We start from the raw sequence: 144,179 nt of genomic DNA on the forward strand, positions 1-144,179 counted from the left end.
CCTATTAATGATTTTCTTTTTGCACCTTGGTCAATTTCATCATTAATACATGTACTTTGTCACCATTAGATATGAAAAGATTTGATATTTTTTTATCATCAAGAATAGCTATAGCATGAAATAATTCTGTGAGCAGTATTGCTACATCTGATTATTTTAAAAGGCATTGCCATGTTTTCCAGAAAAGAAAGAAAGGGAGAGAGAGAAAGAAAGAAAGGGAGAGAGAGAAAGAAAGAAAAAGAAAGAAAGAAAAAGAAGGGGAAAAAAAAGAAACTCCCAAACCTCAAAACTAATTTCATTTGAACTTTTTAAAAATGTCATATAACACTTTTTAAACCAGCTGGAACATTATGAAATACAACAAACAAACTACACAAATGTCCCAATTGTCAAAAAGCAGAGAAGAAAGAAGTATGGGGCATTGGCCACCTTTGTGGAAGAAGGATCTAGGGTGAAGATGGGGCTTGGACACATCTGTAAGTAACTCAAAAAGTTTGCTGTGAGAATCAAAATAATACTATATAGATTAGCAATGACATTGTAAAGACAAGCAACTTTGAAAACTGGGAGAACTATGATCCATATGATGGCCATCCTTGACTTCAAAGGATTGATGATGAAATATAAGATCCACTTCCTGATAGAAAGGTCCGATGGATTTAGGATGAAGAATGAGACAAAGATGCTTTTGTATATAGTCAGTGGGGAAATTTGTTTTGTTTTCCTATGTCTATTTGTTACCAAAAAAAAAAAAATCGTGTTTGTCCTCCTTTTTCTTTTTCAATGCCTGGGAGTGGTCAGGAGATAAAATAGATTTCTATTAATTTTTAAAAAATAAAAAATAAAGAGGTTGTGGAAAGAGGTACTACAGAAATGGAATGTTGCATGTACTTTCAGATGAGGTCATTGCATTGTTAGTTTCATTTAATTGTTTTACTTTATTACTAGAGATCTCTCAGAGAATGGGGTTGGGAGGGGTAATCTGTAAAAGTTTATAATGTAAATACATCAATTAATTTTTTTAAAGTGTACTGGGCTTGAAGTGCTTCCCGGCAGCAGATGGCACGGCTGTTCTGGACCACTCTCTAGTTGACACAATATGAACCTCCCACAAAAGGGAAGAACCCTTCAGTCCAGTTCCTACTTTGTGGTGGGGGCTCTGACTCTCCTTGTCATTGTCCTTGCCTTTGTAATCACTCTTACAAGGGAAGGCCTGGGATGCCTGCTTCTCCTTAGGGAATTTCCCTGGGATTTCACATAAATGTGAGTCAGAGAGAGACAAAGCATAGTTTATTTCTAAAGAAACCTGTCCCTTTAATTGTCTAGACTGCAAATCTTCATTTTCTTTCCTTCTAATCAGGACCATCGTAAAATGTAAGATTGCTGAAGTTTAAGTCTTGTAAAATTCAGTGCTCTGATTAGGAATCTCTCCCGTGACCCTAAAAGCAGGGCTTTAGGCATCCTACCTTGGGCTTTATGGGAGTGATTTTATGCATACGAGGTAATTATTTTTGAATATTGAATGAGGTCTGAAAGAATGAGGTGAAATGGGAAGATCTATTTACTGAATCTCTACTTCTGAAGCACAATAAACTAGGCGGATAAAATAGTTTGGCTTAGAGCAGGTTTGGGAGTTAGCCTTGCATGCTCTGTGAAGGTTATCCAACCTTAGTTGATATGACAAAAGTCAGCCTTCCATCAGCATGGAAGGGATTTATTGTAATTGTTCTGACTCTTCGTGCTCTCATTTGGGGTTTTCTTGGCAGAGATAATGGAGTGGTTTGCCATTTCCTCCTCCAGTTCAATTGACAGAGGAGGAAACTGAGGCAAACAGAGTTAAGTGACTTGCCAAGGTAACAGAGCCAGGGAATATTTGAGGCCAGATTTGAGTTTATTGAAATGAGACTTCCTGACTCTAGACCAGGCATTCTAACCACTGCACCATCTGGTTGTGACATAAACTGTAATGCTAATTAACTATTAAGTTTCTTAATTAAGCTGGATTTGATCTCAATATTCCTGACTCTGAGCTCAGCTGCACTTTACCTATTGTGCCCAGTGATGCAGGTGTCTGAAGACCAAATTGAAAATACTGACTTTGTTCTTGAGTTGCTTTAATCTTAAATAAAACATTATATCTCTTGGGGCCTTAGTTTTTGCTTTTGCTATTTTTCCACCTAGAAAATGGACTTCTTGCTGTACAATTTAACAAGCATTAATTGTCAGATCCTGGAGATATCAAGACATAAATGAAATGGTCCCTGCCTTCAGGAAGTATTCATTCTACTAGGGGAAACATCATGTAGATAGATAGGCAAAAGTAGGATATATCAACAGTTATTGGGGGAGAAAAGTCTCCACTTTTCCTCCTAGTGGAAGGAGAATACAGACCAAGAAAGACTATAGAAAGAAAGAAGTAGATTGGGAATCTAAGAGACAGTAGAGAGGGAGGGTAGTCTAACACTTTATATAATCTTGAAGGTTGGTTCTTAAAGGATGCGGTGGTCATTTGGCTCAGCAACAACAACAGAAGGGTCTAAACGTGACAATCCCCACATTCTGGGTTCCTTGGAGGGAAATCCTTTGGATTCCACCCGGACTCCTGTGGCTCTTCATGTTGAATGACTTAAGTCATTCCAGCCTGGAATGTCACAAAAAGGAATAAAGATATACAAACAGCTCTAGGTTGCTGCCCTGACAGTCATTTTGAAGGTGGCTGGGACTTTTCAGAACTGCTTTGTCATCAAGAGCACTCTGCAGGCCAAGTTCATTTTGTTCCTTCTCATCCCCTGAGTTCCTACCCTGATTTCTTGTTTACTGATCACTGGCTGACTTTGAAGTCTGCTGTCAGGCACCCTTGGCTATATTTTTAGCCCAGCCACCTCCATTTCTTCCTCATTAGCATCTACAGTATGTTAAATTCAATGTCTTACATTCTCTGGTTGCTGATTATAAATTGTCCTATTTCTAAAGTGAATCTTGTATCTTACTCCATTCCCCCAACATTCTTCCCTCTTCTCCTAGTCTTTAAATATCTTGTTTTTCTTCAGAATGTAACTTCCTTGCCTCGATTTCTCATTTTAAAAGGTTAAGGAGGCTCCTATATGATTGTGGGCTTATAGACAACATTGAAAAGGACTTTATTAGTCACAAAATCCTACCCCCTTATTCTAAGTATGAGGAAGCTGTAATCAAGATAGGTTAAATGACTTCCCTGACGTCACACATTAGATGGCAAAATTGGGATTTGAACCCATAACCTCAAACGCCAAATCCAGCTTTTCCTATACTAAAAAATTTTTTGCCCCTCCTTTTTTCCTTCCTTCCTTCTTTCTTCCCTCCTTCCTTCCTTCCTTTCTTTTTCTTTTTCTCTTCCTTTCTTTCTCTTTCTCCCTCTCTTTTTTCCTTCCTTTCTTTTTCTCTTTTCTTTCTTTGTCTCTCTCCCTTTCTTTTCTCTCTCTTCCTTCCTTTCTTTTCCTTCCTTCCTTCTTTCCTGCCTTTCTTTCTTCCCTTCCTTTCTTCTTTCCTTCCTTCCTTTCTTTCTTCCTTCTTTCCTTTCTTTCTCTTTCTTTCTTCCCTCTTTTCTTCCTTCTTTCCTTCCTTCCTTTCTTCTTTCTTTCCTTCCTTTCTTTCTTCCTTCTTTCTTTCCTCCCTCCTCCCTCTTTCTTTCTTTCTTTTTTCCTTTCTTTCTTTCTTTCTACCTTTCTTTTTTCTTTCTCTACCTTTCTTTCCTTCTTTCTTCCTATCTCTCTTTATCTTTCTTTCTCTTTCCCTTTCTTTCTTTCTCTCTTTCTCTCTTTTTCTTTCTCTCTATCTTTCTTTCTCTCCCTTCCTTTCTATCTTTCTTTCTCTCCCTTTCTTTCTATCTTTCTCTCTTTCTCTCCCTTTCTTCTTCTGCTTCCAAATTAAAAATTCTGAATTTGTTCTTAAGTTGGTTTGTAATCCTAAATAAAACATTGAATCTCAAGGCTTTAGTTCTTGTTGCTACTCTTTTTTCACTTAGAAAACGGACATGAGAGCATCCCTTGTTCTTTCTATTTTGGAAAAATACAATGATTTTAGGCACAGAGGTCTGTGTAATTGCTGGTTCCTCTATGTGGCAAAAATGATCTGATATGTTTACCTTGAGGCAATTGATTGGAGAGGCTTCTTTCTGGGGGGGGGGGCGCGGAGAGGGAAGGGCACTACCACTTATGTAGTGTTCCTGCTTGCCATCTTAGTGTTATTATTGAGTCTTCTCTCTCCCTAACTTTTCATAATCAGTTCCCAAGTCTGATAATCCTACCCCTTCAATATTATGGCAGCCATGTGTCCCCTTTCCTTTCTCTGTCACCATACTAGCACATGTCCACATGATCTTTTGACTGAGCTATTGAAAGACCTTTTTGATAGATCTTGTTTGTATCCTCTACTTCCCTCTAATCCATCCTTTGTATATGGGAAAATATTTTGCAAAACTTAGGGGGAGACCTACATAAATTCTAGCTATTATTCTCATTACTATTTCTTATTCAAAATTTGTCTTCTGGGGGAATGAGCTTAGACTATGTTCCGAATCATTCAGTAGCTCTTTTCTTAGTACTGAGAAGTTTAAACTACCTTGCATAGTATTTGTGACCCTTTATAACTTGGGAATATTCTTTATTGTTATTTAGTTGTTATCCAACTCTTTGTGATCCTATATGAGGTTTTTCTGACAAAGATATAGGAGTGGTTTGCCATTTCCTTCTCCAGTAAGTTAAGGTAAACTGGTTAAGTGTCTTACTCAGGGTCACACAGTTAGTAAGTGTCTGAAGTTAGATTTGAACTCTCTTCCTGACTCCAGGCCCAGTGCTCTATCCATTGTGCTCCTAGCTGCATCAATGGGGCCATTCCATTTTTATCATAGTACTTCCCTCATATTCTCCTTTTCATATATGTCCTGTAGTCATATCTCACAATGTGACCCATATACACATATACACATACACACACACACATACAAGGAGTTCCTACTCATACTTTAAAGCTCAACTTAAAAGCTGCCTCCTCCAAGAAGTTTTCCTTGATTCCTACCTGTATCAATGACTATTCCCTCTTCAAGCCTTATATTACATTTTATTCCTTTCTTATATGTTTATCATATATTATTCTGTATTATAGCCATTTGTGTTTATCATATTCCCTGACCAGATTGTAAACTATATGGAGGCAAGAGCCATGTTTTTCTACCCTTTGTATCTTACCTAGTGCTAAGCATGCTATATTACTGCACTTCGTAGGAACTTATTAACCATTTTAATTAAGTTAAAATAAACTGTCTCTAAAGATTTTTGTACTAATCCAGAGGAGATATGTCATATATAGAATAAAGAAATTATTTTCCAGAATCAAGATTCTCAGTAGGAGCCATGTCAGATCAAGGACCCCATTTTTTTAGTCTATCTTTAGAGAGTGAACAACAACAACACTGGCTCACATTTGTATAGGTTTTTAAGTTTTACAAAGTGTTTTATTTACACAATCTCTTTTAATACTCAGAACATCCTTATGAGGTAGAGTTCTCTTGTTCTTAGGAGTTCCATTTTACAAATGAGGAAACTTAAGCTTATAGAAACAAGTAATTTTTCAAGGCTCAAAGTACTGTCAGAGCAAGGATTCCAACACATACTGTGTGCTTTACTTACTGCCTCCTAAATTGTTCCCCTCTCCTAAGCTCACTTCAGATTCTTGCTTTCAGGTGTAACTTCCCTAGTCGATTTTTCCCCATTTTGCTAAATAAAGGAAGTAGCCTCAAGGCTGGTTTTCCTCCTGCTACCACAGAGGTCTGTGTAACTGCTTGTTCCTCTAAGTGGTAAAAATGACCTGATATATTTACCTTGAGGCAGTTGATAGAAGAGACTGAAAGATTCAGAGGTGGGATGGAACAGAACACAGACTAAAGCAAATAGGGAAATCTTCAGCCAAGCTTCTTCTTGGTATGAAGCTGACCTTGAACAGAGTTCTGCTTCCACACTTGGTTTTGTATTAGCTCTGCCTAATGTCACATGATAGATAAAGCAGAAGGCGTGGATTTTCCCCTGTTTTCTCCTTATCCTCCATCCTTAACCACTCTTTCCTTCATTCTTTTTTGTGATATCTTTTGATTTCCTATCACTTTTATTTCCAAGCAGATCCCTGTTTATCCCCTAGTCAGAGCCACTGTCCCTTTTAATGAAGTAAAAATAGAAACTAAAAAAAAAAAATTGAGTAAAATATTAAGTCTGCCAGTATATTCATTGTTTCATGCTTACAATCCTTCTATCTCTGCAAAGAGGGAAGAAAAGAACATTTTCTCCTCTCTTCTTAGAAGTCCTAATGGTTCTCATTATTATATAATGGTCAGCTTTTCCCTAAGTTCTGTTTAGTTTGTTTTACATCACTTCATATGATAATGTTTTCTCATGCCCCTCTGTATTCTTCATATTCATTTTTTAATAGCACAATAATATTCTATTACATTATGTACCATGATTTTGAGTCATTCACCAATCAGTGGGCTTCTCTTTTGCTTCCAAATGCTTTTCTTCGGGACAAAACACATTTCCATAAATATTTTGGTGTACATGAGATTTTTCTTTCTTATGCATGTCTAGGATTGAGATCTTCTTGGGAGGAACTTCTGTGTCCAATGGCTGGACATTTTTATCACTTTCTTATCATAATTCCAAAATAGTTGCTAGAATTTTCAAGCCAATCACAGCTTTCCCAATGACATAATAGCATACTATTCTTTCCATAACCCTTCCAACATTGACTGCTTCCCTCTCTTCCCCTTTTTTCCCTATCTTTGCCAATTTGTAGGTTGTCAAGTAAAACTTTTGAGTTGTAAAATTTTGTACCAATTCTAAGGAAGCTAATTTGAATTTATTTAGCTTAGAAATCTTCCTAGGAAGCTCTATGAAAACAAGGTCAGTGTCTTATCTAAATTTTGTATCTCACTCAGTGTCCAGCATAGTGTCTCATAATTTCTTAAGAGTCAGCTAAAGTGAGGAAGCCTTAAGAATATGAGGAATGATATATATGAGTCAGGCTTGATGGTATCCAATTATTGGATCTGAGTGCATTTAGAGGTATGAGAAAAATACTTTGACAGCGTATTGCCAAGTCAAAATCAAGATCAGTATAAAGGATAAACCTGAATGGCCACAGCATCAGTCCCACATCATCTACCAAGAAAACTTTAAGGACCTAATCTGTTTACAAAACTCCACAAATGGCTAAGCTGGCCTTTCAATTTTTTTTTAAAGCTCAATCAAATCTAAAGTTCCTGAATTACCCTGACTGGCTGCTTCCATATCTCAATGGCCGTGGTCTCTCCAGAGTCGGGCAGACAAAACTTTCCCTTGCTTAGAGTCAGGATGAAGTGATTTGTTCCCCTCTGTCTGGGTTGGTTCTGCTGACCAGATAGCAGCCAGTCGAGTGAGCTCAAGATTCGGGCCTTCTGGAGCTCCATTTGTTTGGTCAGGATAATACACTGGACAATAAGCCCCTCCAGGCAGGAGCCTGGTGCTCCCAGACCACTGGAGGTATTCCTTTTTTGGATTTTCTTTTCTTTTTTCTCCAAGCTGCCACCCCCCCCTAACATTTTGTTTAAGAGAAAACGAGATGTCTATCTTCTGTTTCCTTATTTTTTTTCAGGAAAGCAAAGGGTTGTTGACTTCCTCCCTCTCCCCTCCCTTCCTTCCTTCTTCCCGAAGGTACTCATCTGAGAAAAAGAGAACGAAGTAATTGTTCCTGTTCTCTTTCTTAAGTCATTTGAAACACTGTCCCAGCTCCTTCTTTAAGTTCACTGCAATCTGTACACAAGAGAGAGAGAGAGGGAGAGGGAGAGAGTGCATGAAAGCAGAAAGCAGGTAAAGAAAAGAGCTTGGTGCTGCAGCAATTCAGACCTCAGGAGCTGGTAAGTTACCCATCAAATCATTGTTGCTTCTTTTTCAATGTAACTAACACAGATTCTCTGTTACCCATCTTGAGATAAAGATGTCTCACTGGCTACATCCTTGACTCAGAAAGTTTGAAGGATGGTTGACCCAGAATTTAAAGTTAGACTTTTTTAAAAGGGAATACTGAGGTTTAGAGTCCACCCTCTGGCAACTATGAAAAGAGTATTGCACTGGAGAAAAGGAGGTGCGCTGTGGTCAATCTGGATTTGGGCATAAATAATAAGGCAGAAATCACTAGGCTTTATTATTTCTCTTACTTAAAGCTTTGTTTTCTCTCTATATTCTGATTTCAGTAAGCTAGGTTGTCAGGATGCATTTACCAAGGACTGCCATTTGCCAAAGGGTTTTATGGGAAATCATTGCAATAGAAATGGCAATATCTTCCTCCTTTTCTCTTTTCTCCTCTTATTCCCTAGCAGATATCCTCCAAATTAAGTATGTCATATATAAGCTCCATTCCAGGTCTTTAATGTAAAAAGTGAGAGAGAGATAGACAGATAGACAGAGAGAAACAGACACAGAGAGAAAAAGAGATGGAGAGAGAGAGAGAAAGAGAGAGAGAGAGAGAAAGAGAGAGAGAGAGAGAGAGAGAGAGAGAGAGAGAGAGAGATGCATGATATTAGGTGTGTTTGGGGTATAGCTGACTGTGAACCTGTGGCTTATATGTACGTGTGCATACACCAAAGGGCATAACCTCTAAGGTACTCAGCTTTCATAAGAACATCTTCCAAGGACTGGTTTGGAAGACAAGGACTGATCTTACATAAAAATAATTTGATCCAAAACTATACTTCAAGCTTATGTTGATACTTTCATTCAGCCCGAACAGTCGATTGTTTTCTAAACACCAAACAGAATGTCATCCACTGGTTAAGCATAACCAGCTGGGAGACATTTGGACCAACCATTCAAAAAGGGTCAAACTTGAAATTCATGAGCAAGAATACTGTCATTGGAAGTCTATCATTACAAGCTGAGAGGGGATCCATATGGGCAAAATAAGCCATTTAGGTCACATGAAAAGACCTTATATGTCTGAGAGATTTACAACACAATACAGGGAAAGGGCCACTAAGCAAGGGATATTATGTATTTCTTTTCTATATTAATTTTTAGCAAAATTTGCTAAATGAAGTCTGAAGTTGCTTTGTAGGTAGTGATAAGACTCAAACAGCCAGTTTTTCATTGACAAAAATCAGGAGTTAATCCTGAGATTTCACTGCAGTATTGAGACTTGCATCAGAAATCTGGCCATCACCTTAATAACTGGTAGTAAATCACAGTTGTGGTGGGTTGTTGGAAGTCTTCTATGTGAAAAGGCCTTCTGTGCTTTTTCTTTTCTTTCTCTTTTCTCTGTAGATTTTTTTTTGGTAACTTTAGAAAACAGAGTAACTTGTAAAATACTAGAATGAAAGTTTATTCTGTGACCACTCATTAATATGTTCCAATATATCCTTTTCTGTCTTTAAAACTATGAACTTGGTGGTGTGGCAAGTAGCTTGATAACCATCAGTTGTGATTTAAATTCTGCACCCACCGATCTACTCTTTATTCCCTCTATTGATCTGAAGTTGAAAAGGAATCATAGAGCAATAAGCTAGGTAACTGTGAATTTATCAACAATCTTGACCTTCAGGAGTGAAATTCTGACCTGCGATCTCCATTACTTGAGCCTTTTGGTTTCATTTTTGTTTGATTCTGTACACTGGATTGAAAACAACAATAGAAACCCCCCTTGACTTTTGGTTGTTGAAATATGAAATGTGAAGTACAAATGTTGAAAAACAAAAATATGACTATGTGTTTTCTGGTGGAATGAAATATCAAAATAAGAGTTCAATGATTCAGAAAACATCCTACAAAACATTTAGAAAGAGAGGATGACCTCAAAACAAGATAAACCCAATTTATAATCTATTTGTTTCCATTTGCGGTCTCAGATTAATATACTCTAGTGTTCTTTTGTTCTCTAAAAAGGTCTCATGTTCAATATTTCCATTTCAAAGAGCAAGAGAGTCACATGAAAATACCTATTGGTTACTTCAATTAAAAATATTTCAATAATCTAAAGAGAAAGCATAGCCAACATTTTATTTAGTTTCTTCAATTGTCTTCTAACCCATAGTCCAGAGACACTGTACTCTGCCAAATGAGTTCATTAGACCAAGATAATATGGATGTGATTCCATGATGTCTGCCAACTCTTTGATAATGCCAAGGTGGAGAATTATCACTTGGAATTTCTGAAAACACAAAAAGTATAGTTCTTATTCATCTTTGCCATATGTGATTATGTTGCAAATTGATAACTAGGTCAGGATGTCCAGTTGGTAGCCTTGTGTGCTTGGAAAATATATTCATTGGAGTGTACAATTACTCAGAAATTCTTTCATATTATTATATCAAATTAGCACTTACCTAATCCTGTCCTTTTTTTCAATACACAATAATAATTTACAATTTTACAATTTAATTTTATTATTGTGATCTGCTTTTACTCGCTCCCGCCTCTGCTGTACCGAATTGAGAAAGTGAGAAAACCAAAACTTCTATTATAAACGTGTAGTGTCAAGCAAAACAAATTCCTATTATGGGCCATATTCAAAAATAGATGCCTTCACCTGTACCCTGAGGCCAACATCTCTCTATCTGGAAGTGGCTAGCCTGTTTTATCAGGAGTCCTCTGGAATTGTGGTTGGTCATTGTGTTGATCAGAATTCTTCAGTTTTTCAAAGTTGTTTCTCTTTATAATATTTTAATAACCATTTATTAAGCTCTTCCTGTATGCAAAGTGGAGAGACCCATTGGTGAAATGTTGAGTGTTGGACTTAGAAATGGGTAACCCTGAGTTGCTAGCCTTGTGACCATGAACAAGTCATTTAAAATCTTTAATTGATAGCTACATAAATTTCTAAAATTTATTCTACTAAGTAATAGATAGACAATGCTTTGATTGGTGGAAGGAATCCCGGCATCAAAGAAACTACAGATTATGAGCTGATATGCAAAGACCTGTACCTTTAATAGTTTTTGTATCTCTTGGGTGAATAATTCTTGATCAATATGATACCCTACCTTCTGCCTGAGCCTAAATTATTTCTTGTAACTTTGCGGCTGAATACACATTGAGCATAGATTTTCTGTACTCAGAACTCTTGTGAAATAATCACAGATGGGCTTTCAAATATTGATAAGCTCTCAGCATTGCAGAAAACCCAAATCTTTCCGCTCCAGAATAAATTGTAGCAGTGGTGCCCAGCGGAGATCAATGGTGGAGAAATGGTAGCTTGGAGATAAAATCTTTCAAGCTAGATGAATGTGAAAAGAAGCTGCTTAGGTCTATTTTTAGAGCTCTATTGTCTCCTTCCCCCACTTCCCCATCCTCCCCACTTCTGTGTCTATGGCGACCTTTCCCCTGGCTACAGAGAGCTGGATGCAGTTTTCTCTAGAGTCGTCCAGCTCTCTTCCATGACACAGCTGGAGAAGACGATTTGTCAATAATCTGGCCATTCTTTTCTCCCTCCCCAGCAATATTACCACCTCCCCCTTTTCCATTAGCAACGATCAAAATAACACTATCCTGGGCAAATTAGCAAGGAGAAATTCAGTTCAAGATTGAAAATCAGGCCCCTCTTGCCTAGTACATTTTTGGGGAGAGTCAGGATAATATATCCAATTCCCCACCTCCCACCCCCATACTTTGAACTATTGAAACATATATATTGATTTACTTGCCTGGTCTAATTGTTATTCGAATTTAGGTTAGATTTTGTTCATTTCTGGTTTCATTTTCCAGAAAACCTTTATTAGAATGGAAGAGACTGGATTTATCTGGTGACTTGTCTGGACACATCTCTACTACAATGAAGTGATACTGGCTTATGTTATACAAAAAGGGCAAGAGGTGCCTTCCAAGGCAATCTGATCTGGTAGAAGAAGCAACAAACTTCAAATCAGGGGCCTGAGTGTCTTTCTCAGATCAGTAGCTAAATGACCATTTGATCTTGAATAAATAGAGGCTAGATAAAATCAAGGATGTTTTAGAGGAGATTTCCCTTTCAGGTATGGTTCAGATAAATGGCAGCTGAGGTCCTTCCATCTCTAAGATTTCCTGAGGCTATGAAATCACTTAATTTCCTCAGAGATTGTGGCTGTGAAATGATGGGGTTGGACCAGAGGCTCTCATAGTAGATCAGTAACTAGAAATTCTGACTCCAGGGGCAAGCAACACACTACCTGCCTGAGGCCAATCATGAAAAGTATCCTCAATTCAACTTAAAAGTTTATTAAAACTGAAAAGTCTTTTTTTAAAAAAAGACTAATTTAGTTGGAATCTGGCCATATAACTTCCCTACTTAGTAAATTTCAGTAACTCCCTATTACCTGCATAATCAAATATAAAATCTCCTATTTAGTATTTAAAGCTCTTCACAACCTAGCTCCTTCCAGCCCTTCCAGTATTTTTACATCTTAATCCCCTCCACCAACTCTACAACTCAGCCCCACTGGTCTATTTGCTATGTTCACAGATGATACGCCATAACACTTTTTAAACAACTTCATGGGTCATCTCCCAACTCTAAGCCTCAGATGCTCCCCTTGCCACTGTCACCCATTTTCCCTGGCTTCCTTCAAACTCAACTCAAATCCTCCCTGCTGGAGTGGTTGCTTCCCTGTACCCCGCCAAATCCCTTCCATCTATAATTTGTATATATTTTGTACGCACATCCCTTATCTTTAGGTTGTCTCTCTTATTAAAATGTGGGTTCTTTAAGAGTAAGAACAGTATTTTCTGTTTTTTACATTTCTTTGTATAACCAGTGCTCAACAGTTTTTGGCACAGAGGAAATGTTTAACAAATGGGTATGGACTGCTAAGTGATGCAAGATGGAATAAAGAGATACTGGGGCATAACCCCATGATGGTGAGATCCCCAAGGGAAGCAGAGAGGGTGAAAAAGCAGGATGGAGAAGGGGTAGGAGAGGAGGTTGCCCTGGGTGGTACCTGTCATTTATCCATCTTCCCATTTCAACAGCTTTTTCTGACTAAATTGATGTTGGACTCAATTTTCTCCTTTTTGAAAGAGTTTAAGTGTTCTTACAAACTATGCTTTTCAGTACGCCTGGCCAAAAATCTTTTGATCCCACCCTAGTAATTGATCTGCATTTAAAGTTGCTTTTCTTTCTAATTTTCTATGTAGAACTATCAAACTGATTTTCAAGGGTTCTTTTTGCTCCTATTTCTTTGGTATTGCATTAGTAATCACTATACATTGAATTCCAGCTTTTTTATCGTGTAAAGAGACCTTAAATATAGATATCTTTCTATAAAAACATATTGAAATGGAATCTAAATTAAGCTGGGGATTAAGCTTTCTTAGGAAGGAGTGAGGAGTAGATGAATAGTTATTACAGAAATTCTTCAAAATTAGATCTAATCAATGTAAACACTTAAAACTGTCTTAAATGTGTCTATAGAGAGATGTATTACTTAGATCCATAAAACAAAGTTTGCAACTCCACAGGGATGAATTTCTTTTTTAAAAAAAATTTCTTTAAGCCATTAGAAGACTCAAGTGAGAAAGATTTTTATTCTTTTTCCTTTTTACATGTTACATGAAATAATCTGAACTGACATTGCTGACATTTAAATTTTCCACCAAAGATGGGGGTAGGAGTAGAGGGTGGGAAGTTAGATAAATGTACAGCAACCCCTTCTAATGGCTTTTGAAAAGTCAGTTTCCCTGGGAAACCCAAAACTGTTTTTAATAGGATGGTGTGGAACTCATTTTAGTAATCTTTAAAGCTGTCATTGCTTTACTGGTAGGATTTTTAAACTTTGTTAGCTAAATTTCTCCTGAGAGCATATATACATTTTATGGTCTATTGTTTTGTTTATCATGAATTTATTTATTAATTTATTTATCCATTTATTACTTATTTATTCATTTATCCATCTGCTTCCTTTCTTCCATTTTCCTCCCTCTCTCTTTCTGTCCCTCCCTCCCTTCCATCCTTCCTTTTTTTCCCCTTCCTCCCTTCCTCCCCTAATTAGATAGCATAGTTGCTCCTCATTTTCAGGGGTAGGGGTGGGCGGCCTCACAGACACCACACAGACTTTAGCCCCTCTGTAGCTCAGAATCTCGAAATTCAAAAAATCCACCATCCTTAGCTTGATTTGTAGTAAGGGATCACAGGCAATTGCCACCATGCCCTTTAAACTATTTTATAAGCATGTCAAATAAATTGTGTGTGTGTGTGTGTGTGTGTGTGTGTGTGTGTGCTTCTAAGAGGGTTTAATTGGGTAGAAAACTCTGCTAACCTCCTATCTACCTAGATAGGAAAACTTTCCTTCCACAAATACAGTTGGACAATTTCTTTGTAACATTATTTATGTATTCATTCATATAAATATATATGTATACATACACACACACACATATATATACATATATATAATTCTGAGTTCAAAAATCTCTCCCTCCTCCAGCTTCTCTCTTACCCATTAAGAAAGTAAGTAATATATCATTTATATATGTGAAGTCATACAAACCATATTTCCTTATAAGCCATATTGCCAAAAAAAGGCAAAAAAAATAAAAAAAGTGAAGAATAATATGTTTCAATGTGCACTCAGAGTTCATCAATTCTCTCTGGAGGTGGATAGTATTTTTTATCATGTGCCCTTTGGAATTGTCTTGGGTTATTTTGTCCAGAGTTTCTAGGTCTTTCACAGTTGATCATCATCTATTATATAGTTCCAAAATGTTACTTGAGAGGTTAAATTATTCATCCAGGGTCACAGGACTCAAATTCAGTACTTTATGATTCCAAGGCTAGCCCATCATCTACATCACTATGCTGCCTATAGATAGAGAAAGATACATTGATTGGTGCTTTGTGAACTACAACCAACCATAAGATAAAAGGAAGACCCAGGACTCCCTGTTTCCCCTAACCCTGCCAGAAACAAATGGGTTAAATCTGTTCTTTAACACTGACCAGTGTTAAAGCTGTAAGAAGACTGGAAGAGTAGGGACCAAGTTATTAAAGGCTTTGACTGTCACAAATCTGAGGGGGTAAGTATTATAGTACCATTATTCCAATGTTAAGGATTAGAATATACTGTATACAGGTGACAAAACAAGCAATGAAAACTGAAAATATTGGTTAAATGTTGAGGGAGTATTTTTTTGGTTCATCATAATCTCAGACAAACTGTGGTGGATTTCTTTCCAGTGAAAGAACTTTAATGACAAGTGGATACTTAGATATCACCTGTCCCTGTATATTAAAGCACATCCCTGGAAAGCAGCCATTTGACTAGGTCAGGACATGCAACAATTTAACTCAGAATAATTTTATCTTTCTCATTTTTTAGTTGGGGAAACTGAGTGTCATAATGATCCCTGGATCCACAATTAGGAAGTGCCTGAGTCAGAAATATAACACTAATCTTTAATTGCCTAGTCCATTGTTAATTCAATGATGTTATACTGTCCAGGAGAGAAGATGAAATAGAAAATTTGTTTTTCTTTTTTTTTTTGGGGGGGGGCGGGGGTGCAGCAGACATTAAGATTTGGAAGGTAGAGGTGCTCATTTTTATATCCTTATATGAAAGATTGTTAGCCAGAAAACCTTGTAGCAAATACCCAGAATTTCTTTTTCTTTCTTTTTTTTCCAAATCAACAAGGAAGTATCTTTAAATCAAAGGAATTGATTACTAAATAAATTACTAAGTGTTTGTTAAATACCTACTATGTGCCAGGAATTATACTAGGCCATAAAAAGATAAAAAACAAAATGAAAATATGCAACTTGTCCTGGATGAGCTGAATTTATGTAAATGCTGCCAAGGTCAATTCAATGAGGAAACATAATGACACACTTGCTGTGTATAATCCACTTTCCTTTATTGAATTAAACCAAATAAGACATCTAGAAAGAATCCTGAATGAGCAAATAAGGAGGCTGATGTGGTGGCCTCCCACAGCTCTAGAAAATTTGAAGTGGTAAATATCAATGCTAAATTATAAAGGTGATATTTAACATGTATTGGTCAACCTGCTGGGGGAAGGGGTGGGGGGAAGGAGGAGAAAAGTTGGAACAAAAGATTTTGCAATTATCAATGCTAAAAAATTACCCATGCATATATCTTGTAAATAAAAAGCTATTATAAAAAAAATTATAAAGCTGAGTTAAATTGAACAACAAACAATGAATACAGATAATTGCTATTGGCAAAAACAACATTGGGCAGCCAAGGGGCATAATGGATGGAGCAAGTCTCATCTCTGTGAGTTGAAATTTGGCTTCCAGGACTGACCAACAGTGTGACTTTGGCCAAGTCACTTCACCTTATTTGCCTTGGTTCCTCATCTGGAAAATGAGTTGGAGAAGGAACTGGCAAACCAGTCCAGTATCTTTGCCAAGAAAACCCCTTAAGAGATTACAAAGAATCAGGAACAACTGAACAACAACAAAAAGAGGCTAGAGGTTTCTAATTAACAGAGAGATGGGGAGGGGGTAGATCCCCTTAGATCTTTCTTTTGACTTGTTTATACATCAAGAAAGTTCCTTTGCCTCAGGTTATGGATGTACAAATTCCATCTTCTCAGGACCCCCAAAAGATCTAGTTTTAAATCTCATAGCCCTTTTACAAGCTCAGAACCTCACCTGTAACTTCTTCAGTTGGTTGCTCTTAAAGCTGGAAGCTGTTTATCCTTAATCCTTTTCATTTTCATTTTTTTAGTAAATAGTATTTTATTTTTTCCAATTATGTGTAAACATTCATTTTTAAATAAGATTTTAAGTTTCAAATTATTTTTCTTTCCCTCCTTCTCATCCCCCTCTCCAAGATGACAAGTAATCTGTATACATGGCCAATCATGAAAACATATTCCACATTTGTCATGTTGTGAAAAAAAAGAAACAGTATGAAAGAGGAAAACAATGAAAAAAAAAACAAAGCAAAAATGTGAAAATGATATGCTTCAATCTGCATTCACACTCTATAGTTCTTTTTCTGGATGTGGATAGCAATATCCATTATGAGTCTTTTGAACTTATCTTGAATCATTATATTGCTGAGAAAAGCAAAGTCTATTATAATTGATCACCACACGATCTTGCTGTTCCTATATACAATGTTCTGCTTCTGCTCACCTCCCTAAGAATCAGTTCATGTAAGTCTTTACAAATTTTTCTGAAATATTTCTGCTCATTTTTTATAGGTTAATAGTATTCCATTACATTCATATATCACAACTTATTCAGCCATTCCCCAGTTGATGGGGCATTTCCAATTCTTTGCCACTACAAAAAGAGCTGCTATAAATATTTTTGTACATGTGAGTCATTTCTATTTTTTTTTGGTTATCTATTTGGGATATAAACCTAGTAGTGGTATTATTGGATCAAAGGATATGCACAGTTAGGTTGCCCTTTGCTGAACATTGTATCTTGACCAGTATTTCATGAACTGTCTTAGTTTTATCTAGCTTTGGATATTGTCATCTCTGCTCCTGCAAAGAGCTCCTAGAAATTTCAGAAAGATAATTCACAGTTCAAAACTAGAAAGCTGGAAGTGAGATATGGTGATTTTTAATGGGGGAGAATTGTTTTGAGAACATCTTATATCCCCATGATATCTTTTCATGCCTAGGATTAGATATGACATTTTTGTAGTCCTAAATTAGCTTGAAAAGGGATTTTCAATTAACTCCGAAGCTACCATCATAATTCATGCCCTCATCAAGTCTCACCTGGGTAATTACAATAGATTCCTAAATGGTCTCCCAACTTCTAGTCCCTGTTTTCTAGTCCCTGGTCCAAAATAATCTTTCTAAAGCACAAACGTTCCCATTGTTAATTTTTGTTCAGTCATTTCCAAACTTTTGTAACCCCATTGATTTTCTTGGCAAAGATACTGGAGTGGTTTCCCATTTTCCTTCTCCAGCTCATTTTGTTAATGAGAAACTAAAGCTAACAGGATTAAGTGACTTGTCCAGAATCAGACAATTAATATCTGACATTATATTTGAACTCAAGAAGATGAATCTTCCTGATTCTAACCCTATTGCTGTGCCTGTGTCACTTTGCTATCGCTGTATAAGTTTTATCATATTTTTCCTCAATTAAGAATTTTTAGTGGTCTCTAATTGCCTCTAGTATAAAATATAAACTCTTCAGCATGGCATTTTAAATTGGCCCAATCTAGTGTCAGTCTATCTTTTCAGATTTATTTCACACTTCTCCATTTTGTGCATTCTACATTGCAACCAAATAGACCTACCTGCCTTTCTTAAAACAGCACTCCATTTCAAGTCAAGTCGGTAAGCATTTATAAAGAGTTTACTCTGTACCAGGCACTGTGTTAAGCACTGACGATACAAAGAAAGGCAAAAGAGAGTTCTGTCCTCAAGAAGCTCCAAATCTAATGGGAGAGTTCAAATGCCAACAGCTGTGTTTGATAAAATGCAGATTTTATCAAATACCTTTTAGGGACTTTAGGGGAGACTTGAAGTAAGTTATAAGGTGGAGATGAAGAGGGAAAGAGTTTCAGTCATGGGGGAAACAAGTAAAAATGACTAGAATTGGGAGATAGTTTCATGTGTGGGTAACCACAAGGAAGCCAATGTACTAGATCACAGAGAATGCGTGGGGGGATGTAAAGTGTAACAAAGACTGGAAAGATAGGAAGAAGCTAGATTATGAAGGGCTCTAAAAGTCAGAGGAATTTATATTTGATTGTGCAGGTAATGGGAACCACCAGTTTTATTGGGTGGAGGGTGACATGATCAGACCTGCATTTTAAGAAAATCAGTTTGACAGCTGGGTGGAGAATGAACTGGAGTGAAGAAATACATGAGTTGGAAAGACCAACCTTCGGGCTATTGTGATAAGTTAGGCACAAGGATTTGCATTATAGTGAAGAGAGAAATCAGTGTATATGAAAAAAGTTATAAAGTTAAAATAGACAGAACTTGAAAACTCATTGAATATGAGGAATGAGAGACAATGGAGAGTTGAGGATGACAACTAAGTTGTGTGGTTGGCTGGGTGGGAAGATGGTGGTATCCTTGACAATAATAGGGAAATGAAGAAGAAGGAAAGATTGGGGGTTGAAAAGAAAATGAATTCATTTTTGGACATGTTGAGTTTAAGATATTTATAAAACAGCCAATTCAAGATATCCAGTTTGGTTTCCAACACTTACTAACTGTGTGATCCTGGGCAAATCACTTCTCCCTGTTTGCCTTGGTTTCCTCATCTGTAAAATGAGTTGGAGAGGGAAATGGCAAACAACGCCAGTGTCTTTGCCAAGAAAACCCCAAAACAGTATCACAGATGTTACTGAAATGACTGAACAATCAGAGATGAGAGACTGAAAAAGAGAAAAGAGATTAGTTTTGTCGATTTTAACTCTGCATAGAGATGATTATTGAATCTATGGGCTCTGAGAAGATCACCAGATGAAGGTGTTTAGAGAGAGAACAGTAAAAGGTCCAGGACTGAGCCATAGGGGTCACTACAATTAATGAATACAACCTGGAAAAAGATCCAGCAGAGAAGATGGAGAAGGAAGAAGGGAGAGTTGATTTGAAGAGTCAGAAGCTTAAAAGAGGTCAAGTAAGGCTTGAGAAAACGTGACTTCCATTCCTTTGTGGAGAGTACTCCCCATCCTTGGAACTCAGGCTCTCTTCCCCTTGGAATACTGAGCTTGCTTCAATCAAAGCTGGGCTCAGGAAACACTTCCTTGGAAAGCCATCCCCGACCTCCATAATGGTCAATGCCCTCACTCTTCAAATTTCCCTGCACTTATTTATCTGTTTATATTTTACATCCCCTCCAAGACTCCAGTAAGTTTCTTAAATGATATAATTTTTTTGGTTTTTGTTTTGTTATTTTGGGGTTAAGTGACTAGTCTGGGGGTCACTTAAATGATCCTTTTGGCTTTGAATTTTCAGTGCCTAACACAGCAGGCACTTAATAAATGATTTGGGAATTGAATTTAGAATGAGCAAACTTCACAATCAGATCATGTCTCAGGTCCAGAATTTTAAGTCAACAAACTGCGAGGTACTGTGCTAACTGCTAGGGTACAAAGAAAGACAATTTTTTTTTACTCTTAAGGATCTTTTAGTGGAAGAAAATTCATAGATATGCCTTTTGCTATTGTTCAGTAATTTTTTTTCACTCATATCTAACTCTATGACCCCATTTGGGGTTTTCTTGGCAGAGATACTGGAATGGTTTCCCATTTTCTTCTCCAGCTCATTTTACAGGTGAGGAAACTGAAGCAGACAGGGTGAAGGGACTTGCCCAGAGTCACATAGTAAGTGTTTGAGGCTCAGGAAAGTAAGTGAGTCTTCCTGACGCCAGGTCCAGCACTCTGTCTGCTCCACCACCTAACTGCCTTAGGATATATCTACCTACTTGGTGTAATTGCCAGGAAGTAGGAAGAAGAATGAAAACCACTCAGAGTTTTAACTGGTAACACCTTGATATTTCCTCTTTCTTCTAAAGTTGCCTGTTCATAAACATGTTGACTTCTGAATCAAGGTTTCAGGGGAGAGACCTTTAGTTTTTAGCAAATTAATTAAATTAATTAACAGTTCTTTAGTAGGTTTTTTTTGTTTGTTTGTTTTTAGCAAATAAATTCTTTAATGATGGATGACCATCACTGGCTTCTCTAAGCAGCTATTGGCCATTGCCCAGTCAACTCTTTCAGGGTTCCCCTGATTCCTTCCCCTAGAATACTTTTTTCAATTAACAATAACAAAAACAGGAATTTTGAGTTACCTACTCCCATATAGATTGACATTGTCCATAGAGTTTAGAAGAACAGAGGATTCAGAATCCCATAGATTAAACTTGAACAGGGGAGGCAAGACCAGAATGAGAATGAAAACCTCAAAAGAAAAAGTAAAACAATTCTGATGAAGAAGTAAAAAGGGAATTTTCTAAAAAAGATGAATATGGAAGACCAGAGATTTCACTTGCTAACTTAGATTTTTACAAAGATATACAGAAACTGGAAGTAAGGGCATATAATGGAAGATGAATTTAAAAAGAGTGATCCTTTTTAAAAAAGTTGGGAATGGTGAAGCTCAGAATGTGTTGAAGCTTGTAAGGAAAGCTAAAAGCAACAAAAACCATTTGTATTTTTAATTTTATTAGAGGAAAGAAGATTTGAGATTACTGTTCAGGGAAGATAGAATGGTGATAGAAGATGATGGAGAGAAAGCAGAACTGCCCAAATCTTATTTTGCTTCTATTGTCTCTGCTAAGGTGAATAGGCTTTACAATGGGAAGGACAAATAGTAGTAAGGGAGTAAGAAAACACATGGCTGGCTTTAATGGATTCAAGTCTCTAAATCCAGATTAATAATACCCTAATTTGCTGAAAGAGCTGGGACATGAAATTCCTAAAACATCAGCATGCTCTTTGAAGGATCCCAGAGAATTAGAGATGTATTGAAAGACCAGAGAAGGGCGAGCTTCGGTCCCATTCAAAAGAAAGGAAAGAAAAGAAATACTAATAGTCATTAAACTATAGAACAGTGAGCTTAACATTAATTCCCTGGCAAACTTCTTGAATGAATTATTAAAACAATGTATAGTGATCACTTAGAAAAAGAAATAATAATCATAACGAGCCAGCATGCCTTTGTCAAAATTAATGTTGTGACAAATTAAATTGATTCTTTATATTGATAGCTTTACAGGAGTTTGTTATGTAGTTTACAATCAAGGGAGAAATCAATGTGTCCCTCCTCTTGCTCCAAATACTCACTCTCTCTGTCTCTCGCTTCTCTCTCTTCCTCCTCTCTTTCCCCCTCCCCCTCCAGTTTTTAGCAAAGCATCTGACAAAGCCCACAGGGAGGGCAGCTAGATGGTCAGTGCACAGATGCCAGACCAGGAGTCAAAAAGACTCATCTCCCTGAGTTCAAATCTAGCTTTAGACATTTACTAGCTGTATGATGCAGAACAAGTCACTCAATCCTATTTGCTTCATTTTTTTTCATCTGTAAATTAGCTGATTAAGGAAATGGCAAGAAAAAACTCAAATGGGACCGTGAAGAGTTGAACACTACTGAACAATAATATTTCACAGACAAGATCAGGGGTTGTACTTTAGATAATGGTGGTTAGTTAGATTTAAAAATAGTTGAAGATTTGGCTCAAACAAGTAAACTTGAATGATTTGATGTAATATTGGGCAGAGGTCTCTGAGGGAGAGCCCCAAAGGTGTGTGTTTGGTCCTATGCTGTTTAATACCATTGCTGACGTGGATGAAGGCACAGAAAGCATGCTTATTCAAATTTGCAAATGTTTAGGAAGCTGGGAAGAAGGAAGAGCTGGCGACCTACATGAAAGAGTCCCTATCTAAAACATTCTTGATGGGCTCGAATGTTTGGTCAATCTACCAGTCAACAAATATTTGTTAAGTATTTACTACTACATACCAAGGCAGCTAGGTGGTTTAGTGGATAGGGTTCTGGGTCTCGATAAGTGAACCTGAGTTCACTTAACTTCTCTTTGCCTTAATCCACTGGAGAAAGAAATGACAGTATTTTTTTAAAATAGTACTTTATTTTCCCAAATATATATAAAGATAGTTTTCAACATTCATTTTTATAAAACTTTGTATTCCAAATTTTTCTCCCTCCCTCCCTCCTCTCTCATCCCCAATCTGATACAGGTTAAATATGTGCAATTCTTTTAAACATTTCCATATTTATCATGTTGTACAAGAAAAATCAGATCAAAAGGAAAACAATGTTTTTCCTAAAGAACTCCTTTCTCCAGGAAGCAGTGGTCAAATCAACATTACCTTCCTAGAAAGATCAAATTAATCAATTTTCCTATTGTTTCCTTTGTCCTTACTGTGATTTCCCAATTCAAATCACCCCTTCCTTGTCACTACTCCCTTATATGTGTTTTCTTCTCTTAATAGAATGAAAACTCCTTACCTTAAATGTAAACTCTCTTTTTGTATCTATATTCTTACAACTTAGATCCACATATAGTCTCCATAAATCTTTCTCAGGATGTGGATGGTATTTTCTATCCCAAATCTATTGGAATTCCCTTGAATCATCTCATTGCTGAAAAGAGCCAAATCTGTCAGAGTTGATCATCCCATAATCTTATTGTTGCTGTGTACAATGTTCTGGTTCTGCTCACTTCACTCAGCGTGAGTTCATGTTAAGTCTCTCCAGGCTTTTCTGAAATCAGCCTGCTCATCATTTCTTATAGAATAATAATGTTGCATTACATTCATATGCCATTCCCCATCTGATCACTCCAGGATTTTTGCCAGCAAAATCCCATGTACAATATGGTCCATGAAGAGTAAGAGAGACTGAAAAACAACTATGTGCCAGGCATTGTGCTGAATGCTGGGAGTATAATTGCAAAACAAAAAGAAAGACCCTCCTTGTCCTTAAAGGAATTAACACATTCTCATGTGGGAATATAACATAAAAGGAGGCTGAAAAGTGGGAAAGAGAGGATAAGATTCCTGAGAAATACAATGTAGCATCCTGATAAAAAATGAGATGCTTGCCCTGCATTCTGCTTAAATGAATATTTAGAGGAGGCATCCATCCATTCAGAGGAAGGGCAATGGGTGCTTCCCAAGTATGAATTCCAGGACTGAAATGATCTTTCTGGATGAAGACTTTTGTTTTGTTTTTCTGATGGAGAAGCCTGAATTACAGCCTCATAAGAAATTAAGAGAAAGTGTCAAATCTACTGAAATGAAATTGAATGTGCAAATTTGTAAGAAACTGAAATTAAATTCTGGGATTAAATTTGGAATAAAAAATTAACATCATTGATATAGAATGGGAGAGGCATTGCTAAAAAGTAGTTTATTTTAAAAAGACCAGGTAATTTTTTTTTTATTATTTAATAGCTTTTTATTTACAGGTTATATGTATGGGTAACTTTACAGCATTAACAATTGCCAAACCTCTTGTTCCAATTTTTCACCTCTTACCCCCCACCCCCTCCCCTAGATGGCAGGATGACCAGTAGATGTTAAATATATTAAAATATAAATTAGATACACAATAAGTATACATGACCAAAACGTTATTTTGCTGTACAAAAAGAATCAGACTCTGAAATATTGTACAATTAGCTTGTGAAGGAAATCAAAAATGCAGGTGTGCATAAATATAGGGATTGGGAATTCAATGTAATGGTTTTTAGTCATCTCCCAGAGTTCTTTTTCTGGGCATAGCTGGTTCAGTTCATTACTGCTCCATTAGAAATGATTTGGTTGATCTCATTGCTGAGGATGGCCTGGTCCATCAGAACTGAGACCAGGTAATTTTAATGAACTCCAAGTTTAATATGAGTCAATAGTTAAGTGTTAATAGTTAATGAGTTAAAAATTTAATAAAATTTCAGACAAAATGAAGAGAGACATAGTGCAGAGGATTCCCTTTCTACTCTTTCCTCTCCTGGATCACATCTAAAGTACATGCTCAGTTTTTGGTACCACAATTGAGGAATAAGTGAATGAATAAGTGAATACTCATTAAGTACTTACTAAGTACAAAGCTAAGTTGTAAAGACACAGATAGAAAAAGAGAGTTTACATTTAATCTTGCTTTTTTTTTTATTATACTTAAGGAGTTTTCATTCTATTAAGAGAAGACAATACAAATAAGGGAGTAGTAACCAGGGAGGGAGGAGTGATTTGAATTGGGAGATCACAGTAAGAACAAGGAAAACGACAGGAAAACTGATTAATTTGACCTTTCTAGGAAGGTAATGTAGATTTGATCACTGCTTCCTAGAGAAAGGAGTTCTTTAGGAAGAACATAGAACTGAGAGCTTCTAAAGGTAGAAACCAAGTTGATACATATACATGTATTGTTTCCCCCTATAAAATGTGAGCGCATTGGGAATAAGAGCAGTTTTGTTTTTGTCTCTCTATTTCCAGGACCTGGTACATGGTCAGTATTGAATACAAGCTTTTTGAATGAATGAGGTGATAGAAAGTTCTATAAGTTATGATTAGATCATGGCTAAGGTCTATAATTCCTGGTCCAAAAGACATTTTTATGAGATGGGTAAAGGAAGAATCTCCTTGACTAGGGATCTGAAAGGGACCTCACAAGGTAGCTATTCTAATGCCCTCATTGTTATAGATGCAGGAAACAGGCCTGGGATGGTTAAGTGACCAAGTCACACAGGTAATAAACATTAGAGATGGGATTTGGAGAGAGAGAAAGGCCTTGAGGGACATTTGCCCACTGTAGATGCCCAGCAGTTTGTGAGACAACCTTGGAAGAAAACTAAGAGAAAAGTTGAGATTTCAGTGGTCCAACACTGAACCTCCCTTGAACATCAAGTCCATCCCTTGTCTTCCCTCCCCAACACCTTCCAGAGAACAGAAGACCTGGGTTGTTGATGAGGAAAACTTATCTTGTTGCTGCAGCCTTGTTTCAAGATCAAACACGGGATTTAAGAGGAGGGGAAAAAAAACAGATTTTTTTTTTAATAAAAAGAGAAGAAGGCTCAGTTTTAACAATACCTCACTCTGAAGTGTGAAATCCCACTTGGTATGTGTTCCCAGCCTATACATGCCCAGGCTCATCCAGTCATGTAAAATTGCTTCCTGTCAGCTCCTTTGGATTCCCTCTGGACCTTGCAACCAGCAAGGGGAGAAGAATTGGTACCTCACTTACATTTAAAATGTCCTGATTGAAAGGGCATTTAATTATGGACAAATTGTTTCCCAGAAGAACTAGGAGAACTGAGCCCAACCATAAAGTAGTGAATTTCTTTGCCTTCCAAATCAGAGAAATTCAATACCCTATTTTAACCTAATAAAGCACTAGTCATTTATTTCTGTAAAACCATTCTTTTCCAATCTCTCTATCTCTCCTTCATCTGCATTACCTATGCTACTGGAAGGGAACAGTAGCTAATCTCTGCATTGATTCTACTTGGCTTTGTACAGCAATTTTAGGTATTATATACCCACACACATATGTGTTTGTGTGCGAGTATACATTCACAACACATATCCTAAATACATGTTTTAAGCAGACAAGAAAATATGTTTATATTTTGTATATTTTTAAACTAATGGAAAAAATGCTTTTATTATATATATACATATATGCATAAATATGATATAAAATATATAATCTAAAAAATTATAATTAGGAAAATATGTTTATATCATATGTAATATTTTATTATAACTACATTTATCTGATGGGAAGATATACTTGTTTAACATATATTTATATATAAACAAAATCAGCATATTTCTGGATTATACATAATATAAGCATACATATAAAATATGTGATACAAATATATTCATGTGTATTTATGTATATATAATACAAGCATATTTTCCTATCAGGTGAAAAAAGATTGTAATGAGGAAGGTAAATCTCCTCAGTACAGATATTGCTGTACAAAGCCAAAAAGAAGTAATGTAGGGATTAGCTAATTATCTATAGCAAAGGTAATTCAGAGGAAGGAGAGATGGAAAGATTGGAAGAGGAATGTTATATAGAAGTCAAGGGCAGTACTTTAAGTATATATTATGATTAATTAATTATTTAAGTAGTTAAATTCTCCCATAAAGCTATGGCAGGGGCAAACATCTTAGAAATCCAGATTGCAGACCACCAACAAAGTGAAAATTTCCTGCAGATTATTTAGAGCTGACTGTAAATCATTTTGAGAATAAAAATAAAGAGGAGAAAAAGCCAGCTATAGATGGTACCTTGTTAAAGATCAGGCCAGAAGATTTTATCTCTTGGAGTTTCTCCATTTCTCATAGCCTGTTCTTTACTTGAAATCCCCAGATCTTACTCTTAAAGGCCAAGGCCTCAGGGTGCCATTTCTCATTGAGATAACTATTCCCTAGGGACAGCATATTAATTATAACATGCCATTTTCAGATTTGAAAAGAACTTGACTTACAAAATATTTTTTCCAACAACTCTGAGGTAGATGTCATTATTTACCTCAATTTTACAAAGGAGGAAACTAAGAAAAACAGAGATTAAGGATATTTTTTTAAAAATCATAGAGATCATTGAGTCTGTTCATCTCCAGTTCCAAAGAAACCCTAAATTCTTTCTGGTGGGCTGGGCAAGAAGATGGGTCATAAAATCATTGAGTTGCATCCTCATCAGGCACTAAGAGTTTGCAGACCTAGAAGTAAGAATGGATCTATTCCTTCTACAAAGGGAAGAAACAGATTAGAATAAATTTCCCAGACTGAGTGCCCTGGGTCACTGAAGAGAACACTTTTTCCCAAAGCCCGATCCCCATGAGTCAAATTTATGCAGAAACCATGATCAATGTAGGCTGTAGAATTGTGAAATAATACTGCTATGCAGAAGGATGGAGCCACTTAAGTTAAACAACAGAGGTTCTATTTCTGTGATGCATGGGCTTTAAATTATACCTGGATCAAAATATCATTAAATATTAATATTAAGACTGTGTGCATATTATCACTGATTTAAAACCCTCAAGCCCATGCATAGAGAATAATCCTTTCCTTGGTTTCCAGAGACCTAAATGAGAAAAAGCTGACTTTCTTTAAATCTATATTTTATCCCCCCACCCACCCCTTACATGTTGAAACAATTTAACGTGTTGTTTTGGAAAGTTTTAAGTTCCAAATAACTATCTTCCTTTCAAGGGATGATTTTGCTTTCCTGCCCTATAAAAACATGGAAGTCACAAAAAGAGATTCTACCCCAAAAAATGTAAGGTAGAAAGTGTTTTTCTTGGAGAGTGGGGAGTCCGGTGAAGGGATGAATTGTAAGCTTTTGCTATGGGTCTGAAATCTAAAGTTCTCTGCCCAGTACACAATATCTCTGTGTGGTAATGCTCAGCAAGACAGTACAATGCAGCAGAGGAGATCTTAAAGCTGTCACTTCAAATCAAGTGGCCACAAATGACCGTAAGCAGTGACCATCAGTCAGTCAATAATTTACTTATTAAATCCTTACTGTGTGCCAGGCACTGTGAAAAACGGTGGGGATACAAAGGAAGGCAAAGGGAAGTCCCAATTCTTCATGGAGTTTACTGTCTAAAGGGGGAGACAATATGCAAATAATTAGATATAAATAAGATATAGGCAGGATGAGTCAGAGGTGATTAGGAGAGAGAAGGGAATACCATGAGGGAGAGTCAGGAAAAGCTTTCTGTAGAAGGTGTGATTTTAAGAGGGACTCGAAGGAAGCTAAGGGGCAACAATAAGGTTTGAGAGAATTCAAGCATGGAAATGCCAGGAGTTTGGAGATGTAGTGTTGGATTAAAGGAACAGCAAGAAAGCAAGTGTTATTGGAATTTAGACCATGTGGAAAGGAGTAAAGTTTAGGAAGATTTAGAAGGTTGGGTCAGGTTAAGAAGGACATTGAATTCCAGAAAGAAAATTTTATATATGCTCCTGGAGTAATAGGAAGCAAATGAAATTTATTGACTGAAATGGAAGAAGGGGAAGGGGAGCATGATCAGATCTGTACTTTAAGAAGATTTATTTAACAGTTGAATGAAGGATGATTGGAGTGGGGAGATATGTACTATCACCTTACTGCAATTGTACAGGGATGAAGTGATGAGACCTCTTCACCACAGATCCATGGCTGTTAGCTAGATTCTTCTGTGTCTCCATGAATGAAGTAATTAATCAAGTCAAGAAGCATTTATTATTTGCCAGGCAATGTGCTAAGTACCAGGAACACAATATAAGAAGAATAGAAGGTCCCTGCCCTCAAGGAATTTACATTCTAATCGGGGAAAACAATAGTTAAACAAAAAGAAAGAAAAAAAAAGAAAGAGATGGATGGTGGAGAGAGAGATGAAAGTATTCAGTATGGAAAGATGGTAGAGGAAGTCCAGAAAGTCAAGTGAAAACTGAAGAGGAATAAAGACATGGCTGGCTTGGTCATCCTCCTTTAAATAGAAGATCTAGGAAAAACCCAGTCAATCAGAGGGAGGGCTCAAAGAGTAGAGGGTATTTCCAAAGGGAGAAGTAGTTTAGGGTGAATGAGCTTCTGGGGCATATGAGAGTCCAGAATGAAATCTGGAAAGGGAATTACTCTTATTAATACAGCCATGAAAACTATTTTTCTCATTGTCTGTAGTATGTTAACACATTAATTTAAACCATCTGCTTAAAATTTATTCCCTGTGTGCATATTTTGACCTCCCTAAACAAGATGGTAAGATCCTTGTGAGCTGGGACTTGTCATTATAATGATAATGAAAATGATAACCGATATTTATATAGCTTTTGAAGGTTTGCAAAGTAGTTTTTATTTATTTTTTTAAATTTCAATAGCATTTTATTTTTTCCCAATTACATGTAAAATAGAATTCAACATTCATATTTAAGATTTTCAGTTCCAAATTTTTCTCTCTCTCTCTCTCCCTTACTTCCTCTCTCCTCAGGATAGCAAGCAATCTGATATAGGCTATATATATATGTACAATCATTTTAAACATATTTCCATATTTGTCTTGTTATGAAAGAAAAATTTGAAGAAAAGAAAAATACCATGAGAAAGAAAAAGCAAACAAACAAACAAAAAAAGGTGAAAATAGCATGCTTTGATCTATATTCAGTTCTTTCTCTGGATGCAAATGGCATTTTCCATTCCTAGTCCATTGGAATGGTCTTGGATCACTGTATTACTGAGAAAAGCTAAGTCAATCATAACTAATCATTACATAATCTTGCTGCTTCTATGTACAATGTTCTGCTGGTTCTGTTCACTTCATTCAGCATCAGTTCATGTAATTCTTTCAGGAAAATCCCATTTCTTTTTTTTAAATAATATTTTATTTTTCCAATTACACTACAAAATACTTCATCCACAGCATGTCATTTCCTGAACCTTCTATATTGTTTTTTGTGTCCCATAGCACAAAACAGATGTCTAAATGTCCAACTGATACATCTAAAAGAACTCTTTACCTGAACCCATACTGTCCCCTGGGAATCAAAAGTTGGGTTATAATTAGGAAGCCCTTTTCTTTTGCATTTTATTAACTATATTATTGCCTAAAATCTCCTAGAGGTAAACAAAAAGCAAGCCAAAGTAATAGAGTTTCTATGATCAAGGTTCAATCAGGTTTCTAAGACTAGAAATAAGGTTGCTTTTTTCTAGTGGAATAACTTCTGGCTTCATCTTGATGACAATTTTTCCTTCTAGAGACAGTAGACTATCTCCTTAAGAGTAATTTCCTTTGCTCTGTTTTTTGTGAATCCCAAATTACAATGTCTGGGACATGTTAAGACATTAATGTTTGAAACAAATTCTGTTTATCCATCCATCAATCCATCATCCACCCATTCAGCCCTTCATTCAACAAGTACTTTAAACACCTAGTTTGTGCCAGACACTGTTTGCTAAGCACATTAGTCTTAGTTACAAAGACAAAAAGTAAAACAATCCCTAATTTAAGTAACTTACATTCTGCTGTTAGTTCACACCTGTAATTGGATCAGCAGCAGCAATATCACAATAGCTAGAATTTAAATAATATTTAAAATTTTTCTAGGTTGAATAGTTTAGAAGCCTTGTGTCTGTGTTCAAATGTGGCCTCAGACTGTGCCTTAGTTTCCTTCTTTGTAAAATGAACTGGAAAAGGAAATGGCAAACCACTTCAGTTTCTTTGCCAAGAAAATCCCAAATGAGATCATGAAGAGTTTGACATGACTGAAATGACTGAAGAAAATTAAAGTTTGCAAAGCAAATTGGAAATATTTCATTTTTTCATCCTCACAACAACCTTAGAAGATAAATGCTTATATTATCCTCAGTTTACAGATGAGGAAACTGAGGCACACAGAGATTGTAACCTGTCTAGGGTCATGTAGCTAGTAAGCATCTTAAACGATTGCCAGTGGGATTAATAGCTGTACAAGCTTAGCTCATTTAACATCCTTTCATAATAGCACAGTTTATATTATAACCAAATGTACATGAGAATTACCTACAATATAGCAAATTCAAGTCCTTCATCTGACAGACCAGCTGGGGGTATCTAGTGCTGTAGGAAACTCCAACTTCTAACTCTTTAACTCTAAATTGTAAAGAACATGTCAATCTATAGGGAGAGAAAAAAGTCTCTCACACTCAAATACATATTAAACATGTGTGTGTGTGTGTGTGTGTGTGTGTGTGTGTGTTTGTGTATGTGTGTGAGAGAGAGAAGAAAGCAGGGGGTTTGAAACTACTCAATTTGGCTCAGCTACTAGGTGCAAAGTGTTTTCTTGATTGAATCAAACAATCAGAACCAAAACTGGTTGTGAATAGGACCTGTACACCTCCCTGAATCAATCAAAGCCATTGTGTGAGAGATGGGTCACACCTTAATCATTTGTTATAAAAGAGAGAAGGTTGTCTCAGAGTTGAGGAAGGAAGGAAGAGACTAAGAGGAAGAACTGCACTGAACCAGAGAAGAACGATAATTTGGAGAATTCTTGACAGCTGGCGTCTTGAAGGTCTAGGAAGTTCCAAGAAAAGGTCAGTATTCTCCCCAACTTCATCTTCCAGAAGTCTGTCTATCCATAGTTATTTTAATAATAATCAACTTTTATTAACCAAATGTTTCCAATAAATTAAACTATGCTTCAACTACCAAGACACTAAGGGAATAAACTAGGATTATAGTTAGATCTTAGTACAAGATTAAAATCCAACCTTTGCCTTGATACAAGGAATTTTTCTTAACTGGGTGATTGTGATTAAATTCAGAATTTTTCATCTATAAATAAGTTTCCTAAAGTCAAAGAAAGGAAATGTATATTTATACATCATGATGTTTCCTAGGCTTAAAATAAAACTAATTATTGTAACAGGATATTATCCTAACATCACAATATAAGGTAGGAAAGGGGAATAAGCATGTAGTTAAAACATAATTAGGTGTTTATATAAGCATACTGTTATTAGATATTTATAATAAGTATAATTATACAAACATACCTATTATAAAAATATGTATTTATGTTTATTATAAACACAATGATAATAAACACATTATTTCTAAGCCCACTATGTGCAGATACTATGCTAAGCATTTTCTGCTTGTTTTTTTTCCAAATATGGCCACATTTAAGTAGGATTCAAAAGAACACAGATATAAAAGTCTTCATTTCAAAGCAGGATTATGTGTGGAGGGAACAGGGAGGAAGGTCACTTCTGATAGGGAGGATTCTTTTTTCATAGAAGAGCTAACATGAGTTGTACCTTGAAGGATGAAGAGGAAATGGGGAGATGGAAAAAGGCATTAGCATAAAACAAATTCTGAGAATCATGAGTATTCTAAATTGGTTAAAGATGGTCATGGTAAGTGAAAAGATTTGTGGCAGAGAAAAGTTGTAGAAGAACTCAATTCAAGATTAAGGATTTTTTATTTTATTTAGTGGGTAACAGTAAGGTTGAAGATTTTCTAGCCAATTTTGAATTGGTCATAATCAGAATTATCCATTGGAAAACTGACAGCAACATATAAGAAAACGAAGAGAAGTAAGACTAGTGGCCTGAAAGTCAATTAGGAGGCTACCAATAAAGTAATCCAGGAAAGAAGACCTGAGGGCATTCGTTAGGCTGGTGATTGTGGGCACGGGCAATTTGGAAGATGGAATGATAGGACTTTTTGAAGAATTGGATACTGGGGAAAAAGGCAGACAGAACAATCAAAAATGACCCTGAATTTGTTTTAGGGTGAGAGTAGAGGGAAATGATATTAAGAGAGGCTTATGGCACATTCATTTGATCAGTAAACACTTATAAGGACCAACACAATTTATAAGACTTGATATGATACTGAGGATATGGACAGCACAGATTTCAAGATACTTACAATCTAATAGATATTAAAATGAAAGTATGATGCATACTATGATGCACTTAACTCTAATTAAAATTTTCCCCTTTAGTACAACCTTCAAAGTAACTCATTTTTGCATTGTTTCAAAAATCAATGAATATTTATTGCTGTTCACTTGTTTCAGTCATGTCTGATTCTTTAAACCCTATTTGGGGTTTTCTTGGCAGAGATACAAGAATTGTTTGCCATTTCCTTTTCCAGATGAGGAAACCAGCTAAATAGGATAAAGTGACTTACCCAGAGTCACACAGCTAGTAAGTGACTGAGGCCAGATTTGACTGAGGCCAGATTTGAACTCAGTAAATTGAGGCTTGATGAATATTCATTAGGTGCTTACAAGGTGCTACAAAGAAAGACAAAAAATAGTCCCTGCCCCCAGGACCTCACAGTATAAAAGAGGGAGGGGGTCAGAGACAACATACAAATAACTAAATATATACAAGTTACATAAAGAGTAGATGGAAGACGATATCAAGGAAAGGGAAGTGAGGGAAATAAAAGCAGGAGGGGAAGTTTTTTAGCTTTTCCCACATCTTTCCACATTGGAATGGAAGCTCTTTGGAGGGCAGAAATTTCTTTTTGTTTTTCTATTTGTATTTGTTTTCCTGGAACTTACCACAGTGTTTATCACAAAAGAAAATCTTGACTGATAGAAGCCACGGCAAGGGCAAGTCCTTCCAGAAGATAGGATCTGAGCTATCTTGGAGGAAGCAAGAGAAGCTCAAAGGTGATGGTGAAAAGGATGAGCATTTAAGGCTTGGGGGCAGCCAATGAGAGGCAGAGGAGATAGAATATCTTGGGAAAAGCAGCAGGAAGGCCACTATGGTTGGATTCTGGAGTATTAACAAGGAATAAAGTGCAAGAAAATTAAAAAGGTTAGAAAGGCCTCAAGCATAAAAGTTTTAAATATTTGTTAAATACAAACAGTAATTAAAATTTTAACAAATTTTTAAAAGTTGATTGTACAAGAATTAGGAATAAGGGCATAAATACATGGTTATTATAATAAATAGTTTAAAAAATTTAATTATGTGCATGTTCTGGTTCAATAAATATTTAGGGTACTTCAATAAATATTGCCATTCTTCTTTCCCAGTTGAAACTAATTCAGAATCTAGGAGAGATTTGGGATCCATCTTATTTGTTCCCATAGAGTACCCCATTTTATAATCCTTTGTTGTTTAGTCATATTTCAGTTGTATCTGAGTCTTTTGGGGTTTTCTCAGCAAAGATATTGGAGTGATTTGCCATTTCCTCTTCCAGCCCATTTTATAGATGAGGAAACTTGAGGCAGAGTGAAGTGATCTACCCATGGTCACATATGTCTGAAGCTAGATTTGAACTCAGAGAGATGACTTTCTGGTTTCAGGTCCAGCATTCTATCTACTGTGACCCCTCTGAATAGCAATTTGGTTTTGTGTTCTTTTCTAAACATCTATTTTCTAGAGGGAGGTCATAATGTCCCTGCTGAGTGCTATCTTCTGTTATATAGCTCTAACAAAGGAATTGATCCTAGAAATAAAGGGATCACAGAATTATAGGGCCATAGATAATTAGAAAGGATCTTAGAGATCAAGTCCAACCCCCCTATTTCTCAGATCAGAAAACTGAGGCCCAGGGATATCGCCCCAGGCCACACAATTAGTAAGAAATAGAAATAACCCATTTGAGTCAGTTGCCATACTCTTAATCCTGTGTTCTGCCTCCTACATCACTTTTTAAAGTAAAATGTGTGTCATATACTTAACTTCCTTCTGCCATGCCCTGCTAATTTCTCTTACATCAGTATGTTTTCAATTTCTCCAAGCACTTTCCCAGGGAGTTTTGCCAGAGAGAACCCTTCATTTCTCCTAGGAAGTAATTGAGCTCAGATACATAGGGGGTTTCAGATAAGCTCCCCAAAATTCTATTTGTGCTTTGTCCCTTCTCCCCCCAAAAAGAGCACAAAGGTGCACATGAAAATTAAACATGCCAGTATAATGGATCCTAGAGTATAAATAGGGAATAAAAGTGTAAAAAGTACTATTCCTGGAACAGGAATTAACCCATAGTTCTTCAAGGTAAATGTGAAAAAAGTCCCTAATAAACCACTCTAGATTGCAGTAATATCAGTGTTTGGAATCATTCGGGAAATTTGTTGGCTACAAACATAGAACCACAATGATACTAATAGTTGCCCTCAACCTCTTGCTGGTTCCATTTTCCTGCCAATCCCTTGTAATCTGGCTTTGAGCACCATAAGGTTTACTTAAAAGTATCTATCCCAAGATTATATGATATCTTAAATATTAAACCTAATGTCCTTTTCTCAGTTTCTTCCTCTTCCATGATTTCTGCAGCTTCTGAGACAATCAAACTACCTCATCTCCTGGAAGCTTTCTGGGTTGCCATAGACTTCTGACTATTTCTTTTCTAGTTGTCTTAACTGTCTGATCTTCCTTGTCACACTCCTTGATTGTACCATTATCCATTTTTCATGCTAGACATGGAAGTCGCCCAAGGCTCTGTTTTGTGTCATCTTCTCTTTTCTTTGGGCACTCTACTCCAGTGATCATGTCTTCAGCTCCTAAGAGTTCAATTACCTCTCTCTACAGATGATTCCAAAATGTATATTTAGAATCCTAAGCTCTCTCCAGAAGTCCAGCACCAAATTAGCTATCTTTGCTGAATATCTCCACCTGATTTCCCTCAACTTGAATCTAAACCTGAGCTTGTTATCTTTCCTCTTTGCATGTAAAAGTTCATTTTGTTTAGCTATACTTTGTTACAAGAGTTTTTTTTTGGAACAACAGCCCTGAAGTCAAGAAGACTTGAGTCCAATTCCTAGCTGTGTGACCCTGGACAAGTCACTTAAGCCCAATTGCCTCAGCAAAAAAACAACAAAACCAGTTCTTTGGGGCTTTGGGAATGGGAAGGGAAATTAAAAAAAAAAGCATAGTAAAACAACAAAAAAAAATCTGCAAATTTCCCAAAGGGTATCCAGTTTGTCCTACTATTCAATATTAGGTTAAGCTCAATGTTTTGTTGTTTTGTTTTTAGTGTGTAAAATATATATTCTGATTGATGAAGCTTTGTGAATTATCTTTAAAACTACAAATAGCCTAGAGACAATTGACCATCTTTTCTTTCCACTTAAATTTTTTCCTGCGTAGATAAGTGAGTGAAAAGTTAAATGAACTCCTTTCAACAAATCTGAACTTTATTTGAGATAGTCTACCCTGTGGTAGGGCAGTAAGAACATCTTTTGTAAGATCTTCAGCATCTTCAGCAGGAAGAGTTTCTTCATTTTATTTTGTCATAGATCCTTTGGGCAGTCTGAGGAAGATTAATGTTTTAAAATAACTGAAAGAAATGCTCAATTTTAGTTAGAAGCTACTGGTGTATGTATTTTTGCCATCCCAGTTTATGGATTCCCCTTAAAACCTATCCACAAACCCTTTCATCCACAGACCTCAGATCCCAGATTGATAGGGAATATTTTTTGACCTAACATCTTGGTTAGATTCCTTCTGTGACAGCATTGAATGCCTTAGCAAGTATGTTTTCTTATACTACATCTAGCTTGATGTGCCATCTAAACAATTAGTTGCCTTTGTCTTTACATCTTTCAAGCACTCTTGTATGTATATGGCATATATATGGGAGAAACAAGGTGTTAGCTCAATGGAATTGATGAGATAATGGTTCTCAGGTTCACACACACACATATTAGTATGATATAATGATATAATCACTTTAGTTTGATATAATCATTCTAGATTGTATACTCAGTATACTGTAATTATGTAATTGTAATAGGGTATTTAAGGGCTTAGAGAACTTGGGGACAGAGTCAGACTCAGACTCAGACTCAGACTCAGACTCAGACTCAGACTGAGACTCAGACTGAGACTGGCAGACTGGAAGACTGCTGGAGGGGACTGGGTCAGACTATGACAGACTCTTGAGAGAATCTTTCAAGTGGTCTCCTGCTAGCAAACAATCACAATGGGACCTTATATTCTCTTCTCCTTTTAGTCAACTTTGTTATGTTGAAGATAGAGTAGTGTGGAATATCACTTGCAAAAGAAGCTCGTCTGTTCCTTCTCATTCCTTCATCAGGGATTGATGGTTGTAGAGAATACTCTTATAAAAACTTTATATAGATGTGAAAGAACTCTGATATAAATGAGTTTTTTTTTTAATATTTATTCTCTTGGTGGTTACTTTTTTCAGCCAGAAAAAAGATCCTAGCTTTCTTTCTACACCTGTTATTGTCCCCCTTTTCAAATAACTTGAGAATCTACTGGGGCTGACCTTCAAAATTGGGTCATCTATAGTATGGACTTTTTTTATCTTTTGTCAAGTCCCAAATAGGTTTCCTCATTTTTCTATACCATTTTCCCTTTCTCATTTAATTCAACCAAGACTGATATTAGAGGTCATCTTCGATTGTGAAAACAGTTTTTTCCATTTTTCATTTCTTGTTCTCCTTCCAGTTTCATGTTCAGATATACTTAGGATCCGTTTACTTAGGCCTTTTTTAAGGCTTCCTTTAAAGTGTTTTTCTCTCCATTGCTTATTGTTTTTTGAGGTGATGGAGCTCAACATATTCAGTATCCTTCTCTATAAGGTTTTAGAAATGAGTTAATACTCTAAATCAGTATTGCCTTTGACTGCCATATCTTTCCATTTGACAAGGAAATCAACTAGTTGTTGAATTAGATTGTTTTCTAGGATGTTTTGACTTTATGACAATTGATTGAAATTAGTTTTGTTATAATAGATATCAATGTCTATCCATTTAATTATCTTTTTTTTGCCATTAATGGTGTGATTTAAAAAGTCAGGTTGGAGTTCCTTTAAGTTCATGCCCTATCTTTTTCTTTTAATTTCTTCCAATTTTATATGGATAATAAGGACAGACTGCTGGGCCTGGAGTCAGGAAGGCTCTTCTTCCTAAATTAAAAATCTGGTATCAGATAATTTACTAGTTGTGTGACCTTGGGAAAGTCATTTAACCCTGTGTAACTCAGTTTCCTCATCTGTCAAATTGAGCTGGAGAAGGAAATGGCAAACCATTCCAGTATCTTTGCAAGAAAATCCCAAATGGGGTCATGAAGAGTTAGACATAACTGAACAACAATTTTTAGATTTAATTTTGATTTTTGCTCTAACAAGATGGTTATCCTAATCAATCATATACAGTTGGCTATGGAATGTCTACAAGTCTGTAACCTCTTATTTCCTTTTTATCATAATTTCCAACATATCTTTGCATTCTCCCCTTTGCCCATATTTTCATTAAAGTCAAGTTGGTTTAATTTGGTTTTGGACAATTTTAGTTTCACTAGGTTCAACAATAATGTACCAGATAGTTTTACTTTCTAGGATCAATTCTTTTGATCTTTCAATGTCAGTTGTATTAGGCCCCCATAGTAAATATTATTTGTGATTAATTCAAAAAGGCTAGTCCAGTGTCCTAGAGACTCTCATTGACTTACTTAATGATCAAGTTTGAATTCATATAATGTATATGTCACTTTTACATTTTTGAAATTTGTGCATTTCTTAAATTTATATAAATCAATAGACAATCATGTGAAATAATATGCAAATATGAGTTTATTAAGGAGTTTATTCTGAGTTTATCTGGAAGCTTTATTGAAGCAGGCAATATTAATTATCTGAAAACAAAAGCCAGAAATGGAAATAGCTCTTGGGTCTTGGGACTCTCAACATAATGAACAGTTATAATCAAAAGCTGTTATTGCTTCATGGGTCACATTGCTTTAGGTTCTCATTATTCCTTAGGGTTTGCTATCAAATTCCATAGTATTATAATTTTAGAGCTTTGGCCCAGCTTTCCCTACTTTCTAAAATATATGGACCCTGAGTAAGGTGTTGGAATGACCTCCCCCAAGTTAGCAGAGGAAAAACATCTGTACTTCAGGGGAAAAAACATCAGGGGGGAGAAGTGGGAGAGAGAAGGGAGGTAAAAGATCAGTGTGGGCTATAATACTTGGGACAAAATATAACAATAAATACAAAGAAATAAATATAACAAGGACCTCCTAGGCCCTTTCACAGGAACATCAAAAGATCCTGCAGTCTGAGCTTGGCAGATATAAGACTTGTTTAACGTCAGCAGTTTCTGGCCTTGTGCTTTGAAGTGAAGGAAGTTCTCTGGTCCAGATCTCATTGCAGAGGCTGTCTCACTGTGCAGCCCATCCCCCATTTCTCTAGGATGTATGAACATGGCTTTGTGTGCCCATAGCTCCCGGGTACAACTAAGGATCAACTTTGACCTAGGATATGCATTAAAAGTGACCATGGCACCAGAATTTGAGCTCTGGCATTTATAGGAGTAAAAAATTATATTCCTCATTAAAATACTTAGGAGGAAATGAGCACTAAAATGTTTGTTTAAGTAGGAGGGAAAATACAAGGCTTTCTCAGAGCAAGAAAAAATGCTGACCACCGATATATAATGCATCCAGGGAGGTTAGAATGACCTGTTCTATCAGGCTTTTTATTTTTCAGCACACTTTTTAATTTCCAGATTTTTCTGTAAAAAACCATTGTTTGGGATTCTAACTTAAGCCTGCTTCTAATATCTGTCTTACTATAGAGAAGAGGATGGATAGTTTATAAACCATATTGAAAGTATGCTGTGTGGGAAACATGGGAACTTGTCCAGGGAGTGGAAGGGAGGGTGGGGATCAGATAAAAGTGAGTTGGAATATAGACAAATACTGCTGTCCTGAGTTTCCTGAGTGGCTGACATCATTCTTTATACAACACTTCTCAGAAATTCCTTCCAAGAAGTAATTCCAACCAAAAGAAAGGTGACTAAACTCTTTGGAATATGGGTAGTAAAATGACTACACCCTATCTCCCTTCAATCTCTAATCTGCCCACCAGGAATTCTTGTTAGAGCTCAAGAAAAGAGAGACTTTTGCATTTTTCTGAGGAATATACAGGAAAGAGTCCAGAAAAATCTGGGGAAGTGGTTTGATTTGGCTCCACCAGTATTTTCATAGAATCCTCTCCTTAATCTATCATAGCCTCTGGATTTTCCTTCTCTTTAATTTCCATGAAGAAATATAAGGAAAGAATGCAATTTCTATGAGCATATAACAGATACAGGACAGCATCCTGAATCACTCATGACATGCTGAGAATTCATTGAAGGGACATTTATCTGGAGTTAGACATTAAGCAAGAAGGAACAAGCAAGGTTCCAAGGTTCTGTCCAAGGTTGCCCCACCCAACATCTTTTAGCAATAATATCCTTAATGTATTTTGATCAGTAGTATTGTTTTTGAGAACATAGAAACATGAAGACATGGATTCATGTATTTATATCACATAATAATCATGTGAAATGGGCTCATTTAATCTTTGTGTCCTAGGCAACTTTTCAAGAATTTTATGTTACAGATAAATTATTAATCTAATGCATAGAGGGACTTTTGATACTTGGATCTTCCAAAACCTTCAAGAGCATAAGTTCAGTTTTTTTCAAAACAAAAATAATAATTAAATAATTAGGGTTTTATTGGCATCTATAACATCATGTAATCTAAAATCAGATGCTGTGTATAAAAATATTCTTTTAAATGAATTAAAAATATTCTTTTAAATGAATTAATGGATCAATCAGAATCCATTTGAGACTCATTTTTGTGCACTTATATTCCTAAAAATGGGAATTTTTTCAATGGGAACCTTTCCCGTTCCCTAAATACATTTCAATACTTCCAAAAGGTACTCAAATCCATGGCCTTTATAAATTGTAGTTTCTTAATCAAAGAGGCAATAGATGAGCATTTCCCTTAGAAACTCTGGTAAAGCCACCTGATAACATACTTAATTTGAGAAAGCCAGATCACTTAATAAGTGATAATAGAATGCTATGCTAGAAGTCAATAGGCTTGGATTCAAATCTTGACTTTGGCACTATCTATGTAAATAGGAACAAGTCATTGGTAAAGTAAGGCGGTAACTTGAAATAGGAATCATTATTTCCATTGTACTATTCAGAAAGGGAGACTAAGGGATGTTGGATACCTCATCACAGCTGACAATAATAATGGCTAGAATTTATGTACTGCTTTAAAGTTTGCAAAGTGCTCACTATAGAATTTCTTCTGATCTTCACAATAATTCTGAGAGACAGGTGCTGTTACAAATGAAGAAACTGAAGGGTGTCATTCACCTAGTAAGAGTACAGAGCAACATTTGAACTTGGGTCTTAAATCCAGTAACCTGACCCACTTCACAAACCTAGAGTTTGAGCCTTCACTTTCTGACCCCACCTCTGAAGAGAAGTCTTCTCTTCATTATGAGAAGAGCTCTTCTCTTCATTATATTATACTGACAGCCCTTTAACTCCTTTATTGTTTCCTGCTTAAATGTGTATTTGTCTCATATCCATAACTAGATTCTAAGTTCTTTTTGAGGACAAGGGCTTTAGACTTTTGTATGCTCTCTTAAGCATCAATTGTTGCCACATGGACATTGATTCAAAAATATACCAAACAATAAACTTAAAGAGTTAAAAAATCTTAGTTCAAATGCCTTTTTTATGAATAAGTAAGCCCCCCCCCCCCAAATTAGGGAACTTGACTAAAATCATAAGGACTTGGTGCTCAGGAGAGTCGATATCTGAACTTGGATCTTCAGACTCCAGATATGGTATAGGGAGATAGATGATTGATGGGTAGATAGACACATGCACAGGTAGATAAAATATTGATAAATAGGAAGATAGACGCATATGTACACAGATGAATAGACCAACATATGCATATACAGATTGATAGATGATCATTAGAAAGTAGATAGATGCATAGATAAATAAAAGATGGACATATTAATTAATCAATAGATAGATGATCAATGGATGGATAGATGCATGCATGGTTAGATAAATAGATAGAAAAGTAAATAGACACCTGCAGACACAGACAGCAGGTAGATAGGTAGACAGGTAGAAAGATACATGCCCAGATGGATGGGCAGAAAGACAGATGAATAAGCCAAATGATGCACCTACACACAGGTAGGTAGGTAGGTAAGATTAGAATAAGATAGAGTAATTGATATTATATGATTCTATAAATAATTAGGTTGTTACTCTGAAGCTGGTTGTATCCTGAGCAAATTAAGACTGTGTGTGTGTGTGTGTGTGTGTGTGTGTGTGTGTGTGTGTTCCATGTTCTTGCCTGTGTACTCAGGGTAGGGAGAAAGGGGCTAGGTACTTAGATATACCATAAAACTCAACATAAACAATTTATTGATTCATAAGTGGTACACTCTCCTTAAAGCTGACTATTATGAAAATGAAATACGTAATAGTCAACTGGATGAGATGATGCTCATGAAAATGCTTGGCAATAGAAAGAAGCTATTATGAGCATTATAGTCTATGACTATGTCATTTTCTCTTTTTAATTACATTTTTGTTGATGCATATTTCTCACCTCATTACTTTCATGTACTTTCAAGACTTGCTCTCCCCTTAAGCTGGATGAAGATGCTTCCTAGTGATCTAATTTTGAGAGGGATGGGAGAGGGATGCAGATACTCTGAAACTTTTACTCATTCCTTCACCTTCAATCTTTGTTTCTAGAAAGCCTGTTAAAAGGTACCTAATAAAGGGTGATTGAATTAGAGTAGTAAGGGGACTTAGAGATCAATCCAGAAAAACATTCTCATCTTTCAAGCCAGGAAATAACAACAATAAAATTTGTTACAAGTATTATTAGACATATTTCATATGAGGAAACTGAGGCTCTATAAATGACTTGCCCATGCTTTGTCATACCACTACTATGTGCCAAAAGCATGACTCATGCCCTGATATTCCTGAATTCAAGTCCAGCATGCTACTGACTTTGGAATGATGCTGATATATATAATAAACTATTATATTACATAAATATTCATTACATCATTTACAATTTTTTCTTTGCAAAACAAAGTATGTTGACATGAAACATCTGTGGCTTTAGGTTAAATATTTAGTATTGTGAGTACAACATGAAGTCTGGTACCAATTAATTCAATGGACTGAGAGGAAGTTTGCAGAATGCTTCAGAGGCAGAACATACAATTTAAGCAGTAAGCATTATTAAATAAAAACACCTGTTGGGGGGAACCTAACTATGCATTCTATTTGTCTTAACTAGAGTCAAGAACTGGGTAATGTTAGTTGTCAAAAAGTAAACTAATATGACAGTTGAGGGCTAATTAATTTATAATGGCAAAGAGGAAGAAAAAACCATACAAACAATGGAATAAGCCCAGCCAAATGCAAATTCTGTACCATCAAGATTTAGGTTACTAGGAACAGCTAGATGACAAATGGATAGAGCACCAGCCCTGAAGTCAGGAGGACCCGAGTTCAAATCTTGTTTCAGACACTTAACACTTCCCAGCTGTGTGACTCTGGGCAAGTCACTTAACCTCAATTGGCTCAGCCAAAAAAAACAAAAAATCCAGGATGCTTCAGAGATATTCCTGAGCTAACCAAAGTGTAATTTCCTGTAACCCTAAAAGAACAGAATAAAGAAAATTGTATCTATGGTCTTTGTTGAAGAAGTAACTTCCTCTCTGTTCTTTGTCTTTCTCTCTTCCTGTGGCCATGAAAATCTAGTTTTAATAATGACTATTATTTTGGACTCAAGTTTAAGTTGCAAAAATAATGGAGATGTGTCTTGGATGCAAAGGGAGAGATGTAACATTATTGACCACCCTTTCCTGCCAGATATTTTCTCCTCTGGTGTTTTGTGGTGTTGCTCACTTGGTTCTCCTACTAATCTGAATGTTCCTTCTCAGTTGCCTTTGCTATTCAATATCAATATCATGCTCCCTAAATGTTGATGTTCCTTCCCCCAGGCCCTTGTTCTTGACCATCTTCTCCTTCCTCTCTACACTCTTATCAATTTTGAGTTCCCATAGATTCATTTTCATTTCTATGTGAACGATTTCTAGATCTATATAACAAGCCTAATTTCTCTCTTGATTTTTAACTTTCTCCATTCTGTGTTTAACAGTTAATTTTTGAAACTCAAGTAAAAGATTTTCACATTTTTTGCTCTAAAGATAGCATATCAAACATATTACCTTTACAGGATTAATAGTTTTGCTTTTCTTTTTTGTCTTTGTTAACACATTATAGCTTTCAATCCTTTCAATATCTATAAATACTGTATTTAATAGTAGAGTGCCCAAAGTGGTAAAATGGTTTTTCTTTTTTTAGTGGTATTAGACATATGAGTAGAAAGTGAATAAGGATACAAGTTTTAAAATTTCTTGTAAAGCTCTTCAAATACTACACATACTCTATGGAACAGTTAGAATGATCTTGGTGAAGACTGGAAAACATCAAAATCCTTTTTTTAATACTACAGTAGAATGTGGCTGTTGGGCCCAAATTCTCATCATAATAAGTCTTATTTGTTCTGGTGATATGTCAAAACTGACTTTTATCCTTTTACCCTCCCCTTTGTACAGAACTGGAGATCGACTCAAAATTTCTGCAGAGAAAAATTGGGCCCCTTTCCAAGTAAGTGGAGGCTTCTCCAATGTCACACAATTGATTCATGAAATAAGGGACTTTGTTTAAATCACCATTTGAGAGAGGATTCTGTAAACTTGGAATTCTATTTATGCTCTCCTTTTATTCAAAGGATGGGCTGATTTAAGTCTATGACCATCAGTAGAGGAAGTTTGGTGCAATGAAAAGATCATTGGCTCTGAGTCTAGAGTGCAAATACTGCCTGTGATCTTTAATACTCCATTTCCCCAATTCCTATATTGTGAAGGAATGAGAATGTGAAGAACTAGAAGACCTAAAAATATTATAGGAAGAGGCAAGGAAGAAGTACCATGAGTCATAGAAGGCATAGAAGCATGAGTTTAGAGAATGGATGGTATACATCCACTGTTGTCCAAACAGTTAAATGCTTTAGATATAGTAGGCATTCAAATGCTTATTTAATGAAGGAAGGGAGAAAATAATAGGAAATCTGGGTTTTTGTACTGGAAACCATGAAGGAAAACTTTGACCTATACCCAGTGGTATGCTGGAATCAGCTTCCACTGGCTTGCATAAGCTGATTGTTAAATTTTTGTATACTTTCATAACTGGCAAATGTGAAAAATAAGGGCTTGATTCGTAGTTTTGATGATTGTCTGTCTGGACTTAAGGAAATAATGGAGGAAATATTAATAATTCAGACCAAACTGAAAAATGTGTCCCTAGAACATTTCTTCTTTCTAGAGAGCAATTTCTTAAATACATACCAGTATATCCCATTTTGCATCTCTATTAAAACATGGCAAACCAGTAAGGTCAATAATGATCATCTAACTTTTTTTGTAAAACGAACATGGGAAAAAAATAAGACTGGGAATCTACCCTTGAATTAGAACACACAGGATCATATGAAGAACATGTACATGAGAGTAAGACCATTTTGTGGGCACCTTTTTTCCTTCCAGGTCATTTCCTAAGAATCCTATATATAGAATGAAGGCCTTACCTTTTTTGAAAGAATTATGAAGTATGGACTATTTGTTAATGACTCCAATATAAGGTGGCTATAATAAAAATTAATCCAGGGAATATCTTTCTTGTTACAACACCCTCCTCCTAGCTTCCACCCCCATATTCACTGAGGGAAAGTATATTGAAGATTTGGCACAAAAATATAGAACAATTTTTAAATTTTGAGGAAAACTTGGCTTATGATACACAAAAACTATATTACTTTTTTCATGTGTGATACTTGAATATAAAGATAAGAATTTAGAGCCAGGTTTACTTAAATGTCAGACATTTTAAGGAATAAAGGTTTGAAATTCAAAAACATATGAAAAAATAAATGGAAATGTCAATTTGAAAATGCCAAATGAAAGAAATTTGACCCCATGAAGAAAAATCTTCCAACCTGGAGATCATAGTAGACCTCTGGCTGAAAGTAAAAACAGCTATAAGGAGATATTTTAAAATAACATTGACATATACTGAGATGTGCAATAGCCGCAAAACAACATTCAAAAAACAAAGAATGTCTGAATTTGGCAGGTGAAAAGGACCTTGGAGATTACCTAAATACAAAGTGTCCCAAAAATTGTTTTAGGACACTTGGTATATTTTTGCTCTTTAGGAAAATGCACCTACCTAAAAAAAGATTCATAGAATCACTGAATTGGAAGAGACAGCAGAGATATAGCCCAATTGATAATTCCCTTTCGATGTTATTTTGGGGGCAGGTAGGTTTTCAAATGGGAGGATGTTAGAGAGGATGTTAGACTAGATCAAATGACTTTTTGCATTCCCTTCTAAATCTGAGAATCTGTGACTTTGGGGTATATGTTGAACCTTGCACTCAGTCTTACTGCATTTCTTGACTTCAAATCATTTCTCTAGCTCATGGAATCCACTTGAATTCTGCTTTTATCTACTAAGTTTCATTAACTTAATCTCATCTAGAAACTTGAAAGTGGGTTCTGTATCTCATCACATGCATCACATATGGAAATCCCAAATAATGCTTTTCAATGTAAGCCAAACTTGCCCTCAAGTTGCCTGACAATTAATCTTTCTATTTCTGTTGACAAGAGTGGTCTGTGGAATGGGTGAAATCTAGGACTATTCTATTCCCAGTTAATATTTAAGGATAGTAGGGAAGGGTGGGACAGATTCAAGTTAATATTTAAGGATAGTAGGGAAGGGTGGGACAGATTCAAATGTCTTGGTAAAGACATGAGGGTGGGAGTAGGAGCTTCATGAACCTGTGAGTTTGGACTGAGAATTTGAAGACTTGGAGGTTTTATTCCTAACTATGTCACCAATAAATTATTTCTAGTTGATTTGGGCAAGATACTAATCTGGCCTTGTTTTTTCACCTATCAAATAGAGAAAACGATGTCTGATTTAAAATATATTTAAAATACTTCTTGACTTTAACAATGCTATAATTCTGTCTAGTCAGGTCCTGAATAGTATGAATAAGGACTCTAGCAAATTTTTTTCAAATTCTCACTGTAGTGTACTCTAGTATAGTACAGTAAACATATTTTATAACAACTTCTAATAGCATGAATTTGAACACACCTGAGGGGATTCATTATTGGTGGAGGCATAGATGTACCTCAAAGAGTTTCCCTACTCGTATGAGATAAACAAGTGTAAAAGAGTACTTTGGAAAAGTTAAACTGTATTTCTGTAAAGTATCGTAGAATCTTGATGTCCTACTCCCATTACATTTAAAACTGGTTTTATTCTTGTAATATCAATATCAAGTTGAGGAGTTCACATATGAGAATAGAAAAATGGGGACAAATTAGAAGTTTAAAAGATGAACGATTCAAAATTCTCCTTTGTCTCCATTCCCAATGGTAAATTATTTTGTCTTCTATCATCACCCATCTCAGCCTGTTTCGTGACTTCATTCCATATTCTTCCTGCCAACTGTTATGATGTGTTGGCCTTAATTTTAAATCTCTCACTTTACCAGCTAGCCCACATAGCACCCGAAGTGCTAAGGCATTTACCACTCTCAGGGTTTCCACATATGGTATTCATTCCATTCTTGAATATCCCACATGGTCTCTTTTCATAAGTTCTTTAACCAAGACATTTATTGACCCAGTATTCATTTCTTCTGGAAAAACCTACATCCTCAAACTTTTATTTCGGTCCCCCACGAAGTTGCATATTCTAGAGCTTTTTTGAGTCCTTTTGAATTTCCCATTTTCCTTTGCAGAATGTCTTTTTCCTTCAAATATCAAAAATTTAGTTTTAAATTTTTTTAAATTCCAAGATACCTTTATCTTTTGGAATCAATTTGTCCATTTTCTATTCTATTCCATTAAACTGATCCTTAAGGCAAGGCAACAAGCAACACTTACTACATATCAAATACATATTAAGTGCTGAGAATACAAATACTACTAGTAAAAATAAAAGAAAGCCTTTGCCCTCAAGGAGCTTGCATAATATACAAGTTCATGTCTTAAGGAATTTTCCAGTTCTCATTCACGCAAGTCTCTCATTTTGATCCCTAAAGTCCAGACATAATTCATCACCTATTTTCATAATTCTTCTGCTGAAACTCAACAGCAAAACTCATTCTCTTCAGTCTTTTTTCACACTTTCTTCAGGCCAAGTCAATGAAGAAGTAAATTTGAGTTCATAGCATAATAGTTCCTCTAATAATGATGATTACTCTATTAATAATTGTTAAAGGTAAACAGAAAATGGGAAATAATTCAGTCCCATTCAATTATTCATCGCCCATCATTTGGAGCTTAGGATATAAAAATTAAAAGTATAGTCTTTTTTATATTTTAGTAGAGAATGCAAGGCAAATATATGAATGACTATAATATAGATAAAAACAAATCACAGGAGAAGTCTTAATAGAATTGGAAGAAATTTTAGACTATATGGGGTTGATTTGATAGGACTCAGAATTATAGAAGAGGTACCTCCACAATTCACTTACTCCAAATTGCCTATTATCAGAAAAGATGAGGACCAGAGAGGTAAATAATTTGTCCATGGACACATGGCACAATAAGGAGCAGGGGTGGAACTCAAATCTTTTGACTTCAAGCTCCTTGATCTTTCCTCTGGTGATAATTCTATGTCAAAGAAATGATTTTGGAAGATGTGGATTCGAATGGAAAAGTCTTGTGAGGAAGTCTATCTATATGAAGGTTATGATTCAAAACATCTGTGTAAAACTTATGAATACCAAGTAGATGACTATTTTGAAGTGTTGTCCAAATATCTGTCCTTTGGAGTGATTTCAGGAGATGGTTAGTTCAATGCTTCACTATGTTGGGTAATCAAAATAATACAGTGGCCAAGAATTATGCTGTCATTCACAGTTGATCATAGTATAATATTACTGTTTCTGTGAATATTATTCTCTTGGTTCTGCTCACATCACATTGCATCAGTTCATATAAATCTTTCCAAGTTTTTCTGAAAGCGTTCTGCTCATTTCTTATATGATTGTGATGGATTATTTACTGTTGTCATAATACAACTTGTTCAGTCATTGTCCAATTGATAAGCATCCCCTCAATTTTTAATTCTTTGCTTCCAAAAAGATTGCTGATCTTACTGGAAAGGCATCTAGATTATCATTATTGTAGATAATGCTTGCTGATGGTTTTAGATACTACTTTAGCATTTTAAGGAGAGCTCCATCTATTCTTATATTTTCAGGTGTGTTTAATGGGAATAAATGTTCTATTTTGTCAATCTTAGCATAAGTTAATCATATTGACATTGTCAGTTGACAGTTTTTCTAATACTGAACTAACCTTACATTTCTGGTATAAATTCCATCCTAACATAGCATATGATTTTTGTCATATTTCTATAATTTCCTGAAAAAATTTTTCATCAATATTCATTAAGAAAATTGGTTTACAGTTTTCTTTCTGCTTTTGGTCTCACTGGTTTAGATATCAAAACCCTATTTGCATCATAAAAGGAATGTGTGGGACTCCTTTCTTGACTGTTTTTTCCAAATATTAGTATATTATATATATAATTCATATATGCATATTAGTATATGGTATTGTAATTGTTCTTTAAATGTTTGGTAGAATTGTGAATCCATCTGTTCCTGGATATTTAGGGAGCTCATTGACTTATTCAAATTTTTTTCTAAGATAAGTTAATTTAAGCATTCTTCTGTTAATCTGAGCAATTTATATTTTTGTAAACATTCATCCATTTCACTTAGATTTATTGGCATATAATCAGAGAAAATTGTTCCTAATAAGTGTACTTCAAATTCATTGATCTGTCCTTAAAGTACTGTGTTGGCTGCATTCCATAAATTTGGTATGTTTCAATATTGTCATTCTCTTTAAATGAAATTATTGCTTTTTTCCCTATGATTTGTTCTTTTAACATTTCTTTTTATTAAATGTAAATTTTTATTGCATTATAGTCTTAAAAGAATGAATTTTAACTTTTTTTTTTTAATTTTTGCTCTTCTGCATTGGGTTGCGAGATTTTTAATGCCCCAAGACATGATCAATTTTTTGTGTAGGTGTCATATACAGATATACTCCTTCCTATCCCATTTAATTTTCTCTAAAGGTCTATCATATCTTACTTTTCCAAAATTCTTACTTTTCCAAAATTCTATTATCACCTTAACTTCTTTCCTGTTTGCTTTATGATTAGATTTATCTAGTTCTGAGAGTGAAGTTGAGATCTCCCATTAGGATAGTTTTAATGTCATTTAGGATAGTTTTAATGTCATTTAACTTTTTCCTTTAAAAATGTGGATGCCATGCCATTTAATGCATATATTTTTAGTATTACTATTGCTTCATTGAATATGGTACCTTTTAGCAAAATGTAACTTCCCTGCTTATCTATTGTCTGAGATCATGATTGCTACCTCTGCTTTATTTTTAACATCAATTGAAATATAATAGATTTTGCTCCAGCCCCTTATTTTTTATTCTGTGTGTCTCTCTCCACTTCAAGACTATTTCTTTTAAACAATATATTGCAGGATTCTGGCTCTTAATCTATTCTGCTATCCAGTTGTGTTTTATGGATGAGTTCATCCCATTCACATTCATAGTTATGGTTACTAACTATTTCTTTCCATCTTATTTTTTCCTGTTTATTCTTCTCTCTCTTTCCTGTCCCTCCTCAAGTCTGTTTTTGATTCTTACCATTGTCTCCTTTAATAATGCCCTTCCCTCTCAGTTCCTCTTATATTTTTCTTTCCTACTTCCCTGTGGGTACAATATATACCCAAATAACTGGATATGTTATTCCCTTTCTGAGCCAAATCTTATGAGAGTAAAGTTCCAGCATTGCCTGCCAATCTTCATATCCCCCTATACTGTAACAGCTCTTCCTTTTATACTTAATGTGAGACAATTTCCCCTAATCTATTACTCCCTTTCTCCTTTTCCCAGTACTTTCCTTTTTTCTAACCTCCCTTTTAAAAACATTTTAATCATGATCCAAGAATAGTCAAGTCACATATGTGCCTTTTATGTATACTCCAAATAAATGCCCTAATACCCTAATATGATAGTGTTTAGAAATTACAAGTATCACCTTCTCATTTAGGAATGTTTAACTTTATTGAATATATTTTCAGCTCTGATATTTTTTATCAGGATTGCTTTAAGTCCTATATTTTGTAAAATTTCATTTCTCCCCCTCTCCCAAAGGATTATATTCAGTTTTGCTGGGTAGAGGATTCTTGTAATCCTAGCTACTTTGCCCTACAGAATATTATATTTCAAGCTCTCTGATCCTCTAAGTAAAGCCGCTAAATCTTGGGCTATCAATACTATGCTCTATGACATTTGAATTTTTTCTTTGCTTGCAGTATTTTCACCTTTACCTGGGAGTTCTGAAATTTGGTTAATTCCTGGATATTCTCATTTGGGGATTTTTCAGGAGATGATTGAAGGATTTTTTTTTTAACTTCTATTTTACCCTTTGGTAAATTCAATCAATAAATACCTATTATATGCCAGGCACTGTGCTAAAAACTGGGGAAACAAAAAGAGGCAAAAGATAAGAGCTTATGATCTATCGGAAGACAGCATGCAAACAAATGTATATATTTTATATTTGTATATAACAAATATATACAAAGCAAGGAATATAGAGGATAATTAGGAAATATTTAAAAGAGGGAAAATACTGGAATTAAGAGGGATTAGGGAAGGCTTTCTGAACAAATAAAAGTCAGTTAGGGAAGTTGGAGCAGAGGAGTAGAGTGTCCTAGGCATGGGGGAAAGCCAGAGAAAATAGAGCCAAGAAATGGAGTGTCTAAGTTAGGGAAAAGATAGGAGGCCAGTGTCACTGATTCAAAGTCGAAATACTTTGCTCCTGGTTATACATCTGCCAAAGCTAGCAAGTCAACAAGCTCTACATGCCTATTATAAGCCAGACACTGGACTAAGAACTGAGCATAAAAAGAAAGGCAAACAAAACAAAATGGTCCCTGCAATCAAGCTCATAGTCTGATGGGTAAGACACTATACAAAAATTACAAACTATGTATAAGGAGATAACCTCAGAAGGAAGGTACTGTGGTTAAAAGAAATTTGGTAGAGATTCTTGCAGAAGTAGAATTTTAGCTGGGATGTGAAAGACCTAGGGAAACCAAGAATGAAGATGAGAAGAGAGAGAATTTTCAGATATTAAGGGATAGCTAGTGAAAATTCGTAGAATCAAAGGTGGAGTGTTTTGTGGGAAGAACAGCAAGACCAATGACACTGAATGTAAAGTCTAAGAAGAGTAGAAAAGATGAAAGAGCCAAAATAGGAAAGACTTCCAAAGTCAAACAGAAGATTTAATATTTGATTGGAGAGGTGATAGGGAACAAGGGCAGTGATTGAATGGAAGGATAAGATAAGAGGGAAAGATGACAGTCAAACTTAAGTCTTAGAAAGACCAAGAAGACAACTGAGTGGAAGATGGACCTGAGTGAGGAAAGACTTGATGCAGGAAAACTTCAGTTAGCTATTTCAATAATCTAAACATGATGTAAGGAGAGCTTGCACTAATAGGATGATGGTGGCAATAGTGTCAGAGGAGAAAGATATTGTGAAGGTGAAATTGATAGCACTTTGTAACACATTAGATATGGTGGATAAAAGAGTTTGGAGTTGAGAATGATATCTAGATTTTGAGTCTGGGCCATCGGAAAAATGGTAGTGTTCCTGGAAGTAATAGGAGCAATAAAAAAACAGGTGGGCTTAAGGAAAAGGTAATATCCAGTTGTTTTTTAATGTTTTCTGGCATTAAGTTCATTCCATTTTGCCATGTTACTTTGCTATAATATTGAGTTTTTTAATTTACAAAATGGAGAAAATAATATACTGCTGACCTCACAGGATTGTTGAGGACCAAATAAATGAATAGAAAGAGCTATATCGCCATAAACTGATATATAAATATTATATTGTTTAACATCATTATTTCTTTATTTTATCAATCCTTCAAAGGGAGTAAGGCAATATAGGATTCTCTCAATTTTCCGATCCAGGAAATCCAAGTATAGAAAGCTTCATTAGATCAGATATAGAAACAGAAGTCATCTCGGTGGCCATCACTTCAAAGAGGACAGATGTCATTTGGTAATGTAGGAAACTGAGGCCCATGGAGGCTATCTGGTTTACTTAAGATTACAGTAGATGGAGTCCTGGGATTTTCCTTACTCTACCATATTCATAGGATTTAGGTGATCCTATAATCATGTAGGATTTAGGATTTAGGATTATTTAGGAGGATCTTAGACATATTTAGGTCCAACCCACTCATTTTACACTTGAGGAAACTGAGGCACAAGGAAGTTGACTTGCCCAGAGTCTAACTGTTAAATGTCAGGCAAGATGTAGACTAAACTCTTCCAAGCCCAATCTTCCATAAACCATTCTCTTATGTTAGAAAGGAATGAAGGCTACCCAAACATACAGAAACACTTCCCCTCAATTTCTGTTTTCATTTTGTAACAGACCCCAGTCTATCATTCCCATTGACCAATTAATCTTAACACTTAAGAGGATTCAAATCATTGACAATGGCATCCACCTCGTATTTAATTTGTTTCTCTCTCAGAACGTAAAAGGTGGGATACCTTGGTTTTTAGGCATTCATGGCAGAATTGGGATGAGAGGTAAGCCAAGGGCCCTATGGGCAAAGTGATGAGTCTGCAGCAAAATTTCAGACAACTAGAAGATAGGAGCCAGGCTTTAGGAACCTCAGCGCGGAGTGCTGGATCAGCACTTTAGTTGACAGACCTGACCATTATCTATATAATCAAGCACAGTTGGAGTTTCTGCCTAATTTGCAATGACACATTTGCAGATTGGAGACAAGTTAAAGCACAGCTACCTAAAGAAAGGGAGTGTCATTTGCAGGCTTCTGGGAAATCACCTTTCCCCTAAAACCTTCTCCAAGGAAAGATCCCAGAGCTAAAAGGAACCCCCACCAACCCTACCCGCCAAAACCCAAATTAAATCTTTTCTAATGAGACCAGCTACCATTTTTTATGTCTGACTCTGTGATCCCATTTGGGGTTTCCTTGGCAAATACATTGGAGTGATGTGCCATTCCCTTCTCCAGTATGTTACCATTTTACAACTGAAGAACCGAGGCAAATATGGGGTGAGTGACTGTTTGCTACCATGCAGCTAGTAAGTGTTTGAGGCTGGATTTGAACCTTCCTGACTTCACACCCAGCACTCAACCTACCAAAACCATCTAGCTGTCTCATGTTTACAAAGCACCTTAAACCTTAAAGTTCACCTCGAGGTAGTGCAGACTTCCTTATTGCCATTTTACAGACCGAGAAACTGAGCTTCAGAGAAGTTAGGTTAGTTGTTGATTGTTGGGAACCTAGATTTCTTGACTGCAAATCCAGGTCATTCTCCACTGCACTGCACCACAATGCTTCTGTAGTTTGTCCAATCCCATTCTAATGGTTTCCATCTCAAAAGCTACACAAAGAATGGTAGTTGAAATATCCATCTATCCAAAACACCTTTCTCCCAAAAAGCTATTCAGTTGGGAAAAATAACCATTTCAATGACATCAGTCCAGTTTCAAAGGCATTAATGCAAGCAAGATGCTTCCTCCATTCCATTTAATTCAGATCAGTATAATTGGACATTCTCCAAAAATGTTTTATCTCCTAGAGAGGGGAAAGAATAGTTTAAGTTTTGTTGGAACTGAATGTCAAGAATACCAGCTGCTTCCTCATGTAAGTAATAAATATTCCAAAGGTATGAAATGTCAATCAAAGCACAAGGGAAGGCTTTTTTTTGTATTGTTTGTTGCTGGGGAGAAAAAGAAAACATGGCAAAACAATAGAGAAACAACCTTGTGATAAATGATATGGAAAACCATTAAGGGAGCTGACAAAATCCTGGTCCCACTTTGCAGCATAAATATTGATGGGAAATGCTTCTCACTGGAAAGAAGTTTTCTTGTGCAGTCTAATTCTCATGCAATCTACTCAGGTAATTTCCCAGAGAGAAGTGAAAAAAAACAGCCCAACCTTTCAACAGTATTAACTTCACATAGCAAGAAAAGTCTTTTCCTGACCACTTCTGTATTTTCAGAATCTCCAAATTAGTGTGTGCATACACATGCAATACATATATACATGTGTGTACACATGTATATACAAGCAAGTACATACATACATACTTCGAGGTCTGGCAGATTTTCCTGGCCATTTTTCTCTATACCCAGAGGGTTTGCAAATGGGGATAAAAGAAAGGGAATGGGAGGTGGATAAAGCAGCTGGTGCTAAAAACAAAATAAACAAAAAACTGAGGTTTAACTGCATATACACAAAGGATTTATTATAACTTTCAATGATTACCACCACAGCAAAACTAGAACTTTTGAGTTTTCTAGGTCATGGCACTGAAAGGATGACCTTGATCCCCATTCCCCCTCAGCTGAATCCCCTAGATCAAGGCTTCTTAAAACTTTTCCGCACACGAGCCCTTTTGGCCCTAGAATTTTTCTTGACCTCAGATATAAAAGTATATAAAAGTCAGTTACCTACAATAAATTTATTTATAACAATTCTTTGGTATACATATATTTTACAATATTGAAGATGAAAGCAAATGTTAATAAGATAGGTTGCTTGTTTATTTTTACATAAAGAATTAAATCTTGGAACATTTTTACTGTTGCCAGATCCCTACATTCTGTAATGCAACCCACAGTTTAAGAAGCTTTGCTCTAGATTAGACTGGGAGTTAGGCACTTCCAGTCCCTCTTGGCCCTGAACTCTTAATCACAAAATGGCATAAAAAAATCCTAGTATATATTTTTCTCTTGGTTTTAGAAAAAAGCAAAAGTAACTTTGGAACAGAAGGCTGGATGTAGGCAAGAGAACAAAAGGCATTACACTTCATTCACTTCCCTCCAATTCATTTTGTCAACTGTTCCCTATAAATCAGAGTTCCCAATTTTCATGACTTGTCATTGAATCAATCATATTCTGTTATTGGAACAAAGTGATTGCTTATACTTGGTTGGCTCAGTTGGTTGGAACCAGTGATTCCAAGGTCACAAATCTAAGTCCAGCTACCCTAGCTTTGTTTCATGGGTTCTAATTCCATTCTATGATTTCTAGTGGAAAAAAATACTGGATATTGGATTCTGCTCTAATACTTACCATTTAACTATTGTGGACATCAGTTTCCTCATTTGTAAAATCAGTCTTGATGACCTAAAATTTCCCTTCTATATCTAAGATTCTAATCTCCTATAAATCTATTCTAATCCTCAGATTTACAAATTCAGATTGTTAGTCAAATGGAAACTGATGAGAGGTCCTGAAGTAATCTGCTTAAATGTTTTATATAGGTATTAATTGGCCAGAGTTGTAATTTACATCAGGGTCCTTAGATTTCAAATCCAGTGCTTTCCCCCCCTGCCTTATATTTTGAAGGTTTTGAGTGCTGTAATCTGTGACTGAATGGGACAAAGACAATTCATTGTGAGAAAGTAAATAATTATTTGAAATTTACTAGTTACAAGGCACATGCTTAGACTTCATTTAAGCATACAAATAGACAAATAAGACACTAAATGTCTGGAACTGACCATGAAGGTTTCCCAAAGGGGATGGTACCCAAGCTGAATCTTAAAGGAAGCCATAAAGTCTGAGAGCCAAAAAGTCTGAGAGGGAGATAACAAGGAAGTACTATGTGAAGAGTACATTGTGAGTATGGGGAGGACATGAGATGGAATATTACATTTAGAAATCACTTCAGGTCTAATTTGGCTGGTTGGTAAAGTCAAGGGTAGTAACATGAAATAAGACTTCAAAAAATATGTGGTGGAGTTCAGATTATGAAGGACCTCAAATTCCAGGCTGAGCAATTTGTTGTTCATCAGAGATCAAGGAGCCTTTGAAGATTTTTAAGCAAGGTAATGATATGGTTAAGATCTATGCCTTAGAGGATTTGGGCAGCTGTATGGCAAATGGATTTAAAATAGAATCTGAAAACCAAAGACCAATTAGGAGCTAGTCCAGTATCAGAACCTGAAGGATAGAGATACCTTGTGGACAATGAAAAAAATGTAATGTATAACATTGGCAACAAATATGTCAGATGGGAAGGGTGGATCCTTGGGATCAAATCTTTAAGTGCCATTTTTTTTCTATAGATGGCAATATATGTGGAGACAAAAGAAAATTAATGATCAGAGAGAAACTCCATAATAAGGATACATGGCAAAAACACTAAAGACATGGATGCCAGGCTTTGTTACTTATTAAGTCCTTTCACCTCTATTTCCTCACCTATAAAATGAAAGATGAGAATAAGGGTTGGATCAGCTGGTCTTTTAATAACACTTCCTCATCTGGTATTCAATGTATTTTCAGAATAAGTCTCTCTCACCTCCAGCATTCCAATATCAGCAAAGTCTTCTTTGGTTTTAATAAGGCAATTGAAAAACAAGCTACATTAAAACAAGCTAATTCACAACTTTAAAGAATGATTAAGGGAATAGTTGAGGTTTAGGAAAAAGAGACTGGAACCATTTTAAGTCCTGACTGACATTTACTGACTCTAATTATGGACAAATTATTTTACTTCCCTGAGCCTCAGTTTTTTTAATTTGTAAAATTAGGACATAATTGCTTAAACTATGCAAGGGTTGTTGTGGGAAAAAAAAAAAAAAACATCCTTTAAAGTACTATAGAAATGTAGATTGCTCTTGGAATTTTTAAAATTAGACTTCCCACTCCATAGTATACCCACAAGACTTAATTAGACAAGACAAAAAAAAAAAAAAAACCAAACAAACAAAAACCTGAGTTTTACTTGGAAAGGACATAGAATAATAAATAGTAGTTTCCAAGGTAATTTTCTGGCAATATAGAATAAAAGTTGCCCCCATTTCTCAAAGATAACATCACTAAAAGACCTTTGAGCAGGAAGAAAAACTTGGCTAGGAAACTGACCAACAGCTGAAGGTTTGAAGGATACTTCTAAAACTCACCATTTTTTTCCCTGTAGTTTTAAGTACTAGAATTCAATGGGAAACCAAAGTTTTAGATTTTTAAAAAAAGGGAAGCACTTGGCAGAGTGCTTCATTCATAGGCGGCAATCAATACATATTTGTTAATTTGATTTAAAATACATTTTGAAGTTCAAAAAAAAGTTAGAAAATGAGCTAAGTTACTTTCTAATTTAAAAAAAAGAGTGAGGCTGAAGAGCTAATTAAGTTTTCAAAGGATATTTTAATAGAAGGTTTCAAAAGACTTATGATTTTTATGGGTGTTAGTGGTCCTTTCACTGATTCAGATTGCAAGCCCTTTGTGTCTTAGTAATCAGACTTCTGAGTTGCTAATGAACAAAAAAAAATAATCCCAAAGAACATAGGAGCTTCAAGGGACCACAGAGTTATTTTAGTTCCTTATTCTACAGATACTGAAACCGAGGCCCAGGGAAACAAAATAACCTGCTCATGGTAACCTTGATAGGAAACATTAGAGATAGGAGTGAGCCCATGTCCTTTAACTGCAGCGCTACTGGTCTTTTTAACTCTATCATACTGCTTAGCATTTTGTAAGGAGCCCCTCTCTGTTCTTTAGTTGTTTTTCAATCCTGTCTGACTCTTGTGTGACTCCATTTGGGATTTTCTTGGCAGAGAGACTGAGTAGTTTGCAAGTTCCTTCTCCAGCTCATTTTATAGATGAGGAAACTGAGGCAAACAGGGTTTAAGTGATTTGTCACACAGCTAGTAATATCTGAGACTAGATTTGAACTCAGGAAAGGAAGTTTCCCTGACTCTGGACCTAGCCACCCTTCTTAACAGGCCTATATTTAAAGACTATAATATGAACTAGCATCCAAATATAGGGGAAACAATACATATTGTATACACTGACCCTAGGATGTATATATTGTTCACACAGCTCTTTCCTTACCTTATGAAGCAGGCAAGCACACTTAAGTTAGTGTTTCCATTTTATAGTTAAAAATGACAGTTCTATGGATGATCATAGCCAAGTGAAACTCATAAGTATTTATTAAGAATCTACTATGTGCAAGGCCTATGTGCAAATACAATGAAAGTAGCTAGAGCTTACAACCTAGCAGCAAACATGCAAACCACTACATACAACCAAAATGGATGTAGCATAAATTGGAGGTAAGCAACAAGGAAGACACTAGCATTAGTGGGGATTAGGAAAAAGCTTTTGTAAAATGTGAGAATTGAAGGAAGCCAGGAGGGAGAAACGATGAGAGTCCCAGGCATGGGGAACAGTCAAGAAAAATGCCTGACATCAAGTTAGATCAGAGGAGCTGGGGAGGAATAAGGTCTAAGAAAACAAAGGTAGAAGGAAATCTGTTTATTTCTAAATTCCCCCTACCCCCAGACAATTAGGGTTAAGTGGCTTGCCCAGGGTCACACAGCTAGGGAACCAATTTATGCATTTTGAATGATAGGGTTTTTAAAAATATTTGATCCTGGAGGTAACAGGGAGCCTCTGGAGTTCACTGAATAGGCAGGGTGACACTATCAGGCCTGAACTTCAGGAACATCAATTAGGCAGCTGAGTGAAGGGTTGACTAGAGTAGCTCAAGTTGAGCCAGAAGGCTATTGCAATAATCTATGCATAAGATGATAAGGGCCTGCACCAGAATGGTGGTAATATAGAGAAAAAGTAGAAAATAAAAGTGGGAAGCACATTTTATGAAGATAGATAGAGACTGAAAGGGGATATCTAGGGTGCCAGGGTGCCAGACTGGGGTGACTGGTGCCCTCAACAGTAACAGAAGTTAGGAAGAGCAGAGGTTTTAGAGAAAATATTTGAGTACAGTTTTGTTCATATTTTACTTAAGACTTTTGGGTGATAATCCAGTTCAAGATATTATCTCAAATAGGTAGTTGGAGATGTGAGAATGGAGGTCAAAAGAGAAATTGAGGCTGGATAAATGAGCATCCTCTTTGAGGTGATAATTGGATTCACAGGAGCCAAGGAGGTCACCAGAGAAGGACATAAGAAGGTCCAGAATAGAGCTTTGGGGGATAGTAATAGTTAAAGAATACAACCTAGTTGAAGATTGAACAAATGAGATTGAGATGTAATCAGAAAAGTAGGAGGGGAATTGGGAGAGCAATGTCAGGGAAATCTAGAGAAGAGCATGGAGAAATATGAGGACCCAGAAAAGGCTATTAACAGATAAGTGGTAACTTTGGAGAGTTTTGACCAAAATTTGGAAGCCTGACCCAGTGGCAGGAAAAGAAAGAGGAAATTTATCACCTAGCCAAGAGACCTGCCTACTGCTGCATTTGCAGGCTGAATCTCAGAAGGAAGGCAAGCTGGAATTATATTTAAAGTATAATGTGGTGCTTGCCAGAATCTCTAGCAATGCCTTTAAGGATCCAATGTTAATCCCCATAAACCTCAAATCATCCAAAGGAAGACCTCCAGAGTCCTGGGTGGATCTCCTATGGAAACCTTATGGAGGATGTGGATAAGTACATCAAAGGATATAATGGCATAAATGAGTTAAATCTTATAGGTAAGATCTTAGATTTATAAGACTAGCAAAATACAATAGAGGTAACAGTTGATTTTTAAATAGTGCTCTATCCTTTACATATACTGTCTTCTCATCAGTCTCCCAAACATCCTGTGAGGTCAGTAGCACAGGTATTATACCCATGTTACAAATGAGAAAATAGACTTTCAGAAGTAATGTGACTTGTTCATGAAGTCATAATGTTGAGATTTAAAAGAAAATCCCAAAAGGTTGGGGTTGCAGACCAGTGTTCCGAGGCGTTTCAAAAGAATTGACAGGCTTGAATCCATCTCCAAGTCAAGGGACAAAGTTTATTGTAATTGTAATGTCAGTTGGAGCAGGCTCAGTTCAAAAGAGTTAGCAAAGCATCAGGAGCAAGAAGACAAAGTTTATAGGAAAAGACAAGAGATTCAGTTCTTCATGTGACTGATATACTAATTTTGTGGCCCAATGGTAGAACTGAGAAATGGTCTATTCACTGTTGTCTCAGGAACTTGGCTATCAGTAACCAGCAGATTATCGGACAGTCAAAGTTTGTAGGACTATTTTAGGGCCAAAAGACTTCAGAATCATTGACAGACAGATTGTTAAAATAAAAGCACTCGGTTAGGGGATCTCATCACTGCTATGTTTCTCCTAGAAGCTTTACCCCATTAAATAAGGCTAGTTAATATTGGAGCTGGGACTACAAATTTAGTGTGGATAATAGAGGTATTTTTCTTTAACATGCTTGAATAGTAAGTAGGAAAGGAAACTTCCCACATGCCCATTACAATTGCTTTTTGTCCTCTGAAGTTGAATTAGGTCTGCCTTGCTTATGTTTGGGCTGTCAGTTTAAGAGGGGAAAGGAAGAGGTCATGAGGTCTGACAAGGAAAAAAAATAGAGGTAGAAAGGAGAGATATCTTCAATTTGCACACAAGCAGAACTCATGACTGGCAGAATTCTGATTTGTGGAATAGCTAAGCTTTTCTCATCCGTCACATTCCGGGCTAGGATAAGTACAGTGACTTGGTAATGTCACCATCATCCCAGATGTGCAGAAATGGCACTAATTGGAATTTACACATCTTAAAGGAGAAAAATCCCTGGATAGAAACCTTCCATTCTTTCCCAAGAAGTAATACAGGGAATGGAATACTGGTCCCAGATTCAGGAAGATTTATCTTCTGGAGTTTAAAACTAGCATCAGATATTTAACAGTTGTGTAATCCTGGGTCAGGTACGTCACCTTTTTGCTTTGCCAACAAAATCCCAAATGGAGTCATAAAGAATCAAACAAGACTAAACAATGACTGAATAACAACATTTATACTAAATAAAACACTGAATAATAGGTAGTTTTCTTCTGTAGCTAAGGTTTCTTTCATATAAAGATGGAACCTGCTGCAAGAGAAAATCCTATATTCAAATTAGAGCTTTACCCTGCTTACTACTCACTACCTATGTGACCATAGTTACTTCAGGCTTTAGTTTCCTCAATTATGAAAAAAAGTTGAATGACATGGTCTTTCGAGTCTCTTCCAACTATAAAGTTCTAATACTAGTATCCTGGAATCCAGGACAGGAGAAGAGTTGGAAGGGAAGTAACTCCAGTGATCTCTGAGAAGTAGTTCTCATTCTCTGCATTAGATTGCATTTAAGAGACTTGAGACTAGAGGAAAGGGCCAGTTTAGGAGCCAGGAAATGCAAAAGATAGGGATGGATTTAATGATCTTCACAAGAATGAAGTTTAAAATTAGGGAAACCAGAGGTGTGAAAATGTTATTATTTTGATGGAGCCTCCTTTCCCTTCCCTGCTTTTAAAAAATCTCAGCTAAAAAGGTATAATGTAAAAATCAGGAAAATGTAAGTTCCTGAGACCATTTCAATTTCACAGAAAACTAATTAAAATTGCGAGTCTTTATTACCCAGGGGAGGTATTTTTCTCTGCCCATTATTTCCTATTGGCTCAGAGGTTGAGCTCTTTGCTAAAAGAAACCTTGCTCTCATTGGCTCTAAGCGCAGCAGCTGCCCTCCCTCCCTGAGTCTAACTCGGCCAATGTGCTTAGAGCAGCCTTCTGGGCCCGCCCTGTCTCCCCTCCCCCCATCCAGATGTTGTTTGGTCCTTTCTCCAGCAGCCTCCCTTCAGCTCTGGGGGATCTGCAGGAGTGTGGTGAGGTAGGCAGAGGGGAGCAAAAATCATGCGTGGTCCATTTCATTCACATTCACTTCCTACTGCTTCAGATCTAGACCCAGGCGTAAGGGGTTGGGGGCTGATCCACACTACTAGCAAGTATATTGTAAGGATTATAAGGAAAACACTAATTTAAATGCTGGGTGCATAATAATGATGGTAATGAATAGCTGACACAACCTCTTAAGTGGTTGCTAATGCCTCCATGTCAAATTAATTCCAGCTGATTCTGAATCGGCTGAAGCAGGCACTATTCCCCAGATGGAGAGACTGCCTGAATTCCCATTCTATTGAAGCTAGAGATATTTCTGGTTTTTAAAGCAAACACAACAACGTCTGTCCATGTGATCTCAACCAAGCAATCAGAAATCGTTCACACTTAGAGCGTCAGCTGGGGATGGGGGAGGGGGGAAGAAATGCAAGAAAAACTGATTCTTGTCCTCAAGCAACTTAAAATCTACCTGGGAAGACCGGACAAGACTAGTTGGTGAAATAGAGAATGGGGAAAAATGCTATAGAAAATAAAAGTGGAGGTGCTGGTGGTGGAACAGATCATTAGTATTCTTAGACCTCAGAGTTCATTGATAAGAAAATTGGCTGGACTAGGAGTTAATACAGATGCAGGTTTGATGGGCATCTTCAATGCCAATGTGAACATTGGTTGAATTGGTTAAATTACTTCCCTTTCTGACTTTCTGACTTTCTCATCCCTAGAGATGATGTCTGTAGTATCTACTGAGGATCAAATAAAAAAAATGCCAATATACATTGGCAATCTCAAAGCACAATATAAATGTAAGTAATGATGATGCCGATGATTATGATAATGTTAATAATGGTAGTAGGAGTAGGTAGGTAAAAGTTAGGCTTGGAGTAGTTTGAAAGGCTTTGTGGAGAAAAAATTAATTCAAGATGATTCAATTAATACAATCTAATTTAAAGTGAATCTGGAAAGGTGAGTACAATTTGATTTTTGGAAAAGAGGAAGAAAGATATTCCTAGTTTGGGACAGCAACTGAACACCAACAAACGTTGGAGGCATTGAGGATTTGGTTCTAGACCACCTCGATAAATATTGCAATTGAGTGAACTACATGAATTTTTTGGTTTCCTAGTGCATATGTTACTTTTACTCTTCTATAGTCTATGAAGTGTGCAATTGTATTATGTTTTTTAAAAATAATGTACATACCTTAATTAAAAACTCATTACTAAAAAATGCTGACTATTATTCTAGCCTTCTTCAGCAAGTCATGCTTTTTTTTTTTTTTTGCTGTTTTAGTTCTGGGTTTTTATTGTTTTTTGTTTTTGGTAGCATTTGGAATTGACTTGCCTAGGTTCACCTAACGAGTAAGTCTGAGGTCAAATTTGAACTCTGGGTATTTATTCCTAACACCACAGCTAGTACTTCATCTACTGGGTCATTGTAATATTTTGGCAGAAGGGTCTTATCTCAGTGTTTATGATTGCTGACTGCTCAGGGTGGTGGTTGCTATTAGGGTAGCTGTGGCAATTTCTTAACAAAATAATGAAGTTTACCATAGTGATTTGACTCTTTCACTCAGATACTTAGATGTTATTATATTATTGGCTTAATTTTATGTTTGAGGGATAGGGAAGCTAGAGGAAAGAGTGGGTGGAGTAGTCAGAACGCATACAACATTTGTCAATTAAGTTCATCTTATATGGGTGCTTCAAAATAATTTTAGTAGTAACATCAAAGATCACTGATCACAGATCACTATAATAGTTATAATAATGAAGAAAAAGATTGAAAGATTGCACAAATTTTCAAAATGTGACACTGAGACATGATATGAGCACATGGTGTTGGGGAAATGGGCCAGATAGACTTGCTTGACACAGGGTTGCCACATACCTTTCTGTAAAGGGCAAAAAAAAAATGTGATGGCTCAGAGAAGAATTAGTATCTTATATATGTGTAAGGATTGGTGACAAGATTGACCCAGTTAACCTGGAGATTGTAGGGGTATGTCAGAAGTAGTAGAAATTGTTTGAATAGAAGATATGTGGAACCACTATGGAAGGCCTTTTAATAAAATGGGAGCTTTGAGTTCAATGAGATCAATGGAATTTTTTGCAGGTTCTTGAAGAGGAAGAGGGAGAGTAAAAGTAAGTTTTTGGAAGATTACTTTGTAATCTTTGTTAAAGCTACAGAAGGATAGATTGGAGTCAGGTAGATTAGCAAAGAGGCTGTTGAAATAATCCAGGTTGGTGACCAGGGTCTGAACATGGTACTGGCAGTGAGGAGGAGGAGGAGGAAACTTGAGAGAGATAATCACTAAGAACTACCAGTCTTAGAGGAAGGAATTTCTTAAGCAGAGGTCATCTATTACTGTTACAGTTGTTTCTCAGTCACGTCAGACTCTTTGTAACCCTATTTGGGGTTTCTTGGCAGAGATGCTGGAGTGGTTTGCCATTTCTTTCTTCAGTTCATTTTACAGATAAGGAAATTGAGGCAAACAAGGTTAATGACTTGGTTATGTTAATAACAGCTAGTGTTTGAGGCCAGATTCAAATTCAACGAAATTGAATCGTCCTGATACCAATGATGCTCCATGGAATGAATAAAAGAAAGGTTAATTAAAAGGAGAAACACAAATTTTAAAGAATATCAAAATATCATGGAGACAATAATTCTAAATTCTATCTTATTTAATTGGTTATAATCAAAGGTGAAAGCATAGAGGATAGGAATGAATCAAGAATGAAGGAAATTCATCATGAATTGTTGCCTTTTGGGGGGAGGGAGGGGTGAATTGAGCCCTTTTTAAGTTATGTTCCCTTAGAAAATATAGCTATGACTTTGTCAAGTTACTTGAGAATCTCAAAAGTCTTGAGTTGAAAATCATCTTAAAAGTCATCTAGTCTTTTCACATCAGGAAACTGACATGCAAAGGAATTAGAACACGCTGTTCTCCTGAATCCCTGTCTAATGCTCTTTCTACATGTAATACCATATCTGAGCCTTGGTTTTTCTCATCTATAAGTTAAGAGGAATGTACAATGCATTCTAAAGTTTGTTCTATCTATGTATTCTATGGCATTCTGATAGTTACTGAGGGAAATCTTGCTAGACTATTCCTTTGGAAACAAAAGGCTCTTCTAGGATCAATAATCACAATGAGAAATTTTAATCAGGAGGAAGAAAAAAGGGATAATTTTTAGATATAGTTTTAAGAGACCATTCTTCTGAGCCATTCTTTTTACCAAGATCAGGAAAAAATAAACACAAAAGTAGAGATGGCTATGTGTTCACAGCAACATGAGGGTTGGAAAAGAGAACAGGACCTGTGAGGAGGCAGCTAGAAATAATCCTTACACTTCATGTCCAGAAATCAAGAGACAACTCTGGGTCATGGAGAACTTTTCATGTTTTCCTGTGGCAAGTTCTTCAGTCATGCATAGCTGGGAAGCATTTCCCAAAGCTCCCACATCAAAGCTAACTGGAATTAGGCAAGGAAAATCTGTGCATACTCTTGTACAACCATTCACATGTGTGTATCATGTAGTTCTTTCCTCTAAATCAGTGATTTGATTTGTCAAAAGTAAATGCAAGCTTACTGCCTCACTCCTCTCAAATATCATTTCCCTATTAGTGTTTTGCTCAGTTATTTGATTATTTCTAGTATAATGGTCATTCTTCCTTTCAGAAAAAAAGAATGAGATCACTATTCCAGTTATCATCTGGAATCATTATTATCCCATCCAACCCAAGCAATCCCTTTTTTGATCCTCCTTTTATTCCTGGCCTCTCTCTCACCCATCTCAACCCATCCGAAATGCCCTGGAATCCCAGGAAAATGATCAATCACTTTTATGCTGTCTGTGCCATCATATATCCTGTGTCTGTATGGGCATTTTAAAAACTCTTTGTATCTTTGCCTCTAACTTGCCTTCTTTTCTACATCTTCACTATTTCATTGAAATGAGCAATTCTCCTGGTTCAAGCCATAGTAGTTTGTCATACTGACCCCAAACCCCCATATTAATGCCAGGGGAAGGCCATGCATCTGAGGCTAATGCCATTCAGAGCAGTAGCTTGACATAATAACCTACTTAGCACCCTGGGAATAGACTGGCAGTCAGATTGTGTAAACTCAGGCTGGCATGGGCCCCAGATGAGTAGAGGAGTCCTCCAGGGACATCAAAATACTGGTTGAGTTCAGTGGCCCAAATCTACCCTGAACATGGTAGTTGTCAATCAATCAACTTTTCACTGGGTACAAAGTATGTACAAAGCACCATGTTACATGTTGTTGTCCAGGGAAGGGAGATCAAAGATGTATGAAACTCTTCTCTCAAGGAGCTTATATCTAGTTTGGAAAGCAAACTACAGTCATATGAAAAAATAACAGTAACTAGTAAATGTAAAATGAAGATATAATAGAGCAGCCAGGCACATTTGTTCAGTCATGTCTGACTCTGCCAAGAAAACCCTAAATCATGTAGGTAAAGATATTAAAGTAGTTGACCATGTCCTCCTCCAAATTATTTTACTGATAAGGAAATTGAGGCAAACAACATTAAATGACTTGCCCAGTTACTGAGGTCTGATATGAACTCATAAAAAATGAGCCTGCTGGATTCCAAGCCCAGTGATCTATGCATTGTATCCCTAATGCTTTGTAAAATTCCTAGGATATAGTAAGGACTTAATAAATACTTGTTGACCAATTAATTAAACCTTAGTATTCATTTTTGTTTTCATATTGAATAGGATGTACAAGAAGGTTTACTGAAGCCTTTTTTCAATCGGCAAACTCCAATGACCCCCATCTTTCTTCCAGGATCAGAGGAACAAAGTTTTTCGGACTAGAAGGGACTTTAGAAGCATCCAGTCTAACCACCTCACTTTATATATATGAGGAAACTTGGAAGGAGGTGGGTGGGGACAGACTGAAAAAGGTTGGGAATAATGACCTTTGTGATCCAGGGCATCTTACCAGGCACTGTTAACAAAGGGAGCTCATTTGTAATGGAAAGGAGGAAGTCAGGTCTGCAAATTAAATCAGAACAAGGATTGGAGGCTGATGGATTAAAAGAGCCCTGAGAGAGAGTTGCATAACCACAATCCAAGCTTTCTACTTTTCTTCCTGCCTCTGCAACATTTAATTATTCAGGACAAAGTTATTCAAGATAAATGACTTAGTTCTTTGAGGTGTCTATGTATTCCCCAGCCAAGCCCTAAATGGTCCTTGCCTATCCCTAGCTGAGCATTGTTTGGCAAATGCTTTCAGGTGGGAAGAGACCCAGCAATGGTTTTGTTTTTGTTTTTGTTTTTTTGTTTTAATAAGAATGAGAACAACTTTCTGGACCCAAGTTCTCTTGATGCAGAAGCAGAAACAGCAGTTCACATAAATGCAGGAACAACCAGTCAAGCTCATCATAGGACCCTGCAGCTAGATCCCTTTCCCCAAAAATCTTTTGGTCCTTCCTTGTTTTCCTGGTCCTCCTACAAACTCGGCCTCCTCCCTAGAACTGCGCCGCCCTCCCTCCCCCCAGTACTTTTTTTTTCCTGGTGCTTTTCTTCTTCCACCTATATGCCCAACATTTAAGATTTTTTTGCATGTTTTCCTTTACAGAGGGATATCCTGGTTGTGGGCAGTACTAAGTTAGGCCTAGCTAAACCATCACATCCCCAACTCACAAAGGAAAGAAAGAGGGAGAGAAACAGTGATGAATTCATTAGTTTAACTCTAGAAAATGTATTTTTCCAGTGCTTTCCGTCTCCAGAGAAGGAACTGGTAGAGGCTGAATGCAGATTGAAAAAGTTATTTTTCTTGTGGGGTTTTTTTTTTGTCCATGTTTTCTTTTGCAACATAGCTATATGGAAATAAATTTTGCATGACTGCACATGCATAATCTTATAGAATTGCTTCCCTTCTTAAGGAGAGAAGGAAGGAGGGATTTTGAAACTCAAATTTTAAAAAACAAACGTTAAAAATTGTAATGTAATTGAGAGAAAAAAAATTTAAAGGAAATTTGTTTTTCCCCTTTTTGTCCCAAGATGAAGGTTTAAATTGAGGTATTAAAGGAATGCCCACATTCTCTTGTGGAGAGGGCTCAAGGAATGAGTAATATGTTCTTTCTTGGACTTTAGACTGAGTAGAAATCAGTAACATTAAGTGGAGGCAAATAAACCTGCTCCTAGCTTGCTGACTCATTGTGGTTTTTCTAATAGCATTTCCCAGAATGACCTTGGATTCAAATAACCACAAAATACCAGCAAATTTATTTGGGCAGCATTTACATGTTGGTGCAGTAGGTGAATCCCCAATAAAAGGGCATCTTTAGAAGCATTTTCTTTCAGAACCAAGAGTTCTCACCTTCCTATTGGCTGGTCTTCTGTGTGATTTCCCCTTCTTTTATTTACATACATAATTCTTTCTAACCTGAAGCTTTTCCAATACATTGTTCTCTGAAAAATGTGTCACCCAGTCATATGTCACTAAGGACCATTGGATTGGGTGTTTCAATGGACACCAGAGACTATCTAGACTAATATGAACAGTGAGAGGGAGATGAGAAGTCCCATCAAGTGAAAAAGGGTCCTTGGATGAAGGCAGAAGTTTTAAGTATTTAGGATATTAGAAGTGAAAATGATAAGCTATCATTTATATAATACTTATATGTTAACTCATTTGGTCCTGGTAACAACTCTGAGGTAGCTAGCTACTATTGTTACTTCTAATTGTTACTGTGTTACAGTGTTACTGTTCATTGAGACATGGAGAACTTGGCCAGAGATATACAATTAATGGCCGAGACAGGATTTGAACTGGGGTCTTCCTGACTTCAAGTTATTGCATCATTTCCACCTTAGACTTTAAATGGTCCAATCCTTTGATTTGTCAAATGAGGAAACAGGCCCTTCAAAATAAAGTAACTTGCCAAAATCCTTGCAGTCAGTCACACACCAAATTGCTGACTTGGCCAAGACTAGAAACTAGGACTTTGGATTTTCTTTTAATGTTCTTTCTCTCTGATTTATACTATATATGTTTTGTAAGGACATAATTATTTGCATGTTTTTCCCCCATTATGATGTGATGAATTCAAATTCAATCTCAGATACTTGTTAACTGTGACCTTGAGCAAGTCCCTTTAACTTAGTTTGTATCCAGTTTTCTTTAACTATAAAATACAGATAACACCTATCTCAAGCAATAGAATCAAATGTGATAGTTATAATGCCATTAACCCAGTGCCTGGTACAAAGTAGGTGTCCCTTTCTCCCTTCCATAGCAAAGCCATGGTTGGTGATTCTTAGACATTTCCAGATGTATACACATGACCCTGGGTTCCTCTTCTAATTCAACTTTCATTCCGGGTCCTCAAACTACGGCCTGCAGGCCAGATACAGCAGTTGAGGACGATTATCCCCCTCACCTGGGGCTATGAAGTTTCTTTATTTAAAGGCCCATAAAACAAAAGTTTTTGTTTTTACTGTAGTCCGGCTTTCCAACAGTCTGAGGGACAGTGAACTGGCTCCCTATTTAAAAAGTTTGAGGACCCCTAAATGGTCTAAATTTTAGACCATTGATCTGCATGTAACCCTTTGGTAAATTTCCTTTCTACACTGACCCACTCATTGTTGAGCCAGCATCCTGTGCCTTACAAACCCATAACAATTTTGCAAAAGGAATTACCTAAAGTCTAAGGAATAAAGCAGTTTCACTCTCACTTTTCTGTTTTCTCCCAACTCTTTTAAGCAAGTTACAAAGGTCATACAGAGGATGGGTTGTATTAGGGACGGCAGAGATCAGATCCTTGGGGAGATGTAAGCCATCACCACAAGGCAATGGATATATTTAAGTGCCCATTATATCCAGATCACTATGCTGGGGAGAGATGATTTCAATATGAAAAGTAATTGGATAGTGATGGTGAGAAAACAGCAGATGCTGAATTCATCACATTTGAATTCTGGTTTTACTACTTCTTATTTGTATGACATGAGGTCAGTCTCTTGACTTCCTATTTCTCAATTTCTTAGTATGTCAAATGACAACCTTTTATGAGGCTATTGTGAGAAAAATAATGAGCAAACCATAAGCATTGTGTTATTGTGGGACACCTTCATGTAGTTAACCAATAATTAGGGGGAATACACAATATGTAACTGTCATACACATTAATACATATAAAGTGTAAAAGATGTAAAGCAAAGGGTAAGTGAGAACTAAGGTTAATGCAGCCCATTTGTGTCAGAGAGAAACGTGAAGACTCAATGGGAAGGAGACAAATTACTTACACACACACACACACACACACACACACACACACATATCCATGTTCCCCAAAGCACAGTAAAGGTTCATTCTCCTATCTGACTTTGACCTTCAGCTACATTCTCATATCTGACTTTGAGCAAATCATGTAATTTTTCTGGATCTCACTTTATTCATCTGTATCATTAAGTGGTTAGATTATATGCTCTTTAGATTCCCCTCTAGTTCAAAATCCATGGTGCCATGATTCTCATTACTCTATAGGCATTCACAAACCATGAATATTCAAATTATTGCAAAGTTTTATGTTCTTTCTTCAGTTTTATGTTCCTTCTTCAGTTTTATGTTCCTTCTTCCGTTTTATGTTCCTTCTTCCCTCTTCCTCTTGATCTCACTGGGCAGATTCCATGCCTTGGATTTGATGGAACTCCAACAGAGGCAGCAGGTGGTCATCAGATTGATTAGACTTATCTCTGAAATTTATCTAAATTTATGTTTACTATGAAATTTGTGAAAAATGTCCAAGCAGCTTTGCCTATCAATGCTTGAATTGGATGACATTCCCAAGGATTTCACATTGAACCTGGGGTGATCTGGGGCAAGGATTACAAAGGCTGTACTCATCAGACTTGCTTTAAGTGTGAACATGAAGGCTTTGTTTATGTTTTTAAATGAGACTTATTCTCTCTATTTTGCCCAGGTTAGGACCACAGTAGACTCTCACAAGTCTGTTTCCACTACTAATTGATACAGGAGTTTGAGTTTCATTTCTGGGCCAGTTCATTCCCCTTTATGCAGCTGGGTAGCCCCAGGGTGACTCGCCATTGGTTCAGATACTGAGTTCAAGTGATCACTCAGCTTAATCTACTCTGGCATGTACTACTAATATAAAAGCCACACAGCTGCCCCAGATGGAATGAAATGGTATTTAGTGGCAGCCAGACCTATCTTTTTTGATAGAGCTTTTTGAAGAGCACTTTTTGTGAAAGGATCTCTATTACCCAGTTCCTCATTGGATCAAGAAAGCTGAATTCTTCATTGGCTCCAACTCTGTCCTCATTTGACCAAAGGACAAACAACTCTCAAGTTTAGAGTCAGAAGAATTCTGCCTTCGGGTTTCCTAGGATTCAGTTACTGTTCTAGGACCCTCAGGGGGAAAAAAATCATACAGGACCCAAGATGACAAAAACCAGTTCGCTTTAAAAAGAGTCTTCTTGCAATGTAGGGGCTGGCTTGGCAGGGAGTGGGATTTGGGGTCTATATAACTTTGCCAGAACCTTTTCTTTCTTTAGAACTTGGTGTCCATGTATCCACATCTTCCAACTGTGTTCCAGGACAGGGATATTAATAACTGTCAGCAACTATGCTTAAGTTATCCTCTCATGAGTACAAAGGGCCAAAAGGATCTTATTCCTTTTAACCCTTTGAAAGATAGGTGGTAACCACCCCAAATCTTTTATACAGAATGAGATTCCACACAGCTTCTGATGGATAGATCTCAGTGGTTGTGAGACTGGGAAGCTTCTGGATCACTTATTTATTTTAAAGCTAGCAAACTTTTTCAAACAAAGTCTTCATTAAAAAAAATCTTTGGTGTAAATAGTATATGAGACATTTCCTTTCTAATTCTGCAATTCCTTGTAGATATACTATGTGGGATAAAGATATCAACTACCTTTGCTTTTTAAGAGTCTAATACGCTTTTTTTTTTCTTTTTGCAGAGGGAATTAGGGTTAAGTGACTTGCCTAGGGTCATACAGCTAAGAAGTGAAAAATGTCTGAAGTCACATTTGAACTCAAGTCCTCCTAACTTCAGGGCTGGTGCTCTTTCCACTGCGCCACCTAGCTGCCCCTCTAATACACTTTTAATTTTTTCTTAAAAAAAAAAACAGACTAAGAAGCAGATCTATTATAATATCTAGCATGTGTGTAGTACTTTGAGGTTCACAATCTCACAACAAGACAACAGGTTATCTTCACAACAACCCTGCAAAGTAGGTGCTATCATCATTTACATTTTACAGATGAGAAAACTGAGGCAGTCAGAGGTTAGGTCACTTGCATAATCACACAGCTAGTAAGCGCCTGATAACTCAGGTCTATCTCTAGTTCCAGTACTCTAGTACTCTATCCATTTCATCACTTCACTAAAATATTATTTTAGTGAATCACCCCATGATTATTTGAGGAAAAACACCAATTTAAGTTGGCAGAAGAGAGCCTCAAATGTCAACAAGTTTCTACTACCATCCTTCACAGAATTAAAAGTAATAGAGGAAAAAGTCCTCTATGCAAATATTTAAATGATCAGAATAGAAATATTTTCTCTAAATTTGAGCAGGGATCTACTGCCTAATTGCACATAAGCTTATCTGAAAAAAAAAGTCAAAATAGATAGATGAAAAGCATTTATAATTCATATTTCTTTTTAAAATTATTTATAGCATTTGATTTTTCCAAATACATGTATAGTTTTCAACATTAATTCTAGTAAAAATGTGTGTTCCAATTTTTTTTCCTCTCCTTCCCTTATGCCCTCTTTTCCTCAAGACAGCAAGCAATCTGATATAGGTTAAATATGTGCAATTCTTTTAAACATATTTCCATGTTTGTCATATCATAGCTCAAATTTCTAACATACTTCAATGTTTGTTTCACAACAGTTCTATAAGGCAAATAGTATTGTTCTCTCAGTGTTGCAGATAATAAAACAGATTCAGGGAGATGGTGACTTTTCTCTGAACAAAGCAACAGCAAAATTTTTTTTTCCTTTTGTTCTCCTCATTCCAGTATAACATGTCTGATCCAATTTGAAGATTAATAGTTTTTACTGATGCTATGAGAGCTTGAAATTAGATCCTTGCCCTCCTGGCCCTAGAGGAAATACACTTGCCAAGCAAGACTGAAAATTGATCAAATGACCAGGAGAAACTGAAAAATCAATGTCTTGATTTTTTTGCCTTGAAAAATCTCCATCTACAAAGTCTTCACCTCAGTCATTATATCAGCCTCTAGCCTTTCACACAGACTACCTTTCCAACCTTGCTGTATATTACTCACTTTCCTGCACTCTGCAGTCCAGTCAAATTGGTCTTCTTGCTATTGTTTATATATTCCATTTCCCATTTCATTTAGGCCTAGGGGACTATGTGTATTAGTAGAAAGTGAGGGGAATAGGTGTAAGATATTTTGTATCCTGCTTGCCCCAAGAATCCCTATCACCATTTCTTGTTTTTTAAGGTAAGATGCTTGAAGGCAGAGATTGTTTCATTTTTGTATCTAATGCTTTTTCATTCATTAGAGAGAGTAGGGGGTCTGTCATCAGTAATCAATCAGCCAGTCATTACTAACAGGGTGTCGGGCACTGTGTTAAATCACTTGGCATCCAAACAGAAAAAGGGTGACAATTCCTGCTCTCAAGAAGCTCACCCTTTAATTAGGGGAGACAACACATAAAAGAAATTTCAGTGGCAGCGCCAATGGAAAAGCCCAGAAATCCTATAGGTGTGATGGAATATCAGATGCTAAGACCCAGAGCTCCTTGGACTGTGCCAGTAGGTCAAGCTGTCAAGTTTTGGAGGGCAAAGCTTTTTAAAGTGTGCGTGCAACCTCATATGGGGTATTTTAATGTCACAAAATGATGATTTAATATCAGAAAATGTTTGATTTGTAGATCTATTTTATATACCTATATACCCAGGGTCATGAAAAAAAATTTCTTGGATGAAAAAGGGTTGAGTGTAAAGTTTAAGAAGCTCTGTTATAAGATATAAATTTAGGGTAGATGACAAAGCTGAAAGGACCTGAGGACAGTTACAAAGCAAATGGCAAAGACTATTTCATCTCATCTCACTGGAATGATTGCAGTTGGTGAATCCCATCTCATTCAAGCCGTGTGAGTAATCAAGTAGCTGGGATGGATTCTAGGAAATCAGAGAGAGGGGTGAGGGAGGAAGAAAATGGGGAATACTCCCTTCCCCACTGCTCACATCAGAGTATCTAGAAGACATGTTCTGATTTTCTTTCCTATTATTATTGTCACCTTAGGCACGTTTTTAGCTTCCTTCAGCCTTAGTACCTTCATCTACAAAATAGGAATAATAAAAATAACTATCCTGTGTATTCCATAGGGTTGTTGTGATAGTATATGTAAAATGTATAAAGCAGTATATAAATCATAGATATTTTGGAAAAATCAAGAAAGGCAGAAAATGGGATTCCTGAACATGGCCTGCAACACTGGGAAATTAAGTTTTACTTACTTAAGAGTCACACAGCCAAGTATCATAAATTATGTGCAGGTCTTTATTTGGTTGCCTCAATAATGGCCATAATGACAAATCATATCAATATTATAATCTCTTTAGTCTTGGGCAATATAGACAGTTTTATATTATTTTTCAGTTCCATTATCTCATTTGATCTTTAACTCTGGCAAGGTAGGTTGTAAAAGGGGCAATCAGATAACACAATGAATAGAGCACCAGCCCTGGAGTGAGGTTCTCGAGGACCAAAATCAAATGTGGCCTCAGACACTTAACACTTACTAGCTATGTGATCCTGGGTAAGTCACTTAACCCCAATTGCCTTGCAAAACAACAAAACAAAAGGCAGGTTGTAAAAATATCAACTCCATTTTGTTGAAGAAACTGACTCAAAATCACAGGCAGTAAATGGAAAATATCATTTTTTTTTTTTTTTTAAACTTAGTCCTCTTCTGATTTTATTTCAGAGGCTTTATTTCAGAGAGTATTCTCACTAGTTGAAAGACTTGAATTGTTGGCATTTGGGCTGTTGTGTGTGAGTACAAGTGTGTGTATCATTCCAACACTCACACACAAACCCTATTTTATAGTTAAAAGAAATTAGCTTCTATTGTACAAAAAATCCACAAACATCTCATTAGGATACTTATGTTCTAATGAGGGATAATCAGTGTGCTTTCAAAGCTTGCCTAGAGTGGTGATAAACACTATTTAACCAAGAATTGTAGTGAGCTTCCAGCATGAAGTTACCCTTCCTGATCCTTGTAAACCAGCCATTTAGGAAGACCTACACATGAGCCACATTGTAGAGGCTTCTGGCTCTTGGCTCTAAGGTTGTCGAGGAATCTCTGCTTTGTTGTTCCGATATTTCAGTCATTTCAATTCAATTCTCTGTGACCCCATTTTGGGGTTTCCTTGAAAAAGATACTGGAATATTTGCCATTTCTTTCAATAGCTCGTTTTACAAATGAGGAAACAGGCAAATGGGGTTAAAGTTACTTGACTAGAGCCACATAACTAGTAAATGTCCTAGTAGCACCTCCCACCTACCCCCTATCCCCCCGGGTTGTTCTGATCCTCAAATGAAATAAATATCTGTAAATCACTTAGCAAAATACTTGGCACATAGCAAAAGCTCTATAAATGTTAGCTATTTAACAACATGTATTAAGTCTGTTCTGTATAACAGAGGCTGAGGTATCAAACCCAAATTAAATCAAAATGTGATTGGGGAAATACAGAACATAGATAATGTTAATATGTGATTTTCTAAGTCAATATGAGTCCACAGGGATCCTTAAGAGTGGCCCTGGTTTCCATTTGAATTTGATACCTCTGTACTGAACTGTGTGCTGAATTTAATTTCCAAGAATGATCCTATCATGACCCAAAACCAGCTACAACTGGAGCAACATGGAGAACAGTCAGCAGCAGCAAGGCGAGAGTGAGTCATACCTGGAGAAGTTTCCCAAGATGGGGACATTTTGTTTCAGTTAGCAGGGCATAGGGGATTCACCACTATCTTGGGGGTCAGGAGACCTGGTGTTAGATCTAGAATATTTAAATATTCTCTACCTGTTTGATCACAGTCTTAGTTTCTAAACCACTGATTTTGAATTGGAAGGGACCTTTCAGAGACCATTTAATCCACTCTCATTTTACAAATGAATAAACTGAGGAGACAGTGGATAAAGTATGAAGTCTGGAGTCAGGAAGCTCTGAATTCAAATGGGACCTCTAGCACTTACTAGTTGTGTGACCCTAGTCATCTAAATCCAATTGCTCATATGTAAGATGGGCTGGAGAAGAAAATGGCAATTTCATTCACTCCAATATCTTTGCCCAGAAAACCCTAAGTGGGGTCATTAAGAATTGGAAACAAGTAAACTATAACAAACTAAAATCCGGAAAGGTGACTTTCTCCAGATTACAATGCTAAAAAGCTAAAAAAATCTACCTCATGATGTATAGCCAGGATAGTGCTTTGCAAAGCTTCACATGTTATAGGAATGAGTTGTTCATTATTATTCCAAGCCGTACCTGACTTTAGCTTGGGGCTTGTTACTTATAAATTATTTGAATGGTTATTTATAGAATCTAAGCATTTAATATAATTTACCCCAAAATGCTGTGATGTAGGTATATCCCCCAAAGAAAACTGCCTAGCACAGTTTGCATAGTAGATGCTTAATAAATATTTGAAGATTTGATTTAAAGAGCTTGAGAGAATGTCAGATTTTGCACTAGACTTGAAAGTGATTTAGAATTGAGGTTCCAGGGTATAATTCCAATGCTCTGTCACTCCGCTGACCTTGTTTGCATGAGGAAAGTTAAGTGGTATCATAAATGGCCCTGGGAAGAAGAAATTAAGGTCAATGCTAAGCAAGTATTAGTCTCTATAAATCAGCACTGAGCTCATCCACCCAAGACCTGAAAAAGTGAAAGTTTTCAACTAACTTTTCTTTCTTTTTGAAGGAAGCCCCAACAATGCAGAACGAGTCGAGGATAATCAAAGACGAAGATGTGTGTTTTAACATGGGCATGAAAAGAGCTCCGCCATTCCCCCATTGCCTACAGTTGGGAGCTCCCAGGATGAAATCCCACCAGAGACCACCCTTTGCAGAAGAGTTCAGGGGGCCCTTTGCGCAATTTCGGTACGAACCTCCTTCAGGAGACCTGGATGGATTCCCAGGAATCTTGGAAGGAGGTGGGTCTCGAAAACGGAAGAGCATGCCCACCAAAATGCCCTATAACCCCCCTCCGGCCGATGCCACGACTTCCCACCAGTCGGAGAAGGACAAAAGCCACGGCCTCCCTTTGCTTTTCCAGCAGCCCCCTGCCCCTAAGTACGATGCTCAGATGATTGACCTCTGTAACATCGGCTTCCAGTTCTACCGCACCCTGGAGCACTTGGGGGCCAAGCCCATCAAGCAGGAGCCCCTCAAGCCTAGCACCATGTGGTCCCCCCCGCCTCCCTCACCCTTCCTGTCTACGCCATACTCCTACTACCCCAAGGTCCACCCGGGCCTGGTGTTCCCTTTGTTCATGGCTCCCCCGGGCTTCGCCTACAGCCGCCATTCCTTCCAGCCCAAGCATCCAGCCCAGCCGGCCGTGCCCGCGAAAGCCGAGAGCCAGGAGAGCGAGGAAAGCAAGCAGAAGGTGGAGCGGGTGGACGTCAACATCCAGATCGATGACAGCTACTACGTGGACGTGGGCGGGGAGCAGAAGCGCTGGCAGTGCCCCATGTGCGAAAAGTCCTACACCTCCAAATACAACCTGGTCACCCACATCCTGGGCCACAGCGGCATCAAGCCCCACGCCTGCAGCCGCTGCGGGAAGCTCTTCAAGCAGCTCAGCCACCTGCACACCCACATGCTGACCCACCAGGGCACGCGGCCCCACAAGTGCCAGGTCTGCCACAAGGCCTTCACACAGACCAGCCACCTCAAGCGGCACATGATGCAGCACAGTGACGTGAAGCCCTACAACTGCAGGATCTGCGGCCGTGGCTTCGCCTACCCCAGCGAGCTCAAGGCACATGAGTCCAAGCACGAAAGCGGCCGTGAGAACATCTGTGTGGAGTGCGGCCTGGACTTCCCCACCCTGGCCCAGCTGAAGAGGCACCTCACTTCTCACCGTGGGCCCATCCAGTACAACTGTACCGAGTGTGACAAGACCTTCCAGTACCCCAGTCAGCTGCAGAACCACATGATGAAGCACCAAGATATCCGGCCCTACATCTGCTCTGAGTGTGGGATGGAGTTTGTGCAGCCCCATCACCTCAAGCAGCATTCGCTCACCCACAAGGTAAGCAGGGAACTGCAGGAAGCCTGGGCAAAAAAGGGTCCGCTCCCCAAAAAATTGCCTTACAGCAAACAAAAAATTGTTTTCTCCTCTTCCCACTTCACCTTATTTGCAAACAACAAATACACAGAGTCACATAGTCATGTCTGCTTAATCAAGTTCCAAAATAAATTTCCAGCTCCTGCTTCATGAGATGGGTGATGTACTTTCAGCCTTATACAAAGACTACAAAGGGTAATCAAGTCCAGATTTTTTTCTTTTACATTTTGGGAGCTTGAGAAAAGTGCAGAGGAACACGTGCTCCAGCTTTATACAAAGGCCAGCCCAACTGGGTAGTCAAGTCCAGATTTTTTTCTTTTACATTTTGGGAGCTTGAAATAGGGGCAAAGGAGCAACTAGTGAGGTATGCAGTCTTGTCCATTCTATGTGTGCCCATTTGGGATTTTCTTGGCAAAGGTACTCAAGTGGTTTGCCATTTCCTTCTGCAGCTTATTTTATAGATGAATAAATTGAGGCAAACAGGGTGAAGTGACCTGCCCAGTGTCACACAGCTAATAAGTGTCTGAGTCCACATCTTCTGAGCCCAGTCTTGGTGCTCTATCCACTGCACCACCTAGCTGCCCTGTTTCTTCCTTACCTACCACATAGTCCTTTCTTTAAATATCAGCTGTCCATATATGTTATAACATCACAGATAGAGCTCAAAGGGACTACAGAAGCCATCTAGTTTATATAAATTCCACAGTCATTCATTTATTTTTGAGACTGAGTCTTGCCATCTTGCTCATGGAAATGAAGCAGCCACTCTCAGTCCCAATCAAAGGAAGAACCTGGATCTGCTGAGCAATCAAGTGCTCCCTCCTCCTTTGGAAGACTCAGTTGTAAACATAGTAGACACAAGTAAATAGCTTCTGCATCTCAGAATTCCCAAGCTCCAGCTATCCACTGGCCTCAACCTCCCTCAGTTTCAAAAAGGAAATTGAGCCCCAGTGCGGTGAATGAATTGCACAAATGCCTCCTAGGTAGGTACTGTGATAGAAAATGACCTTCAGAGCTGACCTTTCCTCACCCATTCACTTTACAGATAAGGAAAGATTTACCCAGAGAGGTAAATAGCATGCCCAAGATCACAGAGCTAGCAAGTGGCCAGTCTGGCCCTAGAACCTTTGTCTTTTGACTCCTAAACCTCTGGGCTGAAGCCCTCTCATCCTGACCCACCTCCCTGGCTGGCAGGTTTCTGGTTTAAAGAACAAGAACACCAAACGAGCCTTATTCTTGGTAATTCTTTATTGTTAATACACCGGTTAAGCTCTTACAGATTTCTTTCTGCAGTGAAGTAGACTGCCTCTCCCTACTTTTGCAGAAGACTGAACTGTCCCAGCCCAGTGCTGTGCTGAAAACTACCCGTCCTGGAGGTTTCAATGTGTAGGATATATTTGAGAACTTTTTTCTCAAGTGTCTTGATTTGGTTTTGTCGGACATTGAAAGACAAATGATCGCCAACATGGTTGAGCTGGGCCCCAAACTCTGAATCTGTTTGGGTTGAACTAAACGGAGTGGCCAACCTGAAAGCTAACTTGAACTGAGGTCTGTTTTAAGCTTTGGAGAGGGGAGTCAAGTCTCTCCCACCCTTTTGACTTCAGCTAGTTTTTTTTTTTTTGACAGCAGGCTGAGAGAGGCCCTTTTCTGACCAAGATAAAATTTCTGCCCAGTTAAAATAGGTTGCATTTGAAAGATTTGCACAAAATCCAGCTCCCTTTTTGGATCCTCTAGGAGTGGCCACTTTGTGAGTTTTGCATAAACAGTTTCTGCCCTATGTTAACAAAAGGCACCTGTGGATATCATCCAGGGAGACAGAGCCTTGCCAAATCCAGGAATTCTAGACAAAGGACCTAAATTAAGACAGAAGGAGGCGAATAACTCATTTCAGGAGATTTAAAACAGCTTGAAAAGGAGCTGATGGGGGAGTTTCAAACATTCTTTTCTTAAGAGTTCAAGATATCTGGGAACAGAGAAAGGGAGGAACAAGAGAAGGCCAGATGGGCCATGTAACCTGAATAAAAATCTCACTTGATTTAGAAATGAAAATTCATTTAAATGATTAATTTTTTGATAGAAAAATTTACTTTCTATGTGCCTGTTTCAGGTATTCCCAGATCTGTCCATTTATCTCTCTGTCTCTATCTTTCTGTCTGTCTCTCTGTCTCTCCTTCTCTCTCTCTCTGTTTCTGTTTCTGTCTCCGTCTCTCTGTCTTTCTTTCTGTCTGTCTCTCTGTCTCTGACTCTGTCTCTCTCTCACAATCATTCTGGACCTGTAGGGCACACAGCATATTGGAAAAGGGAGGTTCACATGTGATTTTCCTTTCAGAAGCAAATTTTTTTTGGTTCTATTAAAAACAACAATATATATTTCTAAAATGGGTATATCGGCCTTCCTGGTGACAGAATGATCAAGTGGACCACTAGAGTGTATAGTGGTGTGCCCCAGGCCTCTGAACACTGTCTTATACTGCCTTGTTAGGAAGATCCTTGGGCTGAGTTTCTGATTAGGCCTTAATATTCAACACATGTTAAGTTCCATAGACAGAAAGAAGCCTACTTACAAGTAGAATAGCTTAATTATCATTGGATTTTTTTTAAAAAAATTCTTTAAGAGAATAATTATGGCAGTCTTCTTATTGGAGGCAAGATCCAGTTTTGTTTACTTGGGGTTTTTAATTTTTTTTATATAATAGTTATAACAGTATTCATATTAGAAGCAATTTTTATCTATAATTTTGTTTTCTTGGGATTTTGTTTTTTTTTTTTAGAATTTTTTAAGAGTATCATGGGATTTAGAACTAGAAAACATAATTGCTATAAATGTAGCCCAGGAGAAATGGTTTATCCCAAGATCACACAATTGGGTCAAAAATAGCAGAGGTTGGGTTGATAACCCAATTTGCAATCCTCTCTACTATGTCATTCTCAGCAAATGAAATCTGGGTTTAAATTTTGCTTCAGACACCAGGTGGGTGATTCTGGGCACTTATATCTACCTCTCTGAGCCTCAGATCTATAAAAGGAGTATAATAATGCCTATTTCATGGTTGTTGTGGGTTCACATGTGCTCTCAGATGTAAAATGTTTTGCAGACTTACAGGATTATGAAATGTGCAGTGTTGTAATTTTAGGATGTATCTACAGAGGAAATCCTACAAGAGGTTGGGATTTTTTTCATCTGTAAAATAAGGGAATTAGTGACATGATCTTTAAGGTCCCTTTCAAAGAGACTCTTATAAATTGGAGTTTAAAAAGAAATGAAAATTTTAAAATACTTTAGAACACTTTTAGTGAATTAAAAACAAATGTTCTAATCAATGATTAACAACTATCAGAGAGGGAAAGGGAGAAGGAGAGGGAGAGAAAGAAAAGAGGCGGAAGAGGAGGAGGACAGCAGTGGCAGAAGAAGGGAGGAAAGGAGAGAATGAAGGGGGAGGAAGGAAAGAAAGAGGCAGAGGAGACAAGAGTCGGAGGGGCTGATTCAGACAAAATTGTTACTGAATATGGAGAAGAAATGTAGCACAGTGCATAGAGTGCTAGTCCTAGAGACATGAAGACCCAATTTCCTGAGTTCAAAACTGGCTTCAGATACTTACAAGGTACATGGTTCTGAGCAAGTCAGGTAACTGTTTGCCTCAGTTTCCTCATCTGTCAAATGGCAAACTATTCTAGTATCTTTATCAAGAAAACCTTAAATGAGATTAGACGTGACAAAAAGATTGAACAACAAAATACATATATAAATATATTTATATCTATATATACTCTAGACAGACTTTTAAAGTTTAATCTGTATCATTAACATTTTCTTCTTCACTTTCTTAAACCTAGGTATCAAGAAAACATTAAATAAGGTAATAATTGGTAGTGTTTGGTGATTTCTGAAGTGTTAAATGCTCACACTGAAAATTTTATAATCTACTTCAGTACCATCTGGCACCAGTACCCCCCTGGTAAAATAGAAATGTACTTACATTTGTTTGGTGATTTAAAAACTCATTATCTGAATACTCAATAAAAGACTTTTCCCCCCACATTACATTTGTTACTCACTAAACATTTATTTTTATTAACAAAATTAAAAGGGATGAATTTCTTATCTTTCTTGCAGCTCCAAGTTCTATAAGTTTTATTTATTTACTTATTTATTTTTTGCAGATGAGCTGGCTTCTATATTTGGCATATTATCTATCTACTCCCTAATTTTTGTGGATTATTTCTTTGTTATCCTGAAAAATGGTACTTTCTTATCATATCCATTCTATGGAAGAAATGTAGTCATAGGTAGTACTAATAGTAATAATAAAAGCAGCAAACATTGATATAAGACTTTAAGATTTGCAAGCAGCCATGTGTGTTAACTCATTTGGCTCCCATATCAGTCCCATGAGGTAAGTGCTTATCACTCTTTCCATTTCATGGATGCAGAAAACTGAAGATTTGCCCAGTGTCACACAGCTAGGGAGTATCCAAAGCATGATTTGAATTCTGTCTTGTGCTCTATCCATTCCCCATCCAGTTGCCTGGTTACATACCTTCTCCAGGACTAAATGGAAACTAGTGGATTTTTGGATGAGTTTGAATTTTAAAGCTGTCAAATTACCTGTATTCTACTTGTTGTATAAGTTGTTGTTTGTCCTTCATTTTCAATGATGACATAGAGGTGATGCCATAACATGCAAATAAGTTAGATTTAAGTGAGGAAGAGCTGTGCAAGTGACCACCTGATTCACTTTGTCCTCCAGAACCTTCTGGGTCCAGTGGCAACATATAGATCAGTACGACTAGAAATGGTACTTGATGCAATGGCCAGTCTTGACAATGGGGAGACTAAGCCAGAGAATGCCATGAGATTATAAGCTCCCTGGAGAGCTCTAGCACGTATCTCTTCTGCTCTGATCCATATATTGCTACAACATTAGCACTTTGACTTACAAGACTGGACCTAGTCAATTAACCAATCAAATAAACTTTTATTAAGCACTTATGTGCCAGGCACTATGATACAAAGAGAAATGAAAAATCCTTGCTTTCAAAGAGTTTATATTGATAGAGCTTACAAACTTGAGAAATTTGTTTGGGTTTGCTTTTTTTTTTTTTTAAAGCTCCCTTCCTCCCAATTTCAGTTCCCAAGATTTATAATGGGTCAAGGTCTCTCTAAAAAGGCCTTTTCTTGAATGATGACTAGCTGGGGTTAGCTCATGGCCAAACCCTAGTTATGAATCCCAGGAAATGTTCTCAGTTGAGAGCATCATTACTTAAGCACTCAAGCACTTCTCAAGAAACAATGAAATAAGAACAACTCTTTCCACCCCAAGGGTGGTCCCTTCCCTTGCCAACTCTTTTTTGGAAATCAGCAGTTTATCTCTTTTGAGGGCTCAGGAATCATGTCCCACATTGTCTACAGTGGCTGAGGGTTGTGAGTTCAAAAATCAAGTTGGCAGTTCATTCATTTAAGAAATATTTATTAAATGAATATACTTTGCAAAATATTAATCTAGTCACTGAGGGGGTCTATGGAGATGAATTAGGTACCAAAGGCTACCTTATCTGATATAGTCTAATAGTACATGAACTGGGATTTTATTAATATAAGGAGCTACCTAGATGGGAATTCCCTCTACCAGTACAGTTAGTAGGTTAAGTCGAAGGCTGTTTAACCATAAGTTGCAGAGATTACCTGAGTGCCAGTTAGGTGGTGTAGTAGATAGTGACAAATCTGAAGTCAGGATGAATCTTCCTGAGTTCAAATCTGGCCTCGGACACTTTCTAGCTTTGGACCCTGGGCAAAACATTTTAACCCTATTTCTCAGTTTCTTCATATCAAATGAGCTGGAGATAAAAATGGCAAACCACTCCAATATTTTGGCCCAAAAAAACTCAAATGGAGTCGTAAAGAATCGGATCCAATTGAACAACAAAATTCTCCCACACTGTTCCATTCTTGCTTGTAAATAATACTTCTCTAGGCTCCTCACCTCTGTATCCCCAGCTGCCCAGCAGTGTTTGCACATAGTGGACAATTAATGATGGTGAATAGAGTTAAGGTAGATCTGAGTATTGAGAATTCTGGGAGTTGTACTTCCTTTCTGAGAGCTCAGGGGAATGCTAGTCACCCTGTGGCATGAGATCATCCCATTTTTGTATTTCTTTCATGGTGATGAACTTTTACAGCAGTTCTTTTCTGAACAGACTTTTCTGAAGAGTGGACTTATCAAAGGAGGATTAACAACATATTTTATTTTACCCAATGATGTCAGACTGTGGTTTGAAAAACAACAACAAAATCAATACCTTTTCTTTTCCTCTAATAGTCTGAGATTTCCCAGAAGAAGGAGGTATATGACAATCAGCTGCTTCTTTAGTAGGGTGACCTTTAAGAAAAAAGAGGAGGGGGGCGGAATGAGGAAAATGCCATGCCATAGCATTTGGAGCCCAGCATTAATCATCGAAAATTTAATGTATTTATTGAGTCCAGAAGCAAGCGGTAGCCTTTAACCACTCTATTTGCCTCTTTGCAGGGTGTAAAGGAGCACAAATGTGGCATCTGCGGGCGGGAATTCACCCTGCTGGCCAACATGAAGAGACATGTGTTGATTCATACCAATATTAGGGCCTACCAGTGCCATCTATGCTTCAAGAGTTTTGTGCAGAAGCAGACGCTGAAAGCCCATATGATCGTGCACTCGGATGTGAAGCCTTTTAAATGCAAGGTCAGGAGAACCTGGGGGAAGCAGAGGGGGAATGGAGGCTGAGAGCAGCTCCATCTGTGGGTGGAAGTAAAGGGTCTAGAACTAAATGGAAAAAGACCTTCTTCAGTTAGGTTTGGGATTCTAGAACAGGAATCAAGGAATTGTTTATGGCATTTGAGGACTGGGAGGGAACTTGGAGGTCTCTGCATCATGGTACAGATGTGGAAATGGAAATTGAGAAGTATTTAAGTGTCGCTCAAAATCACAAGCAAAATCATCAGCAGAGCTGGAACCATAATTCCCCTTTCAGGTGTGAGTGTGCAAGTCATAGCATTCCCACATGGCCTTCCCTGTGTGATGAGCACAGGGTAGTGCTGGGTCTGTGGTACAGGTTATTCTGGACACGTTGCTCAGTCACTTTGAGACAGTTTCCTCTTCTGTAACTGAGATCCATTTTGGAAGGGATGTTGCAAACCACAAAATAATTAGCAAGATTAAGAGCCTACTACTTCCATGTTCAGGCACTGGGTTAGGGATAGAAAGGCCAAAAATGAAGGCATCCCTTCCCTTGAGGAATGGATCTGTTTTCTTTCTCTCTCAGATGATTTCATGTATATAAGTTGCCTCTCATGAGAGAAGGTTAAACTCAAGTTTACATGTCTACACATACACACATGTGATAGATAAATAGATAACATATAGCATGTAACCATTTGTAAAATATGTGGTGTATATATGTATATGATTGTATGCTATGTAATACATTTATAATGAGGAAATTAATATAAAGCACTGAAAATATTAGTTATAATGATACTATTCTTTTTTCAACAGACCTCTAGATCATAGTGACTTGATCTAGATAAAGGGCTCATTGAACTTCTTAAGTGCACAGGATCAGAGGGAAAAGGAGAAAGTTATTGTCACAATGTGGGACTGGGAAGGATAAAGTGGGGTGTGATGCAAAACTTTTGGAGAATTAGAAAAACTGAGTTGCTCCTCTCTCACTCAGGACAAAAATGACAGCTGCATCAACCTCAGCACTAATGTTTAATGTTCTCTAACTATTCAGTCTTATACCTCTGTGCTCTACTTAGCCCTGCCTCCAGCATGGTAGTACCCGCTCATAATTACCTCCCACTGTCGTCCTCCCCCATCCACACTAATATCCATCCCTGGAGGACACTTCATCAAGGATTAGTTTCTTCACTTTGCTTTCTAAACTAGTGACTGAAACTCACTTATTAGTACCCCACAATATTCTAGGTCATTTGCTCATTTACCACAAATTAATATCTATTTGGTAGAACTTTAGTCTGTTTAAGGAACTATGCCCCTTGCAAGGGAGTTGAGGGCAAGGTGATACAATTTGCATTCATATATTCAACAAAAATTTATTAAGCCTATGATGGACAGAGCAAGTGACATGTTGAATATTGGCAGGAGGTAAAAAATTTAGTAAGGCACAGTGCCTGCCCTCATGGAATTCAGTGTAGTGACTGAATTACATACAGAATTGTAAATACCTCATATAACATAAGTTCAATTCAAAACTATAAAACCGAGTTCTATATAAGGTCTGAAGGGGAGGGTTATGACAGACAGAGGGGTCAGATCTTTACAGGCTTTAAAGCTGGGCTCCTCAAACTTTTTAAATAGGGGGCCAGTTCACTGTTCCTCAATGTTGGAGGGCTGGACTATAGTAAAAACAAACACTTTGTTTTGTGGGCCTTTAAATAAAGAAACTTCATAGCCTTGGATGAGGGAGATAAACATCCTCAGCTGCTGCATCTGATCTGTGGACCATAATTTGAGGACCCCTGCTAAAGGGGGAGTAGAAATTCAAAAGATAGAAGGATAGGAAAGGATAGCTTTGGACAGCATAAACTAATGTTCAGAGGAGGGAAAGTACATATGTGTTCAGAGAGCAGAGAGAAATTTAATTTGGCTAAAATGTGGACCAAATTTAACTGAAATAGATCCTTGTGGGCCATATTGATTTACAAAAGTTCAAATTAATATTACATTATATTTATTTTGTTAAATATTTCCCAATTATATATAATTATATAGCATATATAGGTATATATTACATATGTATGTATGCATATATAGGTATATATTATATATGTATGTATGCATATATAGGTATATATTATATATGTATTATAGTTCAGTAATTATATAGGTATCTATATGAATGTGTGTACACATATATGCATGCGACATATATAAATGTATATATAGAATTTATCATATATACACACACACACACACACACACACATATATATATATATATGTAAACATTTCCCAATTGTATATAATCTGGTTCTGGTCATACTAGGGAGTTTTGGGTAAAAAGTTTGATACCTCTTGTGTAGATTATGAAGAGTGAAATAATATTTGAAAAGTTTAGAAAGGTCCCTAATTATAGTGAAGTTTGAATTTATTTTAGAAACAATAGGGAGTCACCAAGGACTTTCAAGTATGAAAGAGACATAAGTCTAGGCATAAGGAAAAACATTCTAGTAGTAGCATTAAGGACCAATTGCAGGAGGGAAGAGATTGAAGGTAAAAATACCTCTTAGAAAATTATTGTGATCAGGTAATAATAGAAGGCCCATAGTGTGGTGACAGTGAGATGAATGGGATGGGGCTAGATATAGATTTTGTAGAGATGGAATTGATGGGTTAGCAAAGAGACAAAATGACCCCAAGATTGTGGACCTGGGAGATAACAACAAAATAGTGAAGTCAGAAAGAGGAACAATTTGTGGGGGATTTGAGTGAGGAATTTTAGCGGGGTTATTATTTTTGGACAAGTTGAAGTTTGAGTTGCTGTTGAAATATCTAAATCAGTGGAGATACAGATCTAAAGGTTTGAAAGGGAAGGCCAGTCTGTCAGTATTTATTCCTAGACATGGTAGCTGAGGCCATGAAAATGAATCAGATTGCTAAGGGATAATATTTAAAGAGAGAAGAATTTTAAGGAGAGAACCTTCAGGAACACTCTCATTACAGAGTCAGAAAGAAGATGATAAATTGGCACAGAAGACAGAAATTGTTAGAGATGATGATGTCTTTAAAATAAAAGGAGAACAGAGTATTGAATGGGAAGGAATGATTTATTGTGCCAAAAGCTGCAGAGAAGTCAGAGATGATGAAGAGGGAAAGGAGCTGTTTTATTTAGTCATTGTAGTTGTTCAGTCATTTTTCAATTATGTCTGGCTCTTAGTGAAAATCCCTTTTGGTATTTCCTTAGCAGAGATATTGGAATGCTTTGCCATTTCCTTCTCTGGCTCATTTTTCAGATGAGGAAATTGAGGCAAACAGTTGAGTGATTTGCCCAGGATCACACAGCTAGTAAATTTCTGTGGCCACATTTGAACTTGGGTCTTCCTGATCCCATATCTTTCACTCTAGCTGTCCTATTTAGTCACTAGGAGAGACTTTTGTCACTCATTAGTGACTTTTGAGAAAAAAAGATTTTGCCAGACTTATAAGGGCAGAAACCAGATTGCAAGGGGTTCAGGACTGAGTAGTGAGGAAGTAGAGGTACTAATAGAGAAAAGAAAAATCGCTAAAAAGGACAATAAAGCAAATGAAAGCCTCTTTAAGGATTGAGGGTATCTAAGGATGTTGTGGGGAAATAATAAATAATCAATAAGGGAGAATGACAGCAAGTTTTTTGGAGGAGGTAATGCATCCTAAAGACTTAGTTCTTTCCATTTACACTGAAGCTGAATTCTTAAGACTTCTGGGCTCTATTCAGCATGGAGCTCTTCTATGGGCAAATATGTGGGGGCCACTCAAAGCAAGAGCTTCACTTTTTCTATTTATTTCCCTATTTAACCACTATTGGTACATAGTAAATGCTTTATAAATATGCTTTTTCTTTTGGCTGCGGCAATTAGGGTTAAGTGACTTGCTCAGGGTCGCACAGCTAAGATGTTAAGTGTCTGAGACCAGATTTGAATTCAGATCCTCCTGACTTCAGGGCTGGTGCTCTATCCACTGCACCACCTAGCTGCCCCTCTAAATGCTTTTTTTTTTAAAGGAAGAGTCGTTAGAATCAATGACAAAAATGGAGAAATTAGCAGTAATGAATAGATTCCTAATTAAGGTGACAAAGCAGATATCTAAGAAGATCAAGGGAAGAGTTGTGAGTGCTTATATTAGTGTTCTCAGGGAAGTAATAACCTATATAATTTTCTTTAAATATGAAGCTTGGGTTAATGAATGGGTGGCGTAGAAAGGAAAATTTTAGAACAAAGTCTTGTGAGAATTGGAAAAGTGAGTCAACAAGGTTAGAAGAAAAGAATTAAGGAGTTGTGAGTTCCCAACTGAGATTGGGTAATATAAATTTGAAGTAAATGAATTCAGCTCAATTTCAGGATTTCATCAGTGTTCTGCTGACTTGATAAAGGGTCAAAAAAATCAGGTGGTAGGGGTTAGCAAGGCCTGAGAATTTGAAGGTGGGACACCACAAAAGAAAAGGGATTTTGAGGTGATATAATAATCAACAATTATTAAGCATGTACTATGTGCATAAAAATTTCTAGCCAAGGGATATATAAACAAAAACATTTCCAGTCTTCAAGGAGGCTCTATTCTTTTGGAGGATACAATGTAAAAATATACAAATAAACCAGTTTGAGGAGGAATTCAATACTAGGATCTACTGGGAAGAAGAAAAACTTCATGAAGAAGCACAAAAGAAGTGACCATTACTACTTTCTACTAAGTGTAAATGCAAGGAATATTTTTCTTATTGACAAACACGGCCATATTGAAGCAACTCATTGAAGAAACTACAAAGGAGTTTTTCAGTCCTCCATCCATGGTACTGGACAGCAAGAATATCTTAATTTTTAGTCAAAACTTCTTACTCTCTTGGAGAAAAAGAATAAAAAAACAGAGCAGGATAGAGAGACTAGAATACAGATAAGCACATTTATAGAATTATTCACAAAATTAATGAGCATTTTAAAAGGTGAACTGCTAAGACCTAGAAAATTCTGAGGAAGGTTCCAGACTATTCAGCGAAAGGCAAAACATTAATAGATATCAGGGTTATCAATAATTACATGAGCAAATGGAACTAATTTCATTGTTCTGTTAAAAATCAGATTTCAGAGCAACCTCCAGGACTGCCATGCCTAAGTAACCCAGTGCCCTTTACACTGATATTATAGAAAAATAGCAGACTTAGAAATCTAGTTGATCCAGTCTCTTAATTCCATGAGAAGACACAACTAAGCTGAGCAATGAAAGAAGCATAGATGAGGAGGGAGTGCATCTTCATCATGGATAACCTATGCAAAGGCAAGAGATGGAAGGCCAAGTTTGGAGAGGAGCAAATAGGTGAATTTGACTAGAAGATAGATCATGAAGGGGAAGGAAGGCTGGAATCAGATTGTGAAAAGCTTTAAATGTCAAGCTGAAAAGTTTGTAGATTATCATAGAGGCCATTAGAAGGCTACTGAATAGTAAGAGCAGGACAGATAGAAAAAGGTTTTTGCAGAATGTAGAATTTCAAAAAAGTCCCAAGTCTTGGTGGTAGTAGAGATGGTGAAATTCTAAAAGAAAGTGAGATAAAGTGGGCAAGTCATTTTATAATTGAAATGTAGTGGAAAAGGAATTCTTTGAAGAGATGAAGATCTGAAGTGCTCTTTTTAGTATACTATATTTTTTTCTTCTCTGGAAGGAAGACATACAGACTGTTCAATATTGGCATATGAGTATTCCCAGTATAAGTAGAATAATTTAGGGATCTAGTCAGTTATAACTGTTATAACTAAGCCCCTACTATGTGCCAGACACTGTGCTAAATGCTGGAGATAAAAATATGAAGAAAAAAAGTCTCTACCCTCAAGGAGTTTGTATTCTAAAAGGGGAAGACAGTATATAAAAGGATGGGGGCTGAGCAAGACCCCAATAAAGGTGCATATGAAGAAGCCAGAAGTTCCAAAGTAAGGCAGCCAGATGAGAAATGGGGAAATGATGGAGCTCAGCTTCTTCCTTAAAAGGAGGCTTTGTAACTCATGGCCCTACAACCAATCAGAGGGGCAGACAGGTGAAGTATCAAGACTAATGGAATCTTGCAGGATGATGAGATTTCCCCGATTATGAGCTTTCTGAGGCATAGTGAGGAAATCAGAATTTACAATCATTTATTTGGTTTTAATTATCTAGCAGCATAGTGATTATACTTATCATTAAATGTTACCAATTAACTTCAATATAGGTTTTATTTACTGATATCATGAAACCCCAGTCAGACATCTAGTCGTCTTAATTCTGTGTGTGGTTGCCTTTTCAGCTTTAAAACAAAACAAAACTAGAGGGAATAGTGACCAAGCCTGAGGGGCTTATTTCAAAGAATTCTCCTTATAATCACTGTCAGGAAAAGGAAGAGGAGGAAGTGAATGTGGAGAAAAGGAAGAAGACAATAGCAACATTTAATTTGTTTTCCAGGGATACTTTTCTTGGAGGATTGAAATATTCTTTTTGAAGATGGAAAATTTTCTCTGTTAATATTTTACTAGTAGATGGCATATCATTTGCATTATCACCAAACTACGTTGTAAAAGCATGGCTTGTAGATACCTAGGTGGCCCGGAGTCAGGAAGTCTTAGTTCAGTTCATATTCAGCTTTAGACACATACTAGTGGTATGACCTGGGTAAGTTATTTAACCTTGTTTATCTTAGTTTCCTCATCTGTAAAATGAGCTGGTATAGGAAATGGCAAATCACTCCCATATCTTTGCCAAGAAAACTCCTAATAGGTTCACAGAATCCAGCACAACCGAAATATTTGCACAACCAGCAACAAGGGAAGCTTGTGCACAGATTTAGAGAACACTTACCAAGACATCTCTTTTCCTGCACTAATCATTCCTGAAATGTTAGGAGAAATGGGTCTCATGTGTGTAAGGGATTTGGGGGTACAGGAGAAAGCATTAGTTTATTGCATCTGCTATCTGTGGCATTCTTTGTGTGTTCCTAGTGATCTGAAAATCCTTTGACAAGTGTAATCCATTAGAATTTAATCATTCCTTTTCACATTTGATGGTCAGTGAGATTTGGGTGTTAGAAATCCTAGCCCTGCCAAATAAGTATATCACTTTGGGCAAGTATTTTGACTTCAAATACACCTAAATTTTTTTATTAATAAAATAGGATTCAATTCAACAAGCATTTATTAAGCATCTTCTCTGTTCCCTAATGTTATGGTAGGTCCTGGGATTATAAGACAAAAAGAACTTTTGCATTCCTACCTTATGCTGTCATAAGAATTTTATCTGTATGTGTAAAAGCACTTTTTTTTTTGGTAAAACTTAAACAGTGTTTTATTACAATATACTTTACTGAACCATTTCCCCTAGGCTGCCAATAAATAGCCAAGTCCTTCCCTCTTGACAGGGCTTGCTATATCTTACAAGAGAAATTCTTCTCCAACACAAATGCCCCCTTTAAGCTGAACCACCTGGCAGTGATGAAACAACACCTGGATTCTCTATTCCTCTTCTTTCTCCTTCTCCACTTTGTTTCACATCAGAGCCTAAACCTGGTTTGCTCTTGGGCTTTAATGTAAATGATAAGTTCCTAATAATGATTCTATCTACAACTAACCATGAAGTGGATGGATTTCACTGAACGACCCACAGGAGAGCACTCCTCAAAAGTTGTAATTCATTAAGAATAATGCACCTGCCTGCCTACTTGGCTGTTCACCTTATTCCTCCCCAGACCAAGAGATGAGGTGAAGCCAGGTAGAAAGGGCTTCTAGGACTGGCAGGAAATTCCAGTCTAATGAATCATAGGGAATCCAGAGAAAAGTGCAGAAGAGACCTATGGTGGGTGTGGAGCAATACTGTCATCCAAGAGGACCATGGTGGAAGCCAAAAGGAACTCCTGGGATGTGCATTAATGTGGGACATCAATATTTTGTCAGTGGGGAGTGGATTTAAGAATCTTTGGGGGGTTTTTTTGTACATATTTCATTTCCCCCAACTATATGTAAAGATAATTTTCAACATTCATTTTTGTACAATTTTGAATTCCAAATATTTCTCATTCCTTCCCTCTCTCCAAGATAGAAAGCAATCTGATATATTATATGTGTACAATCATGTTAAAGACATTTCTATATTATTCATGTTGGGAAAGAAGAATCTTTAAAAAAGGGAAAAACCTTGAGAAAAAAAAAAACAAAGTGAAAATAGTATGATTTGATCTGCATTCAGACTCCATAGTTTTTCTCTGGATGTGGATTGCATTTTCCCATCTCCAGTTTCTTAGAATTGTCTTAGATCATGTTGTTGCTGAGAAGAACTAAGGTTATCATAGTTGATCATTCCACAATGTTGCTGTTATTATATACAATGTTCTCCTGGTTCTGCTTACTTCACTCAGCATCAGTTCATGTAAGTGTATTCATTTTTTTTAAAAAAACTTACCTGTTCATTATTTTCTGTTGCACAATAGTGTTCCATTACATTCATATACCACAGCTTGGTCAGCCATTTCCCAATTAATTATTGGGTGTCCCTTCAATGTCTAATTCTTTGCTACCACAAAAAGAGCTACTATAAATATTTTTGTACATATGACTTTCCCCTTTTTTTATGATGTCTTTGGGATACAGACTGAGTAGTGATATTGCTGGATCAAAAAGTATTTAGTTTTACAGTCCTTTAGGTTCCAATAATTCCAAATTGCTCTCCAGAATGGTTGGATCAGTTTACAACTCCACCAAAAATGTATTAGTGTCATGATTTTCCACATCTCCTCTAACAATTATCATTTTTATTTTCTCTTATATTAACCAATCTGAGAGGTGTGAAGTGGTATCTAGAGTTCTTCTAATTTGCATTTCTCTAACCAATAGTGATTTACAGCATTTTTTCATAAGACTATAGGTAACTTTAATTTCTTTATCTGAAAACTGCCTGTTTTTATCCTTTGATCAATTGGGGAATAGCTTGGATTCTTATAAATTCGAGTCAGTTTCTCAATATATTTTTAAAATGAGGCTTTTATCAGAAACACTGGCTGTAAAAATTCTTTTAATCTCAGTTGCATTGGCTTTGTGCAAAAGCTTTTTAATTTAATGTAATTGCAATTATCCATTTTGCATTTCATATGTTCTTTCTCTTATTTGGTCATAAATTTCCCATTTCTATAGATCTTATAGGTAAATTATTCTTTGCTTTTTAAATTTGCTTATCATGTTACCCTTTATGTCAATTGACATAAATGTCATTTGACTTGACTTATGTCAAGTACTCATTTCTACCTTATCTTGCTATGGGGTATGAGATGTTAATCTATGCCTAGTTTCTGCTGTACTGTTTTCCAGTTTTCCCAGCATGGACTTAAAAAAGTCTTGAAGCAAAACAGATCTCAAAGAGTACAACATTCCTTGCTTAGAACACAATAGCTGTATGACTCTGGGCAAGTCATTTAATCTTATTTGAGACCTGGTTTCTTCTTTAGTAAAATATTTATAATCATGCATTAGTCTATTTCCAAAGATGATTAGGGAAAAAGAAAAAGAACCTATATATTATAAAATGCTTATAGTATCTCTCTTTATTGTGGCAAAGAACTGGAAATTGCAGAGATGCCTATCAATTAGGGAATGGCTGAACAAGTTGTAGTAAATGATTATAATGGAATCATTTATAAGAAATGATGAGCCTGATTCTAGAAAAAATGTGGAAAGACATACAAAATACTGAAGAGTAAAATGAGCAGAATTGAAAGAACATTGTATTTAGTAAGAGGAATATTGTTTTAAGACTGACTTTGAGCAACTAAATATGCAAATTAACTATAAAGGACATGAAGAAAGATACTTTCTGCATCCAGAGAAAAAGAAAAGTGGGAGGAAATTTACATGATAACTTATATTTTACAGGAATCGCAAACTATACATAATAGATTTGCAGTTTCATCTGCAATTTTCCTAATATTGTTATGGAAATGTTTTTATTTCATAAATTTAATTTTTTTAAAAATCGCATTTGTAGGGGCAGCTAGGTGGTGCAGTGGATAGAGCACCAGCCCTGAAGTCAGGAGGACCTGAGTTCAAATCTGGCTTCAGACACTTAATACTTCCTAGCCTCAGGGGAAAAAAATTACATTTGTGCTACCTACCTCACAGGATTCTTGTGAGACAAGGACTTTGTTAACCTTGAAGCATTAGATAAATGGGTTTTAAAGCCTTTCACCATCAAATGCTTCCTTGTATCTTCACCTTGTGACAGTCTTTCTGCCTTTTAATGTATATCGCAACAGAAAGAAACCTAGATTTAGAATCAGAAACCTGGATTTGAATCTGGTAATAACGTGATTTTTAGCAAGTTAACCTCTTTGGGACTCAGTTTTCTTATCTTTAATAGAAGGAGCTAGGGATCAATTCTTGGTTTCTTCTAGTTCTAGATTTATGGTCCTATGAGTTCTGAGCCTCAGTTTCTCTGTCTTGTAAGTGAGGGCTGAGGGGGTTAATGACCTAAGTTCCTTTCCACTCTAAATTATGATTTTCTGAGCCTCTTCTATTTTGTACTGACCTCAGTGGAAACAGCTGTTCAGGACACACAGTGCAGCTCACTCACTGTGGGATCCAGCATTAACAATAGAATGGAAAATTATTGAAGGGGATAGTTTCAATGAGATAGCTGTTGTTTTTTATTTCTGAAAAAAGATTATTGCCCCTTTGGGTTCCTTTGCCATTGGCTCTACTTCTCTGGTCCTTATTAGTTGGAGTCACTTGGAGCTAAGCCAGGGACAAGAGTCTGTCGTCTTGAGCCGTGTTTCAGGAATATGCTTCCCAGATTCTGCGTAAGCATGCTGGGATTGATTTGGATGCTATCTTCGGAGCTGTTTCATTCCATAATAGCAAAGAACCAGCTGCTGTCTTTGGGAAACCTGTCCAGGAAAAGCAGCCATCCAGAATTTCCGGGACAAAGTCTCCTTTGAGATGGGTGAAACCAGAAGGGAGATGTTTAAGTCATGAATCATCAAGTCATCTGCAACCTCTACAGAGAGTGTATGAGTGGATCTGCGCATGGGGGCTCGGCACCAGGTCCAGCTGCTCAGTGAGCTTTAGGGTTGGGGTTAGTTTCTTGTAATGGGTAGCAGTGAGTGGTCAGGACTTTTGATGTCCTGGCAGGGGATTATTCAAGGAGAAAATAGCCAGGAGACTTTCTGAAGGTCTCATTCCAGGCAGTGACCCTGTCCCCTAAGGAGACTTGAGACGGTCAAGGATTTGGGCTGGTAGTCAGGGGGTTAAGGCAATGACCAGATAGCAGCCTTTTGGCACCAAATTACTCCTCAACAGAAGGAAGGATATAGCTGTATGAACTGCCTGCTTAACAATGGCTCGCATGTCCCCAGGGACCCGCCTGCAAATAGATTTCATCTTGCTTTCTCTGTACTTTTCAAAGCTTCCTGTTTTCTCACGGTCCTTTTGGACAGTTTACAGTCTCTCTCTCTCCCTCCCTCCCTCCCTCTCCCTTTGAGGAAAGGAACACCCTTCTTAATAAAAAGGAGGAGGGGGGGAGAAGAATGCAAGGGAAGGTCAGCTCAGCAGGGGCCTTTCTCCAGCTCTGCAGGCCTCTGCAGCTCCCTTTGACCTTTTCCCTCAGAGAAGGGAAACACGGAGCTTCCATGTGTATCCAGTCCCAAGGAAGGTTAAGGACTATCTGGCAGGCAGTCCATCGTGGACCTTCAGTTTTCCTTCTGTCCCTGAAATTCCAGCCTTCCCATTTTAATAATAACAATAACAACAATATAATGTTGTAATAGCTAGCATTTATATAGCTCTTTAAAGTTTGCAAGGCACTTTACAAAAACTAAAAAAAAAATGATTCCTATTTTACAGATACCCAGGGTCACATAGCTAGGAAGGATTTGATTTCTGGTCTTCCTAATTCCAAATCCTGTGTTTGTGTCCAAATCCACTGGGTTACCTAGCTGCCTACATATTTTCTATAGTGGTATATACCCTGCTCCGTATCTTGTCCCTCAAGGAAATAGCTTTCTTTGGAGTTTTATAAGTGGGGATGTGTCACCCAGATAATTTGAGGTATTACATCATTAGGAGAAAGGAGTGGAGAAAGAAGGGAATGAGGTAGGGGAGGGGAAGAGGAAGGTTCAGAAGGCTCACAAGAAGTCTACGTCTTTTGTAGGAATGAAGCCATGGGGAGACATGGTCAGCATCATGGTGTTCTAGAAATGTGGAGGGAGAAGAAAGTATATAGCATAGATATGAGGAAGATCTTGAGAAGGGTTTTAAGAAACTAATAAGGATAATAATAAAATAATCTATAATATTTAATAATAAAACAATAATTTACAAAACTTATTGGTAAGAATCTTGTGATCCAATTAGTACAGATTTTTAATACCCAGTTTAATGATGAAGAGATCAAAGCTCATAGAAGAACTTACAGTCATATAGCTATTGTTTGGGGACCAGGATGCATTGCCAAGGAAAGATACAGAGTCTTCTTTGGAGAGGGAAGCACTGTGGCTCCCTTAGAAGTCCAGGACATCACCCCAGTTTCCACCACTTCCCTGGGTCAGCCTCAGGCACACTCACGCTTCTAGTTTGCACCTAACTAATATCCTGGCAGGCTTTCTCTGTGAGGAATGCTTATACAGATTGTGAGTAATGAGGAGGTGAACCAAATTTGGCACTCATTCAAAGGATATTTTCCCTAATCTGGAAGAAGAGATAAGGATCCTTGCAGATTAAAAATCCTTGTAGAAGATTTTAATCAAAATGGAAGTGCTCTGAGGACAAGGAATGTTTGACTTTTTTCCTCTTTGCCTGGCGTATAGGAAACACTTAATCAATGCTTCAGCAATTTTCCTTTCATAGGATCTTGGATTTTGAGCTGGAAAGGATTGTTGTTGGTTAATAATGTCCAACCTTCTGTGACTGTTGGAGGTTTTCTTGGCAAAGATACTAGACCGGTTTGCCATTTCCTTCTCCAACTCATTTTACAGACGAGGAAACTGAGGCAAACAGAATTAAGTGACATGGCCAGAGTCACACAGTGTCTGAGGCCAGATTTGAACTTATGAAGATAAGTCTTCTTGACTTTGGGCTCAGTACCACCTAGCTTCCCAGAAGGGACCTTAGAGGACATCTTATCCAAACCCCTTATTTTTCAGATTAGAAATTGAACTCCACTATTGGATAGGTATTTAAGTATCAGAGCTAGAATCGGAACCCCAGTCTCTTGACTCCAAACCCAACATTCTTCCTGCTATAGCATGCTTGTTGATTGATGCAAAAGGCAGGACTAATATCTATAAGGAATAAGGGATCCCACCTTTTGTCACCTGCAGGAAAATTATATGTTCTCCCTTCTTCCAGCTCCAGCACAGAGCCTTCCCTGGTCAGTATTTGCTGACTTGAATATTTGAATTGAAGTCTATAATCTTTAGACCACCATCCTTTTCTGCCCATCTTTGAAATTGCATTGAAATCTTCCTGTTTATCCTTTATTCTCGAAAAGGACCATGACATCAAGGAGATCATCATAACATGCAAGTGAATTGGACTTAAATAAACGAGGGCTGTGTAAAGTCTCACTTTTTCCTCAGAGCCATCTGGGTCCAGTGGCAAGATAAGAGATCAGGACAAATGGAGATGGCTCTGGATGCAGTGGGAGACCTTGGCCTTTTTAAGCTAAGGTATTTATACATACATATATACACATACTTAGACATACATACATATATTGTCACACATTATGTATACATAAATAAGTATATATGTATTTATATATATGTATACATATACATGCTTTATATATATAAATATAATATAGATTCATATATATATACACATATGTATACGCACTCAAAAATACTTTTATCTAGTATATATATAAATCTATATGTATATATATGATATATAGATATATGCCTATGCATGTATCTGTATATATGTACACATATTCACATATCTTTCCAATTCCAATTCTACCTCTGACTTTAGCCTTAATCCTAAATGTGCCTCCATCTGTCTGTCTTTCCCTCTCATATAGATATATATTCATGTATATATGTATATTATTCATACATATATCTACGACTCCAACTCCACCTCTAACTCTAACCCTAATCCTAAATGCACCTGTGTCTCTCTATCTCTCCCTCTTTCTCATATATATAAAATGTATACATATATGTGACTCCAACTCTAACCCTGATCCTAAATGTGCCTCTCTGTTTCTGTCTCTGTGTCTCTCTCTCTCACACACATAACACACATATACAATGTACACATACATGTGAGTCCACTTTCAGCTCTAACCCTAATCCTAAATGTGCCTCTGTCTATCTCTCCCTCATGGAGACACATATGCAGGTATATGTGCACATACATGTGCGCCCCACACAGGAACACTTGCCTTTATATTAACTCTGAGCCAGTCAGGCTCAAACATTGACCAAGTGGCCTTGGGCAGTGACCTTGCACAGCCTCCTGTACAGTGCTAACCCTGTGGCTCATTCCCTCTGATCACAATGCCTCAGAGCTCTGCAGGACTGTTTATTATAATAACAGCCTGATTATCCATCTCCATTCAAAGGAGTCAGCTGGGAGTAACAGAGAAACTGAGGCTGGAAGCAGCCTGGGAGCCAAGGCCAGGGTGCAGGTGGCTTGGCCACATAGGGAGGGAACATGCCAATCTCCTTCCTCCGTCAGGCAGCCTGGTCGCAGCCCTGACTCCCGCCCTGCTTTGAGACTCTCATCATTCTCGGGCTAGAGATGACTTGGTGATTCGTGGCCAGCCCCCTCTGATTCTCACTCCCCCTAAGGAAGGCTCCCCACGTGACTGGTTCCCCTAGTTGGATAGACCTTCCCTGGTGCTCCTTCCACACTCATCTGCTATTATTCTCCTTCCAGCTCACCTCCCAACGCCCGCTCTTTCTCATTTTCTTCTGCCTCCTCTTCACTAATGGCTAGTCAGAATCCTGGTTCCTCACTGTGACAGACATCTTTCCCCTGCAGACATCAAGTACCTTCAAACCCATCGTTCTTGTGGACATTAGGTTTGAACATGACAGGCAGAGGAACCAAGTCCTTCTGTGAAAAGATCAAAGGGTTTTGGGGAAGGGTCAGAGGTGACTCCACAGATAGAGGGGGATGCTATTTAAGCACAGCAAGGACACAGCTACTTAGATGTTTACATTTCCACAGAAGGGATTTACTTTATAGACTTTATAGAGGTTTATTTTCTGAAACTCTTTTTTTAGTGGGGGATAAGAATCAATCACATAAGCATTTTTCATATTTATAAATAATTAGTCAATTTCTAGGTACTATGTTTAAAAAAACAAAGATGAAAGCATCCCTGCCTTAAAGAACTTACCTTCTATGAGGGGAAACAATGCAACAGCTATAAGTCCATATAAAATATATAACTATCATATAAATATATATGAATTTATAAAATGCAATAATTATAAATTCATATAAATATATAATTATTACATATAAATTTACATATAATGGTATAATCTAATCATAAATATAATAAAAATACGATCATAATAATTGTACATTTTATGAATTTTTAATTGTTGCATATTTTCTATTAATTTATATAATTCATATTTTATGTGAATTTATAGTTGTTGCATTTTAATATATCATATAAAACAATATATATTATAAATGAACCATATAAAACAATATGATTTATATATTTTTATATAAATATTATAATATATTTTGTTTTATATATTACACTAATAATTAAAATGGTACAATATAATAATATAATTAAAATTTTATAATTATAATTTCTGATGGGGAGGCACTAGAAGGGAAGGAGCAGAGGGGGAAAGGCCTCATGTAGGAGGAGATTTTTGAAGGAAGCTTAGGATTCTAAGAGGTGAGAGCTCAAGCAGGGAGTGCCTTCCAGGTATGGTGGATCAACCTTTGCAAAAGCAAACAGGAAGATGGAATGCTGTGTAAGAAGAACAGCATAAAGACCAGTTTGGGACCAAAGAGCATGTGAAAGGGAATGATATATAATATTCCTTGCTAGGCAGGCTGGAGACAAATTGTAAGAGGCTTTTAATACCAAAGGGGAGAGTTGTTTGGTGTTTTTTGTTTTTTTTTAATAGGGAGGCCCAGGAGATATCTGTGTAAGGGAAAGCCATGATCAGATCTGTATTGTAGTAAAATCACTTTGGCAGCTAGATAGAGAATGAATTGGAGAGGGGAGAGCCCAGGTGTAGCAATCATTTAGGAAGCTAAAGTCCAGAGGAAAATTAAAGAAATGTCTGAATCTGGATAGTGGTTGTGAGGAGAAATACAAAGAAAAAAATTCTATGTTATTGTTCCATAAGAAATGATGAGCAGCAGGTGGATTTCAGAAAAACCTGGAAAGACTTGTATGAACTGATTAAGTTAGCAGAACCAGGAGAGTACTATACATAGTAACAATAGAGTTATACAACAGTAACAGTAGAATTTTGTCCAACTATTAGGATCACCTATGATAGATTTAGCTCTTAGCAATACAGTGATCCAAGATAATCCCAACAGATTTGGAATGGAAAATGCCATCCTCATCCAAAGAGGAGAGAATTATGGAGACTGAATGCAGATTGAAGCATAGTTTTTACCTTTTTTTGTTGGTTGGTTGGTTTTTGTGTGTGTGTGTTCCAATTTTGTCCTGATTTTTCTTTCACAACATGACTAATATATAAATATGTTTAAAATGATTGTACATGTATAACCTATATCAGATTGCTTGCTATTTGGGACAGGAGGTAAATAAAAAAGGGAGAAAAAATTGGCACTCAGTCTTACAAGAGTGAATATTGAAAACTACCTTTACATATAATTAGAAAAAAATACCATTGAAATTTTTTTTAAAAAAAGAAAATTCTAGATATATAAGGATGCAGATATCAAAAATCCCTTTGATTTGAGAGTCTGGATTGCCTTTAAAGGGCAACATTTTTGATGGGCTTAAGACTCTAGCCAAAAACTGGGAGAGGTCTCATTTCTAAAAGACAGCTAGGTGTGCTGGCCAAAAGGAAGTTTATCTAGGCTCTGGCCCTTGCCTAGCAGAGTCTGGACAACCCTCTGGTCAGAGATCTCATGCAGGACTTTCATTCTTAGGTAGAAGTGAGCCTAAATGTTTTCTGAGATGCTTATCCATCAGCAAAGGTTTCTTATGCACAATTGTGTTTAATCAATCAGCAAATATAGAGCACCTACTGTTTGCCTGATACTATTGTAGGGTGGAAACAATGACTCTGAGACTGGAGAACCTGAGTTTGAATTCTGGCTCTGAGGTTTGCTTGTACAAATTAGGACAAATCACTTGTCTTTGTCTCGGTTCCCACATCATAGAATGAAAGGGTTAGACTAAAGGTCCTCTGAAGTTCCTTCTAACTCTATCTTGAGATGCCATAATAGCTCTAGGGCTGTTTGTTGGATCATTTCAGACTCTCAGGAACCCCATTTGGGTTTTTTTTGGCAAAGATACCAGAATGGTTTATAATTTCCTTCTCCAGCTCATTTTACAGAAGAGGAAACTGAGGAAAACAGGGTTAAATGACTTGTGCAGGGTCACACCCTTAGTGTTTGAGGACATATTTGAATTCAGGTCCTACTGATTCCAAGGTTGGTGTTCTATCCAGTGCACCCATCAAGCTGTCCCCTGTACAATTCTTTGTCCTGATGAAAGGTACCCTGTAGTTATTCAACATTTCTCTATCTTTTGCTATGAGGAAGCAAGGAAGAAAAATATGAGAGCTCCTGAGCTCGAGGTACATATGGTTTAATGAGAATGGTAGATTCAGAGTTTCATTAAGTGTGGTGTGATTTGTATGAAATTTATGTTTGTGATTGTAGGTTCATGAATCTCCAATAAAGTGCACTGATTGATTCCATACTGCAAAGAATAAATATAGCACAATGTCATAAAGAATACATTTTAAAAATTTTGAGAACCACACTTGGGATGGTGGATGGAGAATGAGCCCAGTGGAAAGACTGGGGTCAGCAAAAATCAGTCTGCTACAGATTTTGGAAGTGTGCAGACCTTTCCCACTATACAAACCTATAGCTCTTAAGAATTCAGATGTACTTTATTCTTTTTCCCAAAATTATATGGCCATCTCAAAAGAGCTAACTATATTCTATTTTTTGCAAAGCAATTGAGGTTAAGTGACTTACCCAGGATCACACAACAGTAAGTGTTAAGAATCTGAGGCCATATTTGAACTTATCTCCTGACTTCAGGGTCAGTGCTCTATCCATAGTACCATCTAGCTGCCCCCTCCCCCCCACTATACTCTTTTGAATTTTTTCCTTAGCAATCCAGGTAGAAAAGGATCTGCACTAATTGCACTGAGCTCTATGTTCTAAGCAGCAATTTCATCCCTTTTATTCCAAGTCATTTGCACATGGATTTTAGGTACACTGAAAAAACTAGAAGCTCCCAGAGAGTTACAAAATCTGCCCATCAACAGACCCCAAATTGGGCCTGAATCTTCTGTTATTACAATACTTAGCATAGCCCTGCAGAAGAGCCTAAGTGATTGAGTGAACATAAATATGGCTATTTCATCTCCTATCATAAAAGGAGGGAGGGAAAGAGTCCTGCTGGGGGAAAAAATTAAGATACAAGATGAAATTTTAAAATGTCTATCATTCTACGAGCACCAACAGAATAACATTTTTGTTTGATTTTTTTTCAGTATTTCACAAGTTCTAGAAGAATTTTTGGTTGATACATTGGCATTTAGCTAATTTAACCATGATTTACTTAAAGTAATATTTCTAATAAATAGAAAAAAAATGTTAAAGGAAGAAAAGGCCTGTTGCTTGATTAAGGCTAGTCTCCTGGTAGTTTGATACTGGAACAAAATGAGAAATTGGTAAGTCATTCAACAATCAACAAAATAAGACATACTTAATCATAGCAAGGGAAAGCTATCCAACATGAATATGCATCAAGGAAACATGTACTGAGTTGTCTGTGATTATCTGCTAGCTAAGCATCAGAGACACTGAAGTTCCTGGTAGTGGTTTTTATTCAGACGATTCAAGAAACAAAGTCAATAGCCAGAATCTTTAGTCTAATGAAGTCTTGAAGATGTCAATAGTTTCTTAAGGAAAAACAAAATAAAACAAAACCTAGCCTAATTTGCATGGGATTGAGAAGTTAGTAACTTACCATAAGGTCTATTGAACATTTAATTCTAGCTATTTATAAGCATTCTAAATTTCCTTGGTTGGTATAGTACATGTTTTATATAGTCAGTTATTACATAAACACTATATATGTGTTTTGCTCTTTAATTTTAACATTATTCACTATATGCTCTTCCAGGTGTTCATAACCCATAGTTTTTGTTCTAATCCTAGAGTTGAACATTAGAATTATTTCATTTTTTTATGATTACAGATAATATCACAATGAACATTTTAATGTAAATTTATGTAAACATAAATTATATAAATTGTCTTCAAGTTTATTCATCAAAGTAGAATTATTGTGTTCAAGAATGGGCAATTATATGGCTTATATTACGGCATATATTATTGCTTATATCTCCAGACAACACATGCTTCCAACACCAGACTATATGACTTGTACAGGGTCATATGGCCATTATGTGTTAGGAGTAAAACTTAACTAGGATCTTCCTGATTCCAAGCTTGACTCTATCCATTCTGCACATTTCTCCTTACACCAATGAAATCACAAGTCTAGGAAAAATTAAGTTTGTCTAAGTTTGTCTTAAGGCCTTTTTTCTCTCATTGCTAGTGAGGTCGTGCATTTTTCCATGTGATAAATTACTATGGATTATTTCCTTGTGTATAAAATCTTCATTTCCTTCAACGATATAACAAATGTCCTCTGGGGACTGATCTCATATATTTGCATCAGATCTTTTATGTGTTTTGGGTAGTGAGTTTTTATCAGTTATATTTGCCACATTTTTTCTTTTTAATATTAGTTTTATTGCATTTCATTGTGTAGAACAGTTTTTAAAAATTATAATATAAATTAACTCATCTATCTTGTCTTTGATATTATTCTCTTATTTCTTCATAGTTATGAATTTATCTCTTCTTCCCAATGCAGACATGCTATTTGTTTTTTAAAATGTGTATTTTTTTAAAATGTCTACCTCTTTGATCTATCTGTAATCAGTTATAATTTATGCTGTGAACTATGCATCCAGGTTAATGTGTTTCTGTACTAAAGCTAAGCAGCCAAATTTCATATACTAACAGAAAAATAAGAAACCACAACTGGAAGGTCTAAACATCACAAAGAGTACTAAAGCTCTTCTTTTATCAAGGAGAAAATGGGTGTGCTAAGAGTTTCAGGTTTGGTTGTTCAGTTATTTTTCAGTCATATCTTATTCTTCATGACCCCATTTGTGGTTTCGTTGGCAAAAATACTGATGGGGTTTACCATTTCCTTCTCCAGCTCATTTTACAGATGAGGAAACTGAGACACACATGATTAAGTGACTTGCTGAAAGCCGCAGTATAGCTAAATGTTTTCTATTCATGAAAATGGTATTAGAGATTTTAAGCAATCCCATTTGGACTGTACAGGAATCGCCTTTCTGCCTGTCATCTGTCTTTCTCCCCCACACACTCATTTGAACTCAGTTTTCATAACAAAATCCATGAAAAAGCTAATACTTGAAAAATACATGGAATAGAGTGTGAAGTGGTGGTGGTTGCAAGAGTATCTACCTGCAAAATACATTGTATTTTTTTTCCTTCCTTCTATACTGGTGTATCTGAAATTTGATCATTTTCTTATAAATGGCATATATGCCTGTTTGAAAACATGCCCATAGCTCCACCCAATTTGTAGGAAAATTTGTGGTCATTTAAAAACTTAGATTTCTAACTCAGATAACAGAAAATCAGAATATACTTCTCCCAAAATCTTTGTAATCTTTCTCAGCTCCTCCAGCTCATCAAAATCATGTACTTAGAGAATGACTGTCTCACAAATACACTGTATTTACTGTTTCTATGCCCCCCCCCCCCACACACACACACAGTTAACTTCAGGTTTGGATCACGAATCTACCCTTTTCTTAAGTGTATTGACATTTCAGTGCTTGTCACAGTAAAAATCAATCAGAATCTGAATTAAAACCTCAGAGCTCTAAGGTATCTCAAAAGCCATTGAGTATAACTCATACCTCAATAGCTTTCTACAGTGATCCAGCCCCTAACTGATGAGCTCTACTACTGGGGAGCTCAATTCCCTCTGAGGCAGCTGCTTCTGCTTTTGGTAGTTTCCCTCGTTGTGGTTTTTCTTATTGAACTGAAATGAGCCTTTCTGCATTTCTTCCCTTCTACTAATTACTCCGAATTCTTTGGGAAGGACAAATATGATAATATTACTACTAATAAGAAAAAAAAAGATGACAATGATGAAGAAACTGAGGCAGGTAGTGGTTTAAGGATTTACCCAGGGATCATACAGCTAATAAGTATCTTCTGCTGGACTGAATGCTCTGTTCACTATACTACCAAGGTGCAGGTAAAAAATATAATGAGGGGCAGCTAGGTGGCTTGGATTAGAGAATTATGAAGACTAATCTTTGAGTTCATATCTAGCCTCAGACATTAGGTGTGTGACCCTATTAATCCCATTTCCCTCAATTTCTTCTTCTGTAAAATGGGAAAAGGAAATGGCAAGCTACTCCTGTATTGTTGCCAAAAGATGTTCAGCCAGACCAAAAACGATTGAACAAAAACAACAAAAAACAATCTCTCTTCCACACGACACCTATCATTTCCTCCCTATCCTCCTACAAATCTTCTCCAGGCCAAATCTCTCCATCTCCCTGACTTTAAGGTCAGAATTTCTTAATACCCTGAGTCTGTGGTTAGATCTCAGGGTAGAGTCCAGGTTAGAGAATATATTTGGATGGTGAAAAAATTTGATTAGCCTTTAGCTGAAAACTGAGCATTATCATCAAATATTTAATAACATTCGGTAAAGGAGGGTGTAGTCTTCTCCAGACTGTCCAAGGACTTCATGATACAAAAAAAAGTAGAACTTGAGCCTGAAATGATCCATAGATAAGGTGCAATTATGATCCTTCCTCTTTCCTAAAATGAGGTACCCAGAATTGAATATAGTACTCCTGCTATGTTCTGAGCAGGACAAAGGAGAATGGGGATTTTCCTCTCTCTTGCTGCATTTTCTATTAATGTAGCCTGAGATCAAATTAGCTTTTAAAAATAGCATCTGTCATGCTTTGGGCTCATTTTGATCTAGCAATCCAATTAACCCCATACTTCTTTGTAATGTGTGCTCTGCCTAGTTGTATTCCTCTATCTTTCCCTTATGCATTTGTTTTTGATAACCAAATGTAAGATTTTATAGTTATCCCAATTCAATTTCATCTTATCAAATTAAGTCTCATTCTAGTCTGCCATGACCATTTTGGGTTCCCAAACCATTACTGAAAGTTTTAGCCTTGCCTTGGGGTTGGACTGTCTGGCTTTTGATCTCTTTTCTAGTTGTAAATTGATGATCCTATTATCCTCTAAGTTTTGAATAGCTTTAATACTTTTCCTTCATTCTGGCAGAGCTGACAGTACCAGTAAGCAGATAAGCATGCTAGTCTGCAAATGGGCCAACTTTTGTATCTAGGTTGCAACATCCATTCATTCAACAAACATTAATCTCCTTCTCTGTGCCAGGTGTTGTGCAAGGCTCTAGATATTCAAAGACAGAAAAAAAATCCCTTCCATGGGTCATGGTAACTAGAAATTCAACATGTATACTGACAAATCAATACCAAATAAGATTGGGAGAAAAGGCATTAAGAATTGGGAGGATCAAGAGACGCTTCATGTAAGAATTGGCTTGAGCCTCAGTGGTCTTGAGGGGAATAGAGATTCCAAGGGGAAGAAGTGGCAAGAGTACATTTCAGGCATAGTAGATAGCTTATAAAAAGACAGATAAGCCTATTTGATTGGCCCCTTTAGCATGAGGGAGAATAATGTGTAATTCTTCTGGAAATATAGCTAGAAAATAGCTAAATCTATAAAGACATAGCTATTTCTAAAGACATATTAAAGACAAGCTGAACAACTTTTCTAGTAAAGACTTTTCTAGTTAGCAATTCTGTGATATTTTGTTTATACTTTAACTCCAAATGCTAAGTAGTTCATTATTTAAATGGTGGTTTATCCCTTGGTCCCAGGCATTTCCATAAAACAGTGTTGACTGAGCTTGACTTCCTTGTACAAAAAACATGATTATTCTTTTATTTACTAATTACCATTGTAGTCTGAAGTCAAGGAACAGCCTTTTAACTAAAGAAAAATCAACAAAGCTTTTTGTTTGAAGTAGAAATTGAAGATAATTCATGAATGTTTTCATTGTTCTTAACTCCAGGAGGCATATGTGTCCGTTCTTCAAGTTAAAATTGGTCACTGGAAAGCCCTGTATCATTGTCCAGCTCCCCCTCTATATTTCAGAATATGTGGATCCAGAAACAAAAATGAAAATGGAATTTAAAGTTAAGGGAAATCTTGTTATATCAATGACAGAGTCTGATAGAAGTAAAATTTTTATTGGGCAGCCATCATTTAGCCAAATTTGTTGGATCCAGGAGTCTATAGCTAAGATACAATGTCTTCAAGAAATCTTTCCAAATCATTGCCCATTTATACTCAATTATAATATTTTAGGATTTAGACTTGAAATTAATCTCAGAGGTTATTTAGTCTAGAAGATAGCCCTTGAACCAACTGAATATGCTTGAGTCAGATTAAAATGTAATTGTTAAATATTTAACAAATAAGTAAAAATACAACAAATAAGTAAAAATACAATAGAATGTAGATGATATTATTTTGTGGTTTTCTAAGTCAATGAGGTGTCGGGGATCTTCATGTACAGTGGCTTCCATTTCTGTTTGAATTTGATATCATTGATGTAGTCCGTTCCCATCACTCTACAAAAGAGAAAATTGAAAGACAGAGAGATGAAATGATGTTTCCTATGGAACCCAAAGATTTGTGAATCTTTGGCAATTTTAGGGTGACATCCCTACCATTTCCAGTTTGTAATCAAAGAAAAATTCACCTATTCATGTACCTATTCATTCATTGGTCTCTCTTCATTAAAAAAAAATTTAGTGCTGATGTGAATTAAGTGTTGAGTTGAAAAAATTGGGAATACTGGCTTTGCCTGACTATAACACCTGCAATTTTTGAAAGGAAAACACAGCTCATATTGGAGCTTCCTGAATCATAATTACTTCTTTTCTTAAGATTGCTGTTGATTTAGAAGGATATTTAGGTGTCCTTTGATTTTTGCCATATGGTTAACTCTCCCTCCCCATCTCTGAACAAAACAAAACTTAACAACCCAAGAGCATATGACCCCAGTGCCCCTATCTGCTCCATCTCTGAAGGTGGGCAGAATCTGACCCCACCCTGGACTTCCACAACATCGTTTTCCTTGGAAGCAGTTCAGAGCTGAAAGATTCAAAACAAGTCAGCAGCAATAGGGGTTGTAACACATCCTTATATGGGCCCTAAATACTACATACATTCAGCTCCCGATGCTTTCCTTCTTGGGGGCCCTTGTGGATAACTTGTATGCTTTATCTACTCTTGTTTCCGACAGCTGTGTGGGAAAGAGTTTAACCGAATGCACAATCTCATGGGCCATATGCACCTGCACTCAGACAGCAAACCTTTCAAGTGCCTCTACTGCCCCAGCAAGTTCACCTTGAAAGGGAATCTGACCCGCCACATGAAGGTCAAACATGGAGTCATGGAGAGAGGATTTCACTCTCCAGGTGAGCCGTCTCTGTTCCTTGGAAGCTTTTCTGATTCCCATGATTGAGCTGGAATCCAGGGCATAGAAAGATAACAGATGCATGCTATTTATTATTTTTTCCACTGGGGATTTTTTTTAAGAGACTTTCTCCATGGGGAGGCAGTGAAAAGGACATTGAATTGGAGTCACAGGATTTTGCTTCAAATTTCCTGATACTGATTTATTTGCTATTTAACTATCTGGGATAAATTTATTTCTTTCCTCCCTTGTAAAATGAAGGGGTTGAACTAGGTGAGCTCTAAGATCCTTTCCAATTCAAGATCTGCGATCTTATGACCCTGGGTCAAAAGTGAGGGGTTTTTTTGGGGGAAGGATCAAAGTATACAAGCTTATGTGGCAGCAACAGAAAATGGTAAATGAAAAAAGAAACATGCCCCACAGGACACAGAGTTTTAATTGCTTTAACAGCTAGGGGAGGAGACAAGAGCCGATGGTTTTAGGGGCTGACCTGAAAAGATAGTCTACTGAGATTTGTCAGTAAACTTTAGTAATCTGCAATCTCCTTCAAAGGAGGGCCCCACACTTCAATAATTTTATTAAATCTGCTAGCTAAAGAATTGACTGAATTTGCTTGCAAAACTGCCATGGGTTGGTGTGTGTGCAAATGCTGGCATAATTCTAATTTCAGCTAAACTGTATTTGACTGAAAGGGGTAGAAGACTAGAGTTAGATACTAACTTGGTTTAAAAATGATAGAACTTTGGAAATCATCTAAGTTAACTCCTTCTTCAACCTCAAAGATTGAAAAGATCTTATACAAGGTCATATAGATAGTAGCAGAGTTGGGATTTGAGCCTAGGTTTTTTGATATTAATATCCTGCACTAAATCATATTTCTGGATAGATTTTTTTTAAATTTTATTTAATAGCCTTTTATTTACAGGATATATGCATGGGTAACTTTACAGCATTAACAATTGCCAAACCTCTTGTTCCAATTTTTCACCTCTTACCCCCCCACCCCCTCCCCTAGATGGCGGGATGAGCAGTAGATGTTAAATATATTAAAATATAAATTAGATACACAATAAGTATACATGACCAAAACGTTATTTTGTTGTACAAAAAGAATCAGACTGAAATATTGTACAATTAGTTTGTGAAGGAAATCAAAAATGCAGGTGTGCATAAATATAGGGATTGGGAATTCAATGTAATGGTTTTTAGTCATCTCCCAGAGTTCTTTTTCTGGGCATAGCTGGTTCAGTTCATTACTGCTCCATTAGAAATGATTTGGTTGATCTCGTTGCTGAGGATGGCCTGGTCCATCAGAACTGGTCATCATATAGTATTGTTGTTGAAGTATATAATGATCTCCTGGTCCTGCTCATTTCACTCAGCATTAGTTCGTGTAGGTCTCTCCAGGCCTTTCTGAAATTATCCTGTTGGTCATTTCTTACAGAACAGTAATATTCTGGATAGATTTTTAATCTCCATTTGGTCACCACTATATTGCCACTTCTATAGTATCTTTCTGATATAAAATGAGGAAATAAAACATTGATAGAAACTTTTTTTTCCTATCACCTCTCCAGCCAGGAATTTAAGAGCACAAGAAAGTAGAGAGAAGGTGGTTTTGTATTAGGGCATTGTAGGCCAAAGGAATAAAAATAAAACTCCCTCCTTTTTAAAATTAGATTCAAATTATCCCTCATGAAAAATAAAACATTCTACCAAACTTCTTTATAAGAGAAATTATAGCCCTAGTACCTGAATCAATGAAAAAAGAGAAAGGAAAGAAAGAACACTATAGATCAGGATCACTAATGAATATTGATTCAAAAAACAAACCTAGCAAAGTGTCCTCACTTACCAACTCAGTCAGTAACAGCTGGACCACCTTAACTTTGTAGGAATCTTACAGTTTTGATTTGAACTTCATTTCCCTCTGTCATTCTTCTGAAAATTCCATGCATCCAAATAAACAACAAAAGTCTGTGCCTATAAAAGAGGGAAAAAAACCTCATAAACCAATATTCTCTTCTACCTTCCTCCTTTCCCCTATAATGCTAAAATAAAATATAAAATTTTATGAAAAGAAAAAGTTTTTAAAGTTTCTTCCATTCTCTTGCACACGGGCCAGAAAGGAGCTGATTCTTATTTCTGGATGAGTCTCCTTGGCCAATTTTTGTAAACAAACATACCCAAAGGGAGATTTTTCTCCATTAGGCAAGATGGATCTTATCCATTCACAGAATGAACACTTCTACATGGTTAAGTCTTAACAACAGATCTAATGGAAAATTTTTGACTCTCTTGCCTCACAAATCCTTTTAATGGCTATGATTCTGAAATATTTATTTTCATGATTCTATATATCCACAGGACTGTGAGGAACTATCTGTTCTTTGGGTAAATTCCAGGAATCTTTTCTAAAAGGTACAGAAAATAAAATTTTGCTTAGGGCTTTGTTTTCATAATATATAGCCCTCTATGCATTCAAATCAGTCACATCAAACAATTTTGTCAAGTCATAGTTGTTAAAAATACATTATGTATCAAATAATGTCAGGCCTGACATAATGATAGTCAGGATTAGGAATTTCTATCATCAATAAATAGGCTTTTAGGAATGTAAGGAATAATTTACTGCATAAATCTAATGGCCCATGAAAAAATGATTAGAAGAATTCAAGAGGGAAAAATGTGTCATTTTAATTGTTCTCCAAATTTCAAATTTTAAGATGTAGTAGATCTACTAGGAAGGAAACATCCCTCTCTCTTCCTATCACCTAATGCTAACAGCCCTAAATCCATTTCAGCTTTAAATATATGATCTAATGTAAACCTCTAACGTCACCTCTAAGTCACCCTTTAGCCTCTTATTTGATTTAATCCTACATTTAATCTTACTATCCTGAGCTCTAGTGTAATCCAGGCAAATGTATGTTTGGATATTCCTTTACTAGTACAATTTCAGCATATATCTCAAATCAGTTATGCTATGAACCCCCACCTCACTTCACCAAGTAATGTTTAAGAAATAATGTTTAAGAAACTAGAAATACATTCTTTCTTTCTTATATTTCTCTATATAATAAAACTACTAGTTTCCTGGTATTCAATATATATTAAAGTTACTGACTACAATGTTCAATTTATTTACAATAAAATCGGTAATAACAATATAAATTACTGCTTACAATAGTTTAACTCTGAGAATAATCACAGCCAGTATCACCTCAAACCATCCCTGTTAACTATAGACAGCTTTACTTCTAAAAACACAGTTCTACACCATTTAGTTCCTCCAGTATAACAAATAGTCTTTTCATGCAATTCTTCATCTTCTTTACATGATAAAGATTATAATAGTTTCATAAAGATCTTCCTTTTGTCTTCAGTTTATCTCCAGCCCTGACAGAAAAAATCATCTTGAGTTTCTCTTTAGCTATCACTCTTATTTCTGTCCAGATTCACTTTCATATTATTATAAATCTTTTTCATTAAAAAAGTTAACAATTCTCCCAAGGAAAAAGTTTCTCACATCCTCTTTCTAATTGTCTTCTTCGTCATTTCTCTTCAGTCATCTAAACTAACTTTTCTTCTAAGTTTTTCAAAAACTGCCATCCTCGATTGCCAAATTATATATTATAAACATTTCACTTAGTTCTTAAAATTACAAAAAGAGCTAAGAAATTTTTGAAACAGGTGTTATAATTAATTTAACAACAACAAAAACTTGTATTCCCCAGTAATTTCAGCATTTTCAGAAAGTTTTGTCTAGTCATAGAAGCTATTTTCTAAACTACACTACGACTTCAAAAAGGCATTTTTAGAGTTAACCATAGTAACTAGAAGTGGATTCACTGCCCACCCACTGATAATGTAATTTAATAATAAAAATTTACTCAAATTTATGTTACAACATAAAGTGGCATGAAATAGCTTGCTCTAACTTCTAGAGAAATAAGGAATATCAGTTTTGCAGTATATTCATCTATTTTTTCGAGAAGGATGTCATTTATTTCATTGCTCTTATCTGTAACAGGTGATAGCATTTCCACATTCTTCTTCTCAAAGTAACTCAAATTAAAACTCAAATGAAAATGCCTCTTGGTGTAGCTCTGATAGGACAAAGGTGAGACCAGGAAGGTCTGATGGAACTTTGACAGAATTGAAACATTGGCAATATTACTCCACTTTCCTTTTAATACTCTCCATTTCTAGTGGACATTTTTATAATAATGCTCCACCTAAAACTTCAGTGAATAACTCCTTCACTTTCCATGGCATTCTATCAGATCTAGACAACATTTTGTATTCTTGATGTTTCCTTATCTCTTTTCCAATAGATTCTACTCCATCTTGTGTTTCTGATTCTCTCTGGATCATGCTCTTGGCTAAATAGTGTTCATACTCTAGTGTTTTAGCTAATTGTATGTCACCCTTAATTAAAAGGGCAGGTCTCCAAAAGACTCTTACCTTGAGCTTAGCACTGGGGCAGATCTCCTTACGTGTCTCCTTAGGTGACTCTGAAATCTAAGAGACTTGACTTTATTATTTTACCCATGTGACCTTGGGTTGGTCTCATAAATGGACATCATTTCCTTCACCTCTTATAGAAAGTTCATATCAGATGATTTCTGAATTCCTGTCTAGTTCTCAATCTACAGTCTTGTGTAACTATTCTCTGCCTTAATCCTGCCACTCTCTCAGAAATTCAGAATGGTTTTTCTTTTTTACATTTTCAAAAAGCCAAAATAATTTCAAAACAAATGTGGCATCAGAAAGAATGCCTCACTTTATTTTTAAAATTTTTATTTAATGTCTTTTGTCTTTTAATCCTCTTCATTTTCATGTAAACCGTTTGCACTTTTGTTTTTCTTCCGGGTTATTTTTACCTTCTGAATCCAATTCTCCCTGTGCAACAAGAAAACTGTTTGGTTCTGCACACATACATTGTATCTAGGATATACTACGACATATTCAACATATATAGGACTGCTTGCCATCTAGGGGAGGGGATGGAGGGTGGGAGGGAAAAATTGGAACAGAATTGAGTGCAAGGGATAATGTTGTAAAAAAATTACCCTGGTATGGGTTCTGTCAATAAAAAGTTATTATAATAAAAAAAAATCCTCTTCATTTTCAAATGTATTCTTCTTCCCTGCCCTACATCCTTTGTAATAAAGAAGCAGTTCAGCAAGATTAACCAAGAATCTGGTACCCACAGACCTCCCACCTCTGAAAGAAAGGAAAACCTGTTTAGCTACCTCTTTTCTGAGGCCCAGCGCAGTCATTATATTTCCTATTGCCCTATTTGCAGCTGCCTTTTCTGCCAGTGAGTTATATCACACTTCAATTCTTTCTTGTTTTCATTAGGTTTTGGAAGAGGAAGAATGGCCCTTTCCCAGACAGTAGGGATGTTGAGGAGCTTGGAACAAGAGGAACCTTTTGACCTTTCACAGAAACCTCGAGAAAAAGGTACCCCCTTTCATTCTGATGGCGAGAGTGCCAAGGGAAGCTCATGCCCTGAAGAGGAGGAGGAAGATACCTACGAGCCTGAACAATACAGCCCTGATACATACCAGCAGAACAAGCGGCTGTACACGCCCCAGGACCTGTCTAGAAAAACTGAGCAAGTGATGAAAACTCTACAAGAGTCCTATGGTGAAGAGAAGGAAGATGCTCTGAAAGAAGCCTTGGAGGAGAAAGAGAAAGACGGCTTCAGTGCAAAAGGAGGTCAGGAGAGAGACTTTGCTTGCTTAAGGGCTTTTCAGAGTGGCAGGCTCGAGCCTTCTTTTTCTGATTATCTTTACTTTAAGCATAGAAATGAGAGTTTAAAAGAATTACTGGAGAGGAAAATGGAAAAACAAGCGATGCTTTTAGGTATCTAAATGGACAGTTTCAAAATTACCTTTTGGAAAATGAGAACCAGTTGGCTCAGATGCAGCTTTCAGCAGGAGCTATAATTTGCTGGGGACTGCCCATTTGGGCAGCTCTTTAAAGATGATTGGACTAAATCAATAAGAACAAAACAACTTAAGGCAAAGCAAATGCCTTGCAGGTGGTCTGTTGGCTCTTTCAGATCAACAGCACACTTTGGAGTCTTCTCTTCAGTATTATTATAGTCCCTACTTTTAGAACAATGTAATATTCCCATGGATATTTAATTGCAAGTGGACTCTCAGTTGGTTACAGGGATCTTATTTTCCTCTTTCTAATACTGCCCATATGCATCACACCCATACCATTTCTTTCTAGTTGCCAAATAGCAACAGTTCTTCAGGTATTAACTTACTAATTGTGATTTAGTAACAAATAGACATGGTAGATCTCAAGAAAATATTTTTTTTTCCAAATAGACTAAAATATCATTAAGTGGATATATGACAATAGCATTTTAATAATTTTTAAGAAGAAACTTTCCATACTTACCAGAGATGACTACAATAACTCAAGAGATAGTCATGGGATCTGGATGTTCCCAAAATATTGCTGGATCTAAGATAAGATTTCTTTAAGTTGTCAAGTGTCTGAGAAGTTGGATTTAGAAAAACTAAGTTCCTAGCTATATAGATTCATGTCCTAGTCCTCCCGTTCCTTTTTGTAAGGGAAACTTGAACTCAAAATCTTCATGGTCTTCCAATAATACACCATGTGTTCTAGATCTCCAGTACATGCACTAGCTATGGAATCCAACAATCCTAGGTTCTAGTCCCAGCCTTGGTCACTTGGTAAAGCTAGGAAAATCTTTGTCTTTGTGGGTCTTTTCTCATTTGTAAAATTGAGAGTATGGTACTGGATGATCTCTAGGTTCCTTGCAACATTCGATCCTATGATCAGAGGATCTTGAGAAATTTGCCCACCATCACATCTAACCTTTATGCCAACAAAGTAGAGTGGGGGAAATGCATTTTGCTAATGGAGCAATAATTTTTTTCACCCTATAGTCCTCTCAAGCCTAGAGCTGGGAAAGATGTCCTCTCTTGAAATTTAAGCTCTAACTTTTGGAGATTTTACAGCCAGTGGCCAAAAGCCTAACATAAATGAAATTTTGTAGTATTCCTTACCTGCCTTTGAAACCCTTACCCTATAGCACAACAAACACTTGTCCCCTGATTTCTGATTTGGTTCCCTCTCATCAAGAAAGTCACAAATCTCCAATTTACCGTCTCTACTTTGTTTTAATCATTGGTAGACTATATACATACATAACACATCTATATATTAATATACATGTAGAGGTGTGTGCATTATATACACATTTTGTGTAAGAGGATGCTTATGGTGCTTGTTTTCATTTGTTTTGATCACTTTAATCAGGCTGATGATTTCTAATAAGACTCTAAGCCTGCAATTCCACTAGAGGCCTCTGGGCAAATATGATGATCTCAAGACACTTTCAATGCAGTAATATTTGAAAATATATTTCTTCCTTGCCTATCTCCCAAGAGACTGGCTCAGGGTTACGTGATGTCGGGGCATTTTTCACATCTAAACAAGTGCCTTCTACATTCAGATACTAAGGGAGGGGTCAATTACTGCTCAGCATCCATCTGTCTTCCACATCACCATCTTTGGGATTCCTATTTCTCAACAGTTCATTCCACTGACTGTTCTTGAGTGGAGAGGGGGTGATTCTAAGATACAGGAAATAATGACAGTTCATTGAGATAGTACATTGTTATGAAAACTCTTCAAAATTCAATGATGGCAGCATAACTTTAGGTAGGATTTCCTGTGGCAGACTTGTAAAATTCAGTGAACCAGTCTACCTTACACTCCTCTGCCATATCAGGGACCTATCATAGTATGTATCCATAAGATCATCCCCATAGTCCACATCTTCTTTCTCTGTAATCCCAGAGACAAATTCCACAGTCATAAAGAAATCTGGTACAGGTACAGAGTATAGTAAACTACTTTATAACAAAAGTCCAGCCCCTGAAAGGCAAATTTATCAGTGAGTCAGGAAGCAGAACCTGACTCTAACTGATCTAACTAGTCTAGGTAACATTTCAACTTCTCCCCTTCTCTTCCTTCAGGTCACAGTTTGTTGATCACATCAACCAATTCACTGGCATCAGTTTCAGAACAAAAATGCCTTTCCATGATTTCCAACCTGCTGGAAAATGACAGCTACAGGAAGCTGGGCACTGGGCATGGGCTAAATGGCTTCAATAGAAAGCTGTCATAACCGTGACCCACAAGCTCATCCCTAGTGTAGTCCCAATGGCACTAATTATCAAGGTGGACCTAAACCTGGCAACAGTGATCGAGCTGAAGCAAACATCCAACTTCCATGTGAATGTCTTTCCCCATGCTTTCATTTGAAATGTTAGAGTTTTTGAAAGTAGGATGAGGAGTTTAGTGGTTTCTTTAAAAAAATTACCTTTGAAAAATCCTAGCCAGAAGTGTGAGTAATAAAGGCCTAGTAGATGTTTTCAACCAACACAGTGATTATTGGAAGTGATTATTGATGGTTAAACTAATATTTATATGAACAGAGCATGGTCTAGAAGTAGTTGTTAAAACTTGGTACTGGAAATCAAGTGAATTGTGAGTTGTGTATGATTTGGTGTCTGATTTAAGGCTTCAGTGTGGTGACAAAAGGATTAATTGCATTTAAAATAAGAATAAGGTTATATTTTGGATCATGACAGGCTGTACATTGTCATGTCCATGATATAAGTATCTCAGAGTGTCCTGGAATATGTTTTTTCCCCCGTGGCATTTGGTATGTCATGTGTCTTTGTGTTGGCCTTCTCACTCCAACATCAGAATGAAAATTTAAGAGTTCATCAAGAAAACCATTTTTAGGAAGCAAAGGAATCTAAACAGAGTTCCCAATTTAGGGAATTTGACATCATTTCTCAAATTATTTTAGATGTTCAAGAGCAGAGATGTCAAACTGGAAGCCTGGCTAACAGGAACCAGATTAAAATGTAATTGGGAAATAATTAATAAAGGGAATAAAAATACAGCAGGACATAGATAATGTTAATAAGTGATTTTTAAAATCGGTATGTCCCCTGCTGGGATCCTTATGTACAATTTAGTGGCTACACTTCTATTTAATAATATATAGCACTTACTGTGTGCCAGGCAATGTGCTGAGTGCTTGCTTTCTGATTCTCATTTGATCCTCACAACAATTCTGGGAAATAGGTGCTATTATTATTTCCATTTTACAGATGAGGAAACTGAGATAAAATGTACCCAGAGTCACATAGCTGGTAAATAAAATATTTTGTTGAATATTTCCAGTATGAGACTGGATTTGAACTCAGTTCTTCCTGACTCCAAAACCAGCACTCTCCTGTGCCATCTAGCAGCCCTTGAGTTTGACACCGCTGCTCTAGAATTTCCATTTTGGGCCAACATACTGAAGACGGGTCATTGGTATAAACTCTCCATCCTGTTACATAGTTGGGAATGATCAATTAATTTATCAATTTTACTTCTGCCCTTCAATTCTTCTCTTTCTCTCCCCAGCCATAAAACTGAGGCTCAATATGTCACCAGCTGCATCCTCCACAGTGGCACTGACCCTTGGGTGTAAAAGGGCTAAGTGTGTATGTTTTTAGATGGGTGAAAGCACTATGCACATATTGTATTAAACTAAGCAAGTATTTAATAAGATATTGACATGATGTTTGGAATGACAATCTTTGCTAAGTGAGAATGGAACATAACAGAGCTAACATTCATTTGGAAAACACGGCACCAAATGTCTATGTATAGAATGCCAGTTTGCTATTTAAAAGAAAGAGGCCAAGTGTACAGTTACCCAAGTTGTGGATACTTAACTTTCTGCTTCACTGCTAAGGCAGTTTTACCTGAAAATAACCCACAGCCTGTATTTTGTTAATTTAAATGAATAAAGACTTGTTCAAAAACTTTGGGTTTTTTGTCTTCTTAAATAGATTAATATCGTCTCATTCCTACCCTCATGTCCCATCCATTTCAAAGCTTACTTTGGGGGTAGAGGGTTATTTTTGTATTTAGGGATTTGTACATTTTTTCACTCTAGGAGTTCTTTAAAAATGTATTAATTTTTAACATTAGAAAATATTTTTGAGTTCTGAATTCTCTCCCTCTCACCTTCTTCAATACCCACTGAGAAGGCAATGATATGATATACAAAATACATGTGAAATAATGCAAAACATATTTCCATATTAGCTATGTTACAAAAAGCAAGAAAATCAAAAGAAGTAAGAAAATTGTACTTGTTTATACATCAGTTCTCTCTCGCTGGAAGTAGGTAGTATTTTCATTACAAATCCTTTTCAGTTTTCTTGGATCATTGAATTAGAGTAGTCAAGTCTTAGTTAATCATCATTACATCATTACTGTGCACAGTTGCACATGAGTGGTTCTTATTTCATATTGCATCAGTTCATATAGGTCTGACCATGTTTTTCTGAAATCACCCTCACCATTTCTCATGATACAATAAAATTCCAACACAGCTTGTTTAGCTATACCCGGATTGATGACCAATCCCTTGATTTCTAATTCTTTGCTACCACAAAAAGAACTTCTGTAACTATATTTATACTTTTTCCCTCTCCTTTGATTTCTTTGGGATTGATAGCTTTGACTTCTTTAGAAAAATGTCTGTTCATTTCTCTGGACTATTTATTATTGGACAATGGCTTTTTTTAAAAAATTTGGCTCAGTTTGACAAATGAGGACTTTTTCTGAGAAACTTGATGTAAAAATTTTTGCTACTATTTCTTTGTTTATGGTGCTCTTTGTCAAAATGTAATTTCCCTGATGCTCTCTCAGGGAAACTACATTTTTTTTTTGGTGGGGGGATTGGTTTTTGTTTGTTTTTGGTGAGGCAATCAGGCTTAAGTTCCTTGCCTAGGGTTATACAACTAGTAATTGTTAAGTGTCTTGAGACCAGATTTGAGCTCAGGTCCTGTCCTCTTGACTCTAGGATCTGTGTTCTATCCACTGGGACACTTAACTGCTCCAGTCTATTCTGTTTTTTTAAGGAATTCTTTAATTCAAGGACTTTTTTGCCTCTTTTTTTTTAACTAATTTTTCATAATTTTCTTGTGTCAGTCTCACTTCTTTCCCCAATTTTCCCTCTACCATTCTTCTCTAATACTTCTAAGATTTCTTTTTTGGATTTGGGTCCACTTAGCTTTTTTTTTTTTTTTTTTGAAGTTTTGTCTGTAGTTGTGTTCATGGTATTGTCTTCTAAGTTTGTATCTTGGTCTTCCTTACCACATTAGTGGCTTTTTATGGTCAAGTTCTTTTCATTTGTTTTCTCTTTTTTTCATCCTATTTCTTGACTTTGAACTGCACATGGGCAATAAAGTTGTGGAACAATTTCAGGCTCTGAACACAGTACCAGCAAAGAGTTCCCTGTAATCTCTCTTTGATCCCTATACTGTCTCAGGGCTGAGAACTCCCAAAGCTGCTGCAGGCCCCTCACCTGATGAGACTTTTCCTGCTAATCTCCTAAATTGTCTGGAAAGATGCCTTACCCCAATCTTTTGTTGACCTTACCACTCCAGATTTTTTTTTTTTTGAAGCTGCTTGGAGGGGAATTAAGAGTTTGGCTGGGTTGTTGCCTCTCCCATACCACCTTGTGTCTGTCTTCTGCAAGCATACTCTCAACTGTCGGTGCAGAGGAAGGTTGAGGGTACCCAGCTTGTGGTCCATTTGTCTATCTTGAACTTACAAAGTTGACTTTTTTGAACCCAAATGTGGAACTTTACATTTGTGCCTACCTATTACATTCTATAAGAGATTTGGCCCTTTATTCTTGTCTTCAAAGGTCTTTTTGGATTCACACTTATCCTAAATATTTGCATTCTTTCAAGCTTTTTATCATTTATAAATTTGAAAAACTATGTGTAAATTCTGGTCCAGCTTCTCCCCTATCCTTCAAGATTCTTGTCTCACATGAATTGGCTCTTAATTCAAGGGGTACCTCCAAAAGACTGATATCTGCTTAGCTCATTTTGCCACTATTCAAGAATGTACTCTGGAAAATCTTCAAATATAGCTTATGTGTAATTTATATCTAGGTTTCTGCAATATGATCTTTACATTTACCTTTCACTTCAGCATTGTTGCATTTACCTTTATATTTATTTTTATATATTTATATTCATCTCATACATTTACCATTATATCTATTTTTTCCATCAAGACATTTTAGAACATGCAAAAGATTCATAGGACTATAAAGAGCAACTCAGAGTAGATCATGTATAATCAATAAGATTCTCTTCCCTATTCAATCAATAGGATCCTCCTCTGTTGGAATTATAGAGTCTGTAGAGTTCTTTGGATTCTCCTCAAAAAGAAATTGAAATTAAGTTTGCCAGGAGAGCAATGCTCCGCTAATACAGTGAATCCCTAGATCTAGTCCCTCCTACATGTGTATCCCTTTTATATATCTTTCTCCCTCCCTTATGTTTGAGCTTTCTCTGGAAGAAAAACATATTTTGGGGTTTCAGGAGAAAAAACATCCTTCCTATTGGACCTGCACTGTTTGAATAACTCCAAGCCATAGTATAGCGCAAAATGCAGATATGCTGTAATCCAAACTGTAAGCCGAACTATAACAGTTCTTGAGGGGCCAGAGATGTCAAACCTAATTGGGAAATATTTAACCAAATAAAAATATAATACAATCTAGATGGTTGTTGTGTGGTTTTCCAAGTCAATATTGACCTGCATGGCTCTTCCTATTTGATTTTGACACTATGATTAGAGATAATGTTCTCTCTCCAAGAAGTGTATTGCTCAACAACTCTACTTATCTCTCTAGAAGAAAAGAAGGAAGGATTTATTAAGGACTACTATTTGCCAGGGACTATGCAAAGTGCTTTAAAATTATTACCTCATTTTATCCTCACAACCCTGAAAAATAGGTACTCTATTTATCCTCATTTCATAGTTGAAGAAACTGAGACAGATGGAGTTTAATGGCTTGCCCAGATTCACAAAGCTAGTAAATGTCTGAGGTCAGATTTGAACTCGGTTATTTCTGAATCCAAACTCATCATCTAGCCACCATGACATCAGCTGCTTCTAAAGAATCAGATCCCTGAACTTTCAAATTTGGGATTACTTTTTAGACAATACCTAAGGCTGATGCTGCTCCCCAAATTTCTCTTGTCTGGATAGAAGATCAGGCTTTGAGGTCACATTTACAAGTAAATGTTTTGTCCACACAGCAAGCTAAAGTTAAGAAATATTCTTTATAGACACACCTTACTCTATGCTGAATGGACAACGCATATTTAGAAAGTGTTTTTTTTTTAAATCACCACATATTCAAACACTTCATTGATGTACTTTAAAGGATTATCAATTTCCACCATCTTCCCCTACCACATTCACCTACAAGAGACATTACCCTCATAATACAGTACAGCTAAAAAAAAACCAATGAACACATTGGCCAGATCTGACATAATTCACCTCATTTCAGCTCTATATTCACTGGAGGAGGAAGCCATGTTTCATGAAAGCTAATATACAAAAGTCATAAACTAGTCACTGAATTAATCAAAGCTCTGATATCTTCCAATATTATCATCTTTTATATTATTGTGATTATCATGCAAATTGTTCTCTTAATTATTTTTCAGCGTCAGATCATATAATTCTCAAGTTTCCCCAAATTCTTCAGTCATCACATATTATGGACCAATAATATTTTGTACTTTGATGTACTACAATTTGTTTCAGTCATTTTCCAACTGATGGTCATGCTCTGTTTCTAATTCTTTGCTACCACAAAAGTGCTGCTATAAATATTTCATATATTTGATCTCTTTTTACTATTTACAATTCTTTGCTAGGACTGAAAAGTTTCTATAAATATTTTTGTGTACATTATCTCTATTTATTGATTGTCTTTAACCTCCTTAAGTAATAAGCTTAGTAGTGGTCTTACTTGGTCACAGCATATGTGCAGTTTAGCTATTATTTTCTAGTATAAATTGGTTTCCATAATAGCTGTACTAATTCATAGCTCTGCAAATAGTACATTAGCATTTCTGAGTTTTTCCAGACTCCACCATTTGCTATTTTTATCTTTTGTCATCTTTATCAATATGATAGATGTGAGCTGAAATTTCTTGTATGTATTCCTCTACAATACAACCTGCTCTAATACTGCCCTGGCTGCTACCATTTTTGTTCAAACTAAGTAGTCAACCAACAAATATTTATTGTCTATATGCTGGACACTGTGCAAGGCAATGGGTCTACAAATACAATGAGTGGAATAACCCTTAATGGACAAAAGTTTACATTTTAGTCTAGGAATGTCTGCTCTTAGGAGTTTGATTCATGGGTGAAGTGGGTTGCAAGTTACTGCAGGCTAACAAATGCATCCCCCATTTGTTTCTATCCCAAGACAGAGGTATAAAGGAAAATAAAAACAATTCTCTACTTTATCCTCAAATAAAACATGAGAGACTTTGTCAAATAATTAGCTGAAAGAGAAAGTATATCCTCATTCACCTCATCTGCCAGGCTCATTACTTTGTCAAAAAAAAAATCAAATTAGTCTAGCATGATCTGATTTCAAGAAATTACACTGACTTTTAGTGATTACTACTTCACTTTCTAACTGTTCATAAGTCATCCCTTTAATTTTGCCATTAAATTTCTTTAAATTTTTGTTCTAACATTTTGCCAATTATAAAGACAAATCTATAGCTTGCAGGCTCTACATTCTTCTCTGTGTCTCTTTTTTAAAATTTAGGACATCTGCCCTACTTCAGTCCTATAGTACCTTCATTTGCCACAATCTTTTTTTTTTTAATATAATTTATTTTTATTTTCAGTGCTAAATTATCTCCCTCCTTTAGCCCCTCCTCCATTCCTTATGAAGACAAAACATATGAAACCCATTAAAAGTATGAAATCATGCAAAACATATTTCTATATTAGCTATATTCTAGGAAAGGGGAAAAAGCAAACAAAGGAAAAAGAAAATATGCTTCAATCTAAACCCAGAATCCATTAATCCTCTACCTGGGGTTTCCACAATCTTTCAAAAATATCACCAGCTTTGTGATCATACTTGCCAATTCTGTTAATACCCTGGGATGCATGTGTGGGCCTTGTGACAAGAATTCATTGAGGGTAGCTATATGCTATCTGATATTTATTTCATGTTCTTCTTTGCTTGTCCTTTTTTGTTCCATCATTCATAGTCCAAAGATTACATTCATTGAAGAAGAAAATAGATACAAAATAGAAATATTTAGTGATTTTCCTAGTCATCTATCGTTTTACCTAAAAAATAATCTTACACATTCACAAAGTCTGTTTGCTGTCATTGAAATTATTTTATTGATAACCTTTTTGGATGGATACCTGATTTTTGTCTGTTCCTTTGAATTACATTGCCCTCACATAGAACCTGAGTCTCTTCCATTTTCAAACAGGAAAATTCTTATAGCTGAGATAGACTATGAATTTCATCACCTCCTGCTGCTTTCTACTAGTTGCTTCAGAGAGTAGAGGGATTCTCTCCCAGCTAGTCCCTCACCCCTGTCACTAGTTCAGTAACAGAGCCCAGAATTTTTCTGGCATAGTACCTACAGTTAAGGGAAAGGAAAAAGCTAAGAGTGTTGTGCAGGGGATGGGGAATGAAAAAAATCTGGAGGAGTTGTGATTTCCCCTACTATGTATTACAGGTCTCCCAATCCAGTCCAGACTAGAGATTCTCTTTTTACAGGAAAGGATTTAATTAGATCTGTAATTTCATTAATATATAAGAAACTCTCACCTAAAGGTATGCCAGTAAATATTTAATAACTGATTTCCTAGATGGGGAGGAAGGACACATGACAAACTTTTTTTTTTTAAATTTAAAGGCAATCAGGCTTAAGTGACTTATTCAGGGTCATATTTTTAGTAAGTATGTGATGTTGGATTTGAATTCAGATCTTCCTGATTCCAGAGCCAGTGCTTTATCCACTGCACCACCTATAGGACTCACTTTTAAGTTTAATGTGCATTTTGAAAAACGTTTTCTCCATTAAAAACATTTTATTCATCATCTTCAGTTTGGGCAATCAAACAAAAAAAAAATCAAACCTTGATTTATAGCATTTGCTAATTTCCAAGGTGTATATACTTACCCAAAATTTGACAATCTCATGAACCCCTGCAAACAGGCTCCAGAACATCCTGCCTCAAGTGAGAAAGTTCCTTTAACAAAGATTGGCACATCTTTGTAACTTGTAATCTTAGAAAGTTGCCTAGCCCACCAAAAGGTTAACTGACTTGTGAAGGATCACACAGCTAGTGTGTGTCAGAGAGGTAAGACTCAAACCTAGTTCTTCCTGCCTTCAAATCCTGCTCTTTATGTACCACAAAGATACTATCTCTTTTATGGGAAGCTTAAATTTTTTTAAAATTTTAATTTAATTTAATTTTAATTTCCAGCAACATTTTTGGAAACTCTGCCCAGAAACTTAAAATACTCAGAACTGACTTGGATGCTTGGGCTGAAGATATTTAGTCCTGCAGTGACAAAATTATACTTTTTCTTGTTGGGAATTAGGTGATAGATTGTAATATTTATATAACCCATGTGCAGACTAAGGACATATGGACTGGGTTACATTGTAGTAATGAGTTAATATTGACAATCCCCATGGCTCATATTCATCCCTCCCCAGATCTTCTCTCTGTGAAAACATCTGCATTTGTCTCATTTCTAGTGTACTCATCTTACCTGTAAGTAGCCAAGGTTACCAGTAAACATTTTGAACATAAAGCACATTGATTACTAAGCACAGAAGTACAGTTTTCATCACTAAATCCCAGTTAAAATAGGGAGAGATTAAAATAAATAATAAATATGTGTAAATATATGTATATATACATATGTATATAACATATACATATGTATATGTGTGTATATATATATATATATATGTGTGTGTGTAAATATGCACACACACATATATATCTTATTTGTGTCTAATGGTAGCCATCTCAAGGACAGGGCAAGGGGACAGAGGAGAGTAAAGGGGAAAAATTTTTTAAAAGAAGTTTACATAATAATTTTGTTGTATGATTGAAAAGAACAGTAAGAAATGTGTAGTAGATTTGTAGTTTCATGTGCAATCATCTTTTTATTGTACTATGCTAAAAAGATAGGAAGAAAGCAATTTTTCTCCTTGCTTCTTAGATGGTCAGTCTCCGTCCTCAGAGACAGTTGGGAGGTGTGTTATACCTAGAGTCAGCAAGTCTTTGCGGCAGCAGACAATTATTAGCTGTGTGATCCTAGTAAGTCACTTATATAGTGACTTGTCTAGTCATTTTGCCTCAGTTTCCTTATCTGTAAATTAAGCTGGAGAAGGAAAGAACAAAATGATCTGAACACACACCACAAAAACATACACACCAAAAAACAACAACCCTCAAATAGGGTCACAAAGGGTTAGCCATAACTGAAATGACTGAATAACAACCTAAAAACTTACATAAATAGACTTCCATAGTTGATAGAAGTCTTAAAAGCAGGACTAGAACTGGGAGCTCCAGGGAAGTCAGCATCTATCTATGTCTCCATGGAATGCTTTCTTGGGGTCTAGACTTGCTCCCTCACTTAGTCTGGTGTCCAAGTACTCTGTCTCCCTGTTGTCTGCTAGCAATCAATCTGGGCTGTTCTTGCATTTCTGCTTGGCCTAGGATCTGCTTGACCACAATACCCAAAAACTGTTGCCTCTGATTTTATTTTTGACATTTCGTTCCATTGCTTTTTTTTTTAAACATTCTGCAGCATGTCTTCCTCTTCTTATCCATCACTTCCCTTCTCTTTCCCAGAGATCCTTGCACTCTTCCTCTCAGAGCCCATGCTATGGACCCTGAGCATTCTAAGGACACATATCTTTCTGTATCAGTACCTTGTTCCTATGGTATTATGGGAAAAGCAATTCTTTTCTTATTACTCCTTATTCCATATAAGAATATGTCCACTATATTAAAAAATAATAACTAGCAGTTATATAATATTTTAAAATTTGCAACATATTTTATGACTATTGTCTCATTTGATTCCTCACAACAACCTGTAAGGCAGGTGCTATTATTATCTCTATTTTATAGTGGAAAAAACCGAAACAGAGGTTAAGGGATGTACCAGAATCACACAGCCCGTATGCTTCTGGGGCAAAATTTGAACTCAACTCTCTTTAACTGTATGTTCAACATGGTGCCATCTAGAGATCTCAGGAAGAAGTTTCTCTTTCTTCTAATAACTGAGCTAACCAGTAGAGAAGTGGATAGAGGTGGTAATTTCCACCAGGGAAACTTGGATTTTAAACAAAGGCTTAAATTTTGAAAGAATAGTAGGGAAAAAAAATAAGGAGAGATTGAGACTTCCATCAGTTCTGGATACATGCTATACAAAACTAAGCTCAAGATGTGGCAAGTGTGTCTTAGTTTAGCATGCAAACATCTATCTAGAAGAGTTCTTTTCTTTATTGTCATTTCTCCAACCTAAGCAGGTGCAGAATGTTAGTAATAAGATTTTTGTTGTTGTTTAGTCATTTTTCAGTCACGTCTGACTCTGTGACTTCTTTTCAGGATTTTCTTGGCAAAGCTGCTGGAGTGACTTGCCCTTGCCTTTTCCAGCTCTTTTTTACAGATGAATAAACTGAAGCAAATGGGGTTAAGTGACTTGCTCAAGGTCACACAGCTAGCAAGTGTTTGAGACCAGATTTGAGTCTTTCTGACTCCAGGCCCAGCAAGCTAGCCATTGTACAGATCTAGATTCTAATTCTGATTTTACTATATCATAGCTATGCAATCTTTGTGTCACTCAATCTCATTCATTAATACAAAATAGAAGGGTTGGAATAAGCAGTCTTTGGAATCTCTTCTAGTCTTTACTTCTACTCCTAGTATGATAACAATTCATATTTACATAACATCCCAAGGTTTCATTTTTCTACACAATTACTCTATGAAGTAGGTGGGTTAAGTGTGATTATTTCCATTCAATAAATTAGATAATTGAAAAGTTATAGCACTAATAGTACACTATTTCAAAGTCTGATTCTTTTTGTGCAGCAAAATAACTGTTAAGACATGTATACTTATATTGTATTTAATTTATACTTTACCATATTTAACATGTATTGGTTAATCTGCCATGGCGGGGAGGGAATGGGGGGAAGGAGGAAAAAAAGTGGAACAAAAGATTTGGCAATTGTCAATGCTGTAAAATTACCCATGCATATAATTTGTAAATAAAAAGCTATAAAAAAAAGAAGAGAAAAAAAGTTATAGCACTGTGCTAAGCCCCAAGGGCATCAAAAGAGGCAGAAAAATGCCTCCCCTCAAGGAATTTACAATTTAATAGGATGCAACACCCTACTTTTTTTTTTAGGGGGGGGGGCAATTAAAGTTGTGACTTGCCCAGGGTCACACAACTAGTAAATATCTGAAGATAGATCTGAGTTCAGGTCCTTCTGTCTCAGTACTCTACCCATTAAACCACTTAGCTGATCCCTTTCTACTACTTTTCAGATTGGTGTTCTCACCCAAAGATGACAAAGATTAACTATATGTTTTCTTAAAATCTTTTTAGTCATTCCACATATAATAAAAACCTTAGTTATCTGAAACTAGATTTTTGGCAACCTCATTCTACTGGAACAAGTAGAAAATCAGACATACATATAAATTGCCTCTATCCCAACAAAAACTGTTGTCATAAAGTTCTTCTACTTTACTTACAGACACAGGACATATTTCACATAATTTTAAACACAGTAGTAATCTGATTTTCCCTAACCACATGGGGTAACAATTTTATAAGTGTCAGAACAGAGAGAGACTTTAGAAATCATCTTATCCTGCCCCCTTATTATGTGGAATAGGAAGCACATTTAGAGAGGGGAAATAACATGCTCTACATCACACAGATTGTTCATAGAAAAGCCAAGTCTATAACTAAAGTGTTTTGACTCCAGTGCTCTTTCCACTGGAACTCCAAATCATTTCTCCCATCAGTCTTCTTCTCCCTACTCAAATGGCCACCATTCTTCTGGTTCTTATAACCTCTCACCTGGACTCTTGGAATTGCTTTCTAATTGTTTCTCTGCCTGAAGCCCCTCATCTCATCTATTCTTCTTCTACAAAGCTATCAAAGTGATATGCAGCAAGCACAACTTTGATCAATCTCCTACTCAATAAATTCCAGTGGCTTTTATTACCTTGAAAATCAAATAGAAACTCTTCTGTTTAGCATTTAAAGCCCTTCAAGACTTACCTGACCATACTCTCCAGAATTAACTCACCAATTAAGCCAAATTTGATTTTTTATATATTCCACCACCACTCGACAGTCCCCTATGTTCTCCATACCACTCCTTTTTAGAATCATTGGCTTCTTCTTCAGCTTAGTTTTGTGGTAGCAATTAGGTGGGGCAGTCTATAGAATGCCAGACCTAGAGTCAGGAAGATTAATGAATATAATGGAATTGTATTATTCCATAAGAAATAATGGCTAGCCTGGAGAGACTTACATGAACTGATGCTGAGTGAAATGAGCAGGACTAGGAGATCATTATATACTTCAACAACAATACTATATGATGATCAATTCTGATGGACCTGGCCATCTTCAACAATGAGATGAACTAAATCAGTTCCAATGGAGCAGTAATGAACTGAACCAACTATACCCAGCAAAAGAACTCTGGGAGATGACTAAGAACCATTATATTGAATTCCCAATCCCTATATTTTTGCCCACCTGCATTTTTTAATTTCCTTCACAGGCTAATTGTACAATGTTTTAGAGTCCGATTCTTTTTGTACAGCAAAACAACGGTTTGGACATGTATACTTATTTTGTATTTAATTTATACTTTTATATATTTAACATGTATTGGTCATCCTGCCATCTGGGGAGAGGGTGGGGGAAAGGAGGGGAAAAATTGGAACAAAAGGTTGGCAATTGTCAATGCTGTAAAATTACCCATGCATTTTAAAAAAAGAAATAATGGCTATAACAAATTCAGAAAAACATGAAAAGACTTGTCTAAACTGATGCAGATTTGAAGCAAGCAGTACTACAAGAACAATTTATGCAAAAACAACAAAAATAACATGAAAATCAACTTTGAAAAACCTTAGAACTCTGATCAAAGTAGCAAACAATAATGACATCAAAAGACTGGTGATGAACATTTTTCCCACTTCTTGACATAGAGATAATGTCCTAAAGATGGAGAAGTGAAATAGATAGCCTTAGATTGGGACAACACATCTATTGGTTTTCCTGGACTTGATATGTTGTTACAAAGGTTTCAACCTGGAGAGAATGGATGTGGAAGTTGGTGGGTCATGATATATATGCAACCAAAAAAGGGCATCCATAAAACTTTTTTTTTCTAAGTTCACGAAAGATCTTCAAGGCATGGAGTATTATTATCCCTATTTTACAGTCAAGGAAATTGAGGCAAACAGATTAAGTGACTTGTGTTTATAATTAATTTCACAACAAAATAAATGAAAAGGAGAAAAAAGTTATAGTGAAGAAAAGAAATAACCATGAAAGAAAATAATTATACTCCCCCACTACCACTTGCCTCATTAAAAAAAAAAATTTCATTATTTAAAGAGTAAAGCTCTAATTATTTGGAAATTTTTCTTAAATGGAGTGCTTCATTTTCCAATGGTATTAGATTATTCCTTTCACTTCAACATTTAATTATCTACATATATGAGGAACTGTGCTAACCAATCCCAGATTTTTAAAAGTTTATAAATACCAAACTTATTTCCCTCAAATAGCTTGGTCTAACTTAGTCAGGATTTTTGATCTGGGGCCCATGAACATAAAAAAAAATGTTTTATAACTATTTCAACCAATATAATTGGTTTCTCTGTATATTATATTTTAAATATTATATGACATATTATTTGTAACATATTTTATCAATTTAAAAACATTATTCTTTGAAAAGATCTGTGGGTTTCACCAATTTGCCTTTTGTCTACATGCCCATGACACATAAAAATGATAAAGATTCCCTGGACTAACAGATGAAGATTGAGTATGTTATCATAGTATTTGGAAGAAAATTCAGAGTTCTCATAATCTGATGTTTAATTTTACCCATGAGGAAATAGAGACTCAGACTTGACCAGGTCACATAGGCAGACATGGGATTAAAATGTATGCCCTTGGACTTAAATCCAAAGCTATGCTAAGTCCCATAAATGAATATAAATCCTAATATAAGACCAGCAAAGATGGGCTAGTAAATATTTAACAACTAGCTGGGGTTGGGGGAAAATATATGAATGACACACTTTTAATTTTAATCTGCATTATTAGCATTTTCTCTGAGACTGTCAAAAGTTTAGACAATCAACAAAATGATAAATCAATCCTTGATTTGTAATTTGCCTATTTTCTAGATGCAATCGCTCATACTGAAAATTTAACAATCAACTCTAGCTAAAGATAGGGTATGATAAAAAAAAAAAGTGGAGAGTGCCAAACAAAGGCTTCTGGGAACATTTGAAGATAAATGGATCATTTTACTTATTGCTGGTTGATTCAGGAAAGATGCCATGGGGCATCTAAATTGGGCCTTGACAGAACAGAAGAATTTCAGCAAGGAAAGACTAAGAAAGAGAGAGAGAGAGAACATTTCAGGAATAGGGGAAACCAGCATGGGTGAAAAAGGAGGATATAAATGAAACATCACTGTGGTCACATGATAGCTCCCCTAAGTCAATAAGAAGAACATGGTGATGATGAAAATGATAACAATGATGATGTAGCAAGCTGCTTAATGAATAAATATAGTAAGTTTGCTAAGCTGACTAGTAAAAGTTGGCATTCATATAACACTTTTAGATTTACAAGCCATTCTCCAATTGAAAAATGGTCAAAGGATATGAACAGACAATTCTCAGATGAAGAAATGGAAACTATTTCTAGTCATATGAAAAGATGCTCCAAGTCATTATTAATCAGAGAAATGCAAATTAAGACAACTCTAAGATACCACTACACACCTGTCAGATTGGCTAAGATGACAGGAAAAAATAATGATGATTGTTGGAGGGGATGCGGGAAAACTGGGACATTGATGCATTGTTGGTGGAGTTGTGAACGAATCCAACCATTTTGGAGAGTAGTTTGGAACTATGCTCAAAAAGTTATCAAACTGTGCATACCCTTTGATCCAGCAGTGTTACTACTGGGATTATATCCCAAAGAGATTATAAAGAAGGGAAAGGGACCTGTATGTGCACGAATGTTTGTGGCAGCCCTTTTTGTAGTGGCTAGAAACTGGAAACTGAATGGATGCCCATCAGTTGGAGAATGGCTGAATAAATTGTGGTATATGAATATTATGGAATATTATTGTTCTGTAAGAAATGACCAACAGGATGATTTCAGAAAGGCCTGGAGAGACTTACATGAACTGATGCTGAGTGAAATGAGCAGGACTAGGAGATCATTATATACTTCAACAACAATACTATATGATGACCAGTTCTGATGGACCTGGCCATCCTCAGCAACGAGATCAATCAAATCATTTCCAATGGAGCAGTAATGAACTGAACCAGCTATGCCCAGAAAAATAACTCTGGGAGATGACTAAAAACCATTACATTAAATTCCCAATCCCTATATTTATGCACACATGCATTTTTGATTTCCTTCACAAGCTAATTGTACAATGTTTCAGAGTCTCATTCTTTTTGTACAGCAAAATAACGTTTTGGTCATGTATACTTATTGTGTATCTAATTTATATTTTAGTGTATTTAACATCTACTGGTCATCCTGCCATCTAGGGGAGGGGGTAGGGAGTAAGAGGTGAAAAATTGTAACAAGAGGTTTGGCAATTGTTAATGCTGTAAAGTTACCCATGCATATAACCTGTAAATAAAAGGCTATTAAATAAAAAAACAAAACAAAACACTTTTAGATGTAGGAAGATCATCTCTTTTCATCCTCACAACTCTCTAAGCTGGGTACTACAGGGATTATCATCCCCATATTCCAAATGAAAAAATTACCAACAGTTTAAATAAAATTTGTCTGTTGTCACATAACTACTGAGGCAGTATTTGAATTCTGGTCTGTACTGACCAGAATTCTAAGCTTCGGTGTTCTCAGTGTCCCCCACAATGTAGGAGGAAAGAAAGGAATAAAGAATTCTTTCGTTTTGTTTTTGGGAAGTAATCAGAGGTAAGTAACTTGTCTAGAGTCACAGGGCTGGTAAGTGTTTGAGGCTAGATTTGAATTCAATTCTTCCTGACCTCAGGGCCATTACTCTATGCACTGAGCCACCTGGCTGCCCCAAAAAATTATGAAAGGAAAGGTCTTTGCCCTTGGGTCAAAATAGGTATGGCTCCGGGAACATGGCTAATGACTTCTTTTTTTCCGGATTTAAGCAAGTTGAAAATAGTCTCAGAGATTAATTTACAGATAAGGAAACTGAGGCTCAGTGTACTTAATTGGTTTACCCAAAGTAACCTGATAATACACAGCAAAATTAGACTTAGAATGTAGGTGCTTTAATTTCAATAAGCAGAACCTCTCCTACCTTCTCTAAAATCTTCACACCCAAACCCCACTACCCACACAAGGCATCCAGGTGAAAGTCCAAGTCAAAACTCTGGCATTTTATCTTGTGAAACAGAGCAGAGTCAAAAGCAACTTCCAGACACATGACAAACTCGTTCTGCATGTGGAGGAAGACATGCCTGTTTGATAGCTGGGGAGTGACCTACTGCAGTCCCAGGCGGCTTCAGTATCAGCGGCTCTCACCATTTCCGTTTCACTAGATGCAACAATATATTAAGAAAAAAATAAAGAGATGGTTGGCTCTTTTCATGATTTTCCTTTTTAAATTTTGTTGAAAATGGAACTGTGTTCTCTTGATCCTTCAAACAAACAAAGAGGAAGTGGAAGCAAAAAGATTTCTCTTCTTTCCCCCAGGGACCTGGCTGTGTTTGTAGAACAATGTGGGGAAAGCGTCTGTCCATCTGCAGCCTTGTCAGGTTGCCCCAATGTGATTTGCTGAAGGAAGTGTTGGATGAATACCATTTATATGTCAGAGAAAGTGATGGAGTCACATCCTTTGAATCAAAGATCTTTATTGACTCCCCCGTTAAATAGATGATGAAAGAAATCTCTGATCTTTTACCAGACTAGAAGTCAGGCCAGCAGGTCTTGCTGCGTATGGTACTGGTGGGTCTGGGACGGCAGAAAGCCCAAGGAAGGAGTCTCAGGGACAAATTGGGAGAGTGACAGTAAGGTGCCTAGCAGTGGAATGGGATATCAATGAGAATAATGATGTTAGAATACCATTTGGAGAGGCCGTGTGTCCTAGTGACAGAAAGCCCATTTCAGGATCAGGAAGAAGACCAGAATTCAAAGTCTACTTTTAATACATCCTGGTAGTGTGATCCTGAATAATAAATACATTTAACTTCTTAGGGCTACCAGGGAAGACCATAAATTGATAAGACTGCTAAGACTTGCATTGCATTTCTAGGAGTTCCTTTTATCAATGAAATCAAAAGCCTGTCCCCCTGAATCAGCTATTTCCTCCTACAACATGGATTTATTAGGAAACCTCAGGCATGTTAATGATTTTTGTGTTTTTCATTAAGTTGTTCTATAATATTCTATGTTGCAAAGTGATTTTTACCTTGCTTAGATTCTTTATTCTGGGAGGAATCATGCTGATGAGGAAAAATTTCTCGTCTGGGATCCAGGAGTCCAGCACCCTGACAATAACTAGTGATGTGACCTTTGGGATGTCACTAACTGGGCTGCATTTTCCTTACCTGTAAAATAAAAAGTTGAGATAGATGATTTTTCTGGTTTCTCCAGCTTCTAACTTTCTTTACCCCTTCACAACAGGCTCACTACTCTGGTTTACAGGATGAATGTTGCTTCACCCTAGGTCAACCAGATCTCTTGTGGGCCTTTCCTTTTCTGAAGAGGCTAGGAAAGAAGAGAGAGGAGAGATAAGAGACAGGGAGATAGAGAGGGGGAGGGAAAGAGGGAGAGAAGAAGGGGGAGAGAGAGAGAGACAGAGACAGAGAAGACAGGAAAAGAGAGAAGATAGGAGAGGAGAGGAGAGAGGAGGAAAAGAGAGGAGAGAAAAAGAGGAGCAGAAAGAGAGCAGAGAAGAGGAGAAAAGCATTATTTTCTCTTTATATATACTTACCAGTGGAATCCATTGGTCAAAAGTTACAGACATTTTAGTCATTGTCTTAGAATAATTCCAGTTTGTTTTTCAGACAAATTCACAGCTTCACCATTGTCATTAATTAGTATGTCCATTTTTCTATAATTCCTCCAACAATTTTTTTCCATCTCTTATAATGTTGCTAGTTTGCTAAGTGTGAGTTAAAATCTCAGAATTGCTTTCATTCTTTCATTTCTTTGTAGTAGTGATTTGAAGCATTCTTTCACAGTTTTTAATAATTCTTTTAAGAACTTTATTCATAGTCTTTGAACACATATCTATTAAGAACAGTTTCTGATCTTATACATTTCTGTTAATTGTCTATATATTTTGGTTATTAGACACTTATGAAAGATATTTGATACAGAGATTTTTTTCCCACATGACCACTTCCCTTTTGATATTAGTTGCATTTTTTTATGTAGAAGTTTCTCAGTTTCACATAGTCAACATTGTTTCATTTTTCACAATTGCCTCTATCCTTTTTTTAGTTAAATATTTATCCCTTGTGCAAAGATATAAGATTTATTTCTCTTTTTAAAAGGAATTATCTTTAATATTAAGGCTACAAATTCATTTTTGAACTGATTGTTGTATGTGGCATAAAATGTAGATCAAAACCTAATTTCTGCTTACTTTTCTGTTTTCTCAGAAAATGATTTTGTTTCCTAGATAACTTATATTTTCTTGTTTCTAATTCCTTCTGGCATAGTATATTTTATTTTTCTGCTTTTTAATTTCTATCAAATAGTTTTGCTGAATATTGCTATATGATATAGTTTGAAGTATACAAGTACTATTCCCCCTTCATTCCTGACTTTTAATATTATTTCCCTTGATATTCTGAATCAGGAGTTCTTAAGCATTTTTTCTGTCATGGACCCCTCTGGCAATCTGTTGACATGTATATATCCTTTTTTAGAATTTTAAAAAATATAACGAAAAATGCATAGGATTACAAAAGAAGCAAATTATAATGAATTCTTTTTTTTATCAGAATTTTTTTAAAAGAAATTTATGGATCCCACATTAAAAGTCTCCATGTTTTTTCCTCCAAATGAATTTTATTGTGTTGATTCTTTAAAATATCTCTTTGATCTCATATCATATATGAAAATAAGGTTCAGGGACAGTGAGGTGGCGCAGTGAACAGAGCACCAGCCCTGCAGTCAGGAAGACCTAAATTCAAATCTGGTCTCAGACACTTAATACTTCCTAGCTGTGTGAACCTAGGCAAGTCATTTAACCTCAATTGCCTCAGAAAAAGAAAAGGAAAATGAGGTTCAATTATTTTGTAGAACAACTTGTAAATGGGCCCAAAGGACTATAAAATGGTGCATACCCTTTCAGCCAAATTTGTAACCCAAACAAAGGGGGAAACGACTCATATATACAAATTATTTTTAGAAGCTCTTTTTGTATTGGCGTGAGGGGATGCCCATCAGTTAGGGAGTAGTTGAACATGTGGTATGTAATTGGATGGAATATTATTATGCTATATGAAATGAAGAGCTGGATGGTTTCATAAAAACTTGAAAAGCATAATAGGAGTGATGCAAAGTGAAGTGGGACAAAATTAGAAAAACGTTGCACTCTGTGACAACAATATCATAGCAATGATCAACTGGGAAAGACTTAGCAATTCTGATCAATACAGTCCAAGACAATTCCAAAGAACTCTTAATGAAAAGTGCTATCTACCTCCAGAGAAAGAACTGATGAACTCAAGTGTGGAGTTAATCATAATTTTTTCACTTTCTTTATATATTTTTTCCTTTTCTACAATGTAGTTAATATGGAAATATGTTTGTATTACTTCACATGTATGACTAATATCATATTGCTTGCCTTCTCAAGGAAGGGGTAGAAGGGAGGGAGAGAATTTAGAACTCAAATTTCTTTTTTAAAAAACAAATATTAAAAAATAATTAAGGGAACATTTTGTAATTGTATCTATGTAAGTATTGAAGTTTATTTAACATATTGACTCCCAGACATTCTATGCATTTTGTAATTATTTTAAAATACTTTAAAAATTAAAATATATTTAAAATTTTAAATTCTATTACTGCCTTTCATGTTATTGCTACAAAGAAATACAGTTGATTTTTGTGGGCTTAAAGTCTGAAATCTTACCAAAACTAGTAATTAAATAAATTAGTTTCTTTACTGATTCTCTAGGATTTTCTGAGCAAATCACACCATGTCATAAGGTAACTAGGATATTTTATAAATCCCTGGCTTATCTTTATGCCTTTAATTTCTTTCTCTTCTCTTATTGACATAGAGTATTTCTAGGTATTCACATTAGAAGAAATAATTAAGAAAATCAAAGGAAATATTATGTCAAATAATAACTGGAAAGGAGGCATTTTTGTTTTATTCCAATATATTGTTTTTTAAAAATCTAATTTTTTATGACATATAATACTAGGTTCAAATTTTAGCTACATTTTACTATACTAAATGAAGATTCTCTTATGCCTGTACTTTGTAGATGAGTATTATACTTTATCAAAAGCTTAAAAAAATTTTTTGTACCTATCAATATAATCATATGGTATTAGATGTTTTTTGGCTTTAATATGATTGCATAAACTGTTTTCCTAATGTTGAAGCATCTTTGAGTTCCTCATGTAAATCAAAATTGATCATAGTAAGTAGATTTTTTTAAAAGAAAAATGCTATTATCTTTTTTTAGTCTTTTATTTAAAATTCAGGTGAATATTTATGATTAATATTGGTTTGTAGTATTTTTCCTTTGTTTTATCTTCCTCCAAGTGTTAATTTATTGAAACTACATATGTCTCATAAAATAAGTTTTCCCAATTTTTGAAAATCAAATGCGTCCCCCTCCAAAAAAAAAAAACAAATAGAAATAGCAGAACATAATGTTCTATATAGTTTTCAATTGTGTGACAACAGAGATGTGATCCCATTGTAGAAAGTCATCCTAGAAAGACAACCTGTTACTTTTCCATATTTTCATTGAGGACCCCTTCATACATACATGAACCATTCTCACAAAAATTTTATAAAAATCAAAAATATGAACCAATAGTTGTTGACATCATTTTTTCCTTCTTTTAATGTTAGCTATTAAAATTGTACTGCTTTCAAGCATAGATCTCTTGATTTTGTTATTAGTCAGCCCTATATGTTTTCTTCCCAATTTAATCTTCTTTTGTGACATGGATATTTCTTCACAAAGTATATTGAGAATCAAGTACAAATGTTATCATTTTCCCATTGGCTGTAATTAGAGGAAAACCCACTATAAAACCAGGCAGATCTATCTCATTTACAATTTCTTTGCTTTCCTCTTTCTAATTTTATTTATAAATGCTCTCAGAATAATCTGAGAGAATCGTGTACTAAGTAAGCACTGTGCCATATAGTATTTTCAGCTATTTGTTACTGTTTTGTGGTTCTCTTGGTTTTTGTATCATTTGATTAGCAAGGAGATTAAATGTTTACTATATGGTTTCTGGGCTCTTTTGGTTTCATTGTATTTAATTGATAGAAAAAGTAAACCTCTCTAAGTGATCATGATAGATGTCTTTAATTCTACTCATTTGCCATTTTTCAGAATTGCAATTCACTTAAAGATCATGTAAAAGCTGGAGTATTAAAAAATGCCATATCTTCTCATCTTTATCCTTTTTTTCTTATTTGATATTTATGTTGATTCCTGTGGTAAGTGATCAAGATCTGACTATAGTCAAAAAGTATGCTTCAGGATGTTACTAAGATTGATTTGTGTATAAGAAATTACATAGGCCTCCAATTAAGGTGGTCCTAGTCAATCTAATTCCTCTCCTAAAAAAAATCTCAGAAAAAATTAAAAAAGGGAAATACCAGTTAGCTCCTTCATCTATTCCAGGACAATTCAAGTAGATAGCCAAAGATTGCATTTCCTTTGATCGGGGTGTTCCAGGAATGGCAGTTATATGTTAAAGGGGAGCCTGAAGTTTGTGAGAGCGCTGATGGGAATTGAGGGGTTAAAGGCTAGACTAATAAAGAGGCCCCCAAAACAGTGGAATCTCAGCCCTGGCAACATCAAGAAATGATCAAAAGATCAAAACCACAGGAGACAGCAATAGCTGAGTCTTTTGGGAGGGGGAGGAAGGAGAGTTTACAAGGAAGGTGGCAACCAGAGTCCAGGAGGCTATATTAGTGTGATCTTCAGTAACTAGTTGGGATCTGTCAGGACTACAAGAGGGCTTTGGAGTCAGCTCCTAGTGTATGATTGCACAAGCAGAAGACAGCCAGGACCAAGGCTAGCACCCACATGTTCCAGGAGATGGAAGAAGTCAGGGATTGCTCCAGAAGGCAAAGCCTGTCCTCCTCAGCACCTTATCCATGCTGCAAAAAGGATGGGGCCAACTAGGATCTGCCTTCAAGACTTTATGCAGGTGCATATCAAGAGAGATAAGAGTTACTTGTCTTAAGTCTGAAACTGCTTTGAAGTCAGGTGAATGCCCCATTCACTAAAAGCCTGCTCCCTTTTAACATTTAATTCTATGTGTTTGGAAGGTCTAAATCTAATTTTTTAAATGACAATTCCTTGCATAGTTTCTCCTTTCTTCTAGTGTTCTAAATACATATGCCATGTTACCTTGGCATAAATTCCAGTGGCTCTGGATAACTGCCATGATAAAACATAAAATCCTCTGTTTTTAAAGCACTCCATAACCCAACCCATTCCTACTTTAACATTCTTCTTAAACCACATTTCCTTCCATGTACTCTGTAAACAAGTGCCCGTGGCATCCCTGCTGTTCTAACACATGACACTCCATCTCCCTACTCAGTACATGGGCTTAAGACATTGGTTACCTGAACCCCATGCCTAGAATGCTCTCCTTCATCTCCACCTCCTGACTTCCCAGATTTCTTTTAAATTTCAGCTGACATCCTGCCTTCTACAAGAAATCTTCCCCAATCTTCCTAAATCTTAGTTCCTTCCCTCTGAGACTATCTCTCATTTTTCCTATAGATATCTTGTTCATACATAATTGTTCACATATTGTCCCCCACATATTGCTTGTAGTTCCTTGAGACAAGAAATTGGATTTTGTCTTTTTGCAACTGTGTTTAACACAGTGCCTAGCATATAGTAGGTAGTTAATAAATGCTAGTTCGACTGAATATATCAAGGCAAATAATGAAGTGTTGGTTTTAGTAAGCAACAGAGAAAGAGCATTTGGTACCCCATTTCCTCTATTTTTCATTCCCACCACACTATCCCAGTCATCACCACTTAAAAGACACAGCTCTCCAATTTGGAATTATGCCCAAAGGGCTATCAAATTGTGCATGGTCTTTGATCCAGCATGTCTCTACTGGGCTTATATCACAAGGAGATCTTAAAGGAGGAAAAGGGACCCACATGTGCAAAAATGTTTGTGGCAGCCCTCTTTGTAGTGGCAGGAACCTGGAAACTGGATGAATGAAATAAGTTATGGTATATGAATATAAAGGAATATATTGTTCTATAAGAAACGATCATAAAGATGATTTCAGAGAGACTTACATGAACCGATGCTGAGTGAAGTGAATAGAACTAGGGGATCACTGTACATAGCAACAGCAAGATTATGCAATGACCAGTTCTGATGCATATTTCAAGAGTGGGGTGATTTAGGCCAGGGACAATGGTATTGTGATGAAGAGAGCCATCTGCACCCAGAGAGAGAGAGAAATGTCGGGATTGAGTGTAGATCACAACATAGCATTTTCACCTTTTTTGTTGTTTGATTACTTTTGGTTTTCTTTTTCATTTTTTCCCTTTTTGATTTGATTTTTCTTGTGCAGCATGATAATTGTGGAAATATGTATAGAAGAATTGCACATGTCTAACACATATCGTATTACTTGCCATCTAGTGGAGAAGAGAAGAGGAAGGGAGGGAAAAAATTGGAACACAAGGTTTTCAAGAGTGAATGTTGAAAACTATCTGTGCATGTTTTGAAAATAAAAAGTTTTAATAAAAAAGAAAAAAAATTTTAAAAGAATTTATAAACTCTAAAAAAAAAAAAAAAGACACAGCTTTCTGCAATGCAGGGGATTCTAGCAATTTATTTTCACCTGTTTGGATATTAGCATTTGCATCCTCTTTGTGTGAATTGTTATTGTTTGTCCTTCATTTCATAAGAGGACCATGACATCAGGAAGATGATGTCATAACTTTTAAGCAAATTGGATTTGTGAGGCTGGGCTGTGCAAAGCCATCAGCCTAATTCTCTCCCCCTGATCTATCTGGGTCCAGTGGCAAGATATAAATCAAAATGACTGAGATGGCCCCCTCATGTGAATTACATTGAATGAAACTGAAAGGAAAAATACATCACCAACTGTGATACATAATCAGGCAGAATAGCTCTTACTAATGTTCCCTGTGCTTTCACCAAATTATAGTACATTTAGTCTGACTTCTGAGCAAGGCTCAAATTTTATCTCCAGGATATTCAGAGCAATATCTTGGACTTAACCAGGTTAAAGAAAGAATATCTTAGAGGCTCAGATCCTCTAATTTTTAAAAATATTTATTGTGAATTTAATAATCATCAACACACTAAATTTCAGCATTCAAAGAGAACAAGGAAAAGGTTTAAGAAATAATTAATTTCCGTTACATACAGGAAATTGTTATACAGTTTAGTATTTAAGAAATTGACACAGCTGGGTCTCAATTAGTGCAAATAGTAGATCCCCTAAATCTGATGTGGCTGAATTATTTGAGTTCACACTGAATGTTTGCATCATATTAGAATGGATTACCATATTTTACATAACTATAACTTTGAAAGTGCACATTCAAAAGTAAGCAATGACTTTACGGGATTCATTGTTCATACTAATTGGGATCTCTTATAGTTAGGTATATACAAAGATGTGATAGCAGACAGAGAGAACAGGTAAATAGGTATGATAGTAAATGGTTAGATAGATAGATGATAGATAGATAGATAAAATCTATCACTATTCACTAATTTACCAAACCAGAAGCCCTTCAAATGGTCCAGCAAAATAAATCTGACATTGTCTGTTTTATTCTGCATCTCTAAACTATCATAACTCTGTCAAGAGGTAGAAAAAATGCTTCATCATTAATCATTCAAATCTAGACACTTATTTGATGCTTTCTAGAAAATATCAAAAAAATCTAGACAGAAGGTATAATTATATTCAGAAGTCTATATGTACAAAAATGCACCCAGGTGGAGGATTAAAAATTAAAAATAAAAACTGCAGGGAAACTTGATGGATTTATGGTTACCAGATCACATGGAAATAATGTGAAAATGTCATTTAATCAACTCCCTTGGGATTTTGTCAGGATACTTCTGCTTTTGTACTAAGTGTTCAATTTTGACAAGAAATCAAAGAAAAC

General features: G+C 36.5%; 1 protein-coding gene across 3 annotated transcripts; it reads left to right on the top strand.

Moving 5' to 3' along the window:
• The first annotated feature begins 7,705 nt into the window (after positions 1-7,705).
• Positions 7,706-119,612, top strand: ZNF366 (zinc finger protein 366). 3 transcript variants are annotated; one of them, XM_031966702.1, is made up of 6 exons: positions 7,706-7,921; positions 77,618-78,949; positions 85,510-85,701; positions 110,370-110,544; positions 115,911-116,270; positions 118,577-119,612. In XM_031966702.1, the coding sequence occupies exons 2-6, from the start codon at positions 77,630-77,632 to the stop codon at positions 118,726-118,728; spliced, it is 2,199 nt and encodes a 732-aa protein (XP_031822562.1). In that variant the 5' UTR covers positions 7,706-7,921; positions 77,618-77,629; the 3' UTR covers positions 118,729-119,612. The 3 variants fall into 3 exon arrangements, with proteins under 3 accessions (XP_031822562.1, XP_023351589.1, XP_003759504.1); XM_023495821.2 differs by having other exon boundaries at positions 115,911-119,612; XM_003759456.3 differs by lacking the exon at positions 7,706-7,921 and adding an exon at positions 31,137-31,500 and having other exon boundaries at positions 115,911-119,612.
• The last annotated feature ends 24,567 nt before the right edge of the window (positions 119,613-144,179 follow it).

This window comes from Sarcophilus harrisii, chromosome 1 (assembly GCF_902635505.1).
Source record: "Sarcophilus harrisii chromosome 1, mSarHar1.11, whole genome shotgun sequence".
NCBI lineage: Eukaryota > Metazoa > Chordata > Mammalia > Dasyuromorphia > Dasyuridae > Sarcophilus > Sarcophilus harrisii.

Excerpts from the sequence above, each read along its gene's own strand:
- ZNF366 (XM_023495821.2), top strand. The coding sequence starts at position 77,630 with ATGCAGAACGAGTCGAGGATAATCAAAGACGAAGATGTGTGTTTTAAC. Across the intron at positions 85,702-110,369 it reads TGAAGCCTTTTAAATGCAAG|CTGTGTGGGAAAGAGTTTAA; the intron begins GTCAGGAGAACC and ends TGTTTCCGACAG. Across the intron at positions 110,545-115,910 it reads GAGAGGATTTCACTCTCCAG|GTTTTGGAAGAGGAAGAATG; the intron begins GTGAGCCGTCTC and ends TGTTTTCATTAG.